This window comes from Rhinatrema bivittatum, chromosome 7 (assembly GCF_901001135.1).
Source record: "Rhinatrema bivittatum chromosome 7, aRhiBiv1.1, whole genome shotgun sequence".
Taxonomy (NCBI): domain Eukaryota; kingdom Metazoa; phylum Chordata; class Amphibia; order Gymnophiona; family Rhinatrematidae; genus Rhinatrema; species Rhinatrema bivittatum.
The window spans coordinates 271,563,006-271,707,184 of NC_042621.1; the positions used below are offsets into that span (position 1 = coordinate 271,563,006).

Here is a 144,179-nt window from a genome sequence, read left to right on the forward strand (position 1 = left end):
GGGATGAGGAGGAGGAAGCCACAAGGCAGAGACTGAGTCAAGAAAGAACTGTGAAACTAAAAGAAAGAGGAGGATGAAAACAAAACATCACTTAAGAATAATTGTTGGACGTCAATTATATCCATTCATGGATACTATATTTTTATTTGTAAATTGATACATGATCCTGTCACTACTATGTGTAGCATGTCCATGTTAGTGATGTAGTAACTTACTAGATATCTTCATATACCAACTAATCTGCTTGGTTCCCCTGTCTATACTGCTCTAGTTAAGGATGTCTCCCATTTATTAATCATGCATGTTTGACTGCCTACACCACTCTGAATTCAGCCTTCTCCCTTCCTTACCTTCAACTCCTCCCAGCATGCTAAGATCTTCAGGTCTGACCACCTGCAAGAGATCTTTCCTTATTCTTTTAGTCCTAGGTCCTTTTCCTGCTTGCCCATTGCTGGTTCTTGTCTATCTAATTGCCATGTAATGGGTTTTTGTAGATTATATACGTTTTTGCAATGAAGCACATTCTTTCAGTATTTCAAATCACTCTTCATTTTTTCCATTCCTCTACATCACATTGAAAAGAACTGGCCTTAGTTCTGGGGAGCCCCACTGATTACTTTCCCTTCCTCGGATTGGAGTCTATTGATGACCGCCACTCTCTGAGTTCGGTTGTTTAACCAGTTCCTTATCTATTTATCCTTCTTCTAGCTTCTACCCCCACAAAGGATTTGCAAGGTCTCCTACAGATTAAATGAGCTGAATTCAAGCATCACTTAATCTGTGAAAGAGCAGCCCCTAGTGATTAGAGCAGGAGGCTACAAACCAAGGTAAACCTGAGCTCAAATCCCACTGCTGTTCCTTGTGATTCTGGACAAGGCACTTCACCCTCCTTTGCATCAGCTAGAAACTCAGGGGGTGATGCATCAAGCTGCATTAGTGCTTTGACGTGTGATATTTTGCATATCCCCGCCCAGATACCCTCCTCTATTATAATGACCTTCTCATGCAAAGAAGGTCATTATTACTAATCAATCTGGTGTAAATATTTTACTGCAGCTGACTGAGAGCCATGATAAAAGAGCAGCACCTATTTGAAATGCGTTAGATGTGAGGCAGGAGGCCCAGGAACTGAACTCAGGCCCCAAAGCTCCTGCCGCACGTTTAAAGTGGCAGAAAAAAAAAAACTCATGGCAAACAGGGAGGGAGGTAGAGAGGGGGTCAGTGCTGACTCCCATCTCAACCTGGGGCCACCAATTGATGCAGTCCCAAGTCCCCCAAAATGTTGTTAAAAAGAAAAAAGAACCACATGGCAATGGCCACTTCCCCCCTCCCCAAAGTTAAGATATAAAATGTGGCCCTGGCCCCCACCTACATACTCCCAATCCCCCATCCCCCCAAGTGATAGAAATTTCCCTCTGAAAGTCTAAAGAATTTGTTAAAATGGTCCTGGACTTGGCCCCTTCCCCCTCCTCCTTCCACATCCCCCCCCCCCCCCCCGAACCTTTAAAAGGATCCAGCATAGGGGCAAGGTGCACCCTTGCATCCAGCCTGGTTGGCGTCATTTTCCAAAATGGCGCCCACCTGACCTTACCCCAGCCATGCAACTGGGGTAAGATTCAGGGCTTGGACCTCAGCCATGTGGCCTGGGTTCAGTCCCCAGAACTTACCCTAGTCACATGGCTGGGGTAAGGTCAGGTGGGCTCCATTTTGGAAAATGGCAGCGACTGGGTTGGGTGCAAGGATGCACCTTGCCCCTACGCTGGATCATTTTAAAGTTCGGGGAGGATTTGGGGAGAGGGGAGGAGAATGGGGGGGCCAGGCCGGGACCCTTTTGCGGGGGCATCTCTGTCACTTGTGGGGGGTATGGCAGCGGGGGTCCAGGCCACATTTTATGTTTTACCTTTTGGGAGGGAAAAGGGGAGGCCAAGGCCATCGCCAAGCTGTTCTCTTTTTTATTAACATTTTGAAGGAGTTGGGGGCCACCTCGATTAGTGGCCCCAGGTTGAGACAGGGTCAGCACTGAACCCCACGCTACCTCCTCGTTTGCACACAGCTTTTTTTTTTAGGGCCAGTGACCCTTTAAGGGTGATGGTGGTCCTCGTGAGGTTGGGGCCACAGCGCATTAAAAAGGCCATGCGCCGTGTTCTTCTGCCTCGCAGGTGTTTGGCCGCGAGATAAAAGAAACACGCCATATCACTGCGATGCTTTTAAGGTGGAGGGGGGCCCCACTATCACTCCCCATGATAGTTGGATCCCTCCTTGAAAAACATTGTGACTTAGTGCATCCAGGGGGTTAGACTGTGAGCCCTCTGGGGACAGGGAAATACCTACAACACCTGAATGTATTCCAGTTTGAAGTGCCTGAAAAAGCAGAATACGAAGGCAATCAATCTGTATATTGAGCCTCACTTCATTTAGCATTCTTCTTTTAGACACAAAACAAAAACAGTTCTAGTAAATTGCTGTAAGACCCGTGTGCAGGAAGAGCACCCTTTTCATAGGACGTCTTGAGCTTATCTGGAGTATTGCACACCGTGTATGGCCTGGTGATTCTGTAGTGCATTGAAGGAATGAACAGAGATTTTCTATAATATAACTGTATTTCTACTATAAACTGCAATGTAACTTTTTTTTCCCCTGCATTGCTTTTTGTTTTCAAGCTGCCTGCCAACGCAGAAAATCTAATGATTTCTAGAAGATTCCAAGTACATAAAATAGGATTTTTGTTTTTACTTTTTAAGAAGTTAATTTCCAGAAGCTACCCAGTAGCCAGCATGCTCTCGAAGCCATTCCTTTTTAACTGATGTCCCTTAGTTCCCACAGACCTTTGACATTGCTAGAAAATGGGAACTTATTACATTCGGCAGCTTCAGGGTTATTGGCTCGAGGAAAACATGGTAAACCACCCCCCCCCCCCCCCCCGTTCTTCTTCAAAGTTCCCATTTTGATAATCCATTTCCTCTCCCCTAGTACTCCCTCGGCTTAAAAGACAGCTAAAGGCTCTGCTTTTCTGTCACATGCGCCATGGTTTCATTTATATTATGATGATGCATGATCTTCTTGCAAGCTCTCCAAAAGCCCCGTAAAGAGGATCCAAAAGATTACGGATGTTAAAATACACTGCACGACCTGGAAACCATCCTAAGCCATGGAAAAGTACCAAATGTTTTTTCAAGAGACCATCGCTCTTCTCAAAGACTTCTCCTTTGCTCAGTCCCAGTACATTCCATAATTTAATGGCTACAGCTGCAATTAATATGCGCCAAATGGTTTCTTCTTGTAGGCTGTGAGTTTAGCAGATGTCTTGACGTGCCTTTGTGTGACTTACACTAATTTGAGTTAGGACTGCCCTTGCTCATTAAGCAGACTTTACAGAATCGTCAATTACGTGGGTGAAATAAAAGGGCAGGGGATCATTGTTATTCCTGTTTGTTTCTTTTGATATCAAGTGGTCGACAATAGACTACAAAGTTTAAACAGCTAATCCCTTGTTCATTTCTCCTTGGCATCAATCTGACCTATTTACACACACACACACAGACACATTCACAAGCACAAATACACACACATACACACACACACACACACACACACACACATTGATAAGAACATGCCATACTGGGTCAGACCAAGGGTCCATCAAGCCCAGCATCCTGTTTCCAACAGTGGCCAATCCAGGCCATAAGAACCTGGCAAGTACCCAAAAACTAAGTCTATTCCATGTTACCATTGTTAGTAATAGCAGTGGCCCTGGCATGGGCTTCCCCACTTTGGGAGTGTTCTGACACCATCCTTCGCCGGCTCCCTCAGTTCATCTCCGTCTTCCAATGAACATTTCAGGACCCAGGCCGACAAGCGGTCGCTGGCCACCACCTACTCCACCTCCTTCAAGGTTCACATCTGCTTGTTGAATGTACAGTAGAGTTCAGAACACTAGCTACTGAACTAGGTTGGCAAGAAGACTGCTTAAGGGCACTCTACCTCAAGGGACTGTTTCTGGCTCTTAAGGATGAACCGGCTGCCCGTGAGATCCCCGTGTCCCTGGAAGATTTGATCTCCCTGGTTGGTAGAATTGACTACCGTCTCCGACAACGTCATCAGGAGGTGAGGGTCCTCCGAGCTCCTGCTTCACAACCATCATGTACAGCGAGTCCTCCATTAAAGGCTTTATTGGCTCCTCAGCCACCTGAGGAGCCCATGCAAATCAATAGCGGTCGCTTGACTCCAGAGGAACGTCTTCGACGCAGAAAAGCAGGCCTCTGCTTATATTGCAGCGGCTCTGGACACCTTCTTCAAACCTGCCCTGTACGTCTGGGAAAGTCCAAAGCCTGAGCCCGGCAGGGGTCCCGAGTTTGGGCGCTACTGTTTCTGGCCCTCAACTATTGCTCCCTATCTCCCTCCTAGGGGAGACTCGTTCCTTTGCTACCACCGCCCTCATAGACACTGGAGCGAGTGGAAAATTTATCATGGAAGATATCGTTAAACTTCTTCAGATACAGGCCCAACCACTAGAAGTACCTCTCCGTATCACCTTGATCCAGGGGGAGCATCTCCCTGGTCGTATTACTTAATGTACCACGACCATTCGCCTCACCGTTGGAACCCTCCCCAAAGAAGAGATCTCTCTCCTTATCCTGAAGCGGTCCATGCACCCTGTAGTCCTTGGACTTCCCAGGCTCCAGTTACATGCACCCCACTTCGACTGGCAGTCCCTACAACTGACTCAGTGGGACCCTTAATGTCAGAACCGCTGTTTACAACAAGTGACTCCATCTGTGGAGGGATATTCGCCTGTCATTCTTCATGCATGTTCTGGACACAAATTTAGCAAAAGGCTTTACAGTCAATGATTTGGCCATTATTCAGGGATCAAATGAATTTTTGGCCCTTATCTCTGGGATGAACAAAAAATGCAGAGTCAAAGATGGTATTTGGGCAATTTGTCATCAAGAAAGTGTGCATGATAACATTTAGCTATTACTGTACAACCTGTCAATGCTTTTGATGGTTAAAATGTGATCTTCCTTCCCTCTTATGGGTAAAGAGCCTAGCACTGTTGTATTAATATAAGACTCTACTTAAATTGCATCAGAGGCCTAATATTGTTGGGTCTGCAGTTTCCTCATACTGCTCAGTGGTTTCCTGAACTTTTATCTGTCTTGTTTGCTGCTCAGTCACAATTATTTGGTTTTTCATCTCACAATTTAGATTAGGGCCCTCCTTTGCTGAGAAAAAGGCATCCTGTTTGAACTTCTCACCTTTAGCTTCTACACCATCCATTAATCAATTTTCCATTACTGGACACACTTCCCTCCTTATCCTCTTGATTCCCAATGCTTCCTTGTGCTTTCATTTATTCATTCTTGTTGCCCAACTACAGGTAAGCAAATGTTATTTCTCGTTTCGTCTTCTCCAGCTCAAGAAAGTCCACCAATGTGCTATAGATATTCTTCAACCATTAACTTGCTTGTTCCTGAACTTCCATTTAATCTCCTTCTCATACCCTATTTATGTACCATGTTCCATATTCCTTATATCAACTGTAAACCCCTCTTTGGTTTAGAGCCGAATATAGGGGCCACACAGTCCCCAGGGCCAATCTCAATGTCCCGGACTTCTCATTCTTTTCTCCAGGTCAAGAACAATTAGCCACTGGGGTACTGGGGTTCCACCAGTGAGGAGGAGGACAAGGCTCTAGGACCCTAAGTGTATAAGTGCCAATCCACACTCGATTCTTGCACGGTTAAAAAACGCACTCCTCGCCGGCTTGAACAGAGGCAAGCAGGGCACTGGGGTTGGTGTTCGAATAATACATTTATTGTAACTTAAAAAATAGGATCCAAGCCAAAATAGCTAAAATCGTAAGAATGCAAAGAAGAATGAAAACCCCCCAAGTGCCACAAACTCTTTCTCCACCTTCGACCTCTGAGTCACTGTCCCTTCCCAGTTGGTAGGGAGATGGCGGTGGTGGAAATAAAACCCCCCTTCCTATCCAAAGTAAAGCAAAAATCTTCTCAAAACCAGTTTTCGCCCTTGGGCAACCACAGTCCCCACTGTTCACTGGATGTAGGGCAAATGCACTGCCTTTCCAACCCCCTCAAGCATGGGGGTTTGCCCTCCTGAGCTGAAAGAAGGTCTAGAAAACAACAACTAGCTCTTAAAATCAAAACTCCTCTCCTCTTCTCAACTGGACACTTCCTCTGCTAGGTCTGTGAAGGCAGGTAAACAATAGGGCAAAGTCCTACTCCTCCTGCTTAAAAAAAAAAACAAAATTCCATCCAACAACTCCTTAAATGTGTTCAACCCAGCGTATAGAGGGAGAGTACCCTGGATGGGAAAAAAATCTTAGGGATGGTCTTCAAAATGCAAAACCCTCTCTCTGTAACTGGTCAAAGGCAGAAACTATTGACAAAGAAGGGAAACAACCCTTAAAAAAAATCTTCAACTTACCACACAGAAATTATTATTTAGGGCAATAACCTGGCTGTTCTCCTGACAGGGTTATACAAAGGTAGCTCTGAGGATGTGGAGTTTTTGGAGTCCTGGACTGTTGCTTGCTGTTTGATGCAGAAGTTGGCTGCATCTGAACTATGACCTTGCTGATTTTCACTCCTAAGATAATGTTGATTTTAATATAAGATGAAAAGCGCTGTTTCGGAAGATGTTTACCAAAAACAAGAGGGTAATTTAATTCATAGATTGAACAAGTGCAGGGTTGTGGATGAGAAGTTTCCATTCAGAATAATTACCAGTGTGGTTTAAGGGTGTGAAAAAAATGATTCATTTTTTAGTTTTATTCCATTTATTTTTTTCATTTTTTTCGGTTTCATTTTAATAATATTTCCTTTTGTTTCATTTCTGTTTTATAATGGACTGAAATGATTTATTGCATGTTAAAATGTTTAGTGCATGCTAAATCATTGCAGCACACATTAAAACATTTTAAAGGACATTAAGTGCGTCGAGTCTCCATGAGGAAGCTGCACCTGCACCCCCAAGCTGATAACTCTGCCTGCACTACAGAATGCCATCCCCTATTCTTCCCATGCAGGCCCCACAGCTCTCACGTCTTCACCCTCATGTGCTCCTAGATCCTAACCTAATAGGATGGAGCAATCCCCATCAGTGCCATTCAGCATCAGTGGGGTCACTCCTGCTCCCTTAGGATAGGACATGGGGGCACATAAGGGTAAGTGTGGTGGGAGGTAGGTCCAGGGGGATAGTGGTCTGCACAGGGAGGCAGTAGCGGGGCAGAGTTATCAGCTGAAGGGTCAGCAGTGGAGCTTCCTTGGGCGGTCGCAGGACAGGGTGGGAATGAAACAACACAGAAAGCACAAAAGATTTCTATAAATTCTCTGTTGTTTTGTTACATTTTCAATTCTCAGCTAAGTTTATTTATTCGTCCTTTCACAGACTGGGAGAGGGACCTTGGGGGTAATGGTGTTTGGTAATCTGAAGACGGTGAAGCAATGTGGCAAAGCGATAGCTAAAGCCAGAAGAATGTTGGGCCGCATAGAGAGGGGAATAATCAGTATGCAAAAGGAGGTGATCATGCCCTTGTACAGGTACTTGGTGAGGCCTCATTTGGAATACTGTGTTCAGTTCTGGAGACCATATCTCAAACGGGATAGACTATTAGATTCAGGTTGGAGGCAGTCCAGAGAAGGACGATGAAAATGGTGTGGGGTCTGTATTGGAAGACTTATGAGGAGAGGCTTAAGGATCTGAATATATAGACCCTGGAGGAGAGAAAGTGCAGGGGAGATATGATACAGACCTTCAGATACCTGAAAGATCGTAATGATGCGTGTTCCTCAAACCTGTTCTGTTGGAAAGGAACAGAACCTGTAGAATTAGGAGTCATGAAATGAAACTCCAGGTGCGATGACTCAAAACCAACATTAGGAAATATTTCTTCATGGAGAGGGTGGTGGATGCATGGGATGCCTTTCTGGAAGAGGTGGTGGAGGACAAACATAGTAAATGAATTCAAAAAGCATTGGAAAAATACTGTGGATCCCTAAAGGCTAGATATTGAAAATGAAGAAAAGGGTGCATGGGGGTAATCTGCATGGAGCGGCAGTTACTACCCTTAGCAGGGGGCATGGGGATTTCCATCCTTAACCAATAAGCCTTGCTTCTTTTGACGCAACTGTAGCATCACTCTTCCATCCAGTGGGAGAGGGGGAGGAGTGAAAAAAGGGGAATTGGATTCAGATAACAGCCAATGTTTGACCCGACTATTATGGTCCGGGGTACTGATGCACAGACATTAGGAAAAAAGCTCAGGACTGCTTCTACGGCCAAGTCCAAAAAGCAAAGTACATTCAAGCAGCAGCATTGCCTGAATTATCAAGGAGGCTGCTGTTACAAACCACTGGTAAAGCTCGCTCCTCCCTTATTTTCTTTTCGGTAAAGGATTGGTGAGAGGCGCTGTAATGCTTTAAAAATAGTAATTCTGTTATTGTTCTGCTAGTAATGTAGGCTTGTGAGAAAAACATGCTATTCCTTTTACTCCTAAGTTTAATATTTATTACCTGTTCTCTTTCACAGACTCCTATAATAAAACAATATTTCATTGGGCGTAGTACCCTGTGTCTCAGATATTCTGTTAATTATAAGGAAGTTCTTCTATTTTCCTGTTCCTTAAGGAAAGAAAGCATTTTTAACAACAGATCATGGTGCCAAATTCAATTTCTAAAGGAGAGGACTGATCTTAAAATTTGTACAGCCCCGGTCCCATTCTGGGCCTGAGCAGGACCATGCAAGGCCTCACAGGGGGTAAAACACAAGTTTTCAAGGCCCTAGGGTTTTTACTCACTCGGGGACTCCTCTGCATATCAGTTACTCTCGTCACCATTGTAAAAAATAAAATAAAATTAAAAAAAGCACTCTCAAAGCTGTTGTTCAAAATACATCCTTTACTGGCAAAACTGGTGTCAAACATAAAGTCCAAAACAGTACACAAAGGGGTCAATTTTAAAAGGAGCACACACACGTCCATGTACACGCAGTTCCCGGTGCGCACACTTGGACGTGATCATTTTATAACATGCGCCCATGTTACAAAATACGCTATCTGCGCGCACATGTGCGCTGGATTTTAACATCCGCACGCGCATTTGCAGGCGGCCCACACACAACTCACGCATGCAGGGAGGTAATTTTCTATCGTATGCACAGCGACTCGATTGGGCCTTTGCCCAGTTCCCTCCTTAATTGGAACGGACCGGGAGGGAACTTTCCTTTACCCCTACCTACCCTTCCTCCCTTTCTCCCTCTCCACCATGACCCCTAAACTAATCCTAACTAACTCTTTTTTTATTTCAAAAGTTACTGCTCCTCTGGAGCAGAAGTATCTTCCGCACGCCGGCCGGCTGCCAGTGCGCGCTTCCCCGGGACATCGTCTAATGGAGCTGTCTCGGCCCACCCCGTCCATCCCCGCCCAGACCAGGGCCCCCAGCTTGCCCCTTTCAGACAGGCCAGCACTTCGGCGCATATCAGGGGATACCCGCATGGCTGGGCCCGATCTAAAATGCACGCGGAGCGTGCAAGGCCCGGCCATACACATAACCCCCGAAATGTATGTGCGCGGCCCTTTTAAAATTTGGACATTAGGGTAGTGCAGTACTATAGCAACAAATATCCACAACAACAAAATTTAAAAAATCACAGTCTCTTTCCACTCATTCTCAAACAGTTCAGCTCTTCGAGCAGGTACCCTCTTCCATCCTGAGCTCTCCCAGTACCGATTTGGTAGCTGTAATCCTTCCATCCACAATCATTTGCTCTTTCTTTGATCTCTTGGTGGAGTCTTGAATCAGTCTTTGACTTTAGTGAACTTCCCAGGCAAGATGTCCTTTCCCCTGATACCTGCCACGTAAGCTGGTCCACCAAACTCTGGAAGAACCTTCTCTCTCTCTCTTCCAGGAATTTCCACCCTGAAATTCCTCTTCTCCACTCCAGCTCTCTCTTTCTCTGGGACCATTTCAGTGGGAGATAGGCCCTAAGGAGCCCCTCAATGGGAGTAGGCTCTAAAACTACCAAGACTCCAGGGCTTGGAATCCTCACTCCACCTATGAAGACTCCAGTCCTCAACTGACTCCCAAGCCTCCTACTCACGTGACAGCAGGTGGTTTTTTATATCTGCTTTAGCCCCTCCCAATGGGGAGTGGCTCTCCTCCCCACTCACTGGTTCTTTTCTGACATCACTGACCATAAAGTTCTGGTGAGGGCATAATGAGGGCACTCAGACAAGCTGAAGCCACATTCTGCATGACTGTAAAAGGCAAACTAATTACAGGGGCAGATTTTAACACTGAGCCACATTTGGTTTTAGAATAAATAAAGTCTCTCATTCTATATGTAAGTAAACTATGAGGATTTTATTCCAAAAATGGACTGTGGGGAGTGTTTAAATAGTAATTTATGTGGCCAATCAGGGACCATGTATAAAAAATTAGAGAACAAGGGCTCCAGGAGACCACCATAAATCCCAGAAAAACAGGGCATATTGATAATAGGGATTCCAGCTGACTCCAGATTTTCAGGACAGATTGATCCAGTCCTGGTTTTACTCCCCTGCTTGTACTGAAAATCTGGAGCCAGGTGGCAACCCTAACTGGAGAAAACAGTATCTCCCAAGAAAAACTGAGTATATAAGAGCCTGCCATATTGATTATTTCAATATCTCCCAAAGACAAGAATGACTATGGAAAAATAAAGCAAACTACTTAGTCCAATATTCGTATTTGTCCTATCATCATCTATTATTAGCCAGGTAGAATACAGAAAACTATTGCTATTTCTGGGAGTAAGTAACAGGAGATATATCTACCTTATGGAATATGCCAGGTGCTTGCGACCTGGATTGGCCGCTGTCAGAGACAGGATGCTAGGCCCAATGGACCTTGCCCTGACCTGGCATGGCAGTTCTTACATTCAGCATATATAAACATTCTCAAGACATATTACCATACTATAAATTATGAGCGCCAAAAATGGCAACATTTTCTTAATCAAACTGAGCATTAGAATCTTTTAATCTTTCCTTACAATTCTCCTTTTTATATCACTCACAGTCTTCCCCATCTGCAGGCAGGGTATTACGCCTGACAAAATGTGGCAGCATGAGATGACAGCTGTAGTATAATGCAAATACTGGATATGTGGTCACCTATGCACATGGAGATCCTTCTGGATTCATGCTGTGGAAAACATGAGCTCACATCGACTGGCCTCCTTCCATCCCAGCAACTGACGACTCTGTCAAAGCTTGCCTGTCTGCTTTCATCTCTTTAGTGGGTATATGGAGAGAAAGGGAGGTAGCTGTGCAAAAGCCAGTAAGGATTCAGAACCAAAGCTACGTTAATATTAGTCAGTATAAAATGAACTTTAAAAGAAGCATGAATATGCATGCATGCAAAAAAAAAAAAAGTGGAAATCTATGTTAAAAAACACAGTATTGCAAAAAGTTATAGAAAAAAGGAACATTTTGAAGCTATTGTAACCCCTGGGCTGGTTGTACCCAGTTAGTGGTACCAGAGGCCGTATCTCAAATACAGATTTAGGTGATAAACATCTCAAACTTCAGGGTTCCCAGAGTTGGGGGAAAGATTACTTTCAAGCCCCTTAGCATTTCAACACTTAAGTCCCAGTTCACAGTTCTTGTATACAGCATGGACGAGTGCTCAGTCACTTTGCAGTAAAAAGCACACTGGAAGCTGACTTTCGTTTTCAACATTACTTTTCTTTTATTGAGATGTTATACAATGATGAAAATATTCTTACAGTAGTTTAGATCACTTCTTGATGGTACAAATGCTTTAAATAAATTTGTGACTTTTCGCAGTCTTGCTTAAGTTTAATATGTTAAAGGCAATTGAGTCAGCCTTTAATCTGATGTTTCTCCCATCCCATTGGCATAGAGCAAGTTAGTGTTCCTTCCCAATGTTGGTGAAGTATTAAAGGTAAAATCCATTTTACACAGTCATTTATCTCCTACCTCTCCATGTAGTTTTCTCCTCTGAACTCCTTAGTTTCCTCAAAGTACCAGAATGGCACCAGTTATTCTCCTTTTCTCCCTTCCAATATCAGAATGATACTCCTGTTACTCCTCTTCCCCAAACCTCCAGTAGATATTCATAAGCCCTATAGGGAGTCCATACCAACTCCCTTCTCCCCTCTCTTTTTCTTCACCTCTGGATGGCTGAAAGTCATCTCTTCTCTGGATGCTGATGATCCTCCAGATTCCTTCTAACTGAAGCAATCTCTACCCTTTAAGGTTCAGGAACTTAAAAGTTGAATAGATAGGGAGGGTGGGATAAAACTCCCTCATCTAAAAGTAATTGAAAATCTTCATGGATGTAAACTTAAAACAGGGCACAGCCCTGAACATGCCACCCCTGAGAAGAGAAACAGAAAATCCACACCCTAAGATGGTGGTCTGGCTTTATATACCAGAGGAACAACTCACCACTCTTCCACCTGGGAGAGCTATACACCAACACATTTTTACTCTATTTCCCCCCCCCCACACACACACACACACACACACACACACATACACACACAAATGGATTATTCTGTAATGTTCCTAGGAGGGATCTGACAATAACTCTACACTATAAAATTCGTTCAGGTACAACAGTTACCATAAGTATCTATTTTGATGGTAGTCTTGGTCTGCAACATATTAGTTGACCTTTTGAAGAATGGACTATAAATATTCAGTGAGTTAGCTAAAGAATATTCTGAAATATTGATATGCATTTCTGAACTGTATTTGTTTATTTTATTTGCACGATTTTATTTAAATTGTTTTCCTACTGTGACCCTGTCACTTTATGGCAATACTGGAACTCCTCGTCTGTCACAGTACCAAGCAGAAAAATGTTAATGGTGATGTAACTGTTCTCTTGGGAAATTGAGATGACCTGGACACAATGGAGGAAAGTCCCTACCAATTTTTCCTGCAATCTCAATGCTCTGCAAGGTAATTTAAATAAGGAATAATCCCACCTTGCCAGAGTGTCTCTCATAGGCAGAGAAGAGGGGGCTAGGATGCATAAACCAAAAATGGTCTCCCTTGCAGGTAGAAGAATGTGTATGAAAGAGGGGATGTGTAAGTGTAAGGCAGGCCAGCACTCCCCGCGAGGGAGGTCATCCCGGAATCCGTTGAGGAACCATGAAGGTGAACAGACCCGTGCGTGGGACGGCCGCGGGCGGAGTGCGTAACAGTTTTGTTTTCCTAATAGGAGGGATATTGGTGTTTTAGGACCTGGTGTAATATTTGTAGTGTTGCTTTTTCATAGATAGAATTGTTACTGTTTGAGTGCTAGCAGTTAGTGCTGTTTTAGTATGGGAAATTTACTATATTGTAACTATAATTCAGTTTATTCATGGCTATCTGAGGGCCAATCCCAAATCAAATGCACTTTAAAATAGGCCTAATACAATATAGGTTCTAAGTGTCTTTAGGCAGGGTTTTCTAGTTGGTAGCACAGGACTGTATGTAAAAATAATATATATGTTATTGTGATATTTTTACCTTGGAAGACTATGAGTGTCCTTTTTCATGCATAATTATTAATTGTGTGTGGTGAAGGCTGGGAGGGAGGGGGTGCAAGGCTCTAACGTTCACCTAGAACACCTAATACCCTTGCACCAACCTGAAGAGAGTGTTCCACACACAGACCCTCACCATTTACCTATTTCCATTTCTCCAGGAGGCAGGTGGTAGGGTTCTTGGGAGTGTGGTAGGGTTGCCAGATTCCTAGAAATATTATCACTGACACCCTGTCCTCTGGGAACTCTGACCCTGCTTTCTCCCTTCTACAGTATTTCAAATCACTGAAAGAGCTACAAGGGGAGCCTTCTCAATGATTTGACGTGTGCCATGACTTGGGGGGGATGGGGGGAGATTGGGGTGTATCCCTCAGCTCAGGCAGCAGATTCCTCTGAGCTACTCCTGTTTGTGTGCATGTGTGTATGTATCTGTATCATGAACCAGACACTAAAATAAATACAATTTTATTTGGCTCTAGAACTAATACTGGAAGAATGAAATGGATTTACAGAAAGAAGAAAAAACACATAACAGGTAAATGATATTTTACTTCTTGTTCATGCCACTTTTCAGCAAAGCTCCTAACACTATTTTCTATTTTTTTTTAACAGGTTACAGTTCAGTCTGACCTAAATAACAGATAAGTAATCAATTTTCAAAATACTTTGACCCCGGATATATGTACTTTTACACATTTATCAACCCTATTTCTTCTGTCTTCCCAGAACCTCAGAATATGGCGCACAATATCAGGTGAGTATTACAAGCACAACCTTTTCTAAACTTGGCAGAGTTTACTGTCCATAAGTTCTAATCCTTTTCCCTGAATTTGGCTTTTCTTTTTTGTCTTTCAGATAAATCAGTATTGGATCTTCCTAGTAGGTAAATGTGTGATAGTATTTCAATGTTCCTAATGTATACCAGGGCTCTGGATTTGAGGTTGAATAATTGAGTATTCAAATGTGTAATGCGGTGCGCTGATTTATGAGCTCATGGCTTTTCAGGTAAGTCCCTTGCAGGTGATGGTAGTCTTCTCTCATGCACTGAACTGGCCATGGCTGGGCTACCTCCATGTGGTAGCCGTTCTCTGGCAGCTTGACTCTCGCCATGGAAGATCAGTGGAATGCCTTGTCTACTCTCTCCACATCCTTGTTCCAAAAACTCTAGAGAAAGAATGTAGGCCCTCACAGCATCTGGATTCCCTTGTGAAAACTGTATTCCAGCCAAGAAAAGAAATATAATGGAAGGGGTTTTCCTTATTTTTGTTTTGAATCTTCCCGGTAAATGTGAATTAACCCTCAGAGGTACATTTTCCAGTGTTCAGTGTAGTATACACTCTCTCAGGCAATTTAGAATTGTATTTTTGCAGCAAAAGTCTATCACATTGGCTTCAGAGAAGCAAGTTTTCTCCTTCAGTCTCCCTAGCCCATATGGCAGTATAATCTTCGTTCGGATTCACAATCAAGTGCTCACAAAACAATGTCTGTCATACTGGGTCAGACAAAAGATCCATGTCCAGGTCAAAGGTAGGATTCCAAATAGAAGATAGATCCCATGCTGCATATCCAAGGGATAGCAGTAGGGGTGTGCAGTTGTTAGAAACAAAATAGGAAATACAACGATATTTCTTATTTCATTTCATTTTGTGGATCTAAAAAAAAAACAATAGAAAAAAAACACAAAATCTCTGTTTTTCTATCGTTTTTTGAGAGGGGCCTAAAAAAGCAAAATGTTATAAAAACAAAAACCCAAACCTGCCCCAACTCCACTGACCCAGCTACGTAGCCCACCTTCCCGACCCCTCCCAGGACTCAACAAAATTTCCCTGGTGGTCTAGCAAGGGGAGCATCCTCCCACTCCTTGCCCAGTAGACTGCCATCATTCAAAATTGGGCCAGCTGTCCTTTGCCCCTATCTTGTGACAGGGGATACCAGTGACATTGGGCAGCCCTGTCGCAAGATAGGGACAATGGGTGGCCCGCGCCATTTTTTCAAAAAATTTTTGAAAGAGTAAACAATTGATTTGTATGCACCCATTCCACTCCACTCATGATTTTATAGCTATCTATCAAATTTCCCCCTCAATCATCTCAAAGCTGAAGAGTCCTAGTCTGTTTAGCCTTTCCTCAGCCATTCCACCCCCCTTTATCATTTTGGTCGCCCTTCTCTGTACTTTTTCTAATTCTGCTGTATCTTTTTTGAAATGCGGTGAACAGAATTACAGACCAGTACTCTAGGTGTGGTTGCAACAAGGAACGATACAGAGCAATTATAATATTCTTCATTTCATTCTCTTTTCCTTTCCTGATAATTCCTAACATTCTGTTTACTTTTTGACCACCATGGCTCATTGAGCCGAGGATTTCAACGCAAGTCTAGATCTTTTTCTTGGGTGATGACTCCTAATATGGAACCTAATATTGTGCACTACAGTTCACATTAGTTTTCCCTATGTGCATAACTTTGCACTTGCTGATATTGGGGCAGATTTTAAAAGGGTTACGCGCGTTATACATGAGCGTAACCTTTAAAACCTGCTCCTGTGCATGCCGAGCCTATTTTGCATAGGCACAGCGGCCGTGCCGGGGGATCGTGCACCGGCATTTGGCTGGCTCGCGCAATCTACACCTGCCCAGAGGCAGGTGCAACATATGAAACAAAGGTCAGGGGGGTTTAGATAGGGCTGGGGGTGGGTTAGGTAGTGGAAGGAAGGGGAAGGTGGAGGGAACGGAGGAAGGCTGCGCAGCTCGGTGTGCACAAGTTGCACAATTGTGCACCCCCTTGCGCGCGCCGACCCTGGATTTTATAACATGTGCGCGCATGTTATAAAATCGGGCATAGATTTGTGCGCGCCGGGTTGTGCTCACAAATCTACGCCCGCGCGTACCTACTAAAATCTGGCCCATTAAATTTCATCTCCATTTGAATGTCAAGGTCGTCCTGCAGTTTCTCACAATTCACGTGTGATTTAACAACTTGTGATATGATCTCACACTCACAGGCCGATGCAATACCATGCCCTGCAGCCAGCGCACAGCTCAACATGTGATCAAAACATGCGTTCATAACCTCCAATGCAAAACGGGGGTTAGCGCGTCCAAAATGTGAGTCCAATCGAGTGCGTATCTAATAGCGCTCATCACATGTAAATTCATGTTGATGAGGCTATTAGCTATTACCCTTGATGCAAAAAAATTGCACCCAATGTGCACATTTTTACTCTAAAAAGTTAACGCCTGCCTCGAAGCAGACATTAATTCTTGAGAAGCCCCAAAAGTTTATAGAAAAGAAGAAAATACTGCTTTTTTGTAGTTCCTCTGACTTAATATCGTGGTGATATTAGGTTGGGAGGAACTGAAAAAGAAGGGCTGCTCAGCTTGGAGAAGAGATAGCTGAGGGGGGATATGATAGAGGTCTTTAAGATCATGAGAGGTCTTGAACGAGTAGATGTGAATCGGTTATTTACACTTTCAAATAATAGAAGGACTAGGGGGCATTCCATGAAGTTAGCAAGTAGCACATTTAAGACTAATTGAAGAAAATTCATTTTCACTCAACGCACAATAAAGCTCTGGCATTTGTTGCCAGAGGATGTGGTTAGTGCAGTTAGTATAGCTGGGTTCAAAGAAGGTTTGGATAAGTTCTTGCAAAAGTCCATTAACTGCTATTAATCAAGTTTACTTAGCTAATAGCCACTGCTATTACTGGCATCAGTAGCATGGGATCTTCTTAGTGTTTGGGTACTTGCCAGGTTCTTGTGGCCTGGTTTGGCCTCTGTTGGAAACAGGATGCTGGGCTTGATGGACCCTTGGTCTGACCCAGAATGGCAATTTCTCATGTTCTTATGTTCTTAACTGTAAAAGAAAAAAAAAAGTGCGCCGGCAGTCAGGTAAGAAAAACGGATGCTGAATTAACGAGCGTCCATTTTCCTAACCCGCCGACAGCCACCTCTCCTGGGCGCCCGCTGCTGAGGAGGCACTAGGGATGCAAACTTTTCCCTAGTGCCTCCTTTTTACCGCGGGGAAAGGTGGATCGAAGCGCGTTAGGAGCAGGTACTCAATCACGAGCGTCCGTTTAACACGTGCCGATATTGCATCGGCCTGAATTCATGTTTTCTGCATTTCAAAGGTAACGGGTCTTTCTGTCAGTTTCAGATAAAGAATTTTCCTCAGCCCTCTCTTCTCTCTTTCTCAGGGACACCCAAAAGCAGTTTTCTCTCTGAATGGCCTGAAATGCTGTAAATAGCTGAATTGCTTTAGCCTAATTCCCACAAATTAAATTTAAAAAGGACTCTTCCTCTCCTATAAAGATTGTAGTGTGACTCTCTGCTCTAAAACAGAGCTGTTTGTCTCTCTGTCTGTCTTCCCAAACGTGCAGCGTCCTCCCCCCCCCTGCCAGCAAGCTGGAACTCAGTCCCCAGCTGTTTCTTTAAGTTGCTTTGTCCTTCTGCCCTTTTTCCTTGCTGGCTCTGCATGCTGCCTAGTTATTTCCTTCCTGCAACAACCCAGGGAGGGCGAAAGGGTAAGTAGTTTCTAGCCCCTGCCTACACTATGAGTATAGATATAAAATTACTAAATTAAGATAAAACTATGCAAAAAGAAACCTAGTAGCCTAAAATTGACCATGAAAATAGTGTTCTTAATACCTTTTACACTGTTAATACATTAGGCAAGCCCAAAGTTGTATCAAAAGTAATCACACTATCTGTATGTAATTGCAATATACAATAAAAAATTCTTAAAAATAATAACCATTGGTGTCTTTTATCTATTTTAGACAGCAAGGGTAGAGTCACCAGGCAACTATAATTTTTTTTTTAATTTCTTTGTATTGATAAAATCCAAATATATTCATAAGAATAACTTGAAAATAATGGAAAATGACCCTGTTTATTTAAAATTGTGCACAAAAAAACCCAAAGAAAAAAGAAAAACTAAAACCCCAATGACTGCCTGAAAAGTCCTTAAAAATTAAAGTGAGGTGGGAAGCCAAGAAAAATTTCAAAAATAGGAAAGAGTATAATCAAGAATCTTACCGAATGTCTAAATACTCAACATTTTACAGATTTTAGCTACAGACAGCAGATCTCTAATTAAATCCTCCATTACACCTGGGAAAGAAGGCTAGAATTAATTATAGCCTGAGAAAATAATCAGTCAAGTATGGCAGACCTAGCTTTTAGAATAACTTCTAAGTGTCTCAGGTCAGAAAAAAAAACCAAAGCCGTTTCCTTTGCATATAACAACGTTTTGGAAGGCAATTACAGGAAAAATTCTGTACCAACAGCAGATATCACATGTGGACACAATTGTAAGAAAATCCTCCTTTCGTGCTGACTTAACTTGTCAGGAAACACTGATTTTCTGACCCCAAAAAAGGAAAATCTCTAGTATGAAAAAAATATCTTCAACATCTAGCCTCTCTCAGGGAAATTCTTTTATTTAGAAGACCGCAAACATACAAACAAAAAGCCTACTCAGGAAAACCAAACAAAAGTAGCAGTTGGCATTTTGAAAGATTTTAATTAAAAAAAAAAAAAATTCATATTTACTGCACATACTTCCCCCCTCTACAACGTCGGGCAGTTGGGATGCATCTTTCAGCCTGTGGCTCCCAGCCGATGTGCTGATTTTTGACTCTGGCAGTACTGCCTGGCCTACGGTTGGGCAGGACTGATCTGACTTTTACCTTCCATGCTCTGACAGAAATCAGACCTGTGGTGGGCATAGGATGACCGACTGCCCGGTTTCCGACCGGACAGCCTGGTTTTGCAGCCTGCTGAACGGTGTCCAGACACTGTAAAACCCGGTCAGGCAAGGCCAGGGCCCAATCAGTGGTGGCAGCCTGGCAGCGCTCCAGTCACCTGCCTTTTTCGGGGCTCGGTTTGACTCTCCTCCTCCCCTACCTCTCCCGCAGCTGTGCTGCACTTGTTGCTACTTTGTGCTGTCCTCCTGGTAGTCACAGAGGAAGAGGAGACAGGCAGGAAGAATCTGCCTAGAAAAAAATCAACACTCAATTTGAAAGGAGAAAAGGGGGGGGGGGGTGATGGCTGTGGCCCCCCCCCCCCAAGGGTCCTGTCCTGCTCCATGGAAAAGTTGGCAACCTTAGGTGGACAACAACTGGACAACTCGTTCAGTGTGCAGGAATTCAGTCTCCTAGACAGCAGAAAACAAACAGGCTTTTTATTCATTACTCTTAGAGTCTGGCAGCTAAGATTTAATGATACAAACTGCAAGATCATGCATTTGGGTTGCAAAACCCCCAAGGAACAGTACAGTATAGTAGGGATGTGAATCGGTACCGGACTCGTTTCCGGTACTGATTTTGGGTAAAAACCACTGGAAATCTTCGTTCCCACGATTCTTACCCGTTTAAATCGGCTGTGTCATGCCGAAAAAAAAAAAAGCCACCCGACCCTTTAAATTTAATCCTTTCACATCCCCCCCCCCCCCCCCCCCCCCCCCCCCCCCAAATTTTTAAAGTACCTGGTGGTCCAGCGGGGGTCCCAGGAGCGATCTCCCACGCTCGAGCCGTCGGCTGCCACTAATCAAAATGGCACCAATGGCCCTTTGCCCTTAGCATGTGACAGGGTATCCATGCCATTGGCTGGCCCCTGTCACATGGTAGGAGCACTGGATGGCTCACTCCATTTTGATTAGTGGCAGCCGACGGCCCGAGCATGGGAGATCGCTCCCGGGACCCCCGCTGGACCCCCAGGTACTTTAAAAAAAAATTGGGGGGGATGCGAAAGAATTAAATTTAAAGGGTTGGGGTGGGTTTGGGGTTTATTTTTAAGTGCCCTTTCTTCCCAACACCCCCCCCCCCCAAAATGATAAGAGAACCCCACGAAAAATGTTGTGGGGTTTTCCTATCGGGTTCGGGGGCCCCTCGAATTCTGACGAGTTTGAAAAACGTTTCACATCCCTATAGTATAGCGGGTGAGCTTACTGATGATCTTAGGTGGCCAAACAGGTAGATAAGGCAAAGGGCAAAAGACAGAAAAATGCTTGGGTACATAGGGAGAGAAATAGCAAGGCAAGGAAAAGGAGGCAATAATCCCTCTGCATCAGTCTCTGGTGAGACCTCATTTGGAAGTACCGTGGATAATTCTAGAGACTGCAACTTCAAAAGGACATAAATAGGGTGGAGTCAGTCCAGAGGGTGGCTACTAAAATGGTCCGTGGTCTTCATCATAAAGCATATGGGGACAGACTTAAAGATCTACACACGTGCACCCTGGAGGAAAGGAGAAAAAGTGGAGATATGATAGAGATATTTACCTCCAAGCTTTTCATTCATGGGAGGTGAGCCTCTTGTATTCAACAGAAAGGAGAGTCTGGAATGAGAGGTCCTGGGATAAGGATGAAAGGAGGTGGACTCAGGAGTAATCTAAGGAAATATTTCTTTACAGAAGGCATGGAACAAACCATTTTTCCTGGGAATCTGGGTAAAATGGGGGGCTGAAAATTCCCCTCCCCCTCTTCAGATAATGTTAACCATGCCAAAAAGAGGCAGTTCTGGGGCAGGCAGAGGGCAGAGCTGGCTGAGAGGATTTTATTTTGAAATCCTTGTGCGTGGTTCGAGCCACAGGTTTTGTCCCTGCTGCAAAGCCCCCTGCATTTTCAAAGGGAAACTCTGTAGTGGGGGTTTCCATTTGAAAATGTGCTTGTGGGCCCAATGCTTTTGGTTAAAAAACCAGCCGGTGGGGCAAGCATACGCAACCCTGGGTTCCTCCTACAATTTTGTCTTTCTCACGTTGATATAATGGGGTTGCTGGGGTTACTGAATCCATTCTGTGGACCTCACTGCTTTCCCAAGGATTTACACAAAGATGGGCTCCAACCTGATCCCTGCAATCCCCCCTCTCTCTCCCACGAATACCTGTGTGAGTGGAAACCCATATGATCAATGAGGCCCCTAGAGCCTGAGAGGAGAGACTGAGATGGAAAATCACCCACTTTCCTTCCTGTGCAGTTTCTAATAGGACAACATGGTTCGTTCAAGTTTGACCTTTATATGCAGTTTGTAGTCAAAGTTTTCCAAAACTATTCAAATCAATAAAATTATGATCAGAATTTCTGGACTCATGTAAATGTATGTGTATGCAAAAATTGTGAGCTCACAAGTGCACTTGGATGGAGGCCCAATCAAAGGTGGTTTCCACAGCTGCGGCCATCTGGTCTCCCAGACAGGTCCAGACATAGTGGAGTTGGTATCTCGGCGCAGGCTCCCTCGGCTTCTCTTGAACCATTTGCTCTGATCTCCGGAAGATACCTGTTGTCACGACTTTAAGAAATCAATAAAGCAAAACCTGTCTACACTTTCATTGTAAATCTTCTGTAGACTGATGCAGGGTTCTCCCTTACTCAGTTAAATACCTGAATTCTAACTAGGTACAACGAAAAAAACAGAAATCACATGTATCCCTATTCTTTTAGATCTCAGTGTGCAGTAGCAACCACGAAAGCAAATAGAATGCTAGGGATTATTAGGAAAGGAATAGAGAAAACAACAGAGAATATCGTAATGCCTCTGTATCACTCCATGGTGCGACCTCATCTTGAGTATTGTGTGAGTTCTGGTCACCTCTTCTCATAAAAGATATAGCAGAATTAGAAAAGTTCCAGAGAAGGGGGAGAAAAATGATAAAGGGGATGGAACGATTCCCCTGTGAGGAAAGCTGAAGAGGTTAGGACCCTTCAGCCTGCAGAAGAGAAGGCTGAAGGGAGATAAGATTAGGGTTGCCAACTGGCTCCAGATTTTCAGGACAGGTTAATTCAGTCCTGATTTTATCCCATTGCATGCTAGGATTTATTCTGATTTCCCTATTGCATTCCCTAAGAACAGCAAGACTATTAGTACCTACATGCAGGTGAGTAAAAGCAGGACTGGATCTGTACAAAGAGCACAAAGACTAGGAGACACACAATGAAGTTACTGGGTAACATATTTAAAACTAATAAGAGAAAATATTTTATATTCAACGCATAATTAAGCTCTGGATTTTCTTACCAGAGGATATGGTGAAAGTTATTAGTGTAGCTGTGTTTAAAAAATGTGGGGTAGATTTTCAAAAAGCGCGATTTGGCATACTTTTGTTGGCGCATCAGGCGCAAACAAAAGTACGCTGGATTTTAGTAGATACGCGCGTATCCGCTAAAATCCTGGATCGGCGCGCGCAAGGCTACCGATTCCGTATAGCCAGCGCGCGCCGAGCCGCTCAGCCTACCTCCGTTCCCTCCGAGGCCGCTCCGAAATCGGAGCGGCCTCGGAGGGAACTTTCTTTTGCCCTCCCCTCACCTTCCCCTCCCTTCCCCTACCTAACCCACCCCCCCGGCCCTGTCTAACCCCCCCTTACCTTTGTCGGGGGATTTACGCCTCCCGGAGGGAGACGTAAATCCCCGCGTGCCAGCAGGCCGCTAGCGCGCCGGGACGCGACCTGGGGGCGGGTCCGGAGGGCGCGGCCACGCCCCCAGACCGCCCCGGGCCGTAACCACGCCCCCGGACCCGCCCCAAAAACGCCGCGCGGATCGGGCCCGCCCCCGACACGCCCCCCTCGGAAAACCCCGGGACTTACGCGCGTCCCGGGGCTCTGCACGCGCCGGTAGGCCTATGTAAAATAGGCCTACCGGTGCGCAGGGCTCTTAAAATCCGCCCGTTTGTATAAGTTCCTGGAGTTATAGTCTATTAACCATTATTAAGGGAGAGTTGCAGAAATCCACTGCTTAGTCTTGGGATAAGCAGCTTGGAACCTATCTATCCCTTGGGATCCTGCCACGTAATTGTGACCTTGCTTGGCCACTGCTGGAAACAGGATACTGGGCTTGATGGACCTTTGGTTTGACCCAGTACGATAAATCTTATGTTCTTATGTACTGCAATTTGTAGTGCGGTGCAGGAATAAGGCTCACTAGCCACTCCTAATGTCTGTTGTGGTTTCCTTACTACCACTTTCAATTATTCTCAAAATTATTCCCTGTGGCTCCTCTTTCAGCAATAACTCCATCAAATCTCTCTTTCACAAAAACTGTGTTGCTGGCCCATAGTCACCGCAGCCCAGAAGCACTTGCTTCAGCTTCTCTGAGTTTTCTCTCGGGTTTTGTCTGTTTCCACGGTGGCTCCGGGTGATACCTAGACTTTCTCCCAGCCATACCCGCTCTCATAGCTCACAATCCTTACAGAACAGAAGTTTAAAAAATCGCTCGCTCACGGGGGACGCTCCTTTTTTAAGGATCTGTCTCTCACTTTAGGAAAGGGCTTTTTAGAGTTCAGAGCAAACCCCCTTCACAAGCAGTAAAAATGTCTGTTTCGCCGTGACTCTCCATGTGCCTATTTTGGATTACAGGGTAACAGACACAATCCTGTCAGCTGCCTTTCTGCCTCTCACAGCTCTTTTGCTCCACTCGAGCTGTGATTTTTCCCCCGTTCGGTAGCTCCTGTTTTCTGAAAACCTTTCTTCTGCCTCTCTCTGTCCCGGCACGTTAGCAAGCACAAACGCACGCATGCTGCTTTTCCCCCTGGGCTAGTTTTTGCTCTCTTTCTTTATGACATAACTTATAGGCATGGGCACATTGTGCTCCCTTCGTGGGTTTCCTGGTGGAAAGTGCAACATTATTTACAGGTCTGTCTCTGGGTCATAAATGCCCTAACATAGTAACATAGCAAATGACGGCAGATAAAGACCAAAACGGCCCATCCAGTTTTCCCAACAAGTTGTTTAGAGTTGTAACTGCCACTCTGTGCAGGATACCCCCTCGCCTTATTTTAGGGTTGTAACTGCCGCTCCATGCAGGTTAAGCTATGGCCTTCTTTTTAGGGTTGCATCTGCCGCTCCATTCAGAGTACCTCTCGCCTTTTTAGGGTTGTATCTGCCGCTCCATGCAGATTACCTCTCGCCTTTTTAGGGTTGTAAATGCCTAAATTTCTGGCTCTCAGCTGTTTCTATATTTGACAGTCCATCAGTTTTATTGCTGAGTATTAGTCAAACACAGCAACTGCATGACTTGAATTTCTATAACACAACTTTCTGCAATTTCTCTTACAAACAGCTTTCATATTTTTAACTGTATTAAAGCGCAGATTTGCTAAGCTTTTTTTCCATAGTCAGTGGGAGGGTACTTTTATAACTACATGGATAGGTCTAAAGTCTGTATTCAACTTCTACACGCAGACTTTATCCTGCATGTTCAAGGCAAATTTATGAGCATAAGTTCACTTTTTGAAACGCTCGGATAATTGGCCCTGTAGGTACATAGATTAGCTTGCATAAAATTACACCTCCTCTTCAGAGGGCTTTACTTATGCAGGTTAACTTATGCACATGCGTTTTAAAATAGAAAAGTATGTATCTAAGGTCCAACCTCCTCCCCACCCAGAATGCCTCTCCGCAGTTCGCATAAAAGTATTCATGTAACTGGGTTATGCATGTCCTTTTTTGTGCACTGAGCCCCAGGCTACTTTGTATTAGCCATTTATGTGATTAAAACCGTGTTTTATGTGTGTAAATATCTTAGAAAATTTTCCCCAGAATAGGAAAACAGCCTTAGTAAATCAAGGCCTCTACTGAAACAGCATAGATTAAAAAGAACTAATAATGTTCTCAGTTGTTCTTAATCTGCCTTTACAAATGCTAAGCCAAAAGTCCACAGAAGTTTTAGAGTTTCCTGCCTACTGATGGTATTAAATATGAAAAAGGATGCAGGATTCCATCTTTTATTAATCAGATTTAGTCTACAGTAACATAGCGAAAAATGGAAAATATGTAAAAGCAAAAATAAATTGCCAGCTGCTAATTGAGTAGGCATTCATAACTGCCTGCATGTTTAGAACTGGTTAGGAACAGTAAATGGTTCATCATGACTTGAGAATGTTGCAGGACTGTGTCGTGCAGGACTTGCAGGGATATATATGATGGGTAGCAATAAGCAACACATTGACCACTTGAGTTCATGCCTGAAATTCTGTCTATCTACGAGCCAGATGAGCACCCATGGCCCAGTGTAACATAGTTTTTCTCCAAGGTTAAGCAGGACTACATCAGCCACACAAATGGGTGACATCACCTCATGGTGTTGCTATGGAACACAGGGCCGGTGCAAGGGGGCTAGGGACCCTCGGCACCTTCTGCCTTGCGTCCGCCCCCCCTCATCGTGCCGCCCCCACCCGGTCGTACCACTCCCCCCAGTTGCGAGCAGAGCAAAGAGGAGTGGAGATTGCTGAATCTCCACTCCTCTTTGGCTCTGCCGCTCATGGCCCCATATGGCTCGTGAACCCTAATGGTCGGCGCCCAGGCCTAGTTCACCTAGTGCTTCTGCCAGCCCTGATGGAACATGCCAGAAGTCTTTCTGAACACGTATGGGTGGGTGCTCCTGCAACAGCCACCGCCACATGAGCTTCCTCAGTCTTTCTTCACTGAGATGACATGAAGGCCAAGTACTTATGTAGTAGGCCTCCAAAATGAGCCCTGGCGACACTGAAGGATTTGCCTGGAAAGGAAGTGTTCACTTAATTTCTTCCTGGTGGTTATGCAGATATGGGCGGTGTTTCTGAATTAGCCGATTGGGAAACGTTAAGCTCATGGTAAGATATGGATGTTGGCCAGCGCTTGTAAATGGCCGATAAATGCAAGGCCTTCCACAGAAGGCCTTGCTGCATGTCTCCTCTAGAAGGGGTGGGTCAGAATATATAAGATGATGGTCAAAATGTTATCGGAGGAGTTGGGAAGGACTCCCAAGGAGTGTAGGATGCCCGAGGCACCTTTTCTTAAGGAAGGGATTCTGCAGGGGCTTTCCTCCTCAAGGGAAAAAAAGCCAGAGGCTGGAAAACAACCAGGGGACTTAGCCTAGCTCCTGCAAGCGCAGGAGTGGAGAGTACAGTGGGGAAGAGGAAGTCTCAGACAGATGCTAGGGAATACCAGGGCAATACTTGGCTACTATCTGAGGGAAACGGGCACAAGCAGGAGACAGAGTTCCAATGAAATGATGGAAAGTGATAATTATGTGGTATCTAATGGGTGAGTACTGATATAACTAAAGCTGATGTGGTTGTTGGGGGAACTGTAAGTATTAGAGAGGTCAGAAGTTGGCCGGCTAAATGTATCTATTTGGGCAATTATTTGGCTAAATTGTAGCTGCCTAATAAGATAGCCAGAAATAATTTAGCTGGCTAAGTTAGGGGTGTTCTGGGGTTGAATTAGATGGCTAAACACTTGATTCACTAATACGGTAACTTTCAAACAGCTGCGCGGGCGTACATGTGCGCGCATACGCCGGCTCGTCCCCAGAGACGCGGCTATTTTATAACATGCACATATGATATAAAATGGGCTGTATGTGCGTACATGTGCGCAATTGCCGGCTCTACTGCATAAGTGTGTGTGTGGGAGGGGACGCAATGCCTTTTTTCCCAGTTTACTTCCAGTTCGCCCATTTAATGGTTGATTTTCTAACACCCCCCCCCCCCACACACACACACACACACACACACACACCTTTTATTTAGCCTCCCTTTTACCCCAACCCTTAAAACCCCGCTGACTCGCCTAGTTTTTTTTAATTTTAATTCTTACACACCGTCCATAGCAGAAGTAAAGTTATGCAGTAGGAGACCCCGGGGTGCATGCTTATGCGTGTAAATACTTATGTGCACTTTTCAAAGCAACATCCCAGAATACCCATGTCCCGCCCATGCTCCGCCCAGACCATGCCCATGCCTTATTCCTTTTTAAACGTTTTTTATTTGCGCACGTACTGGGAGATTGTTGTGTCCGTCGCTGTCCGACATCTCTGCTCCGCCCACCTTACCTGGTTGGCGACTCCCTCCGGGGTTGATGGAAGGTTAGCTGCTGCGGCGTCTCCAGGCCCTCCTCCTCCAGCGTTCACGGACCGGCTTGACGCTGCAAGCCGCCATGTTGACCAGATGCCTAAGGGCGCGCGTGGCCCGACTGATGTACCAGTGTTGGCGCGAACCTCGGGGGTGTCCCCCTGAGATGACGTCACCAGCTCCAGATATTTAAGGTCTCAGTTTTTGCTAACAAGACAACTTAGCAAGCAGTTCGCTTCCTCCTGGTTTCTGCGGATGGGATTCGCTCTCCGCGACCCTAGCTACTCTGACTCCTCGGACTTCACTAGAGGTACCCGCTCCTCGGGGGCCTCGCTCTCTCTTTTTCTTTGCAGGTCGCAATCCGGAACCAGTATTCGCTCCTCGAGGGCCCACGTCCCGGACTTGCTCCTGAACTCCACGTCTGCTAAGAAGTCATCGCTGCTTACAACATTGTGAGTTTCCATTTATCTCTCGGAGCTTTCCCTGGGTACAGGTACTCGCTCCTCGAGGGCCTAATGCATACCAACTCCTTGGCTGCCTTAAGAGACTATTGTGTGAATGTTACCATCAAGGTCTTGTTCCAGATCTCTGCATGTACTGCCTACTCACTGTCTTAGTTTCTCTACAGCTCAGCCACCCTGGGATCGCTGTTCCAATACCTGAGGGACTACAGCCCAGCTGGGCGCTTCCAGCTCACTACTGCCACCTCTGGTGGTTTACTATATTGTCTAATAAAAGAACTAGTGTGTGTCTGTCTCCTACACTAAGCCTGATCAGTGGTCCCTCTCAGGATTTCCCCCCGAGGGCGTGGTCACCTTCCACTGGTCCAAGGATCCACCCACTACTATTCTAAATAACTACAGATTGCTAATACCAGCTTTAACAACAGAGCTTTCTGACAGATTGCTAACTCCTAGCTTTCTCTACAGAGCTTTGACAAGAGATTGCTATCTCCTCACGGAGATCATAGCAGATTCACATCAGATTGCTAACCCCTCCCCAAAATGCCTCCAGAATGCCTCTTTTTATCTTGCTTGATTTTAGCCATATATTGACTTATCTGGATAAAATTTAGCCATATAAGGAATTAAATATACCATAACTTGTCATGTAGATGGATAACTTCAAGTTATCTGTCTAAATGGCTTTTGAATATTGATTTCAACATTTCTTTTCAGAAATGTTATCAGTAGTCACATATCTCCTTTTTTTCTTGCAACATTGCTCTTTATTTGCTAAATGAAACATCTATCTGGCAAAAAATCTCAGTGGGCTAGGACTTTCCTCCAACAGATGGTGGTATGGAAATAACTGGAGTTGAGATTATGTGGTTTCTGTTTAACTTGGGACCCAATTCACAACTGTTAAGTCTGGTCATTGGCACTGTCATGGTGGTGGAGGGGCCAGACTTAACATTTTATTCTTGTTTGTACCTCAAAAAATGCTAGAAGGATTCAGTCTCACTCTCATTGGAGCATTGTTTGCACATTTTCTTCTGCTGGAAATGATCATCCAAATGAGTTTCCATCCATCCATCTGTGGCAGGAACTGTGGTTTTCACTTTGTGGTAGAGCAGTCTTCAAGGGATCAGCAGTTCATGCATGGGAAGGAGGAAAAAGAGAAGGAGTTGAATAACTCAGGCCTTTGAAAGAAATGCTTTCTTTTTATTTTTTGGTGCATGTCCTGGAAAAGGACTCCAGCACAGAAAATCGCTGTAAAATATACAGTCCCTGGACCTCAGCTCATGATTTGTTTTGAAAGAGAACTGCTTGCATTTTTTCCACTTCTCTTCATTGCGGTGGATCACTTAGAAATATTAGCAATAATTATTATTTATATATTTTGATAGTTATCTTTTTGCAAAGCTAACCGGTTTTTTCATATAAAACAGAAAAATAAAGCCTTTCTTGACTAATGGAGTGCATCCATGGCACATAAAAGCAGCTTTCCAATTTAAGGCCAGATGGGTTGTGCATATTCGTTACAGTTTCGTTTCATTTTAGTGTGTGCTATTTCGCATGGCACCCACTGCAAAATGAAATAGCAGGCACTAAATTTCAAAATACCATGAGCAAAAATGAAATTGTTTGCACTATTTAATTCTAGTGTGCACTGTTTTGGTTTAAGTATGGACAGTTTTGAAACAGCGCACACTAAAACAAAAAAAACCTGACAAAATGAAACAAAAACAAAAAAGGAAAACTTTCCCCGCAAATCCCTAAAGGCCAGGTAGCACAAGCATTTTCCTGCATATTAATTATCAAAGGGAAATTCACTATAGTGTTTCCCTTTGATAATTCAGGTGCAAAAGTACTTGCAGGTTTTCCACATGGACATTTTCAATTTTACATGTGCTGTTTTAAAGGGGAGGGCACAGAAAATGGTTTTATTTGGGATTTTTTTCTGGGAGTGGGTTTGTTTTTTTTATTGTTTTGTTTTATTTACAAACAGAATTTTAAAGTAAAGCAAACCAAAATGAAATTTAAAAATGTCTGATCTGTCACAACCCCCCCCCCCCCCCCCCAAAACAAAATCCTCCCCAGGCCTCTCTCTTTGGGGCAGAAATGATCTCCCGCCTCTCCTGCCCCGTTGGTATCTCTTTCAGGACAGCGTAGATTGACCTGAGGCCTGTGCCATTTTCAATAGGTGTCAATCAACGAAATGCCACTGGCCAAGATGGCATTTTTCCATCTTGGCCAGTGGCGCCTTTTTCCATAAAATGGTGAAGACCTTGGCTCAGTCAGCAGCATTCTGGAATGGGCACCGGTGGGGAAGGTGTGACTTGAGATTGCTGATGCCCCCATTTCACGCTATGAACAGGGCAGGAGCAGTCCGACAGGATGGGGGCAATGGGGAGAGGTTCCAGGGAAAGATTTTTTTAAAAAGCAAAAGGTGCAGGTTTTTGCAGTGGCGGCATCATGGGGCTCCGGGCTGGCTCCTAAATTGAAAACAAAACAAAACAAAAAAAGAATGAAATTTCCTTTGTTTTGCTTTTATTTTGTTTCAAAATGATATAAAATAAAGTATACCCCCTCAGCTACCTGTAGAAATAGGAGGTGCAAAGTGCGTACACCACTGGGGAATGCATAGTTACAGTGCGTGCATGCCTTGTAACTAGGTGGGCTATTCAAAATTGGCCCCTCAGTATACAATAAAACAGAACTTCTGTATTAAAAATAATAAGAAAGACAAATGCAATGTCTTTAATATGTGATGTTCTATGCCTTGGTGGTCATGGCCACCACATGACTGTGATTCTTCTTGGTAAGATACTGCAGTGGTTTGTGGTTGCCTTCTGCAGTCCGTAGGACCTGCTTTTCTAGGATGGTCTTCCATCCAAATATTAGATGGGCCCAACCCTATTTAGCTTCCAAGATCTGGCAGGATGGGGCTCATTGAGGTGGTATAGCTGGGGTCCCTTAAGATAAAGGTAAACAAATGCATGTCAAATATATTTACATTATATTCAGTAAAAAAAAGAAAAAGAAAGACTAAACATTTTTTTATGTGACTCTGTCACCCCAGGGCAACACAGGGTACAAGGAGTAAGATATTAGTTATGTATCTGTTCTTCTGTGAATCTGAGATGACCTGGACGCAATGGGGGGAAAGGCCCTTCCACTGACCCTGCAATCACACGCCTCTGCAGGGCAACTTAAATAATGGATAATCCCGCCCTGCCAAAGTGTGTCCTGCAGATAGAAAGACGGGGCAAGGATATATGAACCAATAATGCTTTCTCTTGTAAGAAGAAGGATGGTATCTGTGTATTTGTCTCAAGAACCAGACACTAAAATAAATACAACACAAGTTTATTTTACACTGTCTAATGCCGGAAGAATGAAATGAATTAACAGAAAGATGAAAGAACTTGAAACAAATATCAGATGTATGATTTTTGTTTTTAGCTTCTCACTAGTACCACTTTATAATTAGTTTAGTTTATTGTGCTAGATTAATCGCCTTTCTTCCATTGGTAAATCAAAATGATATACATTAAAATACAAGTAATATAATACAGTAGAAGTAAACAAGCAATAATACATTACAGTAAAATTAATAAAACAAATCTTAAAAGGCATATAAAACTAAGACTTTCATTACATATCCGGAAACTAACAGCCACCAGCACTATGAAACAGCATATACCTGAGAGAAAAGCCATGTCTTAAGGCCTTTTCTAACTTTGCAAAAGTCCCTTTCCAAGCATAGAGCAAGTGGTATAGAGTTACATAAGTTGGGGGCTGGATAGGAGAAACTCATCTCCTGGGTTCTCTCCAACCTGATTTCCTTAGGAGTAGGTCATTTTAGTTGTTCTTGCTAGGAAGAATGAAGCTGACAGCCAGGCTGAGATTAGCAAAATGGGGAGATGCCCCAACAAAGAGCCTTGAAAGTAAGGCAGCCGATTCATGAATTGTATCCTCCTAGAGATAGGTAACCAGTGAAGAGATTATAGGAGCGTGGTCACATGGTCAAATTTCTTCTTACCAAAGATAAGCTTAGCAAAAATATTTTGTACTATCTGAACTCTAAAGTCTTGCAATCAGATTTGAGGAGAGCCTAAGATATACGGTATTGTAGTAATCGAGACGGCTTAGCACTAAATGAGTAGGTCAGTGATTTCAAATCACAAGTATCAAGAAAATTTCCCAGGTGATGAATAAATGGCAGATAAATGTAGAACTGTTGCACGAGACATGAAATCTGAGGAGCAAATTTTAGAAGAGGGTCAACCTTAAGAGCGGTAACAACATTCTTGAGGTGTATTTGGGTGCCTGAAATAACTGTGAAACCACATCCTTTTAAGATTTATCAGGGTTTACTTTTAATTTAGAAGAGTAAAGGCAAGAAGCAACCTCATTGCAGCAGCTATTGAATTCTTTTGAAGAGTCTGATCATTTCAATGCTCTTAACACTATTTTCTTTTTTTTACAAGTAACAATTAAGATTCTGACCTAAATAGCAGGCAAGTAATCAATTTTCAAAAGATTTTGATCCCCAAATATATGCACCTTTACACATTTATCAACCCTATTCTTTCTGTCTTCCAGGAATCTGAGAATATGGGCGTCGATTTTAAATGGAGCGTGCGTGCCCATGTTATAAAATCCGATGGCCACGGGGGCATCGGATTTCATAGTGACATGATCGGCCTTTTTTCCAGTTCCCTCCCAGTCCACTCCAATTAAGGAGGGAATTTCCCTAACCCCCTACATAACCTTCCTCCCCTTTCCCCTTTCCCCTCTCCACCACGACCCCTAACCCCTACCTACCCACCCTAGTTTTTTGTTCTGTAACTTACCTGCTTTGATGAGAAGTAAGTTACGCGCGCCGACCTGCTGCTGGTGTGCCCTTCCCTGGGAATGGTGCTTCCCGGCCTGCCCAGACCTCACCCCCTGGCCTGCCACTTTGGAGAGGCCCGGCACTTCGGCACGTAACGGGGTTTATGCGCGTGGCCGAGCCCTTCCGAAATGTGTGCACAGTGCATGCGAGGCCTGGCCACGCGCATAACCCCCGTTATTTACATGCGTGGCCCTTTTAAAATCGGGCCGATGGTGCACAGAGACAGATAAGTATTACACACAAAACCTTTTCAAAACCTAGCAGAATTTTACAGTCCAAAAGTTCTGATCTTTCTCCTTGATTTTGTCTTTTTTTTATGGCTTTCAGATGAATCAACATAGGATTAACCAGCATGGTAAATGTGTGCTAGTATCTTAATCTTTCTAATGCATACCAGAGTTCTGGATTTAAGTTTGATTAGTTGAGTACTCAGATTGTAACGCAAAGCAATGGGGCAGATTTTAAATGCCCTGCGCGTGGCACCGGCCCGGGGGCGTGGTCGAGGCCTCCGGACCAGCCCCCGGGTTGGGTGACGGCGCGCCAGCAGCCCGCTGGCGCGCGCAGATTTACGTCTGCTTTTAGCAGGCGTAAATCTGCCAACAAAGGTAAGGGGGGGTGTTTAGATAGGGCCGGGGGGGTGGGGGAAGGGCGAAGGAAAGTTCCCTCCGAGGCCGCTCTGAAATCGGAGCGGCCTCGGAGGGAACAGGCAGCGCGTGCTGGGCTCGGCGCGCGCAGGTTGCACAAATGTGCACCCCCTTGCGTGCGCCGACCCCGGATTTTATAAGATACGTGCGGCTACGCATGTATCTTATAAAATCCAGCGTACTTTTGTTCGCGCGAACAAAAGTACGCGATCGCGCAATTTTTTAAAATCTACCCCAATGTGTTGATTTGTGAGCTCACAGTTTTTCAGGTAGTCCCCAACAGGCGGTGGGGTAATCTTCTGGGCTGCAACCTGGTGGTATTCATTCTCTGGCCATTTGGCTCTCCCTGCATGAAATGGCCTGTCTCCCTATTTTCAAACCAAATAAAAGAAGCCTGAATACACTTGCATCCTATTTTCAAAAAACTAGAGAAAGAGTGTGAATGCAGTGTGGACAGGATACCTTCGTGAAACTGTATTCCAGCAAAAAAAAGAAAAGTAATGTAAGTGTTTGCACTATTTCTATTTTGAATTTTTCCAGTAAATGAGAATTACCTTTAATGGCACAGTTTTTAGTTTATATTTTTGCTAGCCTTAAGTTAGTTTTTGCAGCAAAATTATATAACAATGGCTTCAAAGCAATGTTTTCTCTGTCAGTCTCCCTATTATATGTGGCAGTATAATCTCTGTTCAAATTCAGTGTCAGGTGCTCACAGAACAATGTCTTTTATCACTCAAGTCTCCACAAAGTTCCTCACTCTTTTACTCCACTTAAAGAATGTAATATGAACACAATTTAACTGTACTATCTGTCTCATACACAGGGGATTCTCTTTCCCTGCATTAACAGATAACAAGACTTAAATTACTGCCAGTTTTCAAATAGTTAAAGAACTCTCCCAAAAGCAGTTTTTTTTCCCTGAAATTTCCTTCTGCATTTTTAGAGCTCTTATCAGTAACTGAATGGTTCAAACACCCATTTACACAAGCTGCTGTTCTCCAATTGATAAAATCAGTAAAAATGCTTCCTTTCTTAGCTTTGTATATACTGGTAATCACAATATCCTCTTCGGTATTGCCTCAGCAGCAGCTTTAAAATGCTGGCTGTCTCTTTGTTTCTCTCCCCTACAATCAGTCAGGCTGATACAGTAAAGCATGGCGATATTAAGTCAGAGGACCCAAAAGGTTAAAAAAATAAAATAAAAAAGCCAGGTGGTCAGGTTAGGAAAATTGGTGCTCAGTTTTACGAGCGTCCATTTTCCAAATCCACTGACAGCCACCTCTCCTGGGCTTCCGCTGCTAAGGAGGTGCTAGGGGTGCGCTATTGTCCCTAGCACCTCCTTTTTAGCGCTACCCCCTCATTTAAATACCGTATCACACGCCTAGGAAAGGTGGCCGGGCATGCGTTACGAAAGTGGGCGCTCAACACTGAGCGCCCGCTTTCCGCGCAACCTTACTGTATCGGCCTGAGTGTGCATGTGATACTGTGTGTGCTCAGAGCCGCTATGCTCAGTGACAGATTTCAGATTTAGATTTTTGTCTTCCCAAGTACTGTTGGTGATATTGCCCCATTCCCACCCTTTTCTACACAGGACAGGAGGGGAGGGGGCTGTACAGGGAGCAGAGCGATTCTTCTTTGCTCTGCTCTCTCCCCTGCTTTCTTCTCTAGTCCTGGGAGAGGCAGGGCTAGAGAAGAAAGCAAAGGGCTGCCTGAGATTCAGCTCACCTAGAAGGCAGTAAATCTTCAGCTGGCCGACTGCCCCCAGGTTTTTTGCTAACATAAGCACCTAGTGTGCCTATTGACAAATCCAGACTTTGTTATCCTTCCTGTTCTGTAAGCTGCCTGGGAGAGCTATGACCTAGCTCTCAGCTGTTTGTTTATTTTTCTTCCCCATGCTTTGTCCACTTGGCTTTTTTTTTTTTTCTGGCTCGGCCTTGTTTACATTTCCTTCCTATACAACTCAAGGAGGGGTAGTAATTAGTAGCTCCAGGCTACATAAAAGTAAACAAAACATGTGAAATATATTTATATCATAATCAATAAAACAAATAAATATAAAAATAAAAAAAATTCTAAACATTTTTCATTCTTAGATTGTGATAAAAAAAATTGTGTAAGCAAAAAAAAAAAAATTACTTTAGGAATGATTTTTCATGTTTTCTACCAGTAGCCTTTTTTTTTTTTTCTCCATATCCATTGAAGGTCTAGATCAGTGCCAGCTTCTTACAATCCCAGTGAAAATGAACCTGAGATATGTAGTCAGTTGATGACCTTATCTAATATGTCACAAGCTTTGAAAAACAGGAAAAGACATAGTGATTCTTGGGTGCCCTTCTTCCTGGTGAAGAAATCAAATTTTATTGAAAAGCTTGACCACAGAATAAAGGATTGACAACATATACATACTGAATGCTGATGGATAAAATAACATGCTCTCTGAGTCACATACTTCTGACAAATTCACAAACCACATGCTGCAGGAGACTTTATGGATTTCGCAATTATTTCCATTCTGTAAAGTAGTGAGAAGAATGTGAGATTAAATAAATGGAGAATATCTTTCAGTTCCACAACAGAGCAACTATGGTGTTTCCTCTCAAATATAGGTCCTTGCCTTGTCCTCAGGTGGATATCCAGACGGATATCCCACTTTATCAAATGTGCTGCTCCCGTTGTGTAAAACCCACAGACCTTCCCAAAATAAATATGGTGCATCCAGATAAAACAAAACATGTCTTTAGGTAAAGGGTTACTCTCAAATGCAGAGTGCCTGATGAAAGATGGCATCACTGAGTGTTATTCATATATCAGCATTAACAGAGAGAAGGGGCTATAGATAACATTGGTATCGAGGAAGAATACTCCAGTTTTATCTTGACAAGCATTTACTACAGCAGAGATGCAACCATAGCCCCAAGAATAAATCTGTTTTGTGAGGTTTTCACTTATTTTAAGATAGCTAAAAGCCTATCCAGGAGCTGAGCTTCTAGTAATACTAAATCTGGAAATGAAGGTTGTGCACACACTGTTTAGAAAAGCGTCCTACTGCTCGCCTTCAAGGGGGTCCATGGCCATCCTCTCTTCTCTCTTTATCTGCGCGCCGTTAGTCGCACCCTTCATAGTCAAGCTTGCTTTAAAGCTTCTTCTCCTCTCTTCTGGGCCTTCTATCTCCTAGCACTCGATCTTTGTGATCAGCTGCTGCAGGGCATTCAAGACTGCTCATCCCTATCATCCTTTAAATCTAAACAAAAAAAAAACTCCTCTTTCTCATCTGGCTTTCTCATAAAACTGTCCTGACCCATTAATGATTGAACTGCCTCTTCCTTGTGTGCAATCTTGTTTTTGTAAGTCACGCTGAATAAGGGCACAACATAACACCGCAAATCATCATCATCATCATCTAATTTTGAAGCAATTGAAATAGTTTGTATAAAAGATCAAGGGACTCCTTACCAAACTATTTCTAATTCTTTCTTTTTTACAAGGTACTCCTAGGATAACAAGATAATAAGATATAAGTAACTCTTCTTTAAAAATAAGACCCAGATTTATAAATGTGAGCTTGAAAAACCTGAACCTTGCAAATAAGTATGGATAGCGTGACTTTGGATAACTTTAAGAGTTACCTGGGTCAAACCCAAGATTTGAAGATTTCTCCTCATTCCCTGGCTAAATTTTATCCAAGTAACCTATTTCTCAGACAAAATTTTTCAGGATAAGAAGAGGAGGTGATGGAGGTATTCTGGAGGCGTGGTTAAATTTTAGCTGGTGAGCAAGTTTTATCCAGGATACATTCAGCGGCACACATCTGGATAAGTGTTGCTAAATGTCCAGGGTAAATTACTTTGCTAACTTTGCCACTCACTGGCCCTGCTGAATATCTACCTCTGAGCAATAATCTTAGTATTTTCTTCTTCTTGTAAGATTCATACCCAAAAGGGCCCAGGAATGAATGCATCACCTCTGGAAGTACTCTGGACACTTAAATCTCTTGCCTCCATGGGGCTAGACAATCCTTTTATTTTTAATCAAATGCATATATATACACATCAACTTTCAATTCATTTTCTATGCAGTACCCACAAAACTGATAAACTCCTACTACAGAGATTATAGAGGTTCCCATGCTGCGAATATGTGACATTTTTGTATACAGAAAATTACATTTCCAGTTCCATCACCATTCTGCATGGAAATGCTAAACTACCTGTATATTTTTAATGCCTGCAATTTTTGGAGCTTTCAGGACACGATGGTCTATGCGATCTCAAATATTTTCTTTTGTACGCAGCTGTAAAAGCTTCTGAACTCCCTTTTTAATTTCTTCCTTGCAAATAGATTTCTAAAAGTGATAACATGTCAAGAGCAGCCAAGAGCACTATGCACAGTAAGGGATCTTTCTGCAGTAACAGCCCTTATTTAGAAGAACACAAGTCAAAAATGACGTCATCACCGGATCTTGCACCCAGATCTTCATATAAGACACATTTAAACATTCTGGAAGTTGCGTGACAGCTGCGCCCATTGAGCTGAGCCTAGGAGCAGAAGGAAGGAGCATGCCAGCCTCATTAAGAGACTCAAAACTAAACTGAGAAACAAATCGCGCCTCAGTTTCAGATACCAGTTGACTTTTGAAAGCCTCCAAAGCTCCTTCAAAAGCAAGAGCTTCAGTAATAGTCATCCCCATAGTCACTCTCCACATCATCCTCAAATAGCTGGTGGTGAGGCTTTGGCAAGGATAGCCCTGTCATGTTGAGCTGATCTGAAATAGAGAAGCAAGATAGCTCTTTTATGTCACATTACACTTTGCACTTCCGTTCCCCCTTTCCTTCACGCGTCGCATAAACCCCAAAGCTGTTTATATCGATTGCTAAAAATACAATCAGTTAACAATCACCAATACACTGAGAAAACTGTAGCCCCCACTTTCGCTGGAGAAAAGGCCAGCTTGATTGACAAAATAAACAATAAATACTCTCTCTCCCTCTAGAATCTTAAACAAAGGTAAAAAACGTGCCTTGATGTACTTGCATGTGATGTTCCACCATGCGGTCAACTTTTATAAAATGATTAGTGCTAAACTTAGGGACCTAAATTTAGGCCTGCAATTCATTTGCTTGGCTTTAGGTTCCAGAGGGGCCTATTTACTAGGCTGCAATAACATGGCAATGTGAGAGGCAAAGGGGAACCTTGGGTCTGCTGGCATCGTTTGGATGATGGTGTTGGGCTAGGCAGGAACACCCAGGGATCATTTCTGCCCAGTTGCTACCTGGTGGCTCCTGCTGGTGGACAGAGAAATGGCTATGAAGAGATGCGGCTTTGGGATGGAGGGGGGTCAATGCGGAGAGATACTATATTTTTTTGAATTTTAAGTGGGGGTGGAGTTCTGAGCCAGGGCATGGCTTAAATATTTGCACATAAAGGGATGCTAATAAGGGGGGGGACCTACAGAAGTTATTTTTCAGAAACGGTCTTTGGTACATGGGTGTCAGGTAATCCTTATTAATACACATTAACTTACATTAAATGTGAATGTTAGCATTAACATCCTTTAGTGCATACAAACTTATTTGCTACTTTTCAGAATACAATAAGATGCATTCAGCAGAGTGCAGTTTTACTTACCCTCAGTTGTATGCATATTTTTTGTGTGCATGTTATTCCTGATGCAGCAAGGAGTTTTGTGCACAAAAAAAATGTGCATGCAAAACTGTGTGTCCTGCTTAGCCCCTCACATGGAAATGCCATGTGAAGGGCTGCATTAACTATACCACCACCCCCCTCCCCCCCATGCAGAGAGGTGCACTGGCTTAACTCAGGTTTTCCTAGAGATGGAAATTTTACTCCTGGTGAGAGGTGGAGTAACATTTCCAGGAGTTAATGGTAGACTATGGGGTGAAAGCTGGACTGCCAATGTTGGAGCCTGTAATCGGGATTTTATGTGCAGGAAATACGATTTATGTGCACAAAAAGCTTTCTGCACCGAAAACTGTTTCTGTGCGCACAGGTTAGGTGGCACAACAAAGATATTCTCCTAAATCTCTGCTCTTAACTATGCGTATATATCATTTTTTATGTACAGAAAACATGGTTTATGTGCACAAATTGTATTGTGCGCATAAACTTGTTTTTCTGCACATTAAGGGGTAGATTTTTTAAAAAGCGCGTTCGCATACTTTTGTTTGTGCACCAGGAGCAAACAAAAGTACGCTGGATTTTATAAGATACTCACGTAGCCGCGCGTATCTTCTAAAATCCTGGATCGGCGCGCGCAAGGCTGCCGATTTTGGGCAGCCAGCACGCGCCGAGCCGCGCAGCCTGTCACCGTTCCCTCCGAGGCCGCTCCGAAATCGGAGCGGCCTCGGAGGGAACTTTCTTTCGCCCTCCCCTCACCTTCCCCTCCCTTCCCCTACCTAACCCACCCCCCCGGCCCTATCTAAACCCCCCTACCTTTATCCATGGATTTACGCCTCCCAGAGGGAGACGTAAATCCACGCGCGCCACGGGGCGGTTTCGGAGGGCGCGGCCACGCCCCCGGAATGCCCCCGGAATGCCCCGGCCCGAAACCACGCCCCCGGGCCCGCCCCCGAAATGCTGCGTCCCGCCCCCAAAACGCCGCGTCGTTCGGCCCCACCCCCGACACCCCCCCTTCCGAAAACCCCGGGACCTACACGCGTCCTGGGGTTCTGCGCGCGCCAGCGGCCTATGGAAAATAGGCGCGCCGGTGCGCAAGGCCCTGCTCGGATTTACGCGAGCAAGGCTTTTAAAATCCGCCCGTAAGTGTGTGTGGGGGGTCATACTCAAGTTGCTGTGTGGCTCAGCAAGTTAGCCAGTTACACTTTCCTGGATAAATTAGCTGGGACACTGAGCAGAGTGGCAGCCTCGCTGAATATACCCAGCTATCTTAAAGTTAGCTGGCTAACTTTACAACAGCCTTGTGGCCCGACCAGATTTAGCCGTATAAGTTATCCAGATAACTCTGAATATCGAAGCTAGCCAGATAACTTATCCAGTTAAACCAACTCTTCCCCACTGCTAAATTCTTAAGCCGGACACTCAGTGACACCACTAAGCCGGTTACATAGGACCTAACCCAGCTAAGAACTATTTTGAATATTGGGCTTTAAGTCTTTTCTATGTGCACATTTTCTGGTTTGTCCGCTTTTTTTTTTTTTTTTTAACTCCCAATGCACTAGCCTACCATTAGCTTATTCCATTGAGAGTTTAAAAAAAAAAAATCAGCTTGTCTGTTAGGAAACCGTGCGCTGAATTTCAGTACACAGTTTTAACGCTCAGTTTTTTTGTTAGGAACAGTGGCTTCACACTGAAAGCAGGAAATAATTAAAGTAGAGAGGCAGAGGACAGGCTAAGAATGATTGATTAGGTTTAATTCAGGTAATGTGTCTGGCCCTGGCTCAACTTCTTGTCTACGCATGAGGAAAAGCCAAGCTAATTAGTGTATTCTGCCTTACTACTCCCTGGCAGTCACCGTGACCTCAAAGATCACATTCCGTATTTGCTTGTCCATACATAAATATAAATATATAGAGAGAGAGAGACAGAGAGAGAGAGAGAGAATCAGCTTCAGTAGCTCCCTTTGTATTTTGGCTCAACAGAATTAGATCATTAGCTTGACTTTGCTTTCAGCCTTTCTGGCTGGCTGTAGGTGGAAGAAATAGTGGCAGGAGCTAAAATATGAAAAATAGAAATCTGAAAGACATAACTCAACCTGGGCCTGCAGGGGGACTGTGAGTTCATTTCCGGTCTTGGGCTCTGATTGGCAGGAGCTAACGGCGAGGCGACACTCGCAGGCCTGGGAGAGTTAAGGCACTTCCCATCATTGCAGCACCTTCCCAGTGGTTCAGTTGCAAGGCCAAGCTTGATTATGTAAGAGATCACGGTGAGGTGAAGCGTCGGGAATAAATGTGGGTATTTCAGACGAGAGGAAATGCAAATCAGTGCTGGGAGGTAGATCCAAACATTTGGGCTCCACTGGGTTTATTGGGAAAAGTGGAGCTTTGGGACACGGACAAACTGATTTCAAAAGACAACTAGACACAAAAGTGTAGTACGAAAAGGTCTGTAATAGTATTAATGCGATCTGAAAAATCAAATTAGAATCAGGAGGATTTTATCCTGGATCAAAACTGAAGTAAATTTTGGATTTCCCATAAGATCCTCTGAGGAAATCCACTGTATTTCTTTTTTTTTTTTTAGTGCTTTGGAGAAAATTCAAAGCAGATCCACTGAATTCAAAGAGGATCCATCAATTCAAAGAAATTAGTACTCAATTTCCACAAATCTACTTCAGCTTTCTCACAGATATGAAGTAAATTTTGTTGCAAATGTGGATTTTTTTCTTTTTGTAAAAAAAAAAAGAAAAAGAAAAAAAAAAGTCTGTCAAACCCATTGTGACAGATCTGTGGAATTTTATGCAGGTTCGTCGGTTCTGTGGCAGACTTCTTTTAAGGAGATTCTCACAGCCCTATTCCTGAGCCTTGGCTCTTCCAACCCAGCAATAATTGCCAGTGAATGTAGCTTACCTGTAGCATAACTATCCCATGTTGCAAACACACAAAATACGATGAAGCATTGTGATGTTACATTACAATGGAAATGTCATTTCAATGGAGCATCACAAAGTGATCACATGATCTAAGTGTGACTGACTTTCTCTTATTGTGCATTTCATAGCAAGATACCCGGAGGTCAATATTCAAAAGGATCTAGCCCACTAAGCAGGTATTTAGCCAGCTAGATGAAAGCCTTTGAAAACTGACTGAGCTGACTAAATAAAATTTAGCTGGGAAAATCTGGATGTGCAAAAGAGAGAGAGAGAGAGAGAGAGAAGACTAGTCATAATGCCCTCATACTAGGTAGGTATTTATACTTCTATATGAGGCCCACCTAGCAACTCGAGGTGAGGTTTAGGTATTAGTGTAGAGGTTAGGGGCCACTTTGACATTCAAAGTGAGATGTACGAACAGAGCAGTGCTCTCTTGTGAAGATTTGATGACCCTCGGAGTGAGGAAACTCAGTCAAAGATGAGATTTGTGCAAGGTTCTGTCAACCTAGCTTGATGTTACCATATAGAGGTATAAATACCTACCTAGTATGAGGGCATTATGGCTAGTCTCTCTCTCTCTCTCTCTCTCTGTCTCTCATGAAGGCCCTGATAGCTAGGCTGTCTCTTCAGCAGCTTAAAATACTAAAAACGCTATTTGAAAAAACATTGCAAAGCACGATAAAGCCATATTGCACGGCTTAACACAAATGAAAAAGGTGTAGTTAAAGCCGTGCGATATGGCTTCACAAAATTGTGAAGCCAGGCCCCAAACTCCTCCTCTTTTTCTGATTTGCATCTCACCATGCGTTATGGTGCTTTTGCATGCGTTAAGATGTTTTCACAAGCGTTAAAGATGCGAAAACGCCATATAGCACTTTAATAAATGACCACCTAAATTAGCCGGTTACCTTACCCACTCAGTGGGTCTTTGAATATTGTTTTCCTGCATTTCAGTTTTGTATGGTAGTGTTTAATTTTACAATGATGTCATGTAAAAAGAACCAGTGGGTCTCAGCAGGGCCGGATTTAAGTTTACGGTGCCCATAGGCAGAGGACTGGTGCCAGGGGGTTCCTCCTCCTCAAATCGGGGGGGGGGGCATCCTAATTTTTGACTGCCTTCAGAATTGGGCGCCCTAGGCATGTGCCTATGTTGCCTCTGCCTGTCCCTGGATCTTAGGCCTTTGCTTGTTTGTTGCATGGCTGATGCAATCTACCTAGTGAGAGAAGCAAATATTTTATAAAACTATTCCCCTGAGGCAATAAGGAGAATCAGATGGGAGCTTTTCTCCACAAACAGAAGTGTACAGAAAAGCAGGAATCTTTTGGACTCCTTCTGACTTGCTATAGACACCTGCAGTTGGGAGTCTTCAGAGGCTGAGGACCAGCTATACTGAGGTGGGAATTAGACGAGGTTGTTCTCTAATAACATTTCAAAGGGAAGGTGTCCAGTGGGATTTCTGAACAAGCCCTGGACTAAAGTCTTTGACAGACATAAACATCGGTGCTGCTTTACTCACATAAGTCTGAAGATTAAATGGAATACACATCAAACTCATTTAAAAGAAAATTATGAGGCTCATACTGTTAACATGAAAAACCTTAGCCTTATTTACATAGTAAGTCACCCAGCACGCTCACTATAAATTTCACTGTGTCCAACACCCCAAGAGAATCCCTTGGGTTCCCCAGGGTTACAGTACTACATGTCTATTAGCATGCATGGCCCTGGAGTTTAGCCTAGCCCATTTCAACTACAAGGGCTCCTAAATCTGTGCCTTAGTAATGATGTATGTGTATTCCCATATCCATAGCATTGATGTCAGGAAGAAGGTAGCAGTAATGCTCAGACACTCCCCACCGGGTGGTGTCCAAAGTTTAGGGTAGTAAATAAAACTCCAGGAGTCCGGAGGCTCCTGAGCTCTTTTCTCCATAGGCAGTTCAGGACTGAAGATCCTCATCCCTGGAGCTGAAGGAGAGGGAGGGAGTGCCTGGAGCAGTTGTAAAGGGGATCGAAGCAGAAACCTTGCTAATGTTCCCTTGGAGGAGACCCCGGCCTAGGTTTCTTCTGCTCGGTTGGGAGTTACCCAGAATTGTGGATTTGGTGTAGAAGTGGAAATGCACATTGGAGCAGTTCAGGCTCCCAGGGACTGTGTGTTTTCCTGCTGGAGATGCTCTGCAACCAGGAGAGAGGTATTAGGAATTTCTTCCAAAAAAGTATGCAAAGGGCATTCTCAGCGAAGAAGTCACTGGTGCGAGAAAGGTCTCATTTGCCAGAGGAGAAGGAAAAGTCATTCAAGTACCAAAAGATGGAGATCCTAAAGCTGGGAAGGGTGATCTCCAAAGAGTATCCTGGTAGTCTGGTAGTCAGATAAATGCCCCTGCTGCAGATGGATGGATTGTACATGTGATCATTTGGATTCTTGTCTCTGCTTTGGATCTTCAAATCTCTTTACAATCTTTGGTCTTGACCCGACTTGACCATTGCAGTACTGTTTATCCAGGTCTCCCATCTTCAACTTTGCGAGCCTGGCAGGTTGCTCAAAATTCAGCAGCATGTATCCTTACTGGCTCCCCCCGATTTGATCATATTGCACCTGTTCTTGCTTCATTGCACTGGTTGTCACCGGTTTAAAATCTTAACTCTAATCATAAAACATTTAATAATGAAGCTCCTCAGCGTGTCAGTTCATGTCAGGCACAGTATTAATCAACCAAATCAACAACCCTATTTACAAAACATTTTCAATCCCCAGACCAAAAAAGAAAGGTGGAGGCCTAATGCTAATCATCAAAAAAAAAAAAACCCTACAGATGAAATTACTTCCAACTAACACCCACACTCCACTGGAAATTGCACTATTCGACTCACCATAACTACAAATCTGTCTTGTATACTGCCCCCCTAATTCTCTGGATCGGAACTGCTCACCACTTATAGAATTCTTCTTGAACAAAATAGCTATCAACAAACCCATAATTATCTTAGGTGACTTTAACATACACAGACACCATCCCCCAGTCCCCCACATGTACCTCAATTACTGATGCTCTCTCATCCCTAGGCCTTAGTCAAATCATCAATGGCCCAACCCACAAAGCAGGTCACACACTAGACCTAGTCTTATCAATACTGATATATGGGCTAACCACAAAACAAGGATCACAAATATACCCTGGTCGGACCACTCTATAATCCACTCCAATCTGAATTCAAACTGCAAATTTACTACAATAAAAAGCCCACCTAAATCCTTCTCCTACCGACCACCCTTTTGCATTGAAACACTTCAAGAAAATTTACAAACACAACTAATAAACATAGACATATCTAACGCAGAAAACACAACTTCGTCCTGGCTCATCATCACTAAAACATTAGCAGACATGATAAAGAAAACTATCAAAAACCCAGAACCAATGGTACAACGACAACATCAGATCAGCCAAACGTGAACTCAGAAAAAAAGAGAAAACATGGAGGAACAACAAAACAACTACACTACTTAACACCTACCGAACACATCTAGCGGAATACAAAAAAAAACTTATCCACAAAGCAAAAAAAGACTTCTACTCAAATAAAATAAACAAATACCAACATAACCCAATGATGCTTTTCAATATTGTAAAAAGCCTAACCAAATCCTCCAATGATGACCAGTTATCATCAACATCCAAGATCTCAAGTAACGACTTTGCAGATTTCTTTAACGAAAAAATAAAAACCTCATAAATAACAACCTCAACAACAACTCGCAGGACCAGAAAATACAGAGCATTCAAACATCAAGTTGGCCCAACTTTGATATAGCATCATCACTGGAAATCCAAAAGATCATCAAAAAAATGAACCCAGCTAAACACCCTATTGATTGTATACCCATAACGATGATCAAAGCCATCGAACCATCAATAACCAAAATGCTAACTGACATCATAAACCTATCCCTCACTGAAGGAAACTACCCAGAATGCCTAAAATCAGCAATTATCAAACCCATACTAAAAAAGACCAACCTTGATCCAGATAACCCACTGAACTACCGACCTATAATCAAACCTATCTTTCATTGCCAAAATCATCAAGAAAATCGTTCACTCCTGACCACCTTGAAGAAAACAACATCCTACTACCCATGCAATTTGGCTTCAGGAAACAACTGAACACTGAGATAACTACTCCTATCATTAAATGACACCGTACTCAAAGGTTTCAAAAATGGCCACAGCTACCTTTTAGTCCTACTTGACCTATCAGCAGCCTTTGACACGGTAAACCACTCTATCATGATTGACCGTCTATCCAAAATTGGTGCAAAAGAAAAAACCCTACAATGGTTCACATTCTATCTATCTCAAAGAACCTACCAGGTGTTAATCAACGACACCCTCTCAAAAAAAATAAACCTAGACACTGGAGTTCCCCAAGGCTCCGCTCTATTGGCGATACTCTTCAAAATTTATCTGCTTCTGATATGCCACTTCCTCTCAAACCTTAAACTGACCCACTTCATATATGCGGATGATATACAAATATTAATCCCAATACAAAACTCTCTAGAAGAAACCTACAAAAAAACAACCACTTACTTCAACAAAATAAAGCAAATACTAACCAACATGAAATTCATTCTAAACTTCGATAAGACTGAAATAATCATACTGGATAGAAAGAACAATGCTCCTCAACTACCACCACTCAACCTAATGAACCAAAAAGTGGCAATCTCACCTGTCAATCATGCCCGCAACCTTGGAGTCATAATTGACAAGGAACTTTCCTTCAAGAACCACATCACAACTAAAATCAAAGACGGATATCACAAACTTCTAACCCTACGTCATTTAAAACCTTTCCTCTCCCCCCCCCCCCCCCCCCAATGACTTCAGAACAGTCCTTCAACTACTCATCTTCTCCACCCTGGACTACTGCAACTCCCTCCTATTCAACTTACCTCTCAACATCATACGACCACTCCAAATCCTCCAAAACGCAGCTGCAAGAATACTCACTGGATATAAAAAACATGATCACATTACTCCTACACTTACATCACTACACTGGCTCCCAATAAAATTTAGGATAGAATACAAAATACTCTCCATAATACACAAAATAATATACAAAAAACAAACAAACTGGCTAAGTACACCCTCCAAACAGAAACCTCAGATCAGCTAATAAAGGTCTATTAAAGATTCCACCTGCTCATTCCAAACAACTCACCTCAACTCAACTCAAAAGAGAACAATTTCACTAGGAAGCCCTAAACTCTGGAACACCCTCGCAATCGAATTCAGAACACAACAAAACTTAAAAACCTTCATAAAAGATCTAAAAACCTGGATGTTTTCCAAAGCCTACCAACTCACCCAATGATTCTAAAACACCATTTCCCTCCTAATGATCCTGGGCAAACATGTTGAACCAATGCAAGAAAGTAATATAACACATAACCGAAACCTGTATAGCTTGACATACGAACTACATTTATAAAACAGACAATATCTATGTTAACAATCACAAGAACCTTTTGGAAACTCTGTTAAACATTGAAACTTTGTAAACCGTTGCGATGGCGAAACCGAACGACTGTATATAAAACTTGATAAATAAATGTCTAAAAACATATAGGCCACAAAGGAATCTCCGTTCAGTAGGTCAGTGCCTACTGGATGTTCCCGCAGTTCGTGCAGCTCGGTGTGATTCTTATGAAAATATGTTTGCATTAGCAGGTCCAATGCTATGGAACAGTTTGCTGGGTTTTTTTTTTTTTCAATTAGTGTTGTGCTTTAAGGCTTGGAACTGAAGACCCAAGAATTTTTTTTGTCAGTACTGATTGCAATGCTGTGGCAGATTTTGTCTGTTTTTTGGCCTTGTCTGTTTTTTTGATCTACATTGTGATTTGAATAGAATCTGTTGTTCATGTTGTGCTTGTTTATTATGAATGCTTTTAATGTAAGCCACTTACAATTTTAGATAATGTTTTAATAAAGACATAATAAAGGTGTGCATTCTGCCAGATTATTACCATTTCACCAGTACCTCGGTAAACGTTTGTTTTTGGAACAACCCAAACTTGTTGTGACTGCATGCCTCTTTCACTGGAGGTTAAAAAGAAGTCCTATCACCCTTTGGGTCTTGATGCCCGGCTTCCTCCCCCCCCCCCCCCCCCCCCCCCCGCCCCCATTGGAATAACCTGGGAGGCCAAGGGATGCAGGATGGCCCCCGCAGCTCCCAGCTGTGCCTCTGTGTCCAAGGAGAGAGTGGAGCAGGGATTATTCATCATTTATACAACTAAACGTTAGTTGAGGAACCATAGTACTGACCCTGTCTGCGTGTGGGTGGAAGGGGAGGACAAAATCCACAGTTACTTCTTATGATAACATAATGCTATGTATACAAACATGCATTTTACCTGGTGTAAGCACTGTGAGGCTAGCAGTGGCCACAACTTCCCCAAATTTGTTCCTGGCAAAGCAGTGGTAGGTTCCCTCATCTGTTGTACGGACTGCTTGAATCTGAAGCCATCCGGTCACTTCATACTTCTGCGGGCCTCCCCTGAACTGGAGCCAGATGCACATGTTATCGTGAGCATACTTTACCTGAATAAACAGCAATAGCTGCTCTGCCTGAATGCTTAAAATTCACTTAGGCACAGGGGGCGTCGATATTCAAACACAGCCAGATAAGTAAGTTAGCCGGATAAGACTTATCCGGCTATCTTACAAGGTATATTCAGCAACTAATTTCAGACCTGTTATTGAGCAGATCTTAACTTATCCGGTTAACTTGATTGGATACGTAGCTCCTCCATGATCTGCCCACATCCCGCAGATCACTTATCTGGCTAAGTGGCGACCACTGACTGCAGCCAGATATTTAGCCACCGCCATTCAGCCAGATAAGTTGCTATTTGTCTGGCTAAGGAGCTCTGAATATCAGCCTCAACATATATTGTTTATGCATCCAGGAATGGAACTGTTTATATGCTCCAGGATCACAGCTCTTGTACTCAGGACGAACCAAAGTTTCATAATAAACTAGAACTTCACATCTGCAGATCTGGGTTTAATTCTGCTTTGGACTGAAAAGGAGTATGCTTGTATTTCATGGGCCCCAGGCTTGCGTTAGATGATTCTGGTCAGAGCTAGATGAAAATCCATTCCAGAACGACTCTGAGCTACTAATGGAAAGGAGTGAGCTTAAATCTAAACAAACAAAAGGAATAATACATAAACAGCTGCTATGGCATTTACTGAAGTGGAGTTCTGACTTCTGTCCAAGAACCATCATTGCAGCTAATGAATATTGTCTTGAATAAGATCTGCAACACAGCTAGAACAGCATCAGCAACTTGGAACTCCTTACTCTTCCCCAGCCCACCCAGCCCCAAATTTGCAGCATTTTTCTGAATTCCTGTCCTCCCACTGACATATTTAACATCACTTAATACAACTTTTTCCAGTACCCCCTTACCTGCCTGTCCTAGCTCCTTTTCTATGTGATAGCCTTGCAGGGAGGAATATTCTCACCTGTTTAAATCTTGCACCATTCTCCAACAGGCAGTACAAATACTTGCCTATATAAATACATATCATAGCAATAGTGCACATGTTCTTAGGAAAAAAAAATGCATCACCTGAGATAATGCTTGGAAGAGAAGAGAAACCATTCTTGAACTATTAATTCAAACTTGTTCATTTGGAGAGATTATGTGCATCTCTGATTACTAAGTGCCAGTTTCCTTGTTTCTGAGGTGCATTACTACTGCACATTTCCTCCATTAAAAAGACCTATCCTAGTCTCCTTAATAGTGGAATTTGCCCCAGTTCTACAGAAATCTATTTATTTGCCCATAAAAAAACAAAAACACCTCAGTTCAAGACAGTGTTTTCCTATTTGTTAAAGTTCTGGTTTGGAATATAACAGAGTTGCTTTGATAATTCATAATTTCATAAGTATCTGAAACATCTTTCAGAAACATTGGTAATCATTTATTGCATATAATGATTGCTATCCGATTACATTTGCTCTTATTTACACTAGCATTAAAGGGTACTTTTTAATCCAATTTTGTGAGTCATTTGGGAAAACATTAAAGATCACATTACAGTAAGAAACCATCTTTCAGCCAGGGATACACTGCAGTTCTTGCCAGCTCTTCTCTATGGTTTTAATGATTCTGCTGCCTTTAACCTACACGAGGTTCATTACAAAAGGCAATTAGAAAGCATCAAAAACCTATTTACTTTTCTCTCCAGCCTCTGGCAATGTGTCAGAACTGCCATAAAGGAACATATATAATACTGAAACCCTCACAAAGGCTGGTAATAAAACTTTATTAAGATCTAATTTGAACTTTCTTGAGATCCACTGAAAAAACAGGAATGGATGAAAATGGGCTGAGGGGGTTAGGAGCAGAATCTTTTGGTTGGTAGCTGAGAGTCAGGCTTGACCAGCCCTGATCCTCATTGTTGAGCAGAGGACTGGGGGGGAAGTGAGGCCAGAGGAATAGCCTCTTCTCAGTAATACACATCAGCAGCAGCAGCAGATTAGATTTAATATTCCTTGCTTAGCTTGGACAGATGCTTGCACATACACATGGGGAGGGTAATTTGTATGCACAAATCCGCTTTGAAAATTCACGGGTGCGCATGTATCCTGTCCCAGCATTCATGTACAAAACTGTACCTGCTTGGAGAGTAGATGTCCTTTTGTGCACGTAAGTTACACGCATACTTTTTGGAACCCAAAAGGTAGGAGCATATGTTCTGTCCCCACCTCGGAATGCCTCTTTGTCATGAGTGTAAAAATACATGCAATTTTCATAAAGCCATTTATATGTGTAAAACTGGGGTTTATTTGCTAAATCCCATTTAGAATTAACCCCCAAATCCCATAGGGTCGGAATAGTATTACCAACTCATTTTTGTCACAGAAGCATAGAACATGAAGGCAGATAAAAGACCAGTCTAACCATCCACATATCCTGCTCAGCTTTGTAGCCCCTTCCTCTTCCTCAGAGATCTTCTGTATTTGTCCTTATCTCCATCACTTCCACCACTTTCTGTATAGAAATAGATTACTCCAGAATATCTTCCCTCTTTCACCCACATCCCAGGACTCCTTGTTTCAGAGCCTCCTTTCTTTTGAAAGAGACCTGCCTCCTGAGCATTTAGTCCTTGAAAGTCTTTAAATATCTCTATCAAACAGTATCTCCCCTTTTTCTTCCTTTCTCCAGGTTATCCATGTTTAGATTTTTTTTCTCCTGTCCCCTATGCTTTATTATAAAGACCATTGACTATTTCAGTAACTACTCTCTCGATCAACTCTATTCGGTTCACCACCTTTTGAACTTACGGTATCCAGAATTGTACACAGTACTCCAAATGAGATCTCACCAAAGACTTATACAGAGGCAAATTCACCTCCCCTTCCCTGCTAGCTATTCTTCTCCCAATGCACTCAAGCATCCTTCTGGCTTTTGCCATCACTTTATCCACCTATTTGGCTACCTTATGATCATCAGATATGATGCAATAGGGCATAGTGCCATACTAAAGAGTAACAAATCACTTGAACCAGATGGTTTATACCCCAGAATTCTGAAAGAACTAAAAAATGAAATAGGAGATCTATCACTAGTAATTTGTAACCTACCATTAAAATCATTGATTGTACCTGAAGATTGGAGGGTGGCCAATGTGACACAGATCTTTAAAAAGGGCTCCAGGGGTGATTCAGGAAACAACAGAATGGTGAGCATGTGTTAAGATTTCACTTATCCTATTTTCATAAACCTCCCCCACCAGCAGAGGCCCTCAGTTTGCCTCATCACTATCTTGTCAAGCCTCAGTGCCCTTGCCACATCTAAGTCCCAGCCCTATGTAAACCTGTCTTGCCATAGTAGCCTTGTCTTCTCATGGTATCAATTCTGGCTCCGCTGTGTCCCATTAAATCATGTCTTTCTATATGTTCTGTGATTTTGTTCTTTAGAATAGTTTCTATTGATGTTTCTCAGTACTGAAGTCAGGCTCACTGGTTTATACTTTCCCAGATCACTACTGGAGCCCTTTTTAAAGCTCAGCAACTCATTCGCCACTCTCCAATCTTCAGATGCAATAGGTGATTTTAATAACAGGTTACAAATTACTAGTGATAGAACTGCTATTTCATTTTATTAGTTCTTTCAGAACTCTTGGGTGTAAACCATCTGGTCCAGGCAATTTTTTACTCTTTAGTTGGTCAAACTGCTCTATTACATCATACAGGTTCACCATGATTTGTTTTAGTTCTTCCAAATCATTCCCATTAAATACAATTTCCTGCACAGGTATCTCCCTAACATCCTCTTTAGTAAACACCGAAACAAAGAATTCATTTAATCTTTCCGTTATGGTCTTGTCTTCACTAAGTGCCCCTTTAACCCCTTGATTATCTAATGGTCCAACCAACTCCCTCTCAGGCTTCTGCTTTGGATATATTTTAAAAAGCTTTTATTATGAGTTTTTGCCTCTTCAGTCAGCTTCTTTTCAAATTCTCTTTTTACCTGCCTTATCAATGTTTTCCATCTGACTTGCCAATGCTTATGCTTTTTCCTATTTTCTTCAGTTGGATTCTTTTTCCAGTTTTTGAAAGAAGTTCTTGTGGATAAAATAGCCTCTTTCACCTCACCTTTTAACCATGCCTGCCATCATCTATCCTTCCTTCCACCTTTTCTAATGCATGGAATACATCTTGTCTAGATTTCTAAGATGATATTTTTAAACAGTTTCCATGCTTAATGTAAATTCTTGAAAGGTAATTTTCAAAGTAATTGCTCTAATAGTATGTTACATTTACATGTGCAATTTTCAATAGCTCATTTATGCACTTAAGGTGAACATACACATGTAAAACCTATTGATAATTCAATGGCATATATTATTGCAATTTTCAAAAGACCACTTACATAAGTAAAGAACATTTACACATGCAAAATCCAATTTTAAGTATGTAAATTCTTTTGAAAATTACCCCATTAATCTTTGTAGCTGCAACCTTTACTTTTTTTTCCTATTTTCCTCAGTTTATCAAAGTCTCCCTTCAGAAAGTTAAATACTAGAGCAGTAGATTTACTTAATGTTCTTGTTGCGTCCGTCGATGCTAGACGGCATCGCCCAGTTTGCCTCACCTTGTTTACAGCTCCTCCCACATCCCTAGGAAAAATGGCTGCCGCCGCGTCTACTAGCCAACCTCTCCGGCGTCCCCGGAACGGCTATGGTGCTGCCTCCTGCCATGCTCCTCTCAAGGGCCTTCTAAGGTGCACGCATGCATGCCACCCATGTCTTTATTCGAGCATTGGCACGAACCTCGGTGGCATTCCCCCTCTACTGACATCACGCCATCCGGGTATATAGCCTGTATTCAATTGCTAGCTCGCTGAGTTAGCAAAGACCTGGATCCATCCTGTCTAAGCTACTCTGCCGCTTCCGTGCTGCCGCTGGAAGCTCTCTCTCTGCCCTTCGGGGTATTGCTAACCTGGGTACCCGCTCCTCAGGGGCCCTCTGCTTTATTTCAGGTGCCTTACAGGGATCAGGTACTCGCTCCTCGAGAGCCTGCTCTCTCTGCCTCGGTGCCACTACCAACTTCTTCAACCTGGTGGAATCGCATGCCAACAGCAACCATCTAGTGAGTAGTCTAACTCTCAGTCTATCTCATCCACAGTACTACCTTGCTGGGAAACCTGCACCAGAATTCCCCTATACCAGCAGGGTGAGAAGGGTCCCCTCTGCCGAGGGGCCTGAGACTGCTACTTCCAGACTATCTCACTACTGCCACCTCTGGTGGTACACCTCAAGCTGTTTAATAAAAGAACTAAACTCTGTTTGTCCATCTGCGTTTAGCCCAGTACTGTGGCTCCTCACGGGGCTCCTCCCCGTGGGCGTGGTCACCTGCCACAGTATCCAAGAATCCACCCAAACACCGCTTAACCATAACAGTTCTCCCTCTAGTCATTAAGTTATATTTGATCATATTTTAATTAGGGATGTGAATCGGGTGCCCCATCATTTTTGCTATCGGGTTTGTGTGGCCGCAGGAAAATATCAGTTTCCCGTGGATCGGCATTTTTTTTTTTTTAGTGAAAAATCATTTTTTCGGATTAGTGCGCGCTAACGGGAGTTAGCGCGCACTAACAAAAACCGTTAATTTTTGTTACTTTTTGCTATATTTGTTAGTGCGCGCACTAAGCCGAAAAATGATTTTTGACGAAAATTCGGGGGAAATGCGATAGTTTCTCATTTTTCATGAATTTTTGACGAATTAAGAAATATTGTACGATATTTTAATTCGTCAGAAAAACAATTCACATCCCTAATTTTAATCACTGTTGCTAAGCGGCCCCATTACCATTACCTCCCACCCCAAATACGGCGTTCCACTAAGAATTAGGTTTAAAATGGCTCCCCCTCTTATTGGTTCCCGGACCAACTGCTCCATGCAGCAATCATTTATTTCATCTAGAAACTTTACCTCCGTAGCATGTCCTGATGTGACATTTACCCAGTCAACACTGAGGGGTAATTGAAATTTCCCATTGCTACTGTGTTGTCAAATATGTTAGCTTCCCTAATTTCTGTTAGTATTTCATCGTCTGCCTGTTCATTGTGTCCAGGTGGGCAGTAGCAGCCCACACTGCTATTCTCTTCCCTATTGCACATGGAATTTCCATCCTTAAAGATTCCACTGTGCATTGGTCAGGCAAAGCGAAGGTCTGGGCTTTGGGAGAGTCAAAGGCGTGGGTAGGCAAAGTGAAGGTCCGAGCTTGGAGAAAGTCAATGGGGAAGTCAGGCAAAGCAAGGTCAATGTCCATGTAGTCAAACCGATGAATGAAGCAAGATAGGAACAAGGAGACAGGAACAACGAGAACAGGAACACAGGGATGAGACGAATCTCTAGGAGGCAACGAGTACTCGACCAGCGAGGAGACCTGTTGCAAAGGCAACGCTAGGGAGCGGAGCCTGAGCTTAAGTACTGTAGTAAAGCTGACATCATCATCCGGGGCCACGGCTAAGTTCCCGGTGCGGTCCCTACTTAAGGATCAGTGGTGTGCGCGGCGCGAGTAGCAGCGTCTCTCCGCGGGCCACACGGAGAGGCCAGACGAGAAGTAGTGGCAGGACCGGGAATGCCAGGAACTGCAGCAGGGCCGGAGGCACCGGGAGAGGCCCGAGGACGGAGCTGATGGCCCACCGCCACCACGAGGAGGAACCAGAAGCTGGAGTCACTGTAGAAAGGTGAGGGGGCCGTGCCGCGGGTCTGCCACAGATGGCATGCGTAACAGCCTGCTCATAGCTTTTTAAAATTTACCCCCAAATCAGTATACAAAAACTTTCAAATAAATAAATAAATAAAAATAAAAATTAATGATATTCACAGCACTAAAATATACATGCATGTGTTTTTGCAGGCTGGGATTTGCTAAAGACAACTACACTGTGATGAGGTGCAGTTTATATACAGAGGTTTACAGTGCCTAAGCAAAACAGATGATTACAACTCCATGAAGTGTAGTTATCTGATTTGCTAAGCCATCCAATGGAAACTTCTGCATGTAAATTTTCTACCAGACTTACTTGCACATGAGTTCCAGTTGAAAATGTATGCATGCAAAATCATTACTTCTGTGCAAAATTAAGCGCACTTTAGTATATCAGCGACAGTTGTAAAAAACTCCTTCAAAATTCTCCTACTAAAAACTTCTGCGCCCCTTACTTTTCCATGATGAATTTCATACTGTATTGCAATCCTTGTTATTCTGAGGTCTAGATTACTGCAATGCACTTTATCTTGGCTTTCCTGACAATGCTCTTCGCCCTTTACAATTAATTCAAAACACTGCTGCGCGCATCTTGACAGGCTTTTCCAAGAAAGAACACATCTCACCAGTGTTAATTTCCCTCCGCTGGCTTCCCGTTAGTTGTAGAATTAAATGTAAGATTCTATCCATCATACACAACCTTATACATAACCTCTCATCCATATGGTTGTACTCCGCTCTTCGTGTATACCAACCAGACGCCTGCAATCCCTAAATAAATGTCTACTCAAACTTCCCTCAATCTATCTAGCCAGGCTAGACATAACTAGGAAATGAGCATTTTCAGCTGCCAGTCCATTTTTATGGAACTCCATCCCAGATTTTTTAAGGCTGATTGCCAACCCGAAAGAATTAAAAAAAAAATTGATAACTCATCTATTCTCTGCTGCCTTCTGTATGTCACCCTCCAAACGATTTCAGTCCTAAGCAATCACACTCACGAATGTTAGTACTTTTTACTCTTCATTCTCTGTATTTTTATTTAGTTCTTACTATGTGTTATTTTACTTCACTACGTTTATGTTTATTATTATGAGTGGTTTTTATTTGTAAACTGTTTTGGACAACCTTAGTTGTAAAAGCAGTATATAAACAGTTTTAAATAAATAAATAAATAGATCAGCCTCTAGATCCAAGAAAAGATGGGGAAACATCATCATCCTTGTTTATTTATGACTCACTTTTCCAGCCAGGGAGTTCAAAGCATGTTCCAGATAAAATGACTGAACAGTATAACATGGTAATTCTAGTGTAGGATGTATGTTAAACATAAGCAAACATCTAGTTTACAGTAATTAAATGGCAGAGATTTAATAACATTGGCCAAGTAACCCAATAGATATTATAGTAGAGTCAAACAAATGTGATTAGGTAGAATATCAAATTAAATTAAACCTTAAATAGAAACAGCCCAAAGATGCTGTCGAGTATAAGTACTGAAGTACAGTTTAAGTCTAAACAGTGCAGTAACGCTGTTCAAATGAGGAGTGTTACTGCTAAACAGCTTGCTGCCAGAGAGTCTCATGAGAGACCTGCTCTCCGAGGAACAAGGCAAACTCAGGAAACCCACCCTGTTAGCAAAACTTCTGTCTCTTTCAAATACTTATCCCAAGAGACAGCTATTTCAGCCCATCAGCAGTCAATTGGGTAAAACAGAAGCGGCTTTGTAAGTTCATGATTGTTGGTGAATCTGTGCTGGGGACAAAGAATAACCATATATCTGAATTTAACTGGAAAAAAAATAAGGAGATGACCCAGTTGCTTTATTTGCCAAGAGTAAAGTCTGCAGCCTAAATTCTCAAAGCGGACTGAGACGCACAGACATGCACGATGCACAAATGTACACCTGCTAGGGTCAGGTGTAAGGGTTCACACAAACATTTATGCATGCATTTTTGAAAATCGAAAGTACATATGCAAATGATTTCCCTGGGAGTGCCTCTTTGAGAATGCAGAAAAGTATGCTCAAAATAGTTTTTATGTGCACCTTTCCATATATGACCCTCAGGGTACTTTTCAAAAAGCCCATTTATGCAAGTAAAACCACATTGTATGCCTAAATACTTTTGAAAATTACCCGAATAAAATCTAGTTTTGTGTGCATAAATGGCTCTTACAAAATAGAGCCAGTTTTATGCAAGCTGCGGGGTGGGGGGTGAAGTTCAGTTCGAACTGATGTGCATAAGTATACATATAAGCTGCGCCCTCCGAAAAGGAGATGTGATGTTATACAAGTTAATCTATACACACCCAGCACTTACCCAAGAACTTCTGCATATACAAGTTGCAAGCAGACTTTAACCCTACCCACATGGTTATAAAATTACCCTCCCATGGAAAAGTAAGCAGTCAGTATTGCATGCTTCCAACATATACATTTGCACCACTGCATTAGCTTGGTCTTAAGTTGCTCAGTAAGTCTTGCAGAATGTAACAATTTATGTAACGATGGCATACTGGCCAGAGAAAGATCATACACCAAGTCCTCTTACTGTTGCATTTTCTCCTTTGTTCAGAATTACACTTTCCTACCATATATGCAGGCAACAATAACATAGACCTATATTGCATGCAGAACACAGAGCTGCAATTACTGCAGCAGCAGCAAAATATGAGTATAGATCCATTTCCACAAATGAAGAATATAGCAAGGAAAAAAGAAATCAATAGAGTGACCAGAGAAAGGAAAAGAGATGACAGTAAAACAAAAACCAGCTGAGAGAGACAAAACCAGAAAAAAAATAATGAATTAACAGGGGAACTTTTAGAATCTGAAAAGAGCAATGAATTACTTTTAAGTGGGGGATCTGCATCAGAGAGTTTTATTACTCTACTTTTGTTATTATGGATGTACTATTTTATCTGATGCAAACTGCCCTAGGTCTCTTTTATCAAAATACAGAGGTATATAAGTGTAAATATAGTTTAGAATAATATTCTTTCTGGAACATGATTCATCTTGCAATATTTTGAAAAGCCTGTACTGCAGGGGGTAAATTTTCAATAAAGCATCTAACCGCAAAGCTGCAGACATGCGAGAATGTCATGGTCTGTACAAAGCAAGGCAATTTTCAAGCACAAGCTAATCCCTCTCAAGAGTATGCTCGTTTTAGCTGCTCATGCTATTTAGTACGCCCTTGGTAAGTAACATGCTCATTATGGGGGCGATGCAATAAAGTGCACCCAGCTTAGCACACAGGTGGGACGCGCATTTTTGCACGTGCAAGTCTAGCACCCGATGCAATAAGGAGATTAGCATGTCCAAAACTTGAGCCCAAACAAATGCTTAACCGATAGCGCCCATCACATGTAAATTCCATGTAGATGAGGCTATTAGCTATTACCCCTGATGCAGAAAATTGCTGGGCGCCCAACCAGGACTTTTTATCACGGTAAATTTAATGCCAGCTCCGGAGGTAGTGTAAGTCAATCCGCGAGTCAAGGGTTCATGAAGAATGTTAAAATCATGTCCTCTGTGGTTCTTCCTATTTAGTATTATTGTGACACTTAAATTATGTATTGTGACACTTAAAATAAATGTATATTGTCTTGATTTAAAAAAAAAATCTTCTGGATGCACAATTTAGATGCTCATAGGAAGGGGCACTTAGCTATGGCGGTCTTTAGCAATCTCAACAAAATCGGCCAGAAACAGGATAAAACAGATGCTCGTATTGAATGCCCATTGCAATTGAGTGTGCCTGATGCATTTGAGCATGAGGGATGCACAATTCTCTCCTAGCGTGTCCTTTTTTACGCAGTCCCTCATTTAAATGCATCAGGCGTCCAGGGGATGTGGCTGCGTGCGTGTTAGGAAAACGGGCACGCAACGAATGTCTCACTGCATCTGCCCCTTAATAAATTAACGCTGGATTCTAGCAAGTCCTAAATAGAATCGTTAACGAGCATTCACTAACTAGCGGGAAAGTTGAACATACCACGCTATTTAGTAGGAGCACAGTAACTACCCTCAAATGCATATGGCATTCCCTCATTTGCATGCATGGACATGCAAATAGTTGCATGCTCACACTAACTTCTTTTTGGGCTCCTTTAATGTGCTTAGTAAGGTCTTCCTGCATAGCTTGCTGGTTTTAGCATGCATTCTAAAGTGTATTGCACAGGCTACTAAGCCTTTGAAAATGTTCCCCAATGTCTACAGTTCTATGCATCACTTAGTTCTATTTTACCAACCTAACTTATTTTTCTCATTCAATTGGTTTCAACTAAAGCCAAGCAGCTGTAGCCTTACGAAAGGATATGCATATTTTCTGAAAGCTTTTCGCTTTTCCTGGCAGATCTAGCAAATCGGTGGTATACCTGCACTGAAATGTGTGGATCATCTCCTGGTAACAGCATTTCGGTGCCATCCTTTCTCCACTCAATGAATGCCATGGGGTAGGCAAAGACTTCACAGCCGAAAATCACATCCTGCCCAGTGATATTCCAGATGTCATAGGGAGCGGACAGGATCTGAGGTGCTGTGGATATATTGCATAGAAAATCATGGGAGGTCATTCAAATTGAGGTACATAAATTCCATCCCTCCCCCCCCCCCATATTAAAGCATAGACTAGTAACCATCTCTCTGTGCTATTTCTTAAATTACCTTTTATCCCATACATATTATGAGTGCCCCTCATGAAACAGAAATCCGATAAGGCACCTACTGCGAAGTTTTTCCCTTGGTTGATACTATTGCTACTTTACTAACTGTCAACAGAGAATGCTTTGAAAGGTAAATTGAAGTGTTAGCATTGTATAATACTGCATATTGTAAAAATTATACTGCCTCCAAAATACAGTTTCTCAAAGTATATTTTTATACTATATTTCTATCTGTTTAATTCTCAGATCACTGGTACAAATGATAAAAGAAAAAGAATCAAGGAATCACCCCGAACTAGAATTAGTTCCCATTCTAAGCAAGTAGACAGTAGAATTGCTTTGATTGAAGGTTAGGCTTTATACATATCTTAAAAATAGATAAATCATGTCTGCATGAGGCACAGAAATGAAGCCGAATGCTATATTTTGTGGTGCTCTTTTACAAACAGAGCTAGAAAATTCCTATCATATCCATGACCACATTTTACATAGCCTGAAATTTACAGCAAGACAATAAACTCCTTCAACTTCTCAACGTTTGCAGATAGAAACTAGCCCCACTCTTTAATTGCTTTTCTATTACCCAGCAAGCTTCTGATCATAGAAATAACTCCACAGAGCTGCCAGAGACAGGGTCCTCCTGTAAAATGCAGGGGGGGGGGGGGGGGCAAAGACTGCCAGCAAGGCCCATTTAATTGGGATGGGAACAACTTCACGGAGAAAGGCGGGCTGTGCTGCTAAAGTGCTCCGGAGGGGAGGCGCGCGCTCACACGCGGCTCCGCAGCTGCTGCTGACGAATGGAGGACGGCGGGGAATTATGGCGGGAAGGAGCGCGGCGGGGCTGCAGACGCCGCGCAGAGCCTGCAGGGAAAACTGGCAGAAGCGCCGTTTCAGCTCCCTTTTAACCTCGGCGCATCATCCCCTGCAAGAGCTTGGGAACTCCCTGCTTTTAGATTTTCACTCTTTGCTCGCACTAAAACGAACCCCCACAATGACATGGAGGATGTTTGCTGTCATGGGGGGGGTCTTTTAAAGGATTTGAGCTGTGCAAACTTGCTTGCAAATGACGGCTGACAAAGGCCAAGCGCCTCATCCAGTCTGCCCAAGTCTGTGTTCACTTTTAGTCCATGTTAAATAGCAGTTGCAAGTTAGTTTTTAGAGGAAAAACCTCGAGCCCTAACGCTGAATCTAAGAGGAGCCCGTGAAAGTCGTTTGTCTGCAGGCGATAAGGACGTTCCTTAAAGGCACCCAGGAGCAGGCTGGAATAGGTTAAAAAAAAAAGTCCCATGGCTATTGTTAGAGCAAGGTACAAACAAGTTTGCGGTCCTGGTGGTCTGTTTACCAAGCATTTTCCCCATAAACTGGGAGGAACACTTCCCTGCCGAGACAAAAATAAGCAGAGAGAAAGGTAACCCCACTGCTCACTTCGCACCTGCTTATTCCTTTCCACACCTTTGCAAAACATTGTTACAAAATATGCTGGGAGGTACCTTTTCATCCTCTCCTCACTTTATATTGTATGGGTGGCCTCATTTTTTTGCTGCATTAGTTATGCAACCCCCTGTCCTGGGGTCTCCTCGGCTTTCGGGAAGCCTGGGATAGCTGAGGCAAAGTGAGGAAATCAGTCTCGGCTGGGAGCAGATAAACTGCGGGGCCAAACTGAGCTGAGGACACAATCCCAAACACCTCCACAAAATAACTGTCCACCACAGATGGTGTGGTCCAACGAAAGATCTTTTATTAAACAAACTGTTTAATAAGGGGATTAGTTAGCGCCTATACAACCTGCGTCCAACGCGGAGTGAAACATGATTTTCTGTACTGCCTCTTAATATTGTTGCGATAATATTGGTGATATTAAGTAGGAGGAAAAATCTTACTAGATAAACGAAGCTTGACCGACGTGCCGCAAATGCGCAGTAGAGACCAGCTCTACCGCGCATGTGCGGGCGAGCACGTCGGCGGTAGCGAGCGGCGGCGGTAGCGGGCGGCGGCGACGGTAGCGGGCGGCGTCCAGTGGCAGCAGCGGGCGGCGGCGACGGTAGCGGGCGGCGTCCAGTGGCAGCAGCGGGCGGCGACGGCGGTAGCGAGCGGCGGCGGTACCGGTAGCGGCGACGGCGGTAGCGGGCGGCGGTAGCGGCCAGTAGCGAGGGAGGGAGAAGAGAGAGGGAGGGACGGACTGAGTGGGAGGGAGGGACTGAGTGGGAGGGAGGGATTGAGTGAGAGGGAGGGAGTGGGACTTAGTGAGAGGGGGGACTGAGTGAGAGGGAGTGGGACTGAGGGAGGGAGTGGGACTGGGAGAGGGAGGGAGTGGGACTGAGGGAGAGTGAGTGGGAGTGAGTGAGGGGGAGGGAGTGACTGAGTGAGAGGGAGGGACTGAGTGGGAGGAAGGGATTGACTGGGGGGAGGGACTGGGGGACTGAGTGAGAGGGAGTGAGTGGGACTGAGGGAGGGAGTGGGACTGAGGGAGAGAGAGGGAAGGAGAGAGAGGGAGGGAGAGGACGGAGTGAGTGGGACTGAGTGAGAGTGAGTGAGAGGGAGGGACAGAGGGGGGAGGGAGTGAGTGAGACTGAGTGGGAGGGAGGGACTGAGTGAGAGGAGAGGGAGGGTGGGGAGGAGTGAGGGAGGGAGGGAGGTAGGGGGTGGTGAAGAGTGAGGGGAGAGAGAATGAGGGGGAGGTGAGAGAGGGATGTAGCCCGTTTTAACGGGCTTAACGGCTTGTCTTTAATAAACTAACTAAAAAAAAGTAAAAAAAAAAAAAAGCGCCAGCAGTTGGGTGAAGGAAACTGACGCTCAATTGACAAGCATCCATTTCCGGAACACCTGGCTGTGCGGCGTTTATTGAAACCGACGTCGATAAATTCAGCACTGGTTTTCCTAACCGGCAGAGGTCTGACGCTCTTGGGCTCCCGTTATCAAGGAGGCGCTAGGGTTGACAACGCGACCCCCTAATTTAAATATTAAATGGTGCCCTCAGGAGGGGCACCTGGGGGTGCGATAGGAAAGGGGGCGCTGACTCAACATCTTTTAAGATGGCTGAAAAGTAACTCACTTCCTCTTCTGTAGATGGACTGCAGCTCCCCAACCCTGCTCACAGATTCCAGTCAGGCACAGGCTTCCTTCTGGTCCTGAAAGCCCACTTACCGTTCCCTTATTTCAGTCGTTGTGATAATATTAATTCTCAGATTAACTTCTTTAGATATCTCTTCACATTTCTCAGACTTCCTGAGACATCTGTGAGGTTTTTCTGCCCAACTCCTCCTTCCTTTCCCCTGTAACCCCGGGAGAGGGCCACAGCTGCCTCCTCCGGCTGGTTTGGTGACTCTGAGAGAGCCCCCTCCCACATTCTATCCATGGTAGTACACCCTTTCCAAAACCCAGTCTGTCTGTCACAGAGTTACAATGCTCTCCCTCTGACCATTGGATGACCTTACACTTTCTGGAACCTTTCCCCTTTCATAATACCCGTGCTACTTTCCTTCCAAGAGGAAACACCAATTTTCAAACATTAATTATACACTCTGTTAGGGGCAGATTGAGGGAAAATATCAGCCCAGGGAATTTTTTTCAAAAGATGCCCATGTGTTCTATTTCAGACACCCTTGTGCACTTTGGGGCGGATTTACGCGAGCAGGGCCTTGCGCGCCGGTGCGCCTATTTTACATAGGCCTGCCGGCGCGCGCAGAGCCCCGGGACTCGCGTAAGTCCCGGGGTTTTTCGAGGGGGGCGTGTCGGGGGCGGGGCCGATCGGCGCTGTGTTTTCGGGGCGGGACGCGGCGTTTCGGGGGCGGGCCCGGGGGCGTGGTTTCAGCCCGGGGCGGTCCGGGGGCGTGGCCGCGCCCTCCGGAACCACCCCCAGGTCGCGTCTCGGCGCGCTAGCGCCCCGCTGGCATGCGGGGATTTACTTCTCCCTCCGGGAGGCGTAAATCCCCTGACAAAGGTAGGTGGGGGGGTTTAGACAGGGCTAGGTTAGGTAGAGGAAGGGAGGGGAAGGTGAGGGGAGGGCGAAAGCGAATTCCCTCCGAGGCCGCTCCGAAATCGGAGCGGCCTCGGAGGGAACAGAGGTAGGCTGCGCGGCTCGGCGCGCACCGGCTACATGAAATCGGCAGCCTTGCGCTCGCCGATCCAGGATTTTAGCAGATATCTACTAAAATCCAGCGTACTTTTGTTTGCGCCTGATGCGCCTACAAAAGTACGCGAAGGCGCCCTTTTTTAAAATCTACCCCTTTCTGTGCAGCAGGTACTTCAACAGCTCCTAGGGATGTGCAGACAAAAAGTTTGCGTTGATAAGTTGAAGTTGAGGGTCGATTTCGTTCAATATGGACATATGGAGAATTCCATAAGTTGAGGGTCTGTCCATACGTTCACCGGTTCCCTAAATACAAATTTAAACCCCTCACCCTCCTTAATCCCCCCCAAGACTTACCAAAACTCCCTGGTGGTCCAGCGGGGAGTCAGGAAGCCATCCCTGTATTCCTTTGCGAGGAGCACGTGACGTCAGCGTCACGTCGGAGTGACGCGGACGTCACGTGCTCTCCGCGCCTCCTGACCCCCCCCAAGCTGGCCAAAAGTTCCGGTTGGGTCCAACGGGGGTCCCGGAGCAGAGGCGCGGAGAGCACGTGACGTCCGCGTCACTCCGACGTCACGTGCTTCACCGCACCTCCGCTCCCGGACCCCCGCTGGACCCAACCGGAACTTTTGGCCAGCTTGGGGGGGCCTCCTTACAGCCTTGCACACACCCCCCCCAACTCTCCCCACCACACAATTAAAAATTATGCATTTATAATAGATTTTACATGAAAAGGGACATTCAAAGTATAGTCTTCTGAGATAAAATATAATTTATAACATGTATACTATACTTACATGCACTACTGCAGTGCCAACCAAAAAACCCTGCAAAAAAACATCTAAAACACACATGATATTAGGCCTATTGTTAAGAGTGTTGGGCGTGGACTTGGCCCTTGGAAATTTTGCATAAAATGAATTACAATATAGTAAACCACCCATACCAAAATAGTACTAACTATATATATATACAGTAAATGACAGCAGATAAAGACAAGTGGTCCATCCAGTCAGCCCAGTAAATTGCTAACGGTAGTACCGCCGCTCCATGCAGATTATCCCCCATGCAGAAATGTTACACCTAAAGTTATCAAGGGTTACCCTACTTCTTCATTTCTGTCCTCTAACCTCTAGGAATCCAGAGTGTTTATCCCATGCCCCTTTGAATTCCATTTACTGTTCTCATCTTCATCACCAATTCTGGGAAGGCATCCACCCCTGAAGAAACATTTCCTGATTTGGTTACAAATCGGCAGAGCGCACCGTACTGCATCGGCCTGCCAGACTCTGGATCATTCACACCCTTTCTCTTCATCCTGTTCCCCACCCCAGGCAGAAGATCCACACGTTGCCTGTTAACTTAAAAAAAAAAAAGTTTCTACTCACATTGGTGATTAGGGGGATGCAAGCAAAGCCCTGGATAACAGGATCCCGGCCCGAAGCTGCAATAGGAGGTGTCCCTTGCTTTAGGAAAGGGCAGGCTGTTTTGTTTTGGGCTTTGCCGCGGCTCGAGGACGGGGGAGACCCGTGGCAGAGAAGCAGACAGCTCGGAGCTGCAGGAGAGGCAACAGCGCGAGGCCGCACTCCTGCCTTCCGCAGGGAGAGGCGGAACACGAGCCGGGGAGAGGGGGAGGCAGCGGCTGAAGGTGGAGGGAGAAGGTCCTAGACAGCAGTGGGTGGAGGACCGGTGAGCCACTGCCGCTGGAAAAGTCAGTGAAGGAGAGTGTTGGAGGAGACTCCCGCTGTGGGTGAAATGCAACTGGGGCCCAGGCTGCTACGACCAACACGATCCACGTCCTTGGCTGGCTGGCCCGGCCCACCGGGGCATGTCCGAAGCCCCAATAAGCCAATCCACCCCTGCATTCTGCACCTTCTCTGTGGCACACAGGAGCCACAATTACTGGAGGTGTATTGTTTATACATTTTCTGCCTTGCATTGCTAAGGATACTGTTGCAAATTGTATTTTGGTGTTTGACTTGCTATACTGCACCCAGAACTTTCAAGTGGCGGGTGCCATTTTTTTTTTTTTTAACTTTTAAATGCAACCTTGGGAGCTCTGCAGGCGCTGAAATATGAATGCATGAGTTAAGGTTCGCCAAGTTCATTTGGGATCGAAATTAGCTTGTTCGGTTTTGTTTCCTCTTCCTTTTTAAGTGTGTTGTTCCCCATTTAGAAATCAGATGTTAAGTAGGTCTAACAGTGGAGACCATGCCCTAAACAAGACTATGAAGCTTCTTTTTCCATATATTTGTCAGACTGATTCTATGAACCTGTGGGATTTCAGGTGGGCTCATCGAATTGGGTAGCAAACCTCTTTCCAAGAATTTCACACATGCCTAATTTTGGGGACAACATAAGTAAAGAGGTGAAAACTACGTAGACCCAATTTACATTTTTTTTTTGGCTTCAAGTACATACACACACAAAAATGACTTTTATAAGGTCCACAGGGACAACAGTTTATACAGATGCATAGTGTTTTATTTCATTTATTTAGATTAGTGCAAGGCGAGCTCTAGTCAAGCACAGTAGGAATTTCCCTGTTAACAGATAACGTACAATCTATTAAAAGTTTGAACCTGAAGTAACACAGGGTGAAGTGACCTTCCCCAAGGTCACAAGGCGCTTGCTAATTATCAGGTCGATACAGTATGGTGTGCTCTACCGAGTTCACCATTTGGCCACACGTTTTTGATGCGCTTTTATTATCCCTTATACTGTAAGGGGTGACAGCATGTCGAAAACGCGCGACCAACCCCCGGAAAACTAATAGCGCTAATCACATGCAAATACATGTCGATGAGCTGATTAGTTAGTCACCCGGGATACTGAAAGTAAAATGAACGGCCAAGTGCACATTTTACTCTCAGAAATTAACGCCTGCCCAAGGGCAGGCATTAAGTTCTAAACAACCAGGAAAAGTGTACAGAAAAGCAGAAAAAAACTGCTTTTCTGTACACCCTCCGACTTAATATCCTAGCAATATTAAGTCGGAGGAACCTAAAATTTAAAAAAAAAATCTAACCCGCCGGTCAGCGGGTTAGATTTGCGGATGCTCAATTTTATCGGCGTCCATTTTCCTAACCCATGGCTGTCAGCGGGTTCGAAAACTGATGCCGGTAAAATAGAGCGTTGGTTGTCGGACCCGCTGACAGACAGCTCTACCACTAATAAGGAGGCGCTAGGGACACGCTATTGTCCCTTGCGCCTCCTTATTAGCGCGACACCTAATTTAAATAGAGACTTGCGTGCCCAGGAGAGGTGCCTGGGCACGCGTTGGGAGAGCAGGCGTTCAACACGGAGCGCCGGCTCTCCCGCACTTTTTACAGAATCGGCCTGAATGTCTTTGACCAGCCAGGTTTCAGTTAATCCACAATATATCTAGGTAATATATCAATTAGTAGGTAGTAAGGTGATGGCTTTATCCAATACGCGTGGGAAAATCCAAAATATCTCTAACTGGATGATAGCCTTGGTGTTTTAAGAAACTCTGGAGAATTACAATAGACTGCTTATTTCTTTTTTATTCAAAATCCATCATGGCACATTTAGTAAAATTAATTGGTGTCACTAGCACCCAGACTAGTCTACAAGTTACACAATGCCAAACTAACATTGCAAAACAAAAGAGAACCCTGATGCTTCTAAAATGTATTAATGTTTCTGGGAATTGTGTGTGTGCTAGTTGTGCTGGAAATCCTTTCTGACTTTGAATTTCAGGTGGTGGAAGCCCTGATGTGAAAGCCAGGCTCACGAATGCGGACGACCTCCCCAACTTCTGGTACAAACAAAGGTGGGAAGCTAAGGTGCTGAAAATGCAGATTACATCTGCCATTTGGAAAAGCAACAGATGGCAAAAGCCTTCCCTCAGGAAGAAGCAGCAGCCCTGGGACCTGTGCATGGGAAGCGCCAGTAACTTGGCTCTCGTGCACCCGAAGGATCCCTCCTCTTCTCAGTTCACCCAGCGGGGCAGCAGTACCTCCAGGACCGGTTAGTGCTGGGAGGTCACCAGCAGGAGATAAAAGGGGGCAAGTACAGTTTAGCTAATATTGGAGCACGGAAGTGTGAAACTTGAGAACAGGATTTGTTGCCCGGGAGGGTTTGCTTGGAAATATTTTTTTCCATTTGGCAAATAATTTGTGGGGAAATTGATATGCTTTTCACATTAACATTTAGTGCCAAATTGAAATGGTACTTTATAAAATAAAACTAAAAGAAATTTCATTTTTGCTACCGTAAGGCCTGATTTACTAAAGCTTTTTTTTCCCATTCTATGTCCAAGGGGAAAATACTTAGTAAATGGCCCCCTTAGTTCCCCATCCTTCTCCTCCCCCCCCCCCCCCCCCCCCCCATTGATTTCTGCTTCTTTTTAGTTCTCATTCTTCTGTCTACCTTACTTCCCTCGCATTAACTGTGATCTGCTGAAATTTTCCACTCTGTTATAATGCATTGTACACACATATGGTTCATTTGCATTTAACACTGCTCTACATTATGGGAGTTAATTCTGTAAAGTAACTCTGAGCACAGGTTCTCTTGAGAGTGGTTGTGTAGCTTGGTGGAAGGGCAAGACAAGATAAACTGTTTCCTTTCACTATCACTCACAGAGATCCTGTGCTTTTCCCGCTACCGTTATGGTAGTACCTGATGTGCCGGCATCAATAATTTATGCATTTTTTTCCTCTGTCCCTCCGGAAGCCACACTGCCTGCTCTCTTCGCATTTACTTACTATGGAAACAATTTAGTGGTCTGCAATGATGAATCCGTCCTACAATCAGAAGTTATCTGAGGTTATAAACAAGCTCAGTTCTTCATCCTCTGCTCTTAATCCATGCTCTACTTCTCTACCGAAAGTACCACAACACGGAATTCTTAAAACCAGTTACCGAAACAGTGAATCTCTCCCTTTCCTATGGTAATCTTCCTCGGTTTCTCAAAAGAGCTTCTGTGCGCCCACTACAAGGAAAAAAACTTTTGCTTATCCTGACGCCTCTCAAATTTACGGCCTATTTCTTCACTACACTTTCTCACGAAAATAATAGAAGCAGTAGTATTAAGACAATTGACAGATTTCATTGACTCTCACTAGGTACTGGACCAATACCAATTCAGAATCGGGCACCATCATAACACTGAAACCTTGTTCCTCTCAAGTATCGACACAATCATAAGAGGTTTTGATCAAGCACCTTATATGTTGTGGTCTTATTAGACAGACATCGCCTCAACTTTCAATAGGTTAAATCACAAAATGCTCCTGCTCCACCTTGCTGAGGCCAGTGTTAGTGGCGCTATTTACGAATGGTGCCCAACTGCCCATCACCTCTGGAGTTCCCCAGGGATTTTCACTCTCATCAGTACTGTTCAACATCTATCTGGCTCCAATTTGTCGTCTACTATGTATATTAGAGCTTTCATATAGATTGTATGCAGGCAACTTACAATTCTTCTTTCCTATCAAATCCTCCTGGACTGTTTTTCAGTTTTTATAACCCTTTTAAATATATCCATTGTTCTTTGTGGCTTGCAAAGACATGTTCACAAAACACAAATAAAATCACATACAAAATAAAATATAAAAAGCCCTCTTTTGCTAAACAAGATAGTACTAGAACTAGAGGACACTCCATGAAGTTAATAGGTAGAACATTCAAAACAAATTGCAGAAAGTATTTTTTCACTGAGTGCACAATTAAATTGTGGAATTTGTTGCCAGAGAACATGATGAAAGCAGTTGAGTTTATAAAGAGTTTAGACAAGTTCCTAGGAAAAACATCCATAAACCATTATTACCCATGTATGATTGGGAAAGCCACTGTTTATCCCTGATTATGCACAAGAAGGACAGATACTTGTGACCTGGATTGGTCACTGTTAGAGGCAGGATGCTGGACTTGATGGACCTTTGGTCAGACCCAGTATGGCAACTTCTTATGATTCTTGTGATACTTTTTCTCTGAGGCACTTGGTACAATCTTTCAGCAGGGGTGATAGGAATCAAAAATGGTAGAATTCAAGCATTCTTGAAATGGACCCAAAGAGGACAATAGCGCTTTACCCCAGCTAAATTCACTTGTCTGAAAAATGTTCCCTTCTCAAAGCAGCTAAAAAATATGTCCAGGGTTCACAACCTGTGTACTTTTAGCCACAGTAAAATTGGGTATTCCTAGGAGGTATATTTAGGTTGGGAGACTAAAGTATACACAGAACGTCATTTTCAAATCTTCATGCACACTCTCCCCCACCCTCTTCGTCACTCTCAGAAAAAGGAAGGGTAAAGTCCATAGGGGCTTTGGTGGCCTGCGTATCCAAATAAGCAAAATTCTCAGATGAAAAGCTACTTGCGCAATTTTCTTTAAAAATGAATTGCCAGGGAGCCGGTGGTTGTCGAGAGAGGGGGCAACCGGGACCTGTCGCCGCACTTTGAGACCTATTATTCATCTGTTTGAGACCCGGAACATCGAAACCCGCTTACCCGGTGCTGGATTGAAGCGGCAGGACTCACAACGAGGCCAACGAGTGACGTCAGTGCAGGGCGTCTGCTACTATAAAGGAAGTAGCAGACGTTCCTTACCTGGGAGCCGGTGGTTGTCGAGAGAGGGGGCAACCGGGACCTGTCGCCGCACTTTGAGACCTATTATTCATCTGTTTGAGACCCGGAACATCGAAACCCGCTTACCCGGTGCTGGATTGAAGCGGCAGGACTCACAACGAGGCCAACAAGTGACGTCAGTGCAGGGCGTCTGCTACTATAAAGGAAGTAGCAGACGTTCCTTACCTGGGAGCCGGTGGTTGTCGAGAGAGGGGGCAACCGGGACCTGTCGCCGCACTTTGAGACCTATTATTCATCTGTTTGAGACCCGGAACATCGAAACCCGCTTACCCGGTGCTGGATTGAAGCGGCAGGACTCACAACGAGGCCAACGAGTGACGTCAGTGCAGGGCGTCTGCTACTATAAAGGAAGTAGCAGACGGCGCGCAGGCGCCGTCGGCGCGCTGCCTAAGCCGCGCGCTCCGAAGGGGCGCGCGGCTTGGACCGGCTTAGGCCGGCGAGGGCTGGAAGGCTGCCACGTTTCCTGGTTTCGAAGTTTACATCTCACCCCCCTTCTCCAAACCAAATAAGTTTATGTACGACAGAAGAGTGAGTAGATACCCTAATCTTGTTTAAATTTTAAAGTTACTTAAATATGCCGCATACAAAAAGAAAAGGAAAGGTAAGGCAGGATGCCTCAACCCCAGCCAGACCTAACCTTGTTCAAACGACATTAGAAGGTATCTACTCAATTACAGAACATAGCACCCCAGAGAGTCCCATTATAGTGGAGGATACGGAGCATGTATCACCACTATCGGGAGAGGTTAGTCTAAGTCCTGGGGTCCCAACTACACCCGCACCACCAATGTCTAATATTACCACCAGACTGCTAGGCTCACCTATAGTTTTGAATTCGACTAAGGGTTTGAGCCCGTTTGAGGAAGACTCTGGTGAAAGGATGATAAGACCGGAAGAACAAAAAGGAAGAAGTTTGTCTTCCTCTATTCCAACAGAGATGCGGAATATTGAAAACACCTGTGGTCAAGCTATGGTATCTGAAGGGAGTATGATTACCCCCTCCCCTGGGACTGCTCCTGGACAAGATCTCTTAAATGTAGTAAATGTGCCCTTTGCATCTAATTCTAAACTGGGGGGTGTTAAACATGTTTCTTTAGAGATGCTGTGGTCAGCCATAGTATCATTGCAGAACAATATTGCAAATTTAAATACGAACATAAAAGATATGCAGTCCACATTGTTAAACTTAAATCCTTTAGTGACGAATAATGAAGTTTCCTTAGGGAAGGTAAAAGAAGAACTAACGATAATGAAAGAAGTATAAACATCAATAATAAAGGGAGAAAATATCTTAACAAAAAAAATGGAAAATTTGGAAAATGCAATTAGATATTGCAATTTAAGATTCGTAAATTTTCCTAAATGTATAATGACCTCAGCTATAGAACAGCTTAAAGATTATTTTAAAGGTATTTTGTTATTGACAACTGATAATCTCCCTTTAATCATAAATGCCTACTTTTTGGAAGAGAGAAATTTAAATGTAAATGTAGAATTACCTCCACAAGAGAACACTTTAAATGTGACAGATTTATTAGAAACCTCATACTCTGCCCAGATTGAGAAACGAGGCACGTTAATGGTGAAATTTGCCCATTCTTTGGAAAGGGATAAGGTCTTAAAGTTATTTATGCAAAAAAGAACCTCTCTCTATCTGGGTCAGAAAATATGGGTATATCCTGATGTGTTAAAAGAAACTCAATTAAAGAGAAAAAAAATGTATTAGTTTAGTGAATGAGGCTAGAACATATGGAATTCGTATTTTTATAAGATTTCCCAGTAAATGTATTATGTATGTGAATGGTACAAAATTTGTATATTTTGATCCAATTGATTTGGAGAGATACTTGGGGGAGTATAGGAACCAGAGAGGGGGGGCAGAAACCTCAGAAATTTCAGATCTTGCCCCAAATGTTGGGAATGTAATGAATGAATAATCTGTAATAATTCTGTCTTGTTTTTGTTAAAATTATGTTAGAATAATGCTCTATAGGCTCCTCATCTGTTTAGTAATATGGAATCAGGTAAATGGAGCAAATTTAATTTCAATATAAGATGGGAAAGTGTTATGGTTAAAAATGATGAGATAGGCTTTATTTTCTGATCCTTAAAAATTCAATGTATATTGAATACGAATATGAATAGTTTGAAATGTAAACTTAAATTCATAAATAAAGAATTAAAAAAAAAAAATGAATTGCCTACTAGGTCCAAAGGTACAAAACTACCCGCAGAATTTGTATTTAGCAAGCTACTGAAAATTGCTCCTAAAGGCACCCTAGTGGCAGGGGAAAGAGGGAGAAGAGCAGGGAATGAATCAATCTTGCGACAGGACGGTAGCCAGGCACAAATGGGCAGACCGGGTGGGCCTTTCCTGACCATGCTGTCTTTTTTTAATATATATATAATTCAGCCTACAGTTTGCATCTTCAAACGTCAACATTCTTTGCTCTTTTTGCATTGACCTGATGAAGGAAGAAAACCTCTCGAAAGCTGATCATGAATGTAATAGGTTAGGCAATAAAAGATAGTGCTTATACCTTATTTGTTGACCTTATTTTTTGCTTGAAACTCTCTACTCAATTACTTGTTGAGCATTAAAAGTAATGCCTATGCCTACAAATAGCATTCGAAGAAGTAGATCTGTTATTCACACAAATAGAAAAGCAGTTCATTAAGATGATCAAGGGTGAACAAGGGTGTATAGACATTAGACTACCCTCAACGTTATTTTAAAATCAGCCCTGCTGTCTGACAGTTTTGCTTAATATGACAAATAAGAATGGGCAATTCAGCAATGTAATCAGAAGATTTTCAGCCAATTAGATCACTGAACTGGCTAAACATATTATGCCCTCTTATCCTGTGTACAGTTTGCTCTTTTGCAGGTTAATGACAAAAAATGCAACCTAGCCCATAGTATGAAAACAAAATAATTGTTTCTTCCAAAGGCATATTTTAAAGAAAGATTTCAATCATGTTAAAGTATGAAATGCCAGTGTGTTATAATGAGGTAATAAATATATGCTTCTAGGTAAGTCATGGCTAGGTAAGGGACATTATTTTGTGTTGATTAAAGCAGGCAGAACTCTTGATCTTTTTGTAAATGATTCTTTAGCACAATTGGTGCAAGACGACATTCATTATATCAGAAAAGACATCACTCGGGCACTTACAATGCCCTATATTGTTCTCTGGAGAGGTGCTCTCATTAATACTGATCTATATGGGAGGCAGGGAGAGCTGGACAGGAGTACATATTTTGTTCAAAAGTCCACCTAGCTCTTTGGAGATATTGCTTGCTTTGATTTTTTCAGCTACCTGGTGAGTAGATTTCCTTTTCTTTGTTTTGCCTCTGAAACTTTCCAGTAAAAATATATAGAACAACAACAAAGAAAAAAAAAAAAGCTGAACACCCATATACTATTGGAATGATGCCAGGGTAGGAGGCTAAGGAGATGCATCCTGGTCTCTGCTGTTCTCATTAAGAAGAGGTCAAAGGAGATCAAATCTAGAGACTGTTAGCTTCCAGACAAGGGCTTCTGCATTTGAACGGATCCAGCTCCCATCGGAATAAGAAAAGCTGCCTTCCTTTCCTTCCTCTCTTATTCCCTCTCTTCCTTTTTGTCCACTGAAAGTTTTGCCTGCCGTTTCTACCTCCCTGTTGAGGTCCGAGGAAACTCTCTACTCTACAGTTCCTAAAACGAAAACAAGGAAATGCCAGGCAATATCTGAAAGTGAACTTATTAGAATTTAATTTATGTTTTGCTTGCAGACATTTAGGTTACCTAACAGTTCTCAGAAAAAGCAGCGTGGTTGACAGGTTGGTCCACGTGGCTATGCATGTAAGAAGAACCCCTTAGATTCCCCACTAAACAAATAAAGGTCATATGTTTGCTATCGTGAGGATCTGACATGGTCCATTGTAAGGGTGCCCCTTTGGGAGATTGCCAGAGTGGATTGTGCTGTCAGAGGATATAGAGACACCCCTAGACTTTCTTAAGAGTCAGTAATGGTTCAGAGGCAGTCTCTCTCTCTCTCTCTATTTCTCTCTCTCTCTCAGCAGTCAGAGTACGGAGGAGGCACACAGACAGCACAAGGAGCAGCTGCAGATCCCGTGAAAGGGCTCTGGAGCTTCTGTCTCTCTCATGGAGAGTCAGGAAGAGAAAAATGATTCTGGGTCTTTCTGTTCCCGTTTCTCTTCTTAAGGTCCCTAAGGTTGAGGACTAGAAGGAGTCTGAATTTCCCAATGTGATGGAGGCTTTCACAGGATTTTTCTCAGGGAAGAAGAGCGTACTAAGGCTGAGCTCGAGAATGCTGTTTCTGGGTTGACAGAAAGGGATCTGGACCCCCATATAGCAGGCTGCTGTGATTTTTGCAAGGCAGGAGTTTCTCTACTGACTTCTTCAGTCTTTGTACACAGCGCCAAGAGGTAAAAAAAAGGAGACAGAGCTGGAAAAATAGAGGAGACTGTCCTGCAAAGGAGCAGTTCAACCATTGGATTTCAGGTATCAAGGGGTAACTTAAGAGGTACAGGAGTATCCCAAAACCAGTTCATTAGGAGATCCTGCAATAGAGAAGCAAGGGGATCCTGTGCTAATGGAAGAAACTGTGCCAATGGAAGAAACAGACTAATCTGATAGTAAATGTACTGTTTTTCAGTTCATTACGCTAGAAGACATTTTATTTCTGTAAAATTTCAGTGGGAAAAACCAACCAGTGTGTGGAGTCTTTTATTCAAGTCCAGATACGGAAACCCTGAGGGCCTAGAAGCAAAGAGACTTAAGCAGTCAACTTTGCCCGGTTAATGTTATCCACATGTTCAGCCTGAATTCACACCACCAGAATATTCAGTTGAAAGTTACCTGCACAAAATGCAGTCAGTGAGGAGTAGGTAAGAATTTAAAACATCATTGTTTGTCTGACAAAGCCTTTTAATATTGACCTCTAAGCTCCCACCCCTGCTCAGAATAAATCTGCCCCCCTCCACACACACACACACACACACTGTCTTCATGGTGAGAACATGGGAAGGGTTACATGTAGAAATAAAGATCAACAAGCAAGCTATAGGGGATACCTTTTTATTAGGGATGTGAATCGTTTTTTGACGATTTAAAATATCGTCCGATATATTTTAAATCGTCAAAATTGTTAGGGCCACGATACAATACCAATTCCCCCGATTTATCGTCAAAAAATCGTAAATCGGGGGAAGGGGGAGGGCAGGAAAACCGGCACACTAAAACACCCTAAAACCCACCCCCGACCCTTTAAATTAAATCCCCCACCCTCCCGAACACCCCCCCAAATGCCTTAACTTACCTGGGGGTCCAGCGGCACACTAAAACACGGCACACTAAAACCCCCTAAAACCCACCCCGACCCTTTAAATTAAATCCCCCCCCCAAATGCCTTAAATTACCTGGGGGTCCGTAGCTGCGGTCCATAGCTTAAATTACCTACGTAGCAGCGGTCCGTAGCTAAATCGGGGGAAGGGGGAGAGCAGGAAAACCGGCACACTAAATCGTGTAGTCTTCAGCCGGCGCCATTTTGCAAAATGGCCGCCACAAAATGGCGGCGGCCATAGACCAAAACGATTCGACACAGGAGGTCGTTCCGGACCCCCGCTGGACTTTTGGCAAGTCTTGTGGGGGTCAGGAGGCCCCCCCAAGCTGGCCAAAAGTTCCTGGGGGTCCAGCAGGGGTCAAGGAGCGATTTCCTGCCGCGAATCGTTTTCCGTATGGAAAATGGCGCCGGCAGGAGATCGACTGCAGGAGGTCGTTCAGCGAGGGTTCCTGACCCCCGCTGAATGACCTCCTGCAGTCGATCTCCTGCCGGCGCCATTTTCCGTATGGAAAACGATTCGCGGCAGGAAATTGCTCCTTGACCCCCGCTGGACCCCCAGGAACTTTTGGCCAGCTTGGGGGGGCCTCCTGACCCCCACAAGACTTGCCAAAAGTCCAGCGGGGGTCCGGAACGACCTCCTGCGTCGAATCATTTTGGTCTATGGCCGCCGCCATTTTGCGGCGGCCATTTTGCAAAATGGCGCCGGCTGAAGACTACTCGATTTAGTGTGCCGGTTTTCCTGCTCTCCCCCTTCCCCCGATTTAGCTACAGACCGCCGCTACGGAGGTAATTTAAGCTATGGACCGCCGCTACGGACCCCCAGGTAATTTAAGGCATTTGGGGGGGGTTCGGGAGGGTGGGGGATTTAATTTAAAGGGTCGGGGGTGGGTTTTAGGGGGTTTTAGTGTGCCGGCTCACGATTTTAACGATTTTCACGATACTTTACACACCCAAACGGCAACAATACGATTCCCTCCCCCTCCCAGCCGAAATCGATCGTTAAGACGATCGAGGACACGATTCACATCTCTACTTTTTATTGACTTAATACATTTGTGACTAGCTTTAGATTGTAAGGACCGACAAGATCCTTACCAGGAAAATATGTCTCTTAGAGAGGACATGTTTTAGTTGGAGAGAGTAAGTAGGAGTGGGCTGAACCATTTGCTAAGCATTCTTTGATAAGAGATACAAAAATGGTTTATAACTTTAAGAGAGCACTAGAGGCAGGCCAGAGGAGCTAAGAGTTTGAGTTCAGAGGGACAGACTCTGCTCTCTTCTCTCCTGCTGCAGTAGATTGGAGGAATGACACCACAGCATGCTTTGGTGTGGCCGCCTTAGAAAGGCCTCTTGCCAGAATGGAAAAGGCATTGAAGGTTTTTTGGCTTTTTTTCTATTTTTCTGAGAGTGGAGACTTTCTCCCTGTTCAGAGGAAGATAGGGTACATTTCCTTGGGTTTGTTTTCAGGGGAAGAAAACCCTGTATAGGGATGGGCAATCTGAATTGAATGAGGCCATTTCCCAAATGAAGCCATTTGTTAAATTCAAAAAGAAATTGTGTTGAATAAACATGTGGAAAAGGTGAACCAGTAGATGTGGTGTATTTAGATTTTTAGAAGACGTTTGACAAAGTCCCTCATGAGAGGGTTCTAAGAAAACTAAAAAGTCAGGGAATAGGAGGTGATGTGCTTTTGTGGATTGCAAACTGGTTAAAAGATAGGAAACACTAGTATTAAATGTTCTGTTTTCACAGTGAAAAAAGGTAAACAGTGGAGTATCTAAGGGAGTTATAAATGGACCGGTGTGTTTTAATATATTTATAAAGGATCTGCAAAGGAGTATGATGAGTGAGGTGATTAAATTTGTGGATGACACAAAATTAGGCAGAGTAGTTAAATCTCAAGAGGATTGTAATAAACTGCAGGAGGATTTTGTGAGACTGGAAGCTTGGGCTTCCAAATGGCAGATGAAATTTAATGTGGACACGTGCAAGGTGTTGCATATAGGGAAAAATAACCCATACTATAGTTACACAATGTTAGGTTCCATATTAGGAGCTACCACCCAGGAAAGAGGTCTAGGCGTCATAATGGATAACACATTGAAATCATCAGCTCAGTGTGCTGCGGCAGTCAAAAAAGCAAAGAGAATGTTAGGAATTATTAGGAAGAGAATAGCAGATAAAACAGTGGATGTCATAATGTGTCTGAGTCGCCCCATGGTGAGACCGCACCTTGAATACTTTGTACAATTCTTGTTGTCACATCTGAAAAAAGATGTAGTTGCACTCGAGAACGTGCAGAGAAGGGCAGTCAAAATGATAAAGGGGATGGAACAGCTCCCCTATGAGGAAAGACTGAAGAGGTTAGGGCTGTTCATCTTGGAGAAGAGACGGCTGAGGGGGGGGATATGATAGGGGTCTACAGAATCAAGAAAGGACTCAAACAGGTTAATGTTAATTGGTTATTTCTCTCTCACATAATAAATAGAAGGACTAGGGGACACGCTATGAAATTAGTAAGTAGCTCATTTAAAACAAATCCAAGAAAATTATTTTTCACTCAATTCATAGTTAAGCTTTGGAATTCATTGCCAGAAGATATGGTTAAGGTAATTAGTGTAACTGAGCTTTAAAAAGGCTTGGATAAGTTCCTAGAGAAGAAGTCCATAAACTACTATTAATCAACAAGGAATAGCAGCTTGGGATTTATTTATTGCTTGGGTACTTGCCAGGTACTTGTGACTTGGATTGTCCAATGTCCACTGTTGGACATTGATGGACCCTTGTTCTGACCCAGTATTGCATATCTTATGTTCTTATGTTATAGGAAAATCCTAGTTCAGACCAGCCAGTCAGGTTAGTCAGTCTTATCAGAAACTACCTTCAGCAAATGTAGTATGGATTTCTTTTAACTGTATTATTTTAGGAATGTGCAATCGTTTTTCCCAAATTAGACAATTTCAACGAAATTGCCTAATTCGTAATGGTTCGGAAGAACCGAAAAACAATTTAATTTTTTCCAAAATTTCGGAAAAAAAATCCATTTTTGCTTTAGTGCGCGCTAACGCCTGATAGTGCGCATTAACGTGTCAGAATTAGTGAGTGAAAATCGGAGCCCCTGAAAAAAGACCCCCACGAACCATGGGAAAAACAAAATTCCCGAAACAAAGCCCGACACGAAATTTGATCCCGAAGCACATCTCTGATGTATTTCTTGATTTTTTTTTCAGTCCCCCCTTAAACTTACAGATGACACTTTCACCAGATTCTGTAACCTGATTTCAGAAATATATTTGTGTTTTGTGTGTGTGTGTATGTGTGTGTATATATGTGCCTAGACAGTTAGCTAAACCTCTTTCCCAGCTGCAGACATCAAATAAACTCATTTCTTGGTTACCAAAAACATTTATTTGAATGAAGATCAATTCAACACTCATGCACACACTTTGGGGTAGATATTCAAAAACCATTTAGATGGATAACTCAGACGTCATCTATCTATATGGCTTATACGCCATATTCACCCTCTTATCCAACTTCATTATAGCTGGATTTTTTATTATCTGCCTATAATTTAGCCAGATATAAAAGAGACGTTTTGGGAGAGTCTTGGGGAGGGGTTCTCTTATCCAGCTAACTTAGTTGAATATCGAGTATATCCAACTAAGATAGCCACTTAACTTTAGACCTGCTCGGAAGCAGGCCTAAAAGCTTCAGAGATATCCGGGTAAGGAGCTCACCTTTTTTTTTTTTTTAAAAAGCACCGTCGCGGGCCTCCTGGCCAGATACCCACCCCCCAACACATCTCAACCCCTTTTCTGCCCCGCTCACCACAAAAATGTGCCCCAATCTTAAAAATGCAATGTAAATTTCCAAAAATGAGCACCTCCAGCCCCCTCACCCTCTCCCCGCTAGAAAATGTTAACTTTAGCCCTTCACCCCCCCCCCCCCTCTCCCTGCCAGGCACCTTCCCTCCCACCCGGTGACCTTGGAACTCGCCCCTCTTGTCCTGCTGGGATTGCTGTGCTACGTGATCCTGGTGCACGCTTCCAGCGTTAATTAGGTAATAACACTGGAAGCGCACTGTGTAATGAGGAAGTACGCGAGTTTTCTCCCCTGCTGCAGCAATAGGATGGAGTAAATTGAGCGAATAGATCTAAAACTGCTTAGAAAATGAGTGAAAAAAAAATGTTCTTTGAAGAAGCTTTTAACTGTTAGATTGTTGTTTTAGTTTTGTGATTTGAATGTTTTGAATGTGAATGTTATGATGTATTTTGTATTTTATGGCTGATATCTCTGTAACCCGCACTGAACATATGTTAGGAAGTTGCGGGCTAGAAGAAATTTCAAATAAATTAAATAAGATACGATTCCAGGCCCCTCCGCTTTTCCCCCAGCTCTAGAAATAGGCCAGGACCTCCCTGGGACCCTATGCTCCCCTCACCTTCCCCCTCTCTACCCCCATTCCGAAAATGAGCTGGGGCTGCTGTGGCCCCCACTTACCCCTTCCATGGAGTCTCCCATGAAGAAAGCGGCAGGCGTGATCGCCAGTCATTCCTGCCCTGCCTCAGAGCCGGCGGGCGCCATATTGTTTTTCAGCCATAAAGGTCGGTGCCATTTTTAAATGAGAACCAGTGGGTCAAATGCAATTGTGGCTCATCCTTGCTCTTTTCTTCATGGAAGACCCACATGGAAGGGGGTAGGTCGTAGCCAAGGAGACCCTAGCCTCAGCTTAATTACAGCACAAAGGGCAGAGGGGCCTGAGGAGGCCCCATTTTTTTCTGTGGGGATTGTGGAGGAGTGGAAGAGTCCAGGGAGGCCCCCGGCTTATATATGGTAGCAGCAGGGAAGTCTGGGTAGGCCTCCTTTTTAAAAAAAAAAAAAAAAGATTTTTAAAAACAAACTGAAAACATAAAATTGCCAGATATTTTCAGTTGTCTATTGTAACATTTGGAATGAACCAAAGACAGAATGTTTCCTCATGAAAAATGCATTCATTTAAAATGAATGCACATCCTTAATTGCTATATATTGAAATAGAGTCAATACACAGGTTTGTAGGTGATACCTTTTCATTGAACCTTCTTAATATGTCTGTGACTAACTTGCAAGATTTGCATTCCCTTTATCAAGCCTGTGATTACACAAAACAATGTTGCTGGGTTTAAATAGTACAGGGTCATTTAAGAATGTGGGTTAAATATGCCAGGAAGATGCAGCCTCTTCACTGACCTGACGAAGGGAGCAGCATAGCCCTTAAACGCTAATCCCAGATGTATTGAATTAGTCCAATTAAAAAGTATCACCTACAACTTGTATGTTGACCCTTACTTCTTCATATTCAAGTGGACTAACAAAGCCACCATGATACTTTGCTCAAAGACATTCCTAGTATGTTTGCCTTATTTGCTCAGCAAGCTCCAGCACCATAAAGCCCTTTATAACTAGATGTCTCACAGTTTTCTAGCTGCATTTTATAGCCAGAAGAGCTAGAAAGAGGAGTAGTAATTAAACAGCACAACTAGCCGTTAACAAATATAGAGCGTGATGGAACTGTGACACTACCTGGGTCTCTCTCTGAATGTTTATTTCTCGCAAATTGCCTCTAGTATCGATCTGTTGATACATGTAAAAGCAAATATGCAGCATAGCAGACTAAAACGCACACATACTAAAGCATACAGAGGATAGCAGTACTAGGAAAGAAAGAAAGGGCAAGGGATGTTGATTAGGGGATGCTCAATCATACCCGATTCACATGGTCCCTCGTGGATCACGGTGAGGTTCACCTCTGGATGAGCGTTGGCCACCTCCTGGAACTTGCAGAGCTGGGCGTGCGTCCTCCCATCCGACCCGCAGACTGCTGTGCTGGACAAGCAGACGCACTGGGGTTCGGGAACCTCGCCATGCCTGAGGTCCCCCATGTCCAGCTGGCACTCCAAGTTGTGCCCGCACTTCCCGTAGAAGTGGTTGGTGTTGTCCAAGTCGCAGATCTGGCCCTCCAGGTTGGCGCACTCAAAGCAGCAATCGCAGGTGTCCCTCACCACCCCTGCCAGGCAGCCCCGGGGGGCGGGGCACTCTTCCGGGTTGCAGTCCGCGCAGCCCTCGCCTTCCTCCAGCAGCCTCTGCCAGCCACGGTGCAGGTAATCCGAGGCGCTGGGCAGGGCCGCCGCAGGCAACGTCAAGACCCAGTTCGAATAAAGGAAGAAGAATAGTCCAGGGCAGAGCCGGCGTGAACAAGTTTTAGGCATTTTTTTCAGGAGTCCTCCAGGTTACCCGCAGCCAAACTCCATCACTCAGACACCACTTCCCAAAGGGAAAAAAAAATAATTCCACTTTTCAGCAGCAAAGCAATGTCAGAGCTGCACAAAATTCTGGAAAGAAAGACAAATCTGTTACTCATTAACGCTGAGAACTGACTTCATCTGTTTTGCTCTATTTTTCTACAAATTCTAACATAAATTGTTAAGGATATTTCAGAACAGGAAATATTTGAAACTCAAGGTTTAGAGGCTTATAGGCTAAAGGTTTTCTCCTATTTTGGGCCTGATTTACAAAGGGTTTTTTTCTCCCCCCATTCTATGTATATGGGAAAAATGCTTAGTACATAGGTCCCTTCTTCAAATGACGAGGCAATTTGGCAATGCATTTACCGTAAGTGACACAGCAAATGGTGCAAAGAATTGAAGGCAGAAATATACAGTGTAACAAAGATAGCCCTAAGCTCTTTAGCTTTTCCTCATAGGGGAACTGTTCCATCCCCTTTATCATTTTGGTAACCTTTCTCTAAATCTTTTTCAGTTCCGCCATATTGTTTTTCATATGTGGCAACCAGAACTGCTCTTAGTAGTCTAGTTTTGGTCACACCCTGGAGCGATACAGAGATATTATGGTAATCTCTGTTTTATTTTCTATTCCTTTCCTTATAATTCCTAATATTCTGATGCCCAGATCCTGTTCCTGGATGGGACTCCTAGTATACAGCCTAACTTTGTGTAACTACATTTGGATTACTTTTCATTATGTGCATCAGTTTGCACTTGTCCACATTACATTTCATCTGCCCAGTCCAGTCTTGGAAAGCCCTCCTGCAATTTCTTGTGATTTAGGAATAATTTTGTGTTGTCTGCAAATTTGATCACCTCACTCATTGTTCCTTTTTCAAGATCATTTATAAATATGTTAAAAAGCATCAGTCCCAGCAGAGATCCCTGGGGCACTCCACTATTTACCTTCCATCATTGCCATTTTTTCCTATTCTCTGTTTCCTATCTTTTAACCAGTTTGCAGTCCACAATAGGATGCACTCATTCTGTATGTGTTTCTTAGGTCACCAGTTCCAGGTAAAAGATGCACAACAAACTGGACGTGCGTCACCAAGGCTTGTCTCCCATCCTGTGGCAATGCAAAAGATCTAGCTCAGGGCTTCCCAAACCTGTGCTGGAGACCTCACAGCCGGTCGGGTTTTCATGCTATCCACAATGAATATGCATGAGATAAATTTGCATATACCAAGTCAATATGCAAATTTATATCATGCGTATTCATTGTGGATAACCTGCAAACTTGATTGGCTGTGGGGTCCCCAGGACAGGTGTGGGAAGCTCTGATTTAGGCCTTAGAGAGGGGATTTTTCAAAAACCATTTACCTATATAATGACTATTTAGCTACTTACCTACCCTGTATGAGGTAATCATTTTTGTGGAGGTTTAACCAGGGTGGGATCATGCCACGATAGGCAACAGTGTACACAGCTTTTGCTAGAAGAAGAACCAGCTAGGGATGTGCTTTTGTTTGAAATAAAACAGTACAGTTTAACAAAATTTTCTGTTTCAATTCATTTTGTCAGGAAAACAAAATGAAATAAAAATGACATAACGCTGTCCTTGGAGGGGTTCCCTTATCAAAAACTATGCGATTAGCTAATATTGTAGTACTTCCTAAAGAGAATAAAGAATCCCAGGTTTGTTCATCGTATAGACCTATAGCCTTAGCGGGCATCCACTGGATTTACGCGCGTATGTTATGACCCGGAGGGTGGACCCTTGATCCGAGGTAGTGATGGCACTACTTAAGAGAGTAAAACCTTGCCTTAAACAGTCCAATAGAAGATGGAGCCCGCAGGAAGTTGTCATCCAATATCCTGTTTTGGCCCCTTTAAGAGGATAGCTTCTGCCGCACGCGCGGCTCTAGGAAGCTCGGCGGGGGCGGAGTCAGCCGTGAAGAAGGAAGCCAGTTGACGCCGCGGCCATGTTTGACGGCAGCAGGAACCGCCGCGGGAAAGCTTGCTGACGACTGTAGTCAGCGTTTGCCAAGCGGACCGCGTTGGTGAGTGGTCGGCTCCCGCGGCCAGCGGTCATAACAGTGTAAGCCTTTTAAAATCCAGGCCTTCTTGAATAATGACATAAAGATACTGGCAAAAGTTTTGGCAAGCAGACTCAAGGACATTATGCCTTTGGTGACAGATCAAATGGCTTTATATCAAATAGACAAGGCTTAGTGTGTGAAGAACTATTAACCTTATTAGTAATGGGAAGGATACTTTCCAGGATGCTATGCTTCTGGCTTTAGATGCAGAAAAAACCTTTCACCATGTGGAATGGGCATACTAGTTTGTTTTTTTTAACTAAATTTGGATTTGGGGGATCATTTTATATCCTGGGTTAAATGTTTGTATTTCCAGCCTGAAACACAAATAAGGGTTATTGGTTGTTCCTCAAAACCCTTTTTCTTAGGCACAGGAACTACACAAAGATGTCTGCTCTCCCCTCTTTCCTTTGTGCTTGCTATAGAGCCCTTAGCTGCTAAAATTTTGTGATTCTGCAGGGGGTGAGCATAAGACTGAGTTGTATGCGGACATATATTATTGTATGTAGTGAGCCAACATTTCCCTATGTTTATGTTTGTTTATTACTACTTGATTAATCGCAATTAATTACACATGTAAAGCAAAGCGATGTACAAATAAAATAGGCAAAGCTAACAAAGCAATATACAGATAAAACAAAATTAGTAATAAAACTACAAATCAAATCTGAAAATAAAAACAATAAAAAAGTAACTAAATACTGTACAATTCAAATAAGAAAATATAAAATAAACATATACTGGCTGATTTAGGCCTGGATTCACTAATGCCGCAAGGCTTAGTGAATCCTGGCGCTAGCGGGGGGGCGGTCCTGCGCTAGCCAGCAGCAATTGTACCACCGCGGAGCGATCGCTACCGGCGTCGCGCCGAATTACACCATAAAAGATGTCGTTATTCGGCACGAAATAGGCATCAAAAAGGCTCCTTACCTTTTTGCTGTTGGCGCCGTCTTCGCAAAGTCGGCCCCGATGATGCCCCGTCTCCTCCTCTTCCAGGGCCAACTCCACTCCGATGCAGGTAGCGCAGGCCTGCACTAAGCTTTCCAGCTATCGCACGCTTGCACTGGTAGCGCAAGCATGCGATAGCCTTAGAAAATAAGGCCCTTAGTTAACAATCCATTGTGAAAAAGCTCATGCAAACAAATACGATTTTAGTTCCTCCTAAATTTAAAAAAATCTTTCTTAAGATGAATATTAAGAGGTAGAGAATGCCAAAGATGACGAGAAAGGTAAGAAAAACAAATTGCTAGTGATAGAAAGTAGCATTGAAAGTTCTTGTTGTGAAGACTGTAATTAATGAGAAAGAAGATAGGAAGAAATTGCAGAGGCAAGATAAAAAGTTGTGCCCCACCTCAAAGCCTTAAAAGTAAGGCATCCGATTTTAAATAAGATACGAAAAGATACTGGAAGCCAATGTAAATTAAACAGTAGAGGGGGTGACATATTCATATTTAGATTTGTGAAAAATGACTTTAGCAGCTACGTTTTGTGCCAATTGAAGTCATTTAAGTTGAGTTGCAGAAAGACTATGTAATAAGGCATTACAGTAATCAAGCCTAGACATAACAAAGACATAAGTTGGAATTTTTAGATCAGAACTATCCAAAAATGGCTGGAGATGACGTATAAATCTGAGAAAAGATAAACAGACTTAAGCATCTTGGAAGCATGATGAGAAAAACTGAATTGGTTGTCAAAAGTGAATCCTAATGCAGTGATTGTATTTTTAATTGGAACAGTACAACCTGCCATTATTGGAATTGGAAAAGCAGAAGAAAGAGAAGTACGAGTGAACCAAATGGCTTCGTATTTTGAAGGATTGACCTTCAACTTGGAGGAGTACAACCCGTCTGAGACTTTAGAAAGACAGTTATTGAACTCTGACAGATTGTCTGTAGGTGAGAGTTTAACACTAGCAAGAATCTGAACATCATCAGCATAAAGGTACTCTGAGAAACCCAAACTCTGAATTAGCGTAGCAAGAGGAGAGAGAGATAAATTGAAAACTATGGGAGAAAGAATTGAGTCTTGAGGGACTCCACTAAGAAGTGGGAGTAAAGCAGAATGCTTAGAATTCCAGCTTACACTACAGGGGGTAGATTTTAAAAAATATGCGCGTGCGTCCATGTGCCCGCGCTACCTGGCACGCACACAAGGTCGAACGATTTTATAACATGCGCACGCCGCATCAGGGCCTTTCCCAATTCCCTCACAGTCCGCTCCTTAATTGGAGCAGACTGGGAAGGAACTTTCCTACCCTCTACCCTAACCTCCCCCTTCCCCTTCCCCTCTCCTCCCCACTCTCTAAAATCCTTTTTTTTTTTACCTTGTATTTTGCAAGTTATTTCAGGGCCCAACCTGAAGTAACTTGTGCCAGCGCGCGAGGCTCTGGGACAGTGAGGAATGGCACTGTCCCGGCCTGCCCCTCCCCACCCCCACCCCCGGCCTGCCCCTCCCCACCCCTGGGACAGCCCCTTCACAGAGGCCTGGCTCTTGTGCGTGTAACGGGGATTACACGCACGGCTGGGACTCTTCTAAAATGCGCACATAACCCCAGTTTTTTACGCATGGGGGAGTTTAAAATACGGCCATTTCTAAAAAAAGATTTGAATCATCGCAACGAATTTTCCCTGACAACACAATAAAACAATCAATTCAGTGGGAATTGATGATCTACTGTATCAAAGGCAGCACTGAGGTCAAGACAAACAAGAAGAGCTGCTTCACCTCTGTCCAAACAAAGACCTCTCATTAAGAAAAGAGGTAAGAGCTGTTTCAGTACTATGACCCTTCCTATAGCCGGACCTCTTAGAAGAGCCATAGTTTTTGAGAGAAATGCATGTATTATTTGCAATTCTTAATGTTGATGTTAGATTTGCATGTGATACTATAAGCCTTATTTGCTACTCTATGCTTTGAAGAGTGCTTCATAAGCTTACGATTAAGCCATAACCTGGTAGATCTGGAAGAGAATGGTTTATCCATTGATACTTAAACTGGCAATTATATATTATTGTATTAATTGAATATATTTGCATTGATATTCTTTGAGTTTTATCAGCTTGTAAATTGAAAAATGTCAATGAAAAATAAAAGAAAGAAAAATGACAAAAATGTTATCCAGCATTTCATTTCATTTTCCTCACTAGGCAGCCACCAGCTTGAGGCCCCATGATCCAAAAATAAAAAAAATTAAAGGCCACTGGGCCTGCCTCCATCTCTACCTCCTATCTCTTAGCACTGATTTTTAAAATCCAAACGGAACAGGAGTGATCCCCAGCCATTTCTGCCCTTCCTGGTAGGTATTTTAAAATGGTGCCAGCCAGCTTTGAGGCAACCATCATTTTGATGTACAAATGTACAATAAAGCATTTATATAACAAAATGTCTCCACCTCAGAACTGGCTGGGGCCATTTTGAAATACTGACCCAGCAAGGCAGGAGTGACTGAGGATCACTCCTACCCTATTTGGACTTTAAAGATCAATGATGAAATAAAAGGTATAAAGATCCATAGGATTCCTTACCAGAAAGGTTGAACCAAACATTTTGGGAGGTATAGGCAGATTAGAGAGCAGAGGCTGGGATAGGATAGGGGCTCCCCATGTGGGAAAGCTATGCTCTGACTATATATATAAATCCTTGCCACCATCTCAAGAGTGTGGATTTTTGAGTTAGATTTCCTGAGTTAACCTTCCAAAGGGCAGCACGTCCTATGCTGCTCTAGGTTTATTATTTTTTCTTGGACTAGGACTCTAGGGTCTCTCTGCTTAGAGATTAGGATGTTTAAGGAGACAGAGTACCTTATCTCTGCCTTTCTGTCCATTGTTTGTTGGAAACCCTTTAGGTAATTGATGGGGAAGTTTCTTTTCTACCTGTCCTGCTGCTTATTTTGTTTCTCCTTTGAGTGAACGTTTGTCTTCTTTTTTGTTTCTGAAATCCCAAGGGCCTGGAGACAAAGAAGAGTTGGGGTAGTTGAAGAGGAAGGTGCCCTTTTACCTAGAAAGGACTTGGGAAGAAGAGATGTCATCTGTGAAGAATGGACTTTCATCCATTCTCAGAGAGGAGAACTTGAGAAGTACGATTTCAGATCTTGTGCTACAGAGGCAGGTGAGAGTCATCTGGGAAGAGTTTGAATTCAAGTGCCCTCTTGGTGCCATAGAATGAGAAATGAGGAATAGAGAAGACTACAGCGACTACTCAATTTCTCAGTGAACTGGGACTTTCTTTTATGATGAAAGTAAATTGGGATAAATGGTCTGCCCATTCCCATGGGGAGATCTGGAGATTCAGTTGTAAAGTGAGGAGAAGAGATGCGGCCACATTACCCAAGAAATTGACTGGAGTAAACGGAAGTCGATTGCTGGAAGAGAAGAAAGGGTCACAAATCTATTAAATCTCATTTTGTAACAATCAATTGGCTATTTTTCCAATTAGAGCTGTAAAGAACAATCAATTCACTTTTGAAAATTATCACTAAAATCCAGTTGGAACTTATACTGCTTCCAGCAACATTATTGCTGCTATTGTTGTCAAGAGGTTATATTGACTAAAATTGATTGTAAATAGTTTTGATGTCTCTGTTGTTGGTTGAACCTCTTCTACCCCACCCCCCTTCTCCTCCCTCTCTTACCCCCTTGCCTTAAGTTCCACTTCTCGAGTTATTGTTCTTTGTAAAGCCTGTTGCTATTTTATGTTCTTATGTAAACCGATAGGATGTTCCCCACTGTCGGTATATAAAAAATGTTAAATAAATAAATAGATACATAAATAAATAAATAAGAGATCATCAGTGCTGCTTCCAAAGGACTAAACAGTTTGTTTGTGATAAACAACACAAAAGGGCCTTGAAGCCAAGCTTCCCCCCACAGGGGAACCTGGACTCTCAGAGTGGAAGGATAAAGTGAGTAGCGCTGTGCAACTAGGGTCCTAAGTCTGAGATGTGAGCCTTTGGGTCCAGTATCCAGGTTTTCCTGCCCAAGGGTTATAGAAGTATTTGAGTGGGGGAGGGAAGCAAGTCTAAGGAGCTTAACATTTTTGAGGCTCTTAGGTTTTTTTTCATAGGGGAAAGGTTCCAGTTTGCTTTGTTTCTGTTTTATGTTCATTCGTACTCGTGAAATAAATCACAAACAAAACAGATCATAAAAAGCAAAAACAGAACAAAAAAAACAAAACAAAATAGAACAAAAAAATGTAATTGTACACCTATAATACCTGCAGAAAGTGGAGGTGCAAATCCGTGCAGGTAGCATTTCCTTGAACAATTTTCAAAGGGAAAGTATGCTTATACTTTTCTCTTTGAGAACTGATACAAAATCCATAGGTGAAAGTAGCCATGGATTCTGCACCTTCCTGCACAGTTTTGAAAATGATGCCCAGTAATGTGCTGCAGGCCATTTTTGCTGTTCCTTCAATGTGGCCCATATCACAGTTGCCCTGTTTACCGGTGCATCTGCCTTTTTGGCTGTTCTAACTCTGAAGTCCTGCTTGCTGTCACCGAAGCCAAACGGCACAGCTACTGCCGGATAATGACAAACCAGTTGCCATTGTTTTCCCCGTTAGCTAATGAAGGAGCTCTTATCCTCAAGCCATCGGGATTATACCAGCTGTCAGCTGGGCTTGGCAGATCAGGCTTTTCCCAGTCGCTGACCCGAGATGACAGCGGTCAGTGGCGCACGATGTGGAAAAAGGCCGGCACTGTTCACCTTTGTAAACTTTCCTGAGTTGGGGGGGGGGGGGAGGGAGCAGGTGGGGAGAGGGACAGGAACACCCATTTGTGGTAAGAGAAGAAATTATTAATTCAAGTGATCCAGGTAAATCTTAAATTTGACCTTTGTTTGTTTGTTTTAAGATAGCACAGCCCAAACAGTCCAGGGAGGGAGGCGGGAGAAATCTTTCAGCAAACAGTTATGCCAAGGCCCAGCTCGGCCTTTCTTCCTTGTTTATTTGCTTTCTTTTATTGAAAGCAGTTGTACATGGAAAATGTTTCCTGCTGGGCTAAGTTTACCATTGCTTCCAGCACTGATTTGAAATGTGCAGTCATCACCTCGGACCAAGCTAGAAAGCCTGGGAATTTGTGAGAGCAGAAGGCAGGGTGGTTTATAATAATCTTCACCCCCACCCTCCCCAGAAATATGGGCTGAAAAGATACATAAACCAAAGTGATCATTTGTCTACATTAAGCTCACTGTCTTCATTTGAAAAGCACCACATAATCTGGAAACTCTTGGCCTGACTGGGCCAATCTTTTGGAAGAGCCCAGGGTTAGATTAACAATTGAAAAGTTCTGGTTAAAAAGAAGCAGGTGCACACACATAGCGGCTGCTGGACAGACGTTTGCTGTTGCTCAGGGACTTGGCTTCTTCTTCTTTCATCTCTTCTTTAATGAAATATTTCTACATTATGATAAAGTGGAAATCCTCAGACTCCCCTAAGGTTCGGCCTCATCAGACTCTTAGACCTGAGCACACCCTGCACCTTATTTTTTTTGTGCCATCGGAGGAGCTTTGTGCTGCGGGGTGGGACTTAGCTGGTTGGCTGTTTTCTTGAGCCCAGATGGACGTGCAAGGCCGCCGCCTCCAGCGAGGAAGGCAGTTGGTTCGGCTGAAGACTGGAGAGCTGATGCTCCTGGATGGAGTTTGGTCTGCGTCCTCTGAGGGCGACCCGGAGGCCGGACCTCACCAGGAGAGCTGAGACAATGGAGCAGTAGCAGCTGCATCAGGAGCCAGGAGTGAGTCTGGTGTCTGCTTATCAGGGCCAAATGTGGCCTCTACAGGGAGTCCTGCAGTCATTTCAGGCCTGAAGGCTAAACCTCCTAAAGTTACTCTGGAGAGCATCTAGAATATCATTGCATCTTTAGAAGCAGCTTCTTCTCTTGCCTTGATGACTGTGGACATACATTCTAGATTTCAGGTGCGGAGGCCAGTGTAATGTCGCAAGGTAAGCGAACAGAGAAATCAGAGACTGGTGCAGCACAGTTGACCTTAAGCCAGGCAAGTTTGATTTATGATAGGAACGTTATACATGACAGATTGGAACATTTGGAAAATTCAGTACGATATTTCATCTTGAGTGCTTTGAATTTTCCGATAATTCCTCATTATTCCCCTTTGGAACTTTTCAAGATTTATCTCAAGGAGGCATTACGGGTTCTAGAGGAGGGGGGTTGCCCCCTACTAGTAGAATTTATTTTTATCTTCCTACAGTGAAGAAAGTTGAAGAAGGGTAGTGAAGAGTGGGATAGTTGATGTCTCGACTGACATTCTAGACTGAACTGGATTTTGAGGATAAGAACATGCCATGCTGGGTCAGACCAATGGTCCATCAAGCCCAGCATCCTGTTTCCAACAGAGGCCAAACCAGGCCACAAGAACCTGGCAATTACCCAAACACTAAGAAGATCCCATGCTACTGATGCAATTAATAGCAGTGGCCATTCCCTAAGTAAACTTGATTAATAGCCGTTAATGGACTTCTCCTCCAAGAACTTATCCAAACCTTTTTTAACCCAGCTACACTAACTGCACTAACCACATCCTCTGGCAACAAATTCCAGAGCTTTATTGTGCGTTGAGTGAAAAAGAATTTTCTCTGATTAGTCTTAAATGTGTTACTTGCTAACTTCATGGAATGCCCTCTAGTCCTTCTTTTATTCGAAAGTGTAAATAACCGATTCACATCTACTCGTTCAAGACCTCTCATGATCTTAAAGACTTCTATCATATCCCCCCTCATCCGTCTCTCTTCTCCAAGCTGAACAGCCCTAACCTCTTCAGCCTTTCCTCATAGGGGAGCTGTTCCATCCCCTTTATCATTTTGGTTGCCTTTCTCTGTACCTTCTCCATTGCAACTATATCTTTTTTTAGATGCGGCGACCAGAATTGTTCACAGTATTCAAGGCGTGGTCTCACCATGGAACGATACAGAGGCATTATGACATTTTCCGTTTTATTAACCATTTCCTTCCTAATAATTCCTAACATTCTGTTTGCTTTTTTGAGTGCTGCAGCACACTGAGATGACAATTTTAATGTATTATCCACTATGATGCCTAGATCTTTTTCCTGGGTGGTAGTTTCTAATATGGAACCTAACATTGTGTAACTACAGCAAGGGTTATTTTTCCCTACATGCAACACCTTGCACTTGTCCACATTAAATTTCACCTGCCATTTGCATGCCCAATCTTCCAGTCTTGCAAGGTCCTCCTGTAATGTATCACAATCCGCTTGTGATTAACTACTCTGAATAATTTTGTATCATCCGTAAATTTCATAACCTCACTCGTATTCCTTTCCAGATCATTTATATATATATATATATATATATATATATATATATATATATATATATTGAAAAGCACTGGTCCAAGTACAGATCCCTGAGGCACTCCACTGTTTACCCTTTTCCACTGAGAAAATTGACCATTTAATCCTACTCTCTGTTTCCTGTTTTTTAACCAGTTTGTAATCCATGAAAGGACATCGCCTCCTATCCCATGACATTTTAGTTTTCTTAGAAGCCTCTCATGAGGGACTTCTGAAAATCCAAATACACTACATCTACTGGTTCACCTTTATCCGCATGTTTATTAGCCCCTTCAAAAAAATGAAGCAGATTTGTTAGGCAAGACTTCCCTTGAGTAAATCCATGCTGACTGTGTTCCATTAAACCATGTCTTTCTGTATGCTCTACGATTTTGATCTTGAGAATAGTTTCCACTATTTTTCCTGGCACTGATACATGATGTTTTATAAATTGTGTGGCAGAAGCTGCAGAGTTTATTAAATACCGCTGTAACTTCAGACAAATCAACTTATGCACGAATGTGCTGATATTGTAGAAAACCACTCTCATCATTTATAATTACTACTATTGGTGTGCTGCAAATTGCCTTTGGTCTCGTTCTACCAGATAACATGTCCAGCGTGCCTTAACATCAGTAGCAGAATCTTCTTCAGGAGGTGGCAAATGTGGTAGTGTGATAAGATAAGATGGCTCTGATTTAAATAGGTGTAGGACAATCCCAGTTGGCTGAGAGTCCCAGAATATTGGGGGTATACATGTACCATTCACAAATCCTCAGTCTGCTTATTTCTGCTGCAGCCTTCGTAACACAGGTTTTCCACTGATAGGTCCAACACCAGCTATTGGCACATAGCAACTTGCATGAGGTCTGCTGTAGGGGATGAAAAATCCCAAGTCCCAGCGCGCACGTGTTATAAAATCTGTGGGCCGCGTGCGCATGTCCAGGTGGTGTACGCAGGGGGGCCAAATTTTGCAAGAGTATGTGCGGCGATGCAGTCGGGCCTCCTCCAGTTCCCTGCCTCCCTACCTAACCTTCCTTCCCTTTCCCCTCTCCACCCTGACCCCTAATGCCTATCTAGCTACCCCTATTTTTATTTTTATTTTTTTACTTACTCCTCCTTGAGAGCAGAAGCAACTTACGCACATCGGCCGGCTGCCGGCGCGTGCTTCCCCGGGACAGCGTACAATGGCTCTGTCCTGGCCCTTCCTCCGCGCCCCTCCCCCCCCCCCCCCGTCCTGCCTCTTTGAAGAGGTCCGGCACTCGTGCGCACACCGGGATTTACACGCGTGGCCGGGCTCATCTGAGAATGCACACGGCACGCGCAAGGCCCAGCCATGCACGTTAACCCCCAGGTTTTATGCACGCAGTCCTTTTAAAATTTGGCTGATAGTAGCATAATAATGAAGGCAGAAAAAGACCAACTGGTCCATCCAGTCTGCCCAGCAAGTTGCTTATGGTTACCCCCAAGCCTTATGTTAAGGGGAGTAATATTAAAAATCAAAACTAAGCAACTGTCAAACCCCATAACAAAATCACTGCTAGCAGCATTTTTACAGGGTGAGTAGCCCCCTCGGTAATTCAGACAATGCTGCTTGAACAGGCTTTGGTTTTTGCACTTGGCCTTAGAAGCAGTTCTGTGCTTTTTTCCCTAATGTCTTCGTACCAGAACCCCGGACCATAAAAGTTGGGGCCCTGACTTTTTCTCCCTGCCGTTCAAGTGGAGAGCGATGTTGCAGTTGCGTCAAAATCATGAAAGCTAATTGGTCATGGGTAGTAATCTGCAAGCCTTCTGTTAGGGGTAGTAGCTGCCACTGCTCGCTCAGTAAATCATCTTTTCATCTAATGTGTGCTCTGGATGGCTTTGAGAAACAGTTGTTTAGCTGACTACCTCACATCGGCAAATAAAGAGCATTCAGCAGTGGGGCACCTGCAAAATCTCTCCTCCAGGCCACATGTTCATATCTTATAAGGAAACTGACTATAAGCACTGAAACAAGTAACATTGATAAAGTTAACACTTCTTTACAATTTAGGCTGTTGCTAAATAATCAAAGTTTTTGATAGGGTAGGCAGGCAAGAAATTCCATTTTGCTTCCATTTGGTTTCGATTTTTGAAAGTTTGTGTTTTGCCTCATTTTAGTGCACACCAAAGGGTAGATTTTAAAAGCCCTACGTGCGCCAAATCAGGGAGATACGCGCGTCTCTTGGGCCGGTGCGCGGCGTGCGTATTTTAAGAAGCATCCATGGACGCACGAATCTCCTGGTACTACGTGCACAAAAGAAAAAAATCCAAAAAAGGGGTGAGATGAAGGCATGGTCTAGGTGGGGCATGAGGGTTTTGGGAATTTAAAAGGAATCCAGCATTTTAGTATTTATGCACACAAGCATGCACCGGGATTCCCTACTGCGTAACATTACTTCTGCTATACATGGCATGTAACTTATAAAACAAAAAAAACTAGCCTAGTCAGTGGGGTTTTAAGGGTTGGGGCAGGTAGGGTAAAAGAGAGGTTAGTTAGATAGGAGGGTTAGGAAGTCCTATCCTGCATCTGGGCAAAGTGGGAACAAATTGGTTTTAACTGGTAATTACGTCAGCACCCGTTCATATTAAAATCCTCCCCACTTACGCGGTAGAAGCAGCACATGCACGTGGCTATATAAAATGGCGCGCACATTTACGCACATCCAGACAATTTTATAACATGCATGCATATTCGCCCGCATGTTATAAAATGGCCATGTCCATGGGCGCGCGCCGGCATATATGCGTTTATGCACGCCCATGTGGCTGTTTAAAAGTTATCATCCCCGACGCAGCAATTCTATAACATATGCATGCATATGCACGGGTGTCATAAAAGAGCCTACGTACACATGTGCGCTCAATTTTAAGAGGGCACGCACCTGTGCGCGCAAATCCCGCTTTTACTGTGTAAGTGGGGGGATTTTAAAAGGGATGCATGCCGACGCCATTGCCACTAAAACCAGTTGGTTCCCAGTTCGCCCAGTTAAAGGATAGTCTTCCAAACCCCCCTAGTTTAAGATCTTTCCTTCCCCCCGTTAGCCCCGACTTTTAAAACCCCACTGATCTGCCTAGATGTTTTGTCATTTACACGTCATCCACAGCAGAAGCAAAGTTACAGGGCAGGGGACCCCAGGGTGCGACAGCGTGCGTAGGTATTTACGCGCAAATTTTAGGTTAAAATTCCAGAATCCCCGCGCCCCAATCTTTTCAAAAACCTTTTATTTGTGTATGCAGCAGAAGGTATGCGTGTACATGGGTGGCTTTTAAAATCTGCTCTGTGCACGCAAGCCTAATATATTCACGCATCCTTTAATTTTGGTGTGCATCGGGCTTTTAAAATTCACCTTTAAATGGTTTTAGTGTGCTAAATAACCTTAATTGTTAAATTGTGAAGTTCGAAATACTAAATGGTTTTAATGTGCTAAAAGAATTTAACATGTGCTAAAATGGTTTTAGTGCCTAGCAAACAAAACGAAACGAAACAAATGACAGCACATCCATTTCATTCCTACAGTGTAAGAGCCAACTCCCATTAAAATGTCTCACCGGAAAATGGCAACACATTCACCTTGAAGCACCTTTGAATTCAAGGAAGCATTCAATGCATTTGTCTAAACAATATCTTAAAACAGATGAAGCTTACACAAAGAAAGCTTTCCCCCAAAGCAGTTTGTAGGATTTGAGAAATGGAAGGGTGGCTGACTCTGCATCCCTCAGACCTTCAAAGCACCATCCTCTAAAAATCATCATGGACCACGCCACCAGTTCATTTTTAAAATTCATATTTACATTATGATTCTCTTTATCAATGGTAGTTTTTTCATTTTGCTTAATTTGATTACTGCCAGTTAGACTTAAATTGTTGTGACTCATTGACATTTTAATCTTAACTTTATAATCAGACCTAATTATTATTTTAGTCATTAAAATTGATCATTTCTGTTGCGTTATTTATATTGCTATTTATTTTATATTTGTACACTGTAATTTTTAAACTTGAAGTGCTAATTACTGTTTTGTTCACTGCTTTGATGTAACAAGGAACTGCGGTATATTAAATAAAACACCTCACTAATAGTAGGGTATGGCTCAACGACTGTTTTATGGATCAGACCTGTCAAATGGTTTTTCTCATATATTCTGTGTGGCCTCCTACTCACTGCAAACTTCATTCTTGCAGTCAGCAGGAGCCACGGCTGATTTAAATTATCGTTTATGCTGACAATCATTTTCAACCATCATAGATGCATTTAAAATTGGATTCAGATCTACTGGAATTATACAGATTTTTTTTTTAACCTTTAATTTAATATAGTCCTGAATTTGCTACCCTCACGAACCTTATGTACTGTAGCGGCTAATGAACCATGAAGTTTGCAAGGAAATGAAGGAATTAGCATTTTGCATGCTCATTCCTTATGGGTGGGATTCCACAAACTCAACATGGTATGCAGAGAAAGAGAACATAAGGTGGAGATTAGCCTTTATATCAGAAGTAAGACCAATGACTGCACTATACCACTGATGTCCTTTGAGAGAACAGGCAGGAGATATCTTCACTGGCTAACTAGATGACTATTATGGCACAGAGTGGAGAAGTAGCCTAGTTTTTAGAACAGTGGGCTGCATACTAGGCCAACTAGGCATAAAATCCCTACTGCAGTTCCTTATGATGGTGAGCAAGTCACTTTACCCTCTATTGTCTTAGGTTACAAACTCCTAGCGGGATATACTAAACCACGAAAAGGCTATAAAACACTGTTTATTTCAGAATATACCCATAGCACACCCATTTTTATTTTCAAATCTAGCCCCTATTGAAATTAGTTGCTTTGTATGTACTTGCATGCATAAAATTTACTAATGCATGCAAAGCAGATATTCCATAGGTCAACCTAAACTAATAAAATAACAGTGTGTGCCACAGCCACGTTATTTGGCGAAAAATTAGCTACAGCTCCTCCTCTCTAGTCAGATTCAAGTCCCACCTAAAATTCTCACCTTTTTCAGGTTGCTTTTAAACTTAAACCCTGGCTTTACCTAATGATACCTCATTGATTTCAACAATGTTTACTGTAATACATAAATTTCCTGAAGCCTTTTACTTGTCTATATGTCTTGTCTAGATTGTAAGCTCCATGAAGCAAGGATTGCCTCTTATGTGTATCTGTACAGTTTTGCGCTCGGGGTGGACCCCTGGCCTGAGGCAGTACGGGAACTGACCACAGGGGGCGGAGCACTGAAGGAGACAGAGGCAGTGTAGATCTTCACCACTGGAAGCCTGAGGAACCCCCCAGGAGGAGCCCGTAGGGACCCAAGCCGCTGGGACTTAGGTGGGCCTCACAGGGTCTCCTGGGAGAGTCCAAGTCCGGCGTGCCCACAGGGACTGGAAGAGCGCTATCGGGTTCGAGACTGGAAACAGGTTGGAGATAAGCGAACCAGAAGAGTGTTGGTGATGACAAGGCTAGGGACAGAGCCAGAATCAAGCAAGGTCGGCGAGCAAGGTCAAGTCCATGAATCAGTCCAAGGAGTGGTCAACGAAGCAAGGGTCAAGATCCAGAGGTCAGGCAGGGTCGAAGAACAGGCAGAGGTTTGGGCAGGCTGCAAGCAGGCAGACGGGTCAGGAACAGGCAGAGGTCTTTGGCAGAAAGGCAGTTCAAGGTAAGACCAGGAAGACAAACAACGAAGACAGGAACAAGCAGGGCAAGGAAGCAGGAACAAGCAGGAATGGAACTGGAACAGAAGGATCCTGGAACGAGACTAGGAACAGGCAAGCAGGAACACGAGCAAGGGCAATCTCAGGACAAACCGACCCGATTGCCAAGGCAAGGAAGTGAGGCCAGGAACTTCCTTTTAACATCCATTCAATCAGGGTGCGCTGCGGAACTAGGCCCCACTTTAGAACCCATATCAAGGCAGCTGGTCCGTGCGCACGTGTAGGGGCATGGCTAGCTGCTGGGCTGCTGGGATGCCGAGGCCCGGTGTGGGGCCTGGTGTATGACCGAAGGCTCGGCGACCGCCACCGCGGGACACTGGGGCCTACCTGAGCTCGTAAGGGCTGCGAGGGAGACAGGACCGGGACCCGCTGTGTGACTCCCGAAGGTGAGCAGTCCCGAGCGCGGGATGACCGCGGGTGGGGCGCCTAACATACAGCGCTGCATATATCTAGTAAACCTAGAGAAATAATGGGGCGGATTTTAAGAGCCCTGCTCGCCTAAATCCGCCCAAAACCGGGCGGATTTAGGCGAGCAGGGCCCTGCGCGCCGGTGAGCCTATTTTACATAGGCCTACCGGCGCGCGCAGAGCCCCGGGACTCGCGTAAGTCCCGGGGTTTTTGGAGGGGGGCGTGTCGGGGGCGGGGCCGAGCGCCGCGCCGTTTTCGGGGCGTGTCGGCAGCGTTTTGGGGGCGGGTCTGGGGGCGTGGTTACGGCCCAGGGCGGTCCGGGGGCGTGGCTGCGCCCTCCGGACCCGCCCCCAGGTTGCGTCCCGGCGCGCTAGCGGCCCGCTGGCGCGCGGGGATTTACGCCTCCCTCTGGGAGGTGTAAATCCCCCGACAAAGGTAAGGAGGGGGTTTAGACAGGGCCGGGCGGGTGGGTTAGGTAGAGGAAGGGAGGGGAAGGTGAGGGGAGGGCGTTAGAGGATTCCCTCCGAGGCCGCTCCAATTTCGGAGCGGCCTCGGAGGGAACGGGGGTAGGCTGCACGGCTCGGCGCACGCCGGCTATACAGAATTGATAGCCTTCCGCGCGCCGATCCCGGATTTTAGCGGATACGCGCGGCTACGCGCGTATCTACTAAAATCCCGCGTACTTTTGCTTGCGCCTGATGCGCCAGCAAAAGTACGCCTATTCGCGCTGTTTGTAAATCTACCCCAATAAGTAATAGTAGTAAGATGTAAATAGTGAATTGTTAATTGTTAATTTAAAAAATATTCTTTTCAATATATGTTAGCCACAAAACACTTAAAGCTTTGCTATCACAGCAACAGAAAGAAAATGTTTATTGTCCACACAGGTGAACATGCCTACCCAACTGAAGAATAATTTTTAGACACAAGCATTTCTCCAGCACTCTCTGTTGTGCGTCCTGGCCGCGTGGGTGCCGCGACCGGGCCTGCTCACCTGGCGTTACCTTCCACAAGTGCAGGCTTGCCTGCTGCTGCAAATCCCCGGCGTCCCCATCACTCACCGCAGCCTCCCTCGGCGTCTCCGTCCCTGCAGGCCTCACAGCAGAGCTCCCGTCGGGGCTCCGCGTCTTCGACCGGCTTGGCCCTGCCCCTAGGCGCGCGCGCAGCCGACCTCTCCACTCTTATAGGGAGCAGCACGGAAAAACCTCGGGAGGCGCACGCTAATGACATCACTGAGGCTCCATATATAAGGCAGGGCTCAAACCCCTGATCCCTGCCTTGGCAATTGGGTCGACACCGTTGGTGTGATAGTTTACCTCTGTTCCAGCGTCTCCTGTTCCAGTGTCTCCTGTTCTTGTGTCCTTCCCAGGTAGTACCTTTCCGGACTGACTTCTTGGAACTGACCTCTGCTTGTCTGACCATTCTCTTGCCTGCAACCTGGAACTGACCACTGCCTGGAACTGACCACTGCCTGTCTGACCATTCTCTTGCCTGCAACCTGGAACTGACCACTCTACTTTCTACTGCCTGGAACTGACCCTAGCTTGTTACGACTACGCACGGACTAATCGGACTGATTCTGGTATTGACCCCTGCTCTGGCTGAGCTCTCTTGGACTGATACTCTGGCTCCGACCCTTGCGCTTCACTCGGACACTCTATTCTGGCCCCCAGTGACCATTGCACCAACGTACTTGGACAACAACCGTGGCCTCCACGTGGCTAGACCTGCAGGCGCTGCCTGTCTCATCCGGAGGACCTCTCTGAACTGTTGCCTTCCCGAGGTCTCCGGAGCTTCTGGTTCAGGTCTAATTCACCCACTCTGCATCAGCCGCGCACCCTTGCTCGTGGTGGGCACACCTCTCCGCTACCTCTCCGGGAGACCACCAGAGGCCCACCTAAGTCCAGGTGGTTCGGGTACCCAAGGGCTCAACCTGCAGAAACCCCGGACTGTTATTGGTAAAGCTCCAGCTAGCCTCTGTCTCCTCGTGTGCTCCGCCTCCTGGTGACAGGCGCTCTCTGGGTCCGACCAGAGGGCTGTACCAATCCTGCACCAGGCCAAGGGTCCACTTCCAGTGCAACACTCTCATCTTGATTATGATGATCCAATTACTGCAGGGAAAAGACCCAAGCATGGGGGGTTGGGGGGAGAAGGGGTACGGGTACACTTTACTGAGGTCTGGAGATCCGAGGATGCTCAGCCCAGGCTACAACCCATTACCTTGAGGAAAAATTATAAAGCTGAATGGTAGGTCATACTTGAAGATTTTTTTGGAATGTTACAGTTGTGCTCATAAGTTTACATACCCCTGGCAGAATTTGAAAGCTGTGTAGCATTTTAAGAAAACAATAGTAATCAGACAAAACATGTCTGTTATTTCTAATGTGTTTCAGATTAAATTATTATGCATCACAGAATAGCACAATCATTAAACAAACCATAGAAATAAAGGAAATAATAAAACCAGAGAAGGGCTACCAAAATGATAATGGAACAGTTCCCCTATGAGGAAAGACTAAAGAGGTTAGGACTTTTCAGCTTGGAGAAGAGATGGCTGAGGGGGGATATGGTAGAGGTGTTTAAAATCATGAGAGGTCTAGGACGGGTAGATGTGAATCGGTTATTTACTCTTTTGGATAGTAGAAAGACTAGGGGGCACTCCATGAAGTTAGCATGGGGCACATTTAAAACTAATGGGAGAAAGTTCTTTTTTACTCAATGCACAATTAAACTCTGGAATTTGTTGCCAGAGAATGTGGTTCGTGCAGTTAGTGTAGCTGTGTTTAAAAAAGGATTGGATAAGTTCTTGGAGGAGAAGTCCATTACCTGCTATTAAGTTCACTTACGGGCGGATTTTAAAAGCCCTGCTTGCGTAAATCCGCCCGGATTTACGTGAGCAGGGCCCTCGTGCGCCGGCGTGCCTATTTTGCATAGGCCGCCGGTGCGCGCAGAAGGGGGCATGTCGGGGGTGGGGCCGAACGACGCAGCGTTTCGGGGGTGGGACATGGCGTTTCGGGGGTGGGACTGGGGGCGTGGCGCCGGACTGGGGGCATGGTCGAGGACTCCGGACCAGCCCCCGGGTCGGATGACGGCACGCCAGCAGTCCGCTGGCGCACGTAGATTTACATCTGCTTCTTGCAGGCGTAAATCTAGGGACAAACGTAAGGGGGGGTTTAGATAGGGCCGGGGGGATGGGTTAGTTGGGGAAGGGAGGAGAAGGTGAGGGGAGGGCGAAAGAAAGTTCCCTCCGAGGCCGCGCGTATCTTATAAAATCCTGCGTACGTTTGTTTGCGCCTGCTGTGCGAACAAAAGTACGCGATCGCGCTTTTTTAAAAAATCTACCCCTTAGAGAATAGCCACTGCCATTAGCAATGGTAACATGGAATAGACTTAGTTTTTGGGTACTTGCCAGGTTCTTATGGCCTGGATTGGCCACTGTTGGAAACAGGATGCTGGGCTTGATGGACCCTTGGTCTGACCCAGTATGGCATTTTCTTATGTTCTTATGTTCTTATTAGGTTGCTGAGAGCATACAAATGATTAGGGATGTGAATCGTTTTTTGACGATTTAAAATATCGTCCGATATATTTTAAATCGTCAAAAATCGTTAGAAGCGCGATACAATAGGAATTCCCCCGATTTATCGTCAAAAATCGTAAATCGGGGGAAGGGGGAGGGCGGAAAAACCGGCACACTAAAACAACCCTAAAACCCACCCCGACCCTTTAAAATAAATCCCCCACCCTCCCGAACCCCCCCAAAATGCCTTAAATTACCTGGGGTCCAGAGCGGGGGTCCCGGTGTGATCTTTTACTCTCGGGCCTGCGGTGCATTGTTTTTTGTCCCCCGACGTCAGGAGCATAGGAGATCGCTCCCGGACCCCCGCTGGACCCCCAGGGACTTTTGGCCAGCTTGGGGGGGCCTCCTGACCCCCACAAGACTTGCCAAAAGTCCAGCGGGGGTCCGGGAACGACCTCCTAAACTCGAATCGTTTTGCCGTACAGCAAAATGGCGCCAGCCATACACGTATGGCCGGCGCCATTTTGCCGGCCATACGCGGCAAATAAATCAGGTGAACATCCACTGATGTTCACCTGATTTATTTTAAAGGGTCGGGGTGGGTTTTAGGGATGTTTTAGTGTGCTGGTTTTCCCGCCCTCCCCCGATTTACGATTTACATGATATTTTAAATAACAAAACCGCGACGATAAGTTTCCCTCCCCCCCCCCAGCCGAAATCAATCGTTAAGACGATCGATCACACGATTCACATCTCTACAAATGATAGGCTTTTTGCATCATAGTAGAAGGATAATAGAAGGACTAGGGGGCATTCCATAACTTATCCAAACCTTTTTTGAACCCAGCTACACTAACTGCACTAACCACATCCTCTGGCAACAAATTCCAGAGCTTTATTGTGCGTTGAGTGAAAAAGAATTTTCTCCAATTAGTCTTAAATGTGCTACTTGCTAACTTCATGGAATGCCCCCTAGTCCTTCTATTATCCTTCTACTATGATTGCTAATTCCTCCTTCCACAGGAGCAGATTCATTACAGATTGCTAACTCCTCCCTTCTTGAGGAGTAGATCATAACAGTTTGCTAACTCCTCCCTCCATAGGAGCCAAAGCCTAACAGATTGCTAACTCCTCCCCTCTTGAGGAGCAAAGCATAACAGATTGCTAACTCCTCCCTTCTCAGGAGCCAAAGCATAATAGTAACTCACAGCGATGTCCAATTGATAACTTTTGTCTGCCATAATTTGGGTGTTTATTTGGGTTTTATTTCTTTTTTTCTATTTTCCCTATTGATTTCTCCTCAAGACTGTGATCTTGAATGCCTATATGGTTATTATTTTTCTTTTTTTTTCCTTCATTTTTTTCCTTTTGAAAAATGCATTTCCAATCAGTGGGGTTATATTTTGCTTGACAGGAAAGTTTTTATTTTCCTGGTTAAATTATAAAATTCAATAAATACAAAATAAATAATAATGTAATGGATGGTCTATTCATCAGCAACACAGGTTAACATGCTTTGGTAAATATACAACTGTGATTCATTTTCAGTGGCGTATGCATAGCCCTAGGGGTTTCTTTGCGCACTGCCTGTGACTGTGGCAGAAGCTGAAAGAAGCATCAGGAAGCTAGCACTAATCAAAAGCTTCTGGAGTTCTACTATGGGACAGAAACTGTTAAGTTACTTCGTTGTGTTATCTATCAAGTATAAACTTGCAAGACAAATTGACTTTATGGAGATAATTCATGATTTTGCAATGAAAGTGAATTGATCTATTTATAAAATGTTTACACCCATGTTGATTCATTAGAGCAAAAAAAGAATCAACTGGAACACACCATTATTAGACACCATTATTAGCACCAACAATCAAAAATCTATAAAACAGAAAAGAATAAGACAATTTCAGAATTAAACTAAAAATGTTTCTTGCATGATTCATGAAGATTTTATGCATATGGGATGGTGTGTGCCTTACAATTTTGTAATGAGCCCAAAAAATGTATGCTCAGGTCCTGGCTGGGAACATCCATTTTATACCAGCAACAGTTGCTTGAAATGACATCAACTTATCCTGCATTCTAGTGTTAAATAGGGGACAGGCTGACATCACTGCTCTGAGTCTGCAGCAGCTGCAGAAAAGGATGCTCCCAACAGCGGGAGTAGCCTACCAGTCAAGGCAATGTTGTGTAAACATATCATTCAGCCAGGCAGTCACTTGACTCACATTCTCTTTTTTGTTGTTGTTTTGCCTTGAAAGTTGTGCTTTAAGTTTATCTGCTAGCAACATAAATAAGAACCTTCATCTGCTAGTGGTAAGTTGGACTTGCTGGGAAAGAATGCTTAACATCTTTTTAAAACAATTCTTAAAGGCTTAAAAAATTACTGGCTGTGTTTTATTGTGTGTATATTTTAAGGCTAGAATTTGTTTGCAAATGTTAGGAATTGTGTGGTTTAGAGATAGCACTTTGTCCTAATTTTGTGAGCTTGGATAAGTTAGCATTGTTTTCCACTCTTAAGAACTGTGAGAGTTTAGAGATTGAGCTAATTTTGTGAATTTATATGAATTAGCATTTGTTTGTAAGTATTAGAATTTGAGTTTGCAAAGGTCACTTAATCTGAAAAGGTAAGAATACTGATTCCTGGGCAACTAATCAAATTACCCCTGCCAACTGATAAGTAGGTTGTTAATACAAACAAAAATACTTTGAAATGTCTAGTCTATATACAAATGCAAGAAGTCTAAAACAATAAGATGAGGAAGTTACAATGTATAGAACTGAACAGAGAGGTAAATATAATTGGCATCTCAGAGACCTGCTGGAAAGAGGATACCCAATGGGACACAAATTATATCACAATGATTGGATAGATCAAATTGGTGGAGGGGTGGTGTATATGTTAAAGAGGACATAGAGTCAAACAGGATACAAGTTCTGCAGGAAACAAAATACATTGCAGAATCTTTGGGGTAGATTTTCAAAGATGCACGTGCGTATCCATGGGCGCGCGCATGTTATAAAATTGGGGGTCGGCGCGCGCGCAAGGGAGTGCACACTTGTGCATCCTACACACGCTGATGCCCGCGGCCTTCCTCAGTTCCCTCCCAGTCCTCTCCAATTTCAGAGTGGACTGGGAGGGAACTTCCCATCCCCCTACATTAATCTCCCTTTCCCTTCCTCTAACCTACCCGCCCCTTAGCCCTAACCTAGCCCACCACCCCCCCAAATCTTTATTTTACCTTTTGCGCTTGCCTCAGAGCAGGCGCAGGTTGCGCGCACCGGCACCCTGCCGGCACGCAATCCCCCAGCACAGGTGCAAATGGCCGCTGTGCCAGGGGCCTCTAGTCCCACCCCGCCCCCTCCCCGCCCCTTTCCCGAGGCCCTGGGACTTACGCGCGTCCCGGGGATTTACGCACGCAATGCTTTGAAAATCTACCCCTTTATGAATAAAAATTCCATATGAGAAGGGAATAGAATAGCAGTGGGGGGGGGGGGGAGGGGGTACTACAGTCCACTTGACCAGAATGAACAGATGATAAAATGATAACAAAAATTAGGGGAGATAACAAAATTAGCAACACAATAATAATAGGTGATTTCAATTACCCCAGTATTGACTGGATAAATGTTATATCAGGACATGCTAAGGTGTCCTGATATAACATTAAATAAATGACTGTTTTTTTGAGCAGCTGATACAAGATCTGACAAGAGGGGGAGCTATTTTAGACATAATGCTTAGTGGAACACATGATTTGATGTAAGAGGTGGTGGTGTTTGGGCCACTTGGCAATAGTGATGATAACCTGATTAAATTTGACTAGATAACTGGAGAGTGGTCACTAAGACGTAGATTCATCATTTTGCTGCAATCCAATTTTGGGCTGCTCCTGTCATGAGAGAGAGAGAGAGAGAAACTCTTTATAAAGCTCTTCTATAAGTAAATTATTTTTACCACTGAAGGAGAGTCAACTAGTAACTCAAGGTGAGGTTTTAGTGGTAGTCTAGGGTTTGGAGGGCAATTTTACATGCACAATCAGAGGTATGAATAGCATCAGTGAAGATTTGATGTGATTTGGAGTGAAAATGACATCTGATCTTCACTGATGCTATTCATACTAGGGATGTGAATCGTTTTTTGACAATTTAAAAAAATCGTCAGATATTTTTTAAATCGTCAAAAATCGTTAGAGTCGCGATACAATAGAAATTCCCTCGATTTATCGTGAAAAATTGTAAATTGTGGGAGGGGGGAGGGCGGGAAAACCGGCACACCAAAACAACCCCTAAACCCACCCCGACCCTTTAAAACAAATCCCCCACCCTCCCGAACCCCCCCAAAATGTTTTATATGTATATAACCTACTTAAACCACTCCTGGATCAGAAAAAAACTTCCCCCCAACCTCCTCTCTCAACTTCCAATCCTCTTCAAATTTCAAGCCTTGAAGCCTTCGAGCCAGCATCCACTATTGAGATTGAAAATATCCTAATAAAACTTAAACCTGCATCCCACCCGCTTGATTTGATTCCTGCTAATATGCTCATTGCTGGCGCCAAAGCTATTTCTAAGCCCATTGCTCAAATCATTAATGCCTCCCTCACACAGGGCTTAGTGCCAACCCCACTCAAACTCGCTATACTAAAACCCCTCCTAAAAAAGCCCAACCTCTCTCCGGAAAATCCAGCCAACTTTCGGCCTATAGCCAATCTCTCATTTATAGCTAAAATCCTAGAAAGATTAGTCAACCATCAACTCTGCGAATTTCTGGACGATAACAACATTCTCGCCACAACACAATTTGGATTCCGCAAATCCCGAAGCACTGAATCCCTTCTCATTTCTCTAACCGACAATATTCTCTTAAACCAAGAGAAAAAACACCCTTGCCTATTGATCCTCCTTGACCTCTCAGCGGCGTTTGACACGGTCAACCACAAGATCCTCTTAGACCGTCTAGCAGAGATTGGTATCAAAAACACAGCACTCAACTGGTTTAAATCCTTCCTACAAGACAGGTTCTATAAAGTTAAGATAAACAACTATGAATCTCAACCGATCAGTTCTAACCTTGGCGTCCCTCAAGGATCATCTTTATCCCCGACCTTATTCAACATTTACCTGCTCCCACTCTGTAACCTACTTTCTAAGCTTAATCTAACCTACTACCTTTATGCGGACGATGTCCAAATACTTATTCCTATCACCAAATCCTTGCAAGAAACACTTCACTTTTGGAATTCATGCTTCCTCTCCATATCCAATCTCCTTGCTGATCTATGTCTAGTACTGAATACCAACAAAACAGAATACCTCCTAATCACCCAAGAAGGCAACTACCAACTCTCCAACACTCGCTCGTCGGCACCACCTCCTCTTTCTACTCTCTCTACTCAGGTTAGAAACCTAGGAGTTACCATGGATAACCTACTGAATTTCAAAAGTTTATCAGTAACACAGTGAAAGAATGCTTCTTCAAACTCCAGGTTCTAAAAAGACTCAGACCTTTATTGCACCCCCATGATTTCAGATCAGTTCTGCAAGCAATCATATTTTCTAAAATTGATTACTGCAACTCCCTTTTACTTGGACTCCCTGATATCTCCCTGAAACCGCTACAAATGCTCCATAATGCCACTGCCAGGATCTTAACTAAAGCAAAAAAAAGGGACCACATAACACCAATATTAAAAAATCTCCATTGGCTCCCTATAAAACACAGAATCACCTACAAAACCCTTTCATCCATTCATAAATCCATTTACAAAGCCTCATACCTAGATCTCAGGATCCCATTCCAGCTACATACTTCCTCCCGTCCACTGAGAACTGCGCAAAAAGGCTCTCTGAAAATCCCTCCACTTAAGATTTCGTCAAACAAAAGAGCCTTCTCCACTGCAGGTCCGATCCACTGGAACTCTCTACCATCGGATCTTAGGCTTGAACAATGCCCCCTCACTTTTAAAAAAAAGACTTAAAACTTGGCTTTTCTCTCAAGCCTACGATTGAGTATATCCACAAATCCCTCCTCCAGGTCTATGCCATATAATACCTCTTAGCTCAACAACTAAAGAATTAATTTTCCAATCCATCTAGTCTATTTTGCAGATATCTTATTCATACTGATTCTTTTTAATCGCCTGTATATAACATGTCTATTACTACTGTTGTTTTTAATGTTATTTGTTATTAGTATTTATTCAATTTTCTCCAAGTTCATTTTCCTGTTCCATGTAAGACTCGCATGTTAAGTCACTCCAATGTTATATGTAAACCGAAATGATTAGCAACATTGTTGCTAGAATTTCGGTATATAAAAAATGTTAAATAAATAAATAAATAAATAAATTACCTGGTGGTCCAGTGGAGGGGTCCCGGCGCGATCTCCCGCTCTCGGGCCATCGGCGCCATTTTGGCTGCCATTAATATAAATGGCGCCGATGACCCGATAAAAAGAAAACCCACCCGACCCTTTAAAATGACCCCCTTAGCCTTCCCCACACTCCCGACCCCCCCCCCCAAAACCTTTTAAAATTACCTGGTGGTCCAGCGGGGGCACGGGGAGCAATCTCCCGCTGTCGGGCCATCGGCTGCCACTAATAAAAATGGCGCCGATGGCCCTTTGCCCTTACCATGTGACAGGGTATCCGTGCCATTGGCCGGCCCCTGTCACATGGTAGGAGCACTGGATGGCCGGCGCTGGACCCCCAGGGACTTTTGGCCAGCTTGGGGGGGGCCTCCTGACCCCCACAAGACTTGCCAAAAGTCCAGCGGGGGTCCGGGAGCGACCTCCTGCACTCGGGCCGTATTGCCAGTATTCAAAATGGTGCCCACGCTACCTTTGCCCTCACTATGTCACAGGGGCCGACAGCCGGCCCCTGTGACATAGTGAGGGCAAAGGCTAGCAGCTGCCAGTACTGAAAATGGCGCCGGCGCTAGCCTTTGCCTTCACTATGTCACAGGGGCCGACCGTCGACCCCTATGACATAGTGAGGGCAAAGGTAGCACCGGCGCCATTTTGAATACTGGCAATACGGCCCGAGTTCAGGAGGTCGCTCCCGGACCCCCGCTGGACTTTTGGCAAGTCTTGTGGGGTCAGGAGGCCCCCCCAAGCTGGCCAAAAGTCCCTGGGAGTCCAGCGGTGGTCCGGGAGCGATCTCCTGCACTCAGGCCGTATTGCTAGTATTCAAAATGGCACCGGCGCTACCTTTGCCCTGTCACATGGTAAGGGCAAAGGGCCATCGGCGCCATTTTTATTAATGCAGCCGATGGCCTGAGAGCGGGAGATCGCTCCCCGCGCTCCCGCTGGACCACCAGATAATTTTTAAACCTTTTTTGGGGGTTCGGGAGGGTGGGGGAGGGTTTTTTGATTATCGGATTGGGCGCAGCCGATAATCAAAACTCAAATCTGGCTGGGCGATAAAAATTTTAAGATTTGGATCGGAACCAGAACCGATCAGATTCCGGTTCCGATTCACATCTCTAATTCATACCTCTGACTGTGCATCTACAACTGCCCCCCAAAGCCTGGATCACCACCAAAACCTCACCTTGAGTTACTAGTTGACTCTCCTACAGTGGTATAAAAAGTTGACTAATATGTGTGCTAGCATAGAGGCTGTCTCTCCTCTCACGCCACTCCCCTCTCCTGCCCAAAAAGGGATTTACACTATGATTCGTAAATCCCAGTTCGGGCACATAACACCAGGAAAAAAAGTGTAGTTATTTACGGCATTAAAACATGTGTTACGCTATCACATGCAATGTTAAACATCCCTCATATTCATAAACTCTGCCCAAACTCCTCCCCTTTGACTAAATGTTGCAAATTTGCATACGCATCTCGTGCTGCAAAAAATAACGCATGCGTTATGGCCCTAACACATTCTGATGAATGATCCTGCCGGACGGTAATTTTCAAAGGGGCATGCAGGGGTGCAATGATGGATTTGCGTGCATGCTATAAAATACACTGGATCTGTGTGCACGTGTGCCCAATTTTAAGTGTGCATGCCTAGCTGTGTAAATCAGGTTTCTGCCGCGCAAGTCAGGGTATTTTATAATCGCCATGCATCCGCGCCATTGCCAGTTTAAGCAGTTTATTCACGAGTTCGCCCAGACAAGAGTTAGGTCCCCCAAACCCCTCCCACCAATTATCACAGACCCTTTAAACCCATCAGAATTGGCTGTTTTTGGTTTTTTTTTAAGTTACACCTCCTCCGCAGCAGAAGTAAACTTACGAGGCACTGGACCTGGGCCCATGTCACCCACAGCCCTTTTTGAAACCGAGTGAGATCTGTGCGCAGCCCGAGATGCACGCGCATCTCGCGGCTTTGAAAATGTGGTCGGCGCATGTAAGCCTGGCTTGTGCACGCCTCCCCTAATTGATGTGCGCACCAGGCTTTTAAAATTCATCTTTAAGGAAATCTACTCTGATGGTATTTAACTTTCAAAAGGCAGACTATGATAAAATGAGGAAAATGACTAGGAAAAAAACTGAGTGCAACTGCAAAAGTTAAGAGTTTATTTACTTATTTATTATAAATATGTCTGTCCCACCTATAATAACTTTGTTAAGCTAAGCAGATTATAAAATCAACATAAAACAATATTAAGACAAACAACAATAAAAAATAGAATATTAAAATTAGCCGGAGAACACATCAGTAAATAAAACTGCTTTAATATAGTTTTGAAATATTTTAAAGTCTGATAAATCCTGTAATTTATCAGACAAATCATTCCAAATCATCCCTAATTGACAGCACCCAAACACATCAAGCATAGATGTTGTTTAAAAAAAACTATCTTGGAAACCCAGATCAGATGTATTCCAGACATTTAAAAAGGTAGAAAGAAGGCTAAATGATGGCCAGCATGGTTAAAAGGTGAGATGAGAGAAGCTGTTCTATCCAAAAGAATATATTTTAAAAAATGGAAAAGGGATCCAAATAAAGAACACAGGAAACAGCATAGCACCTTCAAGTTACATGCAAAGTATTCATAAAGGGGCTGATTTTAAAGGCCCGGCAACGCGCATAAAGCCCCGGGACGCGTCTCAGTCCCAGGGCTTTACAAAAGGGGCGGTCTGGGGGTGGGGAGGGGGTGGGACCAGAGGTCTCCAGTACAGCGGCCATTTGCCGCTGTGTCAGAGAATCACGTGACGGCAGGCTGCCGGTGTGCGCAACCTCCAGGCAGGCGCAAAAGGTAAAATAACAATTTGGGGGAGGATTAGGTAAGGGTTAGGGGGCGGAAAGGCTAGGGGAAGGGGTGGGAAGGTCAGGCTAGGAGGTAGGGACTGGGGGAAGCCTGCAGGTGTGGGCACGCAGGGTGCACATGTACGCCCGCATGAATGTATGAAAATCTACCCCAAGGAAGGCGAAAATCTGAATTTGAAAAAAGCTTGCTATGGAAATATAAACTCACAATAAAAACTTTCTCAGGTACATATGAAGGAAAAAACCTGCAAGGGAGTCAGCTGGACTATTAGATGGTTGAGGGGTAAAAGAGGCATTGAAGTAGGACAAGGCCATAAGAGAGATAGGAACAGTAACTTTTACATAGGCGCATGGGTGCACATGTGCATGTGTTTGTCATCCCACGCCAAGATGCATCCATTTTATAACATACATGCTTATATGTTCACATTTAAAAAACAGCCTGGACGCACACACATGTGTGCTCAGTTATAAATGGATGCGCACACGTGTGCAAATCTCATATTTACCACCTAAGTAAGGAAATTTTACAAAGGATGCATGCCAGCGCCATACGTCGTTTCCCAGTTCGTTCCCAGTTTGCCCAGTTAAGGGATCGGACTTCCAAACTCCCCTAGTTTAATAGCCTCCCTTCCCCCAAGTTATCTTCGATCTTTAAAACCCAGGTGAATTTCATAAACATATTTATAAAAGACCTAAAGATGGGAACAACAAGTGAGGTGATTACATTTGCTGATGATACAAAATTATTCAAAGTCATTAAATCACAAGTGTTGCATCGGAGGTGGACCCTTGGGCCGAGGTGGGATTGACGCAACCCGTAGGTAAGGAGCTATGGGTCCCCACCGTCGGCAGGCAGAGTGGGCTGATAGACAGAGGCTGCTGGAGCTTCACCTATACCAGCCCTCGTTCCCCATGGGGTTGAGCCATTGGGTGCTGGGCCCGGCAGGACTTAGGTGGGCCTCTGTGTGTAGTTGAAGTAAGAGTTGGTTCAGCCCAGAGACAGCAGGTGAGAGATGGTACAGTCTTACTCTGGACTGGGTAATGTCCTGGAAACTCGGACGCCAATGGAATGGAGACAGACAGAGGGCACTTGAGCAAAAGCAGGCCGAAGCCTGAAGAAACCACGTCCAGGGAGTAAGCTGAAGAGGCGTCCAAGGGCAAGCTTGAGTCAGTACTTGTGGAAATACAAAGGTAGTGGCAAACAAGGCGGAGGTCTGATCATGGAGATAGTCAGGAGTGTAGTCAGGCAAGGCAGAGGTCTGATCACAGAGATGCTCCAAAACGTAGTCAGGTAAAGCCAAGGTCTGGGTCTGGAGATAGGCAATAGTGTAGTCGGACGACGCAGAGGTCTTGGTCTGGAGATAGGGCATAGCATAGTCAGGTGAAGTAGAGGTCTGGGTCTGGAGATAGGCAGTAGCGTAGTCAGGCGAAGTAGAGGTCTGGGTCTGGAGATAGGCAGTAGCATAGTCAAGCGAAGCAGAGGTCTGGGTCTGGAGATAAGCAGTAGAGTAGTCAGGCGAAGTGGAGGTCCGGGCTTGGAAAGAATCAATGGTGAAGTCAGGCAAAGCGAAGTCAAAGTCCATTAGTCAATCCAAGGTATGAAGCAAGGTAGGAACGAGGAGACAGGAACTAGGAACAACGAGGAACAGGAATGCAGGGATGAGACGAATCTCTAGGAGGCAACCAGTGAGGAGACCTGTTACAAAGGCAATGCTAGGGAGCAGAGCCTGAGTTTAAATACTGTAGCTAGGTTGACGTCATCATCCGGGGCCACGGCTAGGTTCCCACCACTGGGACAGTGGTGGGAACCAATGGTGCACACGCGCTTAGGGAGGGGCACGGCGTGAGGGGCACGGCGTGAGTAGCAGCGCCTCTCCGCGGGCCACGCAGAGAGGCCCCATGAGAAGTGGTAGCAGGACCGTGAATGCTGGGGACTGTGGCAGGGCCAGAGGCACCGGGGAAGGCCTGAGGATGGAGCTGATGGCCCACTGCTGCCAGCGAGGAGGAACCAGAAGCTGGAGTCACTGTAGAAAGGTGAGGGGGCCGTGCCGTGGGTCTGCAGCAGACAGCATGTGTAACAACAAGAGGATTGTGACAAATTGTAAAAGTACTTTGCAAGACTGGGAGACTGGAAATCCAATGGCAGTGGACAAGTGCAAAGCAATACACATAGGGAAGAGCAACCCAAATTATACATATCTATACACCACAAGGTTCCATATTGGGAGTCACCACCCAGGAAAAGGATTTAGGCTTCATCATGGATAATATGTTGAAATCCTCTGCTCAATGTATGGTGGTGGCCAAGAAAGAAAATAGAAAGCTAAGAATTGTTAGGAAAGGAATGGAGACTAAATGCCTTTGTAATCGCTCCACGGTGAGACTGCACCTTGAGTACTGTGTGCATTTCTGGTCATCACATCTCAAAAATGATATAGCAGAATTGGAAAAGGTACAGAGAAGGGCAACCAAAATAATAAAAAGAATGGAACGATTCCCCAATAAGGAAAGGTTAAAGAGGTTAGGGCTCTTCAGCTTAGAGAAGAGTCGGCTGAGGGGGAATATGATAGAGGTCTATGAAATAATGAGTGGAACAGGTAAACGCAAATCACTTGTTTACTCTTTCAAAAAATACAAAAACTAAGGGGACACTCAATGACGATACTAGGTAGTCAGGGCCGGCGGAAGCACTAGGCGAACTAGGCGATCGCCTAGGGCGCTGAGCATTAGGGGGCGCCGAGCCGCTGACGGCCAATGGCCGCCGGTGGACGTCATCCCAATGGCAGATACACACAGCAAGAAGATCGCAGGGCCGTGGTACAGTCGCGTCTAAACATGCTGGTGCTCCTCCTCCTTCCTGCCCGCGCGGCCCTGGAAGAAAAATGTTGCCGGAGCCGCGCGGGCAGGAAGGAGGAGAAGCAAGGAGGAGGAGCATCAGCCAATGCAGGAACTTCTCCTCCTTCCTGCCCGCGCGGCCCCGGAAGAAAAATGTTGCCGGAGCCGCGCGGGCAGGAAGGAGGAGCATCAGCCAATGCAGGAACTTCTCCTCCTTCCTGCCCGCGCGGCCCCGGAAGAAAAAATGTTGCCGGAGCCGCGCGGGCAGGAAAGAGGAGGAGCATCGGCCGCGTGCCGGAAGGAGGAGGAGCATCTGCCACGTTCAGAAGAGGATCAGCGCGGCTCGAGAAGACCGGGGCCGCTGCAGAGCCCATCCTGCAGTGGCCCGTGAAGAGGAGGCCCAGAGGTGAGAGAGAGAGACTGAGGGTTTGTACAGTGTGTATGTGTGCGTGTATGAGATGAGTTGAGAGACTGTGTGTGTGTGTGGGAGTGAAGACCTGAATGTTTGCAGAGACAGCATGGGAGAGCCTTTGTGTGTGTGAGAGACAGCATGTGGTAGTGAGAGCCTGTGCTTGAGCAAGACAGCATGTGGGAGTGAGAGAGAGCGTGTGTGTGTGTGTGTGTGTGAGTCAGCATGTGACAGTGAGAGCCCGTGTGTAGGAATGATTGTATGAGAGAGAGCATGTGACAGTGAGAGCCTGTGCTTGAGCAGGACAGCATGTGGGAGTGAGAGAGAGCCTGTGTGTGTGAGTCAGCATGTGACAGTGAGAGCCTGTGTGTAGGAATGATTGTATGAGAGAGAGCATGTGACAGTGAGAACCTGTGCTTGAGCAAGACAGCATGTGGGAGTGAGAGTTAGACAGCATGTGCAAGAGAGAGACTGTGTATAAATGATTGTATGAGGGACAGCATGTGAGAATGAGTGCCTGTGTATGTGAGAGAGAGAAAGCATGTGAGAATGAGAACCTGACCGTGTGTTTGAGGGAAGCAGACAGATGGAGAGAAAATAAATATGTTATAAAAGGAATTGGCAAAAAAATAAGAAAGGGAAGGTGGAAAAAAAAAAGCCTGTGACCAACCGATTAGAAAACTAAGATCAGACAGCAAATGTAAAAAGAAATAAATTACTTTTTACTGATTGGAACATGTAATCTTTGGGAATGTGCAAGAGTAGCACTTTCTCTATGCGGATCTCACAATGTACGAGATCAGCATAGAGGAACTGGAAGCCCATGGGGCCTGCACAGAGGAGGCAGCAGAATGGGCTTCAGTGCCAATAGCAGCAATCAGCACCTCCGCAATAGCCATACAGCGGCAGTGACAGTGGCAGCAGAACAATGAGAGAGGCTCTGAGGTTGCTGGCAAAAGAAAGAGAGGGGGTCTCTGCCTTTAGTGTGTGCATGTGTATGAATGGGAGTCTGCCTGGGGGTGTATGTGTGTGAATGCATGGGTGCCTGCCTGAGGGTGTGTCTGTGAATGAGAATGTATGGGTGTCTTCCTGGGGTTTGTATGTGTGAGAATAGGTGCCTGCCTGTTTGTGGTGTATGGGTGTGTGTGAGAATAAATTGGTGCCTGCCTGGGGGTCTGTGTGTGTGAGAATGAATGTGTGCATGCCTGGGGGATGGGGAGGGAGTGGTGTGAAAATGAATGGGAGCCTGCCTGGGGTTCAGTGTGAGAATGACTAGGAGCTTGCCTGTGTGTGTGTGTGAGAACGAGTGGGAGCTTGCCTGGGAGTGTGTGTTTGTGTGTATGTGAGGGAGCCAGTGAGAGTGAGAGCATGAGTGTGTATGAGAAAATCCAGGGAAGTAAGAGTTTGTGTGGGGGTGTGTGTGGAGGGGGAGAGAGTGCCTTAGAGCCTGAGTGTGTCAGTGTCTGTGAGAGCGAGAGGTTATGGTTGGGTATAAGAGCATGAATGTGTATGTATGTGACAGTGTATGTGTGAGAGAGAATGGACATGTGAGTATGTGTGAGAGAGAGAGGATAACCTCCTAATCCTCGACAATATCAGGGTGACTGGAAATCAAGAGCTCCCATGTATGGACAGCAGGGGCTTTTTAAAATCCTTATTAGTTTTAATTATTGTGTGTTATTTGATATATGTACTGTTTTGAAATATTTTATTGGTGTTTGGGAAATTGTAAAAAATGTATATGATTTTAATTAATAGAAATTCTATTTATCAGTAGTTTTAAAATATTTTATTAGTATGGTTTTACTATTATAACTGATGCTTTGTTTCTTGATTTTATTTGTTTTATGAGGAATGGTGGTTCTGTTTTTCCATTATTAATACACAGAGTCTGGCTTCTTGGGGTTTCCATTCCAGTTTTTGTCTAATTTGTGCTCCTTTATTTTGTATTCTGTATTTGGTGAGGGTCTGTCTCTGCTCTGTGTGTGTGACCACGATGAGAGATTCTGCTAGCATGTAGTGTCTGTACAGGGATCTATAGCAATCGGGTTTGTTTTGTTTCCTCAGTAGGTGGTATATTGTTATCCCAGGACCCAGTGTAATATTTACCCTTGCTTTTTCACAGGTAGGGTTATTATTGTTTGAATCCTTGGTGTTATTACTGTTATGTTATGATGGGATTGCAGTATAGATTTTGGGTGTCTCTTTTGCGGTGCTTTATGTTAGTTCACAATGTGTCTGGCAGTGGAAGGTGTTTGTGCTGCTGTTACTGTGAGGTGACACCAGAATTTGAAAATATCTTTTAGTATGATGAGCTGTAAGGGAAACATCCAAGCTCCATTGTTTGGGGGAATTTCAGTGGATGCACAGAGATACAGAACTGGAGGTGCAGGATTTGTATTGACATTCTGTCCCTTCCTATAAATTCCAGACTTCACTCTCATAATCCATATAGAATTAGTTGAATGAGGCTATCAAATAATTTTATAGTAGTTTTACTAGAAGTGTGAAACTGGCCAGCTTTTTAAAATAATGCAGAGGACCCTTTGGACTTTTTTTAACAACACTTTTTTTTATAACCAATTTTAAAGCAGGATCCATGCTATAGAGGTGGGTGTGATGAAGAAATGTCATTTTGGCTCCCCCCCCACCCAAAACAAATTCTTCTGTCTAGAGATGCCACTGATTTTCTGTGGCACACAAATGCATTGGCCCCTGGGCGCCGGAGACCCTTGGTGCGCCACTGGGTGCGAGCCATATGGGGCCGCAAGTGGTGGCAAAGAGGAGTGGAGATTTGGCGGGCCGCAAGCAGTGCCCAATCTGCTCGCGACCCAGAAAACCCCAGTCAGCGGGCGTGATTGAGAATGAGGTAGGAGTCGGGGCCGAGACCGGGGGGGGCGCAAGGAAGAAGGCTCGCCTAGGGCGCCATATCCCCTTGCACCGGCCCTGTAGGTAGTACATTTAAGACATGTAAGGGTAAATATTATTTTTACTCAACTCATAATTATACTCTGGAATTCATTGCCAGAGGATGTGGTAACAGTTATTAGTGTAGCTAGGTTTAAAAAAGCTTTGCACAAGTTCCTGGAAGAAAAGTTCATAAACCATTATTGAGGTGGACTTGTGGAAATCTGCTGCAATAGGAAATTCAGAATAATATAATCACATTCTTAAAAACATAAAATTTGAAAGTGAAATGAAGTGTTTTTTGTAAAGGATTTTACATTTCTTCCTGGATGCTGGTAGAGCTGAAACAATGACTGTGTGTGTTCTGAAAGTGTCCCCCAGTGCCTGAAGTAAGATGTGGTTGCGATGGCAGAGATCCATGTGAAATATCCTCTCTCCAGGAAAAGAAGCGGGTGCGTATAATTTTAACATTTTAAGGCACAGATCAAACTGATCGGATGACAGTTTTTCGGTCGCAGTTGATTCGGATTGAAACATATGGCCAAGAGATATGGTAAACAAATAATTATATATGTAACCAGATGTTATATAGATTTAGATATGTGAAACACACTGCTAAGAGCATCTGATTTCTCTTTTGAGTCACTCACGGTACACATTACATCTGAGGAGCCGGTATGCGGTTAATATACCGAGATGACCCTTTCTCCCCCTCTTGAAGTTTTGAAAGTTGACTCCTGATTTTCTGCTCCGGTTAACACGATCGTCTCCACGCCAGGGTACTTAGTGTGATAAATGCCTTAGCTCTGCTGTGGTTTGTCTGTGTTTCCATATTCAATGAAAACCCCAGCCCTTTACCTTGCCCCATGGATACAGAGAGAGACGAAACTATAACTCCTGCAAAAGGATAATCCTTTCAGTTGTCTCAAATCCAAGCAAAAAAGAGGGAAAAAAAGATAAGAATTACATTTATAGAAATAATTTAGCAGCAGCAATATGAATGCAGGAAGCTTTTACATATTGTAGGATGTGCATGTAGACATCATCTAACAACTGCTAATAATTAAAAACTATAATAACTGTTATTACAAAGTGCAATGGTCTAGACATAACTGGGTAGGAACTGCATTGAGGTTCAGCTGAAATAAGACCCGAACTTTTACGTGTGCCCCCGGATCCTGGGGATACAACATTCCGCGAATTGTGTTAAATATTTGCCAATGGGGTTGATTCGTGCCCTCCGTAGGGAAGAAGAAACGACCAACTCTAGGTAACAAGTGGGCTGCAGCTTCCGAACTCGTGTAGACTCCAAGTTTTCACAAAACAAGCGCTTACCTTATAACCTTATTCTAAAAACTCGCTGTTGACCTAGTGAAGTCAGCGCGCTTGGTATCGGAGGAGTGGTCCTGGCTGGAGGAATGGTGCTGTCCTTGCATTAAAAAAAAAAAACAACAAAACCCCAACCTCTTGGCCGGCCTTCGAGAGGTTATAACCTCTTTGCTCCGAGAGTCTGCTTTTGCAATCGCGCTCCGGCCCCGTCTCCTCTCTGCATGAGGACCAGTGATGTCAGAAGGAAATCTGACTCCTTTCATCCCCTCCTGCCAGCCTCCCCCTCGAACGCAGGACTTAACTTGGTTCTTATTACACACGCGCGCGCGCGCTTGAATTCTTGAACCCCCCCTATCGGCATCCTCTCCCACCCCCGCTCCTCTATGCCTGCAACTCACTGTTGCTCTTGGCTTTGCATTATTTCATCGTGAAAGTCCGAATGGCACATAAGCAAGCTCGAATGCAGGCACAGGCGACTGTGGCGACTGAGTGCCTAGGACGTCCAATGCCATCTGTTTGAAAGGCCCTCCCTCCCCCGCCCTCCCCCGCCCTCCTCTTGCCCCGACCCTCCGGGCCAGCCTATGCAGCAGGAGCAAAATCTTAATCTGACCAGGAATATAACCACTTTCGAGTCACAAAAGTGAAAGAGTGCACTAGGTCGGTTGCTACGCGAGGCCAGCTGAGTCCGGTTCTGCTGCGATAAGTTCCAGCTTCCACTCTGTTACTGAGCTCGACGTCTTTTCCTAGTTTCATTTTAACCTCAAATAAAGTTTAAATACAATTTCACTTGCGTTTCAAATGCATTCGAAGTGAACTGTGCAGTAAGGCAGGAGCTACGTTTCTGTGTCACTGCACATGTCACTTCAAAGCACGTGACATTTCAATGCATTAATTCAACCCCCTTTTGTGTGCATGCTACCGTGTGTCCGGTATAAGTGCATATATTTTTCTGTGTGAACTTCAGTGGAAGAGCATTTCAAACATATTTGAGAGAATAATGGTGAATGATTGTATTGTGACCATGCAGTACCCTTTCTAAAGCAAGTTATTTCTTTAAATATAGCAGCTGCTTTGTGTTCTGCCCTCAGTGACTAACCTGGTCTAGGAAGCACAGCTCTCGAAAACTAGTCACTGATGTAGTAAATTAGTCCAATAAAAAGTTATCACCTACAGCTTGTTTGTTTGCCTTTATTTCATGGATTAACATGACAACCACACTGCTGACATCATAGAAAAATGACAGCAGAAAAAGACCGTATGGCTTATCTAGTGTACCATGTTAACACCTGCTTAACTGGTTCAACTTAGATTGATCTATCCCTCACTGGATGTGACCTGGATGACCTGGATATTTTTCAGGACCTTTTAACACAGCAGCAACTTTATTTGGGCCACCTTTAGTTTAAACTGCCCAGCACAAACCTTTAAAAAGCAAGATATATATGTGGGAATCAGTGATAGGGAGGGAGCCATGTGAGTGCTTGCAGTGCTCCTTGAAAATCTGCAGCTTTATAGTGGTATGTGCTGCTACCATATCCAAGAAATATGAAGTTTTGCAGGAAGATGAACTCACTATTTGAAGATTGAGTGTAATTTTTGGTAGCCCACACTGTTGTAAAGCACATTTGTGTACCTGTAACTAAATTAGCTACAAGTATGTGCACACAAAGTGGCCAGGTCCTTCGCACCTATTTTCTGGTGGTTGCAGATCAAGGGTTAAAACAATATGTTTTCTACAATGTATTCTCACCCTAGCTTGATGCTCTCTCTCTACTTGGGTACTATCAAGCTAGGGCTAGAGTTCATTGTAGAAAACTCATCTTTGTGTAGCTTTCCTCATTCCAAATCACATCTAATCTTCACTGATGTGTACTGTGCTATTCGTACTGTGCATGTAAAACTGGCCTCAAAACCCTAGACCACCCCCAAAACCTCACCTCAAGTTACTAGATGACCCTCTTATAGTGTTGTAAATAGATGACTAATATGTGTGCCACCCACCACCCCAGAGGTGCTCTCTCTCTCTCTCTTTCATTTCTAGCATTAAAACATGCTTTATGCTATCGCACGCAACATCCCTCATTTTCATAAATCCCCATCCAAACTCCTCCCTTTTGTCTAAATTTTCAGATTTTGCATACACATTGCACGCTGCGAAAAATAAGGCATGCGTTACGACGTTATTGCGGGCATTAACGCCCTAGCGCATTTCGATGAATGACCCTGTAAGTTCAGAATTTGGGGGTCATGCTTGATTGTGCTTTTGAAGTACAGCTCCTTCTGTCTGGGTGCCTGCGTGATTGATTGTGCTCTTCTGATTTGGGATTGCAATGAAGCTGTTTCCTTGTTTGTAGAGGAATGCGAGTTTATTTCTTTGAATTGAAGTTTGAGCTATCAAAAGACTTGTTTGGCAGAACTGTTAGAATAAAGCTAAATAGGAAGAAAGGTACAGAATAAACCTCATTGCTGCTAAAGAAAAAAACTGGTAAGAGCAAGTCTTGGCTGTGGATAAAAACTGGAGTCTGTCAAACTGCTAAACTATTTTGCTTGCTGAGAGCACTTTGATTACATTTTAAAATATATTATTTTCTGTTTGGGAGTTCGATTGCTTCCAGAGGGGAGTTTGATTGTTGCGTGAAATCCCTTTCTTACTGTTTGGGAACTTTCTTGATCGACTGTGCTTTGAAGTGTAGTTCTTTCTCTTTGGGAGCTTGCGAGCTTGATTATGTTTTGAAGTAAAGTTCTTTTTTGTTTAGGAGTGTAATAGGGCTGTTTCCTTGTTTGTTTTCCAACTACCCAACCCCCATCCCAATTCCCATCCTCCTCTGTCTCAAATCTACATTTGCTGACTCTTGTCCAATTAGGGGCAGAGAGAAAATATATATCATAGGAATAGGAGGCAACTGGTGTGCAAGGAAATAAGAATAAAATAAACCCTCACTCATGCATTTGGGTTGTGAAATCCCAAGGAAGTGGTACAGTATAGGGGGTGCAGTTCTAATAACTGTGCACTAAACAAGAGCTAGATCTGGGGGTGATGCTATCTGATTATCTAAAGGTGGCCAAACAGATAGATAAGGTGATGACAAAAGCCAGAAAAAAGCTCAGGTGCATAGGGAAGGAATAGCCAGCAGGAGAAAGGAGCTGATATTGTCTCTGTCTAAGCCTCTGGTTAGACCTCGTTCTTTGTATAATTCTGGAGGCCACACCTTCAAAAGAATATAAATCAATGAGTCGGTCCAGAGGGGCAGCTGCAGTCAAAGGTCTCAATCATAAAGCACATGAGGACAGACTTAAAGATGGAAACATATATACTCTGGAAGAACAGAAGGAAAGGAGAGATATAATAGAGATATTAAAATACCTGCAAGGTATAAATGCAGAGGAGGCAGGCCTCTTGAAACAGAAAGGAGGCTGTGGATCGAGGGGGTCATGGGTGGAGGTTGAAAGGGGGTAAATGCCTTTCTTTTTCAGAAAGGGTAGTGGAAACGTGGAACAGCCTCCCCCGTGGAGGTGGTGGAGATAAAGGCAGCGTCAGAACTGAAGAAAACCTGGGACAAGCACAGACGATCCCGGAGAGGAAGGGATTATAAAGCTGAACAACAGATGGGGATGGGCAGGCTGGATGGGCTGTATTCTCTTTATCTGCTGCCCTGTTCTAGGCTTCTCTTTTTCTAAACCCCGAGTTCTGAATTTCCTGCCTCTTCAAATGGGAACGTATTAGTTGGATAAATCATTAAATAAAAGAAGAGGCACAGCAGTGTTCTGGGGCAGGACTTAAACTTAGCCAGGTCGCGCCTATATTCCTCACTACCCAGGTAAGTTAATTCAGGTGAAGAGCAGGTCTAAAGTTATCCAAGCACATTTACCTGCATTGCTTTAGACCTAATTGACTGTATTCAGTCTATAATTTCCCACTGAATACTTTTGATTATCCGAGTAAATTTGCTGCTTCCTCCTTACTTGATATTCAGAAAAAATTATGTAAGGGATCTAGTGGCCCGATCCTCCCAAATAAAAAGAAGCCAAGCCCTCCCCCCTCTCAAACAAAATTGTCGACCATAGCAGCCCAAGACGAGCCCCCCATCAAGCTTTAAAAATAAAAGTTGCTGCCAGGTAACTTTAGCCAAGTATATTCATTGGGAGCCTTGCCCCGCTGAATCTTCAGTGAAAGTTATCCAGGTAACATTACCCAGATAAGTTTGCCACTCCTCAGAGGGTAATTTTATAACTTCCCACACAACAGGGCAGATTTTTAAAAAGTACGCGAGCACGTACTTTTGTCTGCGCACCCGGCGCAACCAAGAGTATTCTGGATTTTAATAGATACGCACGTAGCCGCACGTATCTTTTAAAATCCGGGGTCAGTGCACGCAAGGCTGCGCAAAATCGGCAGCCTGCGCGCACCGAGCCGCGCAGCCTGCCTCCGTTCCCTCCGAGGCCGCTCTGAAATCGGAGCAGCCTCAGAGGGAACTTTCCTTCCACCTCCCCCACCTTCCCCTCCCTTCCCCTACCTAACCCACCGCCCCAGCCCTATCTAAACCTCCCCTACCTTTATTATAAAAGTTAAGTCTGCCCGAGGCAGGCGTAACTCGCGTGCACCGGCTGGCTGCCGGCGCGCGATTCCCTGGCCCGGGAGCAGTTTCGGAGGCCTCGGCCACGCCCCCAAAATGCCACCGGGCCGGAACCATGCCTGCGGCCCCACCCCGGAACAGCCCCTGATGATGCACTGCTGTGACACGCCCCCCGACATGCCCCCGACATGCCCCCCCCCAGGAAAGCCCCGGGACTTACACGCGTCATGGGGCTTGCGCGCAGGGGTGGAAGGGGCAACTTTTCGGGGGTTACGCGCATATCCTATGCGCATACCCCTTTCAAAATCTGCACCAATGTCTTCACTAAATATTTTCAAAGCGAGTTTATTCACAGACGCTTGCTTTCAAAACATGTGGCTAAGTAGGCGGGTACGTGAAGAGGTTCTCATTCACCTAATGTTTCACCTCCTCTTCGGAGGGCGTGACTTGTGTACATAAGGCTTAGAAGCAAACATTTAAAAACCAAAAAGCTATGCATGTGAGTGCCAACCCACCCCAACTCTACCTCTTGGAACACCTCTGCTCAGTTCGTGTAAAAGTGCACATAAAACCGATTTACACACCTATCAGAGGGCAAACAGAGCCTTGTCCAATTCTATCTCAGTCATTTACTAGGGATATGCAGAGGCAACATTTTTGTTTCAGTTTGTTTATTCACTTTGTAGGTCACCTCTATTAGTTTGGTTCATTTCAAATGAAAAACAAAAGCATTGTGTATTCATTCCATTTGATTTTTTTGTTGTTGTTTCCCATTAAAGCCAATGGGGGAAGTAATCTAGCCTATTTTGAGTTTCCAAATTGGGGTTTTCTAATCAGTTGTAATGAAACTGGTGGGTAGACATCATAAGGAGGCCAAGAACTCCAAGGCCCAAAGACTGGGGCAAAGTGGCAGCAAAAGTGGCACCAATAGCCTAAGGCACCGTGAAAGGGGCAAAAGGGTACTAGCAATATCAGAGAAGAAAAGCAGGAGCAAGAGTGGCAAAACACCCTAAGGCTTCAAAAGAGGGCACCAATAACAGTGACACGAACCCCCAAAGGCAGCACGAGATGGGCAAAGTGGCACCAGGAGTGGCATATATTTATTTAAAAGATTTATTACTCACTCATCTCCACAGTTCCAGGCAGAGACAACTTAAGAACAAACATAATAATAAAAACATACAAACAAATAACAAGGTAGCATAAAAACTACTAAACATAAAACATACGTCAAAACATAAACCATGCACAAAAATATAACCCAACTATAGATAATCACTCATGAACACCCTAAGATACCATGAAGGAGGAACAAAGCAGCAAAGGTGAAGGAAAAAACCCCAGGTACTGAGAGAGGAACAAAGCACCATGAGAGATGTAAAGCAGCCACCCACGGTGGCAAGAACACCCCAGAGTATAGTGTCTGGTGTATGATGTCAAGGCAGGGTATGCAGTATAGCAGTCATGAAAGTGTAAAGTCTGCAGTATAGCAGCAAGGTTGAGTGGTAGAAAGTCCCTAACGGGGTAGCATAAGTGGTATAGCAGCAAGGTAGAGTGGTATCAAGACCCCTGAAGTGTACGTTCTGGAGTATGACAGCAAGTCAGAGTGGCAGAAAAAACCTCAAGTGATAAACCAGGGGTATGCTAGTAAGGCAGAGTGGCAGCCAGACCCCCCCCCCCCCCCCAAAGTGTAGTATAAGGAGTATAGCAGCAAGGCAGAGTGTCATCTAGGCCCCTAATGTGTAGAGTCTGGGGTATGGTAGCAAGAATGAGTGATAGAAAAATCTCCAAGGTTGTAAATTGATGGTATGGTGGCAAGGTAGAATGACAACAAGACTCCCCAAGATGTATCATCAGGACCAGGTCAGCTTTACCTTGATCAGCCCTCTGTCCTGTCTTCTTGCTTCTTCTCTCACCTCGGCTCTGTCCTGGATGCTGTCTCCCTCAGAAATTTCTTGGTTGCTATACTTACTAGTCTCACTGCTGCACTTCTCAATGGGCCTTAGAATTGAATGGGAAATAAATGAATGAAACAAAAATCTTTGTTTAATTCTTAGACACCCTCCATTCATTTTGGGGGTCCATGAATGAAACAAAAATCATCTCTTTCAATTCATTGTACCCATTTGTTTCAAATGAATACACATTCCTACCATTTGTGCATATAAACCCAGATTTTATGCATGTAAAATGTTTTGAAAATTCATTCCTAAATGTCTGAGTTATGGTGAGCAGATAAATACATGGCATGTGTGACAGGGAGAACCAGTCCTGATTTTACACCATTATATCCACATTGCAATTTCTTTCAAAGAAAAAAAAGCAAGACTACTAGTTTATAGGGATGTGATTCTGCTGAACCTTTCGGTTTGGCCTGCTGCGGGAAATTTTGTTTTCCTGCGGTTCGGGCCGATTTTTTTCGGCATTAACCCTGAAAAACGAATTTTCCCAACATTTCGTTTTTTGGGGTGTCCGAACGGTGACGAATGCACATCCCTACTGGTTTATAGACTCAGTGGAGTAAAATCAACAGAGTTGCCAGCCTGCCTCCATGTCATCGTGAAATATCCGTCCAATACTTGTTTTCCTGCAAAATGCATTGGGCTAGAAGGTAACAAAAAGGACTGGACTAATTTTGTGATGACATTACAGTCCCTTTGCAATAAGTTTTGGGATTCCTGTACATTTGGCCTGGGATAGTTATATGCCTCTAAGCCGTTGCAAAGCTAGGTGTGAGTCGCCTCGTCTGTGTTAGAGAACTGCTGGAGGTTTCTTCTCTGTCTTTCTGTAACTGTTGTGAAGAAGTCTTGTATTAGCGAGCTGAAAAAACAGCTTCTCTTTATATCAGCTCTAACACCATGGGAAATTTCAGTTTCTCGCCTGTCTCCTAGGCCGGACGTGCAGCTGTGCACCTTGCAGGATAACAGAGAACAACCCAGTGGCATCTCCTCCTTCCAGGAGCCACTGTTGGTGCATCCGCCTGGAGAACTGTGTGAGCAACGTCTTCTGGGATTGCGACAGGCCTTTCAAACTGCAATGGAAATGCCCTCAGCTCACAGAGGCAGGGGCTTTAGCCCACACTGCTATATCTATTCCTAAACTGACTGTAAGTCTGAGTACTGAGCTGGCACAGCTTCATGCAGGTAAGATGTTCTGATGTTAATTAAGCTGCTACTTTCTCAAAATGTTGATCTAACAAGCATTCTCTAAGGAGTCACCTGTGATTTGGACTGTATAAATACTGCTCTTCTGCAAATAAACAGACCTTTGCTGGAACCATAAACTATGCCCTTCAGCCTGCATTATTATCTGGGATTTTTCGCTCTGGTAAGAGAAGCAACCTATGATTTTCTCAAGTGTAAATTTCCAAGTCTGTGCCTAAGAAGTTGTTATTACCATCCACAGAGAGACTTGGTAACCCTTTGCAGTAAACACTCTACTTTTTGTTTTTTGGGGGGGTTTTTTTAGGTAAAATTTGAAATTTGTGTTGGAAACTTTGGGGTGTTCTCCTGGGCATGTGATGTACCTCTCAGGGGGTGGCTTGGTGGGCTTCAAGGAGCCACTGAATGGTGCTGCACAGAATTAGGCAGGATAATTAGATACCTCATGGGCCGTTATGAAAAACTCCTCCAGGCTGATATTTCCTTGCAATCCGTCCCTGCTCTGAATTATTACGGTGCTGAATTTGACCTATTTTGTTCTTTTTCATTTATTTCATAATGAAGTCCAAATGTTTGTAGGTTTTTTTTCCCCCTCTGTATTTGACCCTTCAGTTATTCAGAAGGATCAGAATCCAGATTTCACAATTACACTTTTTCCCAATTCTGAAGTCTATTCTTTTTTTTTTTTTTTTCAATTTAGCTCAGTTTGATAGTGTGAGATTTTGTACGGCAAATGACTTGCACATGCACACCTTGTCCCAGAGTGCAACGACCACTGGCAGTCAAGTTCCCCTTCTCGGATCTGACTATTTCTCTTATCATTATGGCTGAAGAACAAGTGTGGTGTCAAAGGTGGTCACCGTGTGCTGACAGCATTGGCTGCTCCTTATCTTGACTCTGCTGTTCTTTGTTTTGATGCCAGCCATATAGTCACACTGTAGACAAAAGTTACAGCTAAACAATGAGGACTTGGGTCATCATTATTTGTGTTAGACACAGGGAGGAGTCGTCCAGGGGTTAGAGCAGTGGCCTGCAAGCCAGGGCTCACATCCCACCGCTGCTCCTCGTGACTTTCAGTAGATCACTTCACCTTCCATCACCTCAGGTACAAAGTTAGGGTGCTATTTACTCTGCATTTTTCCCCATAGACACAAAATGGGAGAGAAAACCTTCAGTAAACGACTCCCTTAGATTGTGAGCCCGCCGGGGTAAGGGAAACGCCTACAGTACCCGAATGTAATCCGCTTGGAAGATCCTGAAAGGCAGAATATAAATAAGTAAATAAACGGAAGAGTACAGGGAACTAAGCACAGCTGTGGGGGGGGGGGGATTATTAGCTATTGGTGACCATTAAGAAGGACCGGAAGTGGCGGGATTGTGAGAGTGTGAGGAGAAAAGGAAAACTGTGCGGAGAGAGGGACGAGAAAATAAAAGCAGAAACTCTGAACAAGTACTTTTGCTCTGTGTTCAGGGAGGAAGGGACTGAAGAAGGACCGTGTGTAGTTGGATGGGATAAACATTCGCTAGTGAGCTAGATGTCAGACCACTTACAGAAGAAAGGGCTGCATGGAACTAGCAAACCTGAAAACGGACAAGCCATGGGTCTGGGATTGGCCAGCTCCTTGGATATCAAAGGAGCTCAGAGAGGCTCCGGCAGGGCCCCTGATATAAATGGGAGGGGGTTCCACAGGACTGGAGAAGGGGGCAGATATTGTCCCTCTTAAAAAAAAAACAGGTTATAAGGAGGAGGTTGGTAACTGTAGGCCAGTTAGTCTGACCATGGTGCTGAGTGAATTAATGAAGCTAGTAGTGTGCAGGATACAAGCTGGCATAATTTTTATTAGAGGGAGAGCATGAAAAACAAATCTGATCAATGTCTTTCATTGCATGACCAGAAAATTAGGATAATGGCCTGCAATGGACTCAGCAAAACTTTTGATACTGTCTTGGATAAGAAGCTCATAAATAAACTAAGAAGTCCAGAGGGTGGGCCCTAAGATGGATGATTGAGTAGGAAGCTGGTTGAGTGATAGCAGAGGAAAGTGGTAAACTGAGTTTAATCCAAGGAAAGAGGGGTTATCAAGAGAGTGATAATGCTGAGGGATTAATAAGAAAGGGTTATCTCTTTGCTGACAACATAAGATCTACAACAGAGTGGACACTCTTGAGGAAGCAGACAACATATGAAGTGTTCTAAGAAAGGCTGAATAGTGGTCAAGTGCTTGGCAACTAAACTTTAAAGCAAAAATGTGTAGAATGATGAATTTTGAGAGTAATGCATATTTGTTCCTCACCCTTCATCACATACTCATCATATATGATGATCACAAGGTCAAGAAACAAGTGAGCACAGAGCCAGAGCCAATGGACTGCTAGTCTGTATTTGGAAAGGCGTAATCATAAGAGAAAAAGATGTGATAATGTTTCTTATAGGTTGATGGTGAAATCTCCTCTGGAGTTTTGCATCCGGAGATGGTCCAGAGAAAGGCTACCAAAATGGTTTAGGTTTTGCACAAAAAGCCCTATGAGCTGAGACTTAAGAATCTAGATAATGTCAACCCTAAAAGAGAGGGAAGAGAGAGATGCGGGAATATGAAAGAGACATTCAAGTAGCTCATAATGCAAAAGAAGGAAACATTTTTCAATGGGAAAAAATATTTAGGAACAAGAAGTCAAGATACGAGACTCAGAAGGGAATAAACTTAGAAGAGACATTAGAAAATATTTTTTCACAGAGTGCTTATCCCTTCTTGCCTCCAAGGGGAAGTGTAGGAGGCAAGAAGGGATAAGCACAAAAAGAACTTAGATGTGAAGAAGCAAAGGGAAAGCCAGAGAGACAACTCTGGTCTTTGGCATTGAAAAAGGAAAGAAATTGAGCAGACTGGCTGTACCAATGGTCCTTATGTGTTGCTATATTTTTTGCTTCTATTTTAAATGAATAAACAAAAACATGAACATATGAAAGTTTAAAATCATAAAGGTAAATTTTAAGACCTGCGAGCGGGCATCCACGTGCGTGCGGTTCCTGACACGCGCGCATGGATGTGCCAATTTTATAGCATGCGCGCGTTAACCCGCGCATGCTATAAAATCAGCTACTCACATGCACATCCACGCACAATTTTATATCAGCGTGTGCATGTGCACGTGAATGCCGACTCAAGTGCTCAAGGAGGGGGGAGAATTTTATAACATGCGTGTGGTGACGCAATTTGCCCTAATCCCAGTTCCCTCCCAGTCCATAACCCCCTCACCTAACTTGCCTCCCTTTTCTCCTACTAACCCCGACCCCGAAACCCCGCTGTCTACCCTATCTTTTTTGTCATAGGCAGCAGCAACTGCCAACGGAGCAGTAAACAATGAAATAAAATTTTAAAAAGGTAGGAGAAAGGGGTTGGGGAAGAGAGGGGAAGGAGAAGGGAGGTTAGAGCAGGGGATAGGGAAGTTCCCTATCCCCTGCTCCTTGATTGAAGCGGACTGTGAGGTAACTGGGGAAGGCCGGGGTGCGTCGCCGCGTGAAATTTGCTTAAGTCTACTCCCCTTGTGCGCGCCGCTTGCACAGATGCGCGTTACGAAATCAGGCGCGCATGTGCATGCCGCCCGCCGATTTTATAACATGCCTGCGCCAACGCGCACATGTTATAAAATCGGCCCACACACATGGACATGTACATGTTTTAAAAATCTACCCCAAATTTGGTACACTCTTGGAAAAATAGTGCATCCTATTTTTCTGTCAGGACTTATATGCAAATAAGCCCAATAGAAAAATAACATTGTTTTTCTACTGGAAATTTTGCAAAAACTCCATGAGGTGTAGTTAACGTTTTTGCAAATTTTGCAAATAATTTTACTATGCTTTAATAGTTAATTAGTTATTTTGCATAATTTTATATCACAGCAGCTCATTAACTATCAATTTAAATAACATTTTGCAAGTGTAAAACCACATGTGAAATTTTTATTATTTCTAAAGCTGAAAAATTTTGTGAAATCCTCTTTGAGTGCTAAAGGAGGAAATAGTGCATGGTGTCACAAATGACACACCAATTGTGATTTTTGCATGCACAGCAAGCTTTGCAAAATTTAGCTCAGTTTAGTAAGTACTTCAGCCTTATAAAGTGAAGCATCACATCAGATTTATAAGATAAATGTTCTTGAAGATAATTTTTAGGAATTCTATTTTGAAAATAAATAGAATGTTATGACTTTTTGGAAAAGAATAGAGAATAAGACTGAGAATATCATAATGTCTCTGTATAAATTCATGCTGCAACCACACTTTGGGCCAGATTTTAAAAACTATGCACGGGAGAAGAAGAACCCGGCGCGCACAAATCTACGCCTGATTTTTATAACATGCGCACGCAGCCGCACGCATGTTATAAAATCTGGGGTCGGCGCGCGCAAAGGGATGCACACTTGTGCACCTTGCGCGTGCCGAGCCCTAGGGGAGCCCCGATTACTTTCCTCGGAGGGAACTTTCCTTCCGCTCCCCACTCCTTCCCCTCCTTTCCCTCCCTACCCCTATCTAACCCGCCTCCCAGCCCTATCTAAATCCCCACCACCACCTTTGTTTTATTATTTACGCCTGCCTCCGGGCAGGTGTAGGTTGCGTGCGCCAGCCGAGTGCCGGCACGCGATCCCCGGGCCCAGCGGCAGTGGCGAGGCCTCTGGCCATGCCCATGCCCCGCCCATTTTTCAAGCCCCAGGACATACGTGTGTCCCGGGGCTTGCGCGCATTGCCAAGCCTATGCAAAATAGGCTCGGCATGCACAGGAGGGGTTTTAAAGGGTTACGTGTGTATATTACGTGCGTAACCCTTTTAAAATCCGCCCCTGTGTGTGCATTTTGTATTCAAATGAGGGCCCGCAGTAATAAGGAGGCACTAGGGACACTATCGCGTCCCTAGTGCCTCCTTATTGGCAAAAGCGGTGGCTGTCAGCGGGTTTGACAGCCAATGCTTAATTTTACCGGCGTCGGTTGTCAAACCCGCTGACAGCCACGGGTTCGGAAAACGGACACCGGCAAAATTGAGCGTCCGTCTTCCAACCCGCGAGCCGCGTGCTGATTATTTTGGGGGGGGGGGGCCTCCGACTTAATATCGCTATTAAGAATGTTTTTTCTGCTTTTCTGTACACTTTCCCGGTGCCAGATGAAATTAACGCCTGCCTTTGGGCAGGCGTTAATTTCTGAGAGTAAAATGTGCGGCTTGGCTGCACATTTTACTTTCTGTATGGCGCGGGAATAATTAATAGACTCATCAACATGCATTTGCATGTTGCAGGCGCTATTAGTTTTTGGGGGTTGGACACGCATTTTTCTCACGCTATTACCCTTTACTGTATAAGCGGTAATAATAGCACGTCGAAAACGCGCATCCAGAAGGGGCTCGGCCAAGCGCACCATTCTGTATTGGCCTGTATGTGAGGAAAAAGGAGTCAGTATACACTGATTATAGTGTGTATGTGTGCTTCTTACTCCTTTTGCACACACACAAACAAAGAAGAAACAGTCAAGATTCAGGGCTCTGGATGCTCTCAAGACTAGACTGTAGTGCACTGCAGTGAGACAGAGAAAAACATTACAGGTTACTGCTTCTCTTCACTATCCTTCCCCAGTGAACACAGGCAGAATTCCAGTGGCTCTGTCTCTCTCACACAGTAAGCACTGCAGAAGTATAGATAAGAATAAAGCCCTCCTTTGCCCAACTTCTCTTTCCTTATTTTCTCTTTTTTAAAATTTTTTCTTTCACTCTGAGTTCCAGCAAATACAACCTGTGAAATCCACCTGAGAAGTAAATCTTAAAATGGAGTTTGTACATGCTCCAATGTGAGGAAGTCAGCATCACTTGATGCAGGCACCAACTATAGGCTGGTTAAAAAAATGCTTGGCCTTGATTGGTGCTCCTTCCTGTCTTCTCTGCTTCTTTCACCCTTTATTTACTAAGTTACTTTCGAGAGGAAGAAAGCAATCTAGCTGCTGCTGTTTTACTTGGGCCATAGACTTGGGAAACATAAATGAATGGAAACAAAGAGGCTGATATTCAGTGCTACTGATCGGATAAGTTAGGACTTATCCAGCTAAGTAGCGGCAACTGAATATCTAGCCCCAATAAGCAGCTGCCACTTAGCCAGATAACTAGTTATCTGGCTAAATAGTTTACCAACTAAGTGACTGGCGGGGCAAAGGCATTCCAGGGAGGAGCCAGCTTAGCTGGATAACTTATCTGGCTACATCTGGTCAGCCTATAGGGTTGTACTAAAGTTAACCAGGTAAACATATCCGGCTAAATTTAAGATAGCCAGATATATTCAGCAGCATGGCTGCTGGGCTGAATATATGGACTATGTTAGCCAGATAAGTTTAAATGTTTAAGTAGCCGAGCCACACAGCAGCTCAATATCTACCCTAAACATTTTTATTTACATGGGTGCCCTCTCCCGCGGACTTTACTGAATCGGCCTGTTTGTTTTTGGGTACTTGGCAGGTACTTATAGCCTGGATTGGCCACTGTTGGAAACAGGATGCTGGGCTTGATGGACCTTTGGTCTGACCCAGTATGGCAATTTCTTATGCTCTCATTGGTTGCAATTTACACATTTGTTTCAAACAAATACATATTCCTAAAGGATAGTCATTTTCCAAACACTTGACTGTGATCGACACAGAATGAATCAGGCAGGAGAAGCCCACTGGCCATGAAAGAGAAGGCTTACACTGCATGCAAGGATGGTTTTTTTTTAGATCAGCAGCAATAGAATAAGACATGCAGAAAATCTCCGAAACAGTTAAAATGGAGTATATTAAAATATTCTTTTTTTATGGAGACAATGTAGTATTATAATATACCCACATAATATAGTTTATTATGTGCAGCTTGCATAAGGGCACAATAAACTATGATGGATTATGCTGATACTCTCCCATTTTTTCTTCAATTATATCCTTTCTCCATTTTTTTTTAACAATATGCATCTGAACAAGTTCTGCAGTCTGCTTTTTTCCCTATCAACACATTGCTCCATCTAGTAAGTAACCTCAAATGTGGCCCTTAGCCTCCCAAGGGGAGCCTGCTCTAAGGTAGATGATGCTTCCTCGTCTTGGCTTATGTTTTGTTACAGAGCACCTTGGCAACATGTTACAGAGTGAACCGTGGCCGTCATAAACCATTTTGACAGAGAGAAAAAAAAATCAGTAAAGCATTCATTTTTTTTTTTTTTCGCTTGTCCACAAAAGCAGGTATTTCCTGACATCTAATACCCCCTACTGTAACTCATCCCACTTGTGGATTCGCATCTCTGAATTGTCCATTAAGCTTATGCAGCACAGACTATAGCTCAACAAGTTTTGCATCTGTCTGAGGATAGTGGTTCTTAACTGTCAGTACATAACCCAAACTCCTGGGTATATACCCTTCGCCTTTTCTATTTTGTCTTCCCTCAGCAAACTTTATAAAGGTGTGCCGCAGCACCAGCGTCCTGCAGTTCATTAGGCAGATTATATAATCCATTCTTCCTTAGCTAAGCGTGATCTTCTCCTCCGCCGACTCGCATTTTACCATCAAGCGCTAGCCTCTGACATGGCAAGCCACCGGCGCCCAGAAGCAGAACATGTGTGATTTAAGACCTCACGTGTCTAAATCAAAAAGGGCTGGTAGCAGCAACCCGGAGTCCCCTGCTCAGCGAAGTGTTTACTGCACCGATGAAATAAACGTGCCCAGGCTCGCAGGGACAGGAGAAAGCTATAGCTGAGGCTTTCTCTACTCAAACCGGACTTGAAAATCAGCATTTAAAAAAAAAAAAAAATTGTTTGTCTGCCAAAACTGCTATGTAAAGCATTGTAGCAGCTGCTCCCCTCAGCATGATAGAAGCCAGATTAAAACGACCGAATGTGTAGTCCTGGAATTCCATTAACTTGCAAGAAAATATAATAATGAACTAGAGCCTCCTAGGACTCAGGGCAGAAAGGGTTGGTTTTCATTATACTCTGATAGATGGCAACATTGGACACTCACCCCCCATTACATAATTTCCCCCTACGAATGTTTTTCTGATATCCTGGTATGAACGCCTTTTTGCCTGCTGATTTTGTACTGTGCACTAATCTGTATATAGGTTCTGTTATAGCTCAATCCCTTAGCATATACCCATAGCATTTACTCAATGATGTTTGTATTTCATGTAAGGGCTCCTCCCAAATATTTATATGTTACCTAGATTACTATGTTATCTGTTATTTGTAAGGGCTCTGCCCAATGGTTTTTTGTTCACTGTAAACCGATGCGATGTGCGAACGGTCATCGGTATAAAAGAAACATTAAATAAATAAATAAATAAATAAATAAATAGAGCAAATGAAAAGCTGCTCTCTAATGCCACCGATTGCTGGAGGACAGAAAAGGCAGGTCTGTTCTGCTCCTGAATGCCTCCTTCTGACATGAAAACCAAAGTTTTTTAGAAAGAAGCTTGGCATTATTATCCCTTATAGTGGGGTTCTTTGTGGTGTCATATTTTTCACGTTTAAAACAAATAAGCTTTATTGATTAAAACATATATACATTTTACAATAGAAAGCATTAACACAGCATTAAACACATTGAGGTCAATACTCAAAGCGAGTTCAGCGCTATTTAGCTGGATAAGAGGGACTCATGGCTAAGTAGCTGCTTCTGAATATGCACCCACTTAGCCGTTTAAGTTGCCTATATAGTTAAAAAGTTAGCTGCATAAGCTGTGGGCGGGCAGTGGGTGGATCAGGGCGAAGCAAGAATGCTGCACAACTTATGCAGCTCACCGCCAATATTTGGACTTAGCCACATAAATTGTACAGCTAAGCTAGAAGTGCCATGGAGCAGGTCTAACCTTAGCTAGGTAGACTTATCCAGCTAAGTGCTCAGTTAAATGTGATTATTCAGTGGCATAGCCATGCTGCCTTCACTGGCAGGTGTAGCAAGTGTTCACCTGGTAACCTCGTTGTCCATTGCTCTGATCATTTTCCTTCCACTGTCTGTAAAAACAAAAAAAAGAAACAGTCATGTATTTCCAGCCTAGCTGCCAGTTCTCCATCATCCATCTTATCACCGTTAAGATGTGGGTCGAAGTATAGCGCTTGTTCATCATCTGGGTGTGCAGCACAGCCCACCTGTATCCTGTTGGTGTACCCCACTAGAATTGCTATCTGCCCCTACCTCGTCCAGCTGCCACCAGTGTTCCATCAGGGGAAAAGTAGGCATGCGTATTACTCTGATGCTCACAGGGAAAGATAGCTCCAGAGCTCCAACTCCAGAGCTGTATTTGCATAATTGGGGAAAATATACATTATCACTCAGTTAAGCCATTTTCCATTTGGTAAATGTCTGTCATGGTTCTGCCTGCTATACAGATTCCCTGCCAGCAGAGGTCATCAGTGAGCCTTGCTCATAGCTGCCCAGCCACTTCCTCACTGATCACCTGATGCAGTAGTTCCAGCACTACTTAACCCAGCCTGTCCATTTTCTCAGTGCCTCTTCACTGAGTCCCTTGACTACTTGACCTGGCCATCCTTGTCTTACTATTCTGCCTTGCCTTATTGCCTACCATGGCCTTTTGCCTTGCCTTGTGGCCTGCTCAGTCCTTCTGCCTTGCCTTATGGCCTACCTTGCCCTCCTGCCTTGCTCTGGGCCCTTCCAGGCCTTGCTTTATGGCCTTTTAGGCCTACCTGCCATATTGATTTTCCTCTTGGGCTTTCCTATCCTACCTTCTGGCCTTATGGGCTTTCTTGTTTCCTGTCCTGTCCTTATTTAGTCCTTTCCTTGTCTAATCCTGTCCTGGCCCAGTCCTTGTCTAGTTCTTTCCTTGTCTTGCCCTGCCCAGTCCAGTCCCTTGTATGCTATCTCAGGGCTTGCCCTTGCCTCTAGTCCAAGCCTGCTCTTAATTCCAGCCTTTTCTCCAGCCCTGCCCTTATCCAGCTCCCAGCCTGTGATGTGTTCCAGCACCAGCCATGCTCCTAGATAAGTCCTGCCAGCCTCCAGAACCCAAGGGCCTAACCTGTGGAGGAGGTGGCTGGTATAGGCAGAAGACCCAGTCCAGCCCTGCCCCGAGTCTAGTTCTGCTCCTGCTGGGGGAAATCCCAGTCCAGCCTGCCTGGCCCGTGACACTAATGTAGTTTAGTACATGATCCCCTTATCTTTCATCAGCTTGGGAGCAGCCATGAGGGGAGGAGAGGGCTGAGTGTGAATGGGCCAGTGGAGATTGCCACTGCTCCTCTTTCCTCACCAACCACTGAACCTAATCAGGAGAAAAACATTGCCCTCTCTTCTCACCCCTGTCATCCACCTTTGGCCCAGGGCTCAAAGGGCAATGTTACCACTGATCCTGGTCAGTGGGATGGTATGGAAGAGGGGTTATTTGAAAGGAGGGATTCAGAGGTAGGAAAGGTTTTCATGCGTTGGATAAGATGAAGACAGGTTGGCTGTGGAGGGTGAAAGACGGCGGAATGACAGATCAACTGGAGGATGTAAGAGGAGCTGGAAGATGTAAAAGGGAATCAGCTGGGGGGAATGTGAGGGAAGGGTTGGAGAAGAGGAGGTGAGGCTGGGAGGTGAGAGGGAGGATGGGGGATGAGAGGGAGGATGCACTAGGAGATGGGCTGAGAGGGAGGGATGACAGAGGGCCAACTGGGGGATGCAAGAAGTGCTGGAGGAGGTGAGAGAGAAGGTCTGAGCTGGGGAAGTAAGAGATGCAGAGTTTGAGAAAAGGGGCCCTGCTGGAAAGGAGGTCCTTGGGGGGGGGGGGGGTGTGGAGGTTGATAGAGGGGATCAAATGAAGTATGGGGAGGGTGAGAAGGAGCAATTGTTGGGGAGAGAATACGTGGCTCAAAGTTTGGGAAGCCCGGCTCTAAAACACAAAACGAGCACAGACTGCAGAAACATGGATTCAGGTAACAAAATCTGTAAATCAACAGCACTAGAGGGGAAAAACAGACAACGCGAGCAAAACCCCAATTCTTATTGTAATTCTGAGCAGCTGTTAGTGTATAACATTCCTTCTCCATATCACTGTCAGAATTAGGAAATAGCTCAAATTAGGCCACTGTTCTGATGATCATACAAAGAATGACTACAGCATGAATACTGAAGAATAGATGGAAATAGATGGAAGAGGGTGTGGTCATAAAAAAAAAAAAAGCTGCATACCTTTTATTACAGAAGGGTAAATCGATTTTTTTAAAAGTATACATTGGGATTAAAAAAAAATGAGAACCTATGAATAAAACCAAAAAAGGAAGACTTGGAAGCAAGAAATAGGCAAAATGATATTTTGAACAATCATAGTGACCACAATAAATACTTAATACCTTTATACAATCAAAACATTGATAAGGCAGGCAAAAGGAGAATTTGAAAAGAAGCTGATTGTAGAGGCAAAAACCTTTTCAAATACATCTGAAGCAGGAAGCCTGTGTGGGAGTCGGTTGGGCAGTTAGATGATGGAGGGATATAAGAGGCACTAAGGGAAGACAAGGCCATAGAGGAAAAACAATATGAATTATTTGTTTTCTGAGGAGGATATTGGGGAGATAGCTATGTTGGAATTGATATTTAATGATGATGAGTCAAAGGAACTGAAGTAAATCAAGGTGAACCTGGAAGATGCAATAAGGCAGATTGACAAATTAAGAGTATCAAATCACCTGGACCAGATGGTATGCACCCCAGAGTTCTCAAAGAACTAAAAAATGAAATTGCAGATCTATTACTATGATTCATAGCCTATCGTTAAAATCATCTATTGTATTTGAAGGTTGCAGGGTGGCCAATGTGACACAGATCTTTAAAAAGGGTTCCAGTGGTGATCTGGGAAACTATAGGATGGTGAGTACCGGGAAAAATTGTAGAAACTAATCTAAAGATCAGAATCACAGAACATATAGACAGACATGGTTTAATGGGACACAGCATGGATTTACCCAAGGGAAGTCATGCCTCACTGAGCTTCTATATTTTTTACATTTTTTTAAGAGATTAATAAACATGCAGATAATGGTGAGCCAATGGATGTAGTGAATTTGGATTTTCAGAAGGTATTTGACAAAGTCCCTCATAAAAGACTCCCAAGAAAATTAAAAGGTCATGGGATAGAAGGTAATGTCCTGTTGTGGATTGTGAACTGGTTAAAATATAGGAAACGAAGAGTAGGACTTAATGGTCAGTTTTCTCAATGGAGGAAAATAAATAGTGGAGAGCCTCAGGGAACTGCACTGGGACTGATGCTTTTTAATATATCTATACATGATCTGGAAAAGGGAACAATGAGTAAGATAATCAAATGTGCAGATGACAGAAAATTATTCTGCGTTGTTAAATCACAAGCAGATTGGGAGAAATTGCAGGAGGTCCTTGCAAGACTGGGAGACTGAAATTTAATATGGACAAGTGCAAATGATGTACATAGGGAAAATTAACCTAAATTGTACTTACACAATGTTAGGTTCCATATTAGGAGTTAGCACCCAGAAAAAGGATGTAGGACGCAGATAGCAATAAACAAGGGCCCTGTCTTTTATGGTCTGGGAAACTGATAAGTATGGGAGTGACCTGTGCAGCACTGCAGATACTACCATAAGCTTGCTGGGCAGACTGCATGGACCATTTGGTCTTTTCTGTCGTCACTTCTATGTTTCTATGTTTATCATGGACAATACTTTGAAATCTCAGCTCAGTGTGTGGCAGCAGTCCATAAAACCAACAGAATGTTAGGAATTATTAAGAAAAGATAGGAGAATAAAATAGAAAATGTCATAATGCCTTTATATGGCTCCATGGTGAGACCGCACCTTGAATACTGTGTACAATTCGGTCGCTGCATCTCAAAAAAGATATAACTGAACTGGAAAAGATACAGTGAAGGGTGACCAAAATGATAAAGGGGATGGAGCAGCTTCCCTATGAGAAAGGCTAAAGAGATTAGGAATGTTCAGCTTGGAGAAGAGACGGCTGAGGGGAGAGATCTAGAATGCGTTCTTTACTCTTTCAAAAAATACAAACACTCAAGAATACTTCGTGAAGTTGGTAAGTTGGTAATTTTAAAAAATTGGAGATGATTTTGTGTTAGTCAATGCATAATTAAGCTCTGAAACTCATTGCCAGAGAATGTAGTAAAGGCAGTTAGCACAGCTAGGTATAAAAAAGGTTTGGATTTGTTCTTAGAGGAAAAGTCCATAAACTGTTATTAACCAGATAGACTTAGAGAAAGACACTATTTCAGGTCTTTTCAAACCTGTCCTGGGATCCCATTGCCAGTCGGGTTTTCAGGATATCCACATTGAATAAGCATGAAATAAATTTGCATATAAAGTTTCCATGATATGCAAATTTATCACATGCATAAGCATTATGAATATCCTGAAAATCCAACTGGCTTTGGGATCCCAGGACAGGTTTGGAAGCCCTGCACTGCTTATCCCTGGGTGTAAAGAGCAAGGGATCTATCTACTATTTGGGATCCTATCAAGTTCTGTGACCTGGACTGGCCACTGTTGGAAACAAGATACTGGATTTGATGGACCTATGATCTGACCCAGCATAGCAATTATTGTGTTCTTATGTTATATAAAAAAATAAAATCAATCATTAGTAGAGATAAGAAAGGAGACTGTGGAATTAGACCACAAGAGGAAGCAGGATAGGCAAGAAAGGTGGAATTTCAGGGTTTTTTTTAAAAAGAATCTTCCTGCTACTATTGCTGCTGTTTGAATCTTTATTGCATGCCTCATGTTCTTTTTTGATTGGATTCAAGCAGGCTTTGCATTGCTAACTACAGATCTAGTGGTGCAGTGGAGAGCAGTGGCATGAGGTCCACCTCTTTAAACCTTCTGGTATTGTCTAACCTCGATGTTGACTACATTATATTTCCAAATGTCTCAGCTCTTGATGGATTGCTTCTGCCCATGCTGTTTTCCTGCTTCAAATGCTAGAACTCTTCTGAGGGTTACATATTTTCAAGATTAGCTGTTTGTATTAGCGTGGGGGGGGGGGAAGTGGGAGGGCCACATAATGTGCCAGTTTGCATGCCAGTGCTCATTATATTGAGCTCTCATCCCCTGTATTATCACCATGGTGAAATAAATTCCGGTCACAAGCACAAAACTGGTGCATTACAAGCATGTGAACATGGACATGATTTTTTGCTTTACAATTATGAATTTTAAAACTGACATTAGACAATCAGATGTTTTTATGATCTTATACAAGACTGTCTTATGTTTAAAAACATGTAATGCTCAAACTGCTAACCTTGCAACTCAGCTTTATAAGAGAAACGTGGTAGATGATGTCTTTTTTTTGGCAACATGTTTTAATATTCCCATCTGTCTTTCATTGTAATGGAGATCCATGAAACCGTCTTGGGCAAATGAACGATCACACATGTTTTCTTTTGACGTGTGAAGCAACATAGTCTGGGGCACTAATCTCATTGTCCACATCCTTCCAAGGACATTATGATTTTGTATCAAACACAGAGATAGAGACAAGGCTTATCTTAAATAGTAGGACATTTATTTATATGCATCTTAGGCCATGTGACCTCCAGCAATCTCAGGTACCCACATATCATCCCCAACAAGTGTCATTTTCCACACACATTTTTTCAGGAGAAACATCAATAAAATAAAATTATACTCTAAGTACATCATGTACATTGCAAAACAATTTCTTGCTATAACTTCAAATAACTATAGCTTGAATTCTCTAGAATCTCAGAAAATATTTTGCATATCACTAGTAAAAGGTCCTCTTTTCAAATGCTTTGCATCACACACAAATCCCCACAAAAACGAGCAAAACAAACATTTTCATCTTTGACTCACAATAACGCAGCACAAACTCCCTAATGTAATCTGCCACAGATGTGTTGGAAATACCATCTCTTCCAAAGTCGTTTCCCATGTTCACAAAATTAACTGCACCAAGAAACAATTGCAAATCTTATTATTATATACCCAAAATGTACTAAGAAGAGAAAGAAGGAAGGGTGTGTGGGGGTGTGTGTGTGTGTGTGTGTGTGTGTGTGTGTGTGTGTGTGTGTGTGTGTGTGTGTGTGTGCATGCACATGTTGGGAGACAGAGAGAGGAAGGACTCTTCAATATTGGAGTTGTTGATCAACTAATCATCACACAGATGTCATCTAAAGAAGGCATCTGTGTAGTCATGGAAGCTCTTATACTACACCATCATTTTTGTGGGTCAAAACAAAAGATATCACAACCCGCTAAGACTCTCTTTGCACCCTTTTTTAAAATGAGCGTCGTGGCATTGGCCAGACTAAATCCCTCTGCACTGCTTTTACGGTTGAAAAAGCCATTCCATTTAGGCCCAACCATCCTACAGCGGTGCTCCGTTCAACTCTCTTGTGGTCTTCAGGCCTTCATTCTGAGACCTTTGAGTTTTGCATCCAGACCATAGATGAATGATGGTGAGGATGATGCACAGCATGTTAGGCAGAATTGAATCCTTAGTTCTTATGGCAATTGTTCTAATTTTGTTGTATTATTTTGCCTGCCAATACAATGCCTCATTTATTATGAAGGACAAAGTGTTGCAATCAGGGGTCCGCTGGCCCATCCCAAGGACCACCGCTCTCACCTGCAGTCCAGGCCTCCAGGGACATATCTCAGATGCGGCCATCCTCCCCAGCTCTGCCACTCCAGGCTGCCGCAGCATGGCTGGGCCAACACCACCGTTGCCGCCAAGTTGCCGCTGCCACCACTTCTGGGAAATCCCTTAGGTGCGCGTGCGCCCAACCTGTGCAAATTTAAAGGGCCCACAGCTAGAATTCCCCTGTGGCACCCTCTGATGATGTCATGGGCCACCAGTATTTAAAGCCTGCCTGAATGCCTCTTCAGTGCCTCGGCAACAGATCAACTCCTCCTGGAGTAGTGCTATGCCTCTGTGTTCTGGTTCCTGCTTCCTGGTTTCCGCTGCTTGTTGTTACTATGCTCTTATGTCCTGTTCCTCTTCCCTAGCAGTCTGGTTTGTCTGCTGAGTTTCTGTCTTCGTGGTCAATCTTTCTTTCATCTGTCTTCAGCATCTCGTCTTGCTCCTGTGGTCCCTCGTCCTCTTCTCTCCTCTTTGTTCCTCATCTCTCAGATTGGACTTCTGGCTTTAACTTCAGACCAGACTTCTGGCATTGACTTGGATTGGACTTCTGACTTGACCTTGATCCTGCTTGACCTCTGCCTGCTCCTGACCACTGCCTGCTTCTGATCCTGACTGAACTCTACCTACCCAGACCTCTGCCTGATCCCCAACACTGCGAGTACATTGCCTGCCTCTGACCACAGCCTGAATTTGACCCTGTTGACTGCTACCTGTCCCGACCACTGCTTGTCCTGACAGCACTTCCTGCTCCATGCTGGCCTGCAATGACTTCATCGCTATGGATCTTCACCTCCACAGAGGCCTGCACCTAAGACCAGCTGGCCCCAGCACCCAAGGGCTCAACCTAAAGGGAATGTGGCCTGGTATTGGCAAAGCTCCAGTTGGGCCTCTGCTACTGCCAGCTCCATCTGCTGACAGTGGGGACCTGCAGGGCTCTTCCCTGTGGGTTGTGCCAACTCCCCCTTGGTCTAAAGGTCCATGTCCATAACACAAAGTAGTATTACAAATAAGTGCCTATACCAGGTACTATATTTGTCCTTCCATTTTGCTTGGTACTGTTTTTCATCATTTGAATCGTTTGTCCATGATGGCCTTGGATTATTCTATATTTTTCTGGATAGCCCAGGATTTTCATTGACCTCTTTCATAGTTCAGCCACTCCTCTAGCCCCATCCTTCCCACAACACATACCGAACAAAAGACAACACCAAAAACAATCATTATTGATTTCTCTCCCATCAGATCTTTAATAATATAAAACAGGATGGACAGGTGAACCCATGGTTGCTATATTTCAGGAAAAAGTTTCTATGGGAGAATAATACAATGGGAACTGCATTTGTGTTAATAAGTGCTATGTGGGCAGTGCACTTGTCCCTGAAAAATAAACTGTAAGCAATAGATGCCTGAATAGGGAAGTCCCAGATAGAAATGTAGAGTTCCTGCTTTATACTACAGAATGCAAAATGAAAAGATTACCAATATTTACATTCGCCTCCGACCAAGAGGCGCATCCTCCTGACCCTCTGTCTTTCCAGGCCTCGCATCCAGGCCCCAATCCAACACGTCTTCGCTGCCGATCCGGCGCTTCGGTGACCTCATCACTCCGAGATGGCTGGGGGTTTAAATCTGCCTCCTCTTCCCGGCGTCTCTCTCTTCGACGATCTTCGGTCAAGGAGTGCAACGGTGACTCAGGCCTGCGCAATCGGCGCTGAAAGCCCTTCGGGGTAAGGCCTTTTTAAACTGCACTTACCCCTTCACGGGCTTCCCCACCAATCACGAGGCGCATCCTCCTGACCCTCCGTCCTTCCAGG

General features: G+C 44.0%; 1 protein-coding gene across 1 annotated transcript; it reads right to left on the reverse strand.

Annotated features, from left to right (window-relative positions):
- Positions 1-35,546: 35,546 nt before the first annotated feature.
- KAZALD1 (Kazal type serine peptidase inhibitor domain 1) lies at positions 35,547-119,246 on the reverse strand. The gene is made up of 5 exons (XM_029610239.1): positions 118,997-119,246; positions 81,694-82,318; positions 59,622-59,782; positions 48,360-48,507; positions 35,547-38,136 (listed from the first exon to the last, which is right to left on the reverse strand). Exons 2-5 carry the CDS (start codon positions 82,193-82,195, stop codon positions 38,042-38,044), a joined length of 906 nt encoding a protein of 301 aa, XP_029466099.1. The 5' UTR covers positions 82,196-82,318; positions 118,997-119,246; the 3' UTR covers positions 35,547-38,041.
- Between the last annotated feature and the right edge of the window lie 24,933 nt (positions 119,247-144,179).

Excerpts from the sequence above, each read along its gene's own strand:
- KAZALD1 (XM_029610239.1), bottom strand. The coding sequence starts at position 82,195 with ATGCCTAAAACTTGTTCACGCCGGCTCTGCCCTGGACTATTCTTCTTC. Across the intron at positions 48,508-59,621 it reads ATCCACACATTTCAGTGCAG|TTCAGGGGAGGCCCGCAGAA; the intron begins GTATACCACCGA and ends ATCTGGCTCCAG. Across the intron at positions 38,137-48,359 it reads CCTCACAGTGCTTACACCAG|ATCAGCTCAACATGACAGGG; the intron begins GTAAAATGCATG and ends TCTCTATTTCAG.